The following is a 144179-nucleotide window of genomic DNA, read 5'->3' as shown; positions in this document are numbered from 1 at the left end:
TACTACGTGGGCTGGGCAATATACTACATAGCTCTGCTATATACTACGTGGCTGGGCAATATACTACGTCACTGGGCAATATACTACAAAGAAGAAAAAGGAGACTGACAGCACTCACTTATTGGGGCGCCAGGTCCACATCCAGGGAACCTTCCCGTTGCTGTAACATGGCCCAATAAAGTTTGCACCTTGGAATATTACACCCGGATGGAGCGCTGGTCTTTTGTTTCTCTTTGGACTATGGGCAATATACTACGTGACTGGGCAATATACTACATGACTGGGCAATATACTACGTGGCTTGGAAATATACTACGTGACTGGGCAACATACTACGTGATTGGGCAATATACTACGTGATTGGGCAATATACTACGTGACTGGGCAATATACTACGTGACTTGGCAATATACTATGTGGGCTGGGCAATATACTAGGTCGCTGGCCAATATACTACGTGGGCTCAGCAATATACTACGTGGGCTGGGCAATATACTACGTGGCTGGGCAATATACTACGTGGCTGGGCAATATACTACGAGGCTGGGCAATATACTACGTGACTGGGCAATATACTACGTGACTGGCCAATATACTACGTGACTGGCCAATATACTACGTGACTGGCCAATATACTACGTGAATGGCCAATATACTACGTGACTGGCCAATATACTACGTGACTGGCCAATATACTACGTGACTGGCCAATATACTACGTGACTGGCCAATATACTACATGACTGGGCAATATACTACGTGACTTGGCAATATACTATGTGGGCTAGGCAATATACTAGGTCGCTGGCCAATATACTACGTGGGCTCAGCAATATACTACGTGGGCTGGGCAATATACTACGTGGCTGGGCAATATACTACGTGGCTGGGCAATATACTATGAGGCTGGGCAATATACTACGTGACTGGGCAATATACTACGTGACTTGGCAATATACTATGTGGGCTAGGCAATATACTAGGTCGCTGGCCAATATACTACGTGGGCTCAGCAATATACTACGTGGGCTGGGCAATATACTACGTGGCTGGGCAATATACTACGTGGCTGGGCAATATACTATGTGGGCTGGGCAATATACTAAGTTGCTGGCCAATATACTACGTGGGCTCAGCAATATACTACGTGGGCTGGGCAATATACTACGTGGCTGGGTAATATACTACGTGGCTGGGCAATATACTACGTGGCTGGGCAATATACTATGAGGCTGGGCAATATACTACGTGGCTGGGCAATATACTACGTGACTGGGCAATATACTACGTGGGCTTGGCAAAATACTACGTGACTGAGCAATATACTACGTGACTGGGCAATATACTACGTGGGCTGGGCAATATACTACGTGGGCTGGGCAATATACTACGTGACTGGGCAATATACTACGTGGCTGGGCAATACACTACGTGGGCTGGGCAATATACTACGTCACTGGGCAATATACTACGTGACTGGGCAATATACTACGTCGCTGAGCAATATACTACGTGAACATGCATATTCTAGAATACCCGATGCGTTAGAATCGGGCCACCATCTAGTAAAAAATAATTATAAACAAAAAAATATGGCCACACAGTGCTCCATTCTTTATAATGGCCACGCATGATGCTCCATACTTTATAATGGCCACACATGATGCTCCATACTGTACAATGGCCACACATGATGCTCCATACTTTATAATGGCCACATATGATGCTCCATACTGTATAATGGCCACATATGATGCTTCATACTGTATAATGGCCCCACAATGCTCCATACTGTATAATGACCACACATGATGCTCCATGCTGTATAATGGCTGCACATGATGCTCCATACTGTATAATGGCCGCATATGATGCTTCATACTGTATAATGGCCCCACAATGCTCCATACTGTATAATGACCACACATGATGCTCCATACTGTATAATGGTTGCACAAGATGCTCCATGCTGTATAATGGCCGCACATGATGCTCCAAGCTGTATAATGGCTGCACATGATGCTCCATACTGTATAATGGCCACATATGATGCTTCATACTGTATAATGGCCACACATGATGCTCCATACTGTATAATGGCCAAATATGATGCTCCATACTGTATAATGGCCACATATGATGCTTCATACTGTATAATGGCCCCACAATGCTCCATACTGTATAATGACCACACATGATGCTCCATACTGTATAATGGCCCCACAATGCTCCATACTGTATAATGGCTGCACATGATGCTCCATACTGTATAATGGCTGCACATGATGCTCCATACTGTATAATGGCCACATATGATGCTTCATACTGTATAATTGTTAGGAGTCGAGTTTCCTCTGCTGCACAGGGGGAATCTCGATCCGTGTCTGCTGCGGTCTCCCATTCTGCATCGGCCGCAGTGGGGTCTGCTCAGCGGAGGCGTCGCTCCCAGCGTCTCGCTGGGACTGATTCTGTGCAAAGGGTTACTACTGCCTTTTCTGGCCCTCCTGTTGTACCCTGCACTGATCTGCGGCGAGCAGGCTTCTCTGGGACTAAGTCCTTATTTACACACACTGAGCATGCCCAGGGCAAGATCTCCCGTTGGAGATCCAGGGTCACATGCTCAGGTACTGCAGCACATCCCATTGGTCCTCCAGGAAGGTCCTGAAAGGGCAAAACTTCGGTAGCAGTTTCCTGTGCTGCAACTATATAAGCTGCGCATGACCGCACGTGACTGGGCAATATACTACGTGACTGGGCAATATACTACGTGGGCTGGGCAATATACTACGTGACGGGGCAATATACTATGTGGCTGGGCAATACACTACGTGGGCTGGGCAATATACTACGTCATTGGGCAATATACTACGTGACTGGGCAATATACTACGTCGCTGGGCAATATACTACGTGAACATGCATATTCTAGAATACCCGATGCGTTAGAATCGGGCCACCATCTAGTAAAAATAATTATAAACAAAAAAATATGGCCACACAGTGCTCCATTCTTTATAATGGCCACACATGATGCTCCATACTGTATAATGGCCACACATGATGCTCCATACTGTATAATGGCCACACATGATGCTCCATACTGTATAATGGCCACATATGATGCTCCATACTGTATAATGGCCACATATGATGCTTTATACTGTATAATGGCCCCACAATGCTCCATACTGTATAATGACCACACATGATGCTCCATGCTGTATAATGGCCGCACATGATGCTCCATACTGTATAATGGCTGCACATGATGCTCCATACTGTATAATGGCCCCACAATGCTCCATACTGTATAATGACCACACATGATGCTCCATACTGTATAATGGCTGCACATGATGCTCCATGCTGTATAATGGCCTCACATGATGCTCCAAGCTGTATAATGGCTGCACATGATGCTCCATACTGTATAATGGCCACATATGATGCTTCATACTGTATAATGGCCACACATGATGCTCCATACTGTATAATGGCCACATATAATGCTCCATACTGTATAATGACCACACATGATGCTCCATACTGTATAATGGCCCCACAATGCTCCATACTGTATAATGGTCGCACATGATGCTCCATACTGTATAATGGCTGCACATGATGCTCCATACTGTATAATGGCCACATATGATGCTTCATACTGTATAATTGTTAGGAGTCGAGTTTCCTCTGCTGCACTGGGGGAATATCGATCCGTGTCTGCTGCGGTCTCCCATTCTGCATCGGCCGCAGTGGGGTCTGCTCAGCGGAGGCGTCGCTCCCAGCGTCTCGCTGGGACTGATTCTGTGCAAAGGGTTACTACTGCCTTTTCTGGCCCTCCTGTTGTGCCCTGCACTGATCTGCCCTGCACTGATCTGCAGCGAGCAGGCTTCTCTGGGACTAAGTCCTTATTTACACACACTGAGCATGCCCAGGGCAAGATCTCCCGTTGGAGATCGAGGGTCACATGCTCAGGTACTGCAGCACATCCCATTGGTCCTCCAGGAAGGTCCTGAAAGGGCAAAACTTCGGTAGCAGTTTCCTGTGCTGCAACTATATAAGCTGCGCATGACCGCACGGCCATGCGCTAGTATTGTCTTAATATTATGTGTGTGTGTAGATGGATGTATGTCGAAAGATGAACGCTCCTAAATATCCCATTCCTAGTGTTGTTGTCTGTTTGTGAATGGTGGTAGCTATCTAGCGCCTGACTAGCCATCAGCACGTAACACACATTACAGCGTCCAGTTGATGTGTCCGCCAGTACGGCGCCGTGCGCTTTCTCTGCGCTTTCCTGACCCAAGCCTGGGTGGTTAGTGGCGTCCATCAGTGCGGCACCGCACGCACTCTCGTGCCTTTGTATATTATTATTTCTGTTTCTCTGACACCCCAGTTGCGGTGTCGAGCGCATGAGGTCTTTGAACTCAAATCCTCTGTCTTGGGATTGAGATTAGAGACTCCTTGCTTGCGCTCTATGTGCGGTACCGCGGTCCTGTGACTCAACAGGGTTCGCTTCCAGCACACAGGGTGAAGTTAACTCATGTGTGTATTTTTATAGTACCGCCATATAGTCTGTCTCTACTAGCAGCAGGGTTTTTACCTGCACGGTGGACCTCGGACTGCGAACGCACCTAATTCCATAACATCTTATTCTTGGTGCGTTCCGCCAGTCCTTAACAATAATGGCCCCACAATGCTCCATACTGTATAATGACCACACATGATGCTCCATACTGTACAATGGCTGCACATGATGCTCCATGCTGTATAATGGTTGCACATGATGCTCCATGCTGTATAATGGCTGCACATGATGCTCCATACTGTATAATGGCCACATATGATGCTTCATACTGTATAATGGCCCCACAATGCTCAATACTGTATAATGACCACACATGATGCTCCATACTTTATAATGGCCACACATGATGCTCAATACTGTATAATGACCACACATGATGCTCCATACTGTATAATGGCTGAACATGATGCTCCATGATGTATAATGGCTGCACATGATGCTCCATGCTGTATAATGGCTGCACATGATGCTCCATGCTGTATAATGGCCGCACATGATGCTCCATACTGTATAATGGCTGCACATGATGCTCCATACTGTATAATGACTGCACATGATGCTCCATGCTGTGTAATGGCTGCACATGAGGCTCCATACTGTATATTGGCTGCACATGAGGCTCCATACGGTATATTGGCTGCACATGATGCTCAATACTGTATATTGGCTGCACATGATGCTCCATACTGTATTATGGCTGCACAAGAGGTGCAAGAGAGTTAGCAGGGAGACCACAGAGGAGGGTATTGCAGTAATCGAGGCGAGAGATGATGAGGGCATGTACAAGAGTTTTAGTAGATTGTGGACTGAAGAAGGGACAGATTCTGGCAATATTTTTGAGTTGGAGGCGAAAGGAGGTGGCAAGAGTTTGGACGTGCAGTTTGAAGGACAGGGCAGAGTCGAGAGGTACCCCGAGGCAGCGGATTTCAGGTGCGGGAGAGAGCGTGATGCCATAATTTACCATAATAGATAGATCAGGTAGGGGGAATACGCGAGATAGGGGAAAGATGAGGAGTTCGGTTTTGTCTACATTGTGTTTTAGGAAGCGAGAGTTGGAGAAGGAGGATATGGCTGATAGACACTCTGGGATTCTGGACAGCAGAGAGGTGACATCTGGGCCAGAGAGGTAGATCCGAGTGTCGTCCGCATAAAGGTGGTACTGGAAGCCATGGGACTTTGAGTTGTCCTAGGCCAAGGGTATAGATGTGAAAAAGTAGGGGCCCTAGGATAGAGCCTTCAGGGACTCCAACAGAGAGAGGGTGGGATAAGGTGGGAGTTGGAAGCGCTAAATGTGCAGTCGGAAAGGTATGAGGCAAGGCCTTTGATGCCAAGGGAAGAAAGAATCTGTAGCAGTAGGCAGTGGTCGACTGTGAAATGAGTATTTGTTGTTTTTTTTATAAATTGAGCAATATATGGGACCCAATATTCTGTATTGAGAAATATATACGTCCATTATTCTGTATGGAGCAATATATGAGGTCCATTATTCTGTATGGAGCATTGTGGTACCATTATTCAGTATGGAGCACTATATGGGGTCTATTATCATGTATGGAGCATTATATGGGGGTCCATTATTCTGTATGGAGCATTATGTGGCACCATTATTCTATATGGAGCATTATATGGGGCCATTATTCTATATGTAGATTCATATGGGGCCAAATATACAGTGTGGAACAATATACCGTATGATGCTAATTTACTGTATGGAGCATTATACGGGACCACACCATAGGCAGAAAAAGAAAGTCGAGCGGGCACCACCTAAATATTTCTCACCATATATGCCCGGTGCTACCAATGCGCTTATAAATACAGTACTATAAAGAAAGAAGAAAAGAGAAGCGCAAAGAGGTGCACACTGAGCCAATGTAATCAATATAAACAAATCTTTATTGAGACCAAAACTTCAGTGCTAAACTTTAAAAACATACATTAAAAACAGCATAAAACATATGCCTATACACACTACTTTCAATGTCCTCTGTATGGGGACATGATAGAAACCAGACCCCCTAGGAAAAATAATCCTGTGGCGTAGCTCCGTGAGTTGCAAAATAGTATAAAGTCAGAGCAATGCAGATAAGTGTCCTGTGGTGCCGTCCTGACGTGGTTTAATAATGTCCAAAATAGATATCCGGCTCTTGTTATATATAATAATACTATGATATCCCAAGGTTTAGATGACTAATTAAGAACATGCAGATATCCATTTAATATGTCCACTAAGTACTAAACAATGAGCCCTTCATATATTGTGGGCATGGAGATGCACATAAACAATATTATGATACATTTAGAAAAAAAAAAAAAAAAAAAAACAGAAATGGAACCACAGGCATCACCCACTGCATGTGAAGATAAATAAGTAATATACTCACTAGGAGACAGGGTCTGGAGGCTCCCTACGCGTATCGCCACTCCTGGTGGCTTCGTCAGGGGAAATGATGATATACAAGTCGTGTCCAGCATATATAGCGTAAGTGCACTTACTTATTGGTCAGCTAATGCCGACACCTGTGTTCGGCAGTCTCTGACCAACAGGAACCAGTCAGTAAGTCTTGAGTGGGGATAAGTAAAACCTGTCCTTATTTGTAGACGGTCTAATTATGTCACAGTTCCCCTCCCTTCTCTGCTGTGCAATGTAGACTCCGATTGGTGAAGTGAAACTTGTGAGAAGTTCCCTTGGTTACCGAGCGTCTTAGAGGCCTGACGTCAGTCCAATAGGTGTCCTCCATTTTCCGCGTCTGCGCAATGCGAACAAAATGCATCTTAATTATACAGCGTCCTGGAACCGGACATTTGTCTTTCAATGCAGGCCGCTTTTGCGCCTGCGTGATACGCTATTACTAAAGTCCGGCGCCAGCCCTATAATGACTATTTACTGAATGCGTTTGCGCAGTACTTGCGGAGAAATCATACCTATAAAATACATTTTTCTCTTTTAGAAAACTCCATAGTTAATTAGGAAAAAAAAAAAAAAAAAATTGTTTATCTCCTTTGTGCACCTGCGCAGTGCTATCAAAATCTGGGAAAATCATGTCTATTGTAAAGCCATACAGGCATGAGTTTCCAGCTGCAAGATATACTAATTGTGCATCTATGCAATATAATCCCCTAATTGCCTGGCGTCTGGAGATACAGACGCTGGTCCACTAATGTAGATATACTTTACACCTGCACCATATTCCGATAGTAAGCGTCCGCTAGTCGCGCCTGCGCAGTGCGACCAAAATACATCACTTCATAGTTTCTTGGCGTCCTAGAAACCAGACGCTGATCTACCGATATGGTTCGCTTATTGCGCCTGCACGACGCGCTGTTGCTAGAGCCCATCGCCAGCCCTATAACCACCATTACTAAGTATGCCTACGCAATATCTACAGGGAAGTCATTCCTATAATAATTCGTTCTTAGAACTCCATTTTTGATGAGGTAATAGTAAATCTCTTGTTATTCCTACACAGTGTTTATTAAGATCCAGAAAAGTCCTATCTATTGCCTTACGGGCATCAGTTTTCCACTAGATGATAAACTGTTTGTGCATCTATGCAATACAGAACGCTGTTAACCAAGCGTCCAAAAATACGGACTCTGGTCCACTAGTGTGAGTAATATTTTACCATGTTATCCCAAGAGAGAGAAAAAAAAAAAAAAAAAAAAAATTTAAAAAATGATGATGAACCCATCTAGGGCAGAAGGAATCCTGTATAGAGGAGATCCTCATTGAGGCCCCCTGGTGATACTGATCCCAACTGGTATATCCAGCGGGCCTCTAGTCTGAGCAATTCCCCCTGTCTGTCCCTTCTGCGGATATTTGGTGGAATTTTCTGCAGGCCGGTAACCCGCAGATCCCGAGTATTGCTAGAATGAACCTGCAAAAAATGCATGGCTACTGTGGAAACCATTTTGCCTTTGGATATATCTTGTTTGGCGCAATTAATATTAGAGATATGCTGTTGTACTCTTTTGCGAAGCTCCTGGGAAGTCTGTCCTACATAGGTCTTGGGGCAAGAGCATGTCAAAGCATAGATCACATTAGATGTTTTACAGTTCATATAGTCCTTTAAATTATACTCAGTCCCATCTAGGGGATTGGCAAAGCAGGAGCCCCTGCTTACCAACGAGCAAATATTGCATTCCCCGCATGGATACATACCTCTGAGGGTACATCCCCTGCCCAGTTTCAAAGTTGGTTTAATAAAGTGGCTCCTTGAGAGGGAGTCTCGTAAATTTGGTGCCCTCCTAGCTGTAATTAGAGGGCGCTCTGGTACAAGGTCTGTCACCTTAGGGTCTGTTTTCAGGATGTTCCAGTGTCTCCTGAATAATTCGGAGACTTCCTTCCAATGATTGTGGAATGTAGTTATATACCTGAGTTCGTTATCCACTTTCCTGTTTCTCGGTTTTAACAGTTGTGTCCTTGGGATAGATTTAGTTTGCTGTAGGGCATTTTTTATAATCGATCTCGGATAACCTCTTGCCTGCAGACGCGTTGAGAGGGCCTTAGCTTGAGAGCAAAAATCACTCTGTAGGGTACAGTTCCTCCGGATTCTGTGAAATTGACCAGTAGGTAAATTTTTCTTCAGATGATGAGGATGGAAACTTTTAAAATCCAATAATCCATTAGCTGCCGTGTTTTTCCGGAACAGGTCTGTATATATGATGTCATTTTGACGGATGAGTCTTAGATCTAGAAATCCCACTGTAGACAAGGATATTTCAAAGGTTAAATAAATGTTATATACATTATCATTCAGCATCCGGAGGAAGTCCTCACATCCCTCCCTTGAGCCTGCCCAGATAAAAAAAATGTCATCGATAAACCGAAACCAATATAAAACATTTTCTCTAAAGGCCCGCGACGGGTACACGCTGGTCTCCTCCCACCAACCCATGAAAAGGTTGGCAAAGGAAGGAGCACAGCGGGCACCCATCGCGGTACCCGATAACTGTTTGAAAAAAGAAAAATCAAATATAAAATAATTGTGTGTTAACACAAACCTGAGCAGGCTCAAAAGGAAGGAATTATGTGGGAGCTCCCCAGGATGCACTCTTCTTAGAAAATGATCTACTGCCCTTAATCCGTCATCATGTGCAATGCTGGTGTAAAGAGCAGAAACATCGGCTGTCACCAGCCAGGCCTGCTCTGGCAGTCTCACATCTTTCAATTTCTCTATGAGATGTGTTGAATCTCTGATATAGGATGGCAAATCCTGTACCAACGGCTGAAGAAAAAAGTCTATGTATTCACAGGCTCTTTCCCCTATACCTCCAATACCCGAGACGATAGGTCTTCCAGGAGGGCACGTGAGATTTTTATGGACTTTAGGTACCAAGTAGAATGTGGGAATCACTGGTTTTTTTACAAATATATAGTCTCTTTCTCTTTTTCTAATCACTCCCTCCATCAGTGCTGCATCCAGTAGCCTTTCCAGCTTCCCATTAAATACTAGTGTAGGATCCGACGGCAATTTCACATAGTTTTTAATGTTGGTCAGTTGTTTAGACACCTCTTCCAAATACATCTCTATTGGCCACAGAACTACATTCCCCCCTTTGTCTGCCTCCTTTATAAGGAATGTCTTGTTGGTTTTTAAGCCAGCCAAGGCCTTCCTGTCAGTCACTGACAAATTTTGTTCTTTATTTTTGATTATTGGTAGTTTATGTATATCTGCCTTGACCACTTCAAAGAAGGTTTTAACCGAAGGTACGAGAGACAAGGGAGGAGTAGTAGTAGAGGGTAGTCTATGAGGAAAGCTTTTCCTACCTGCAGTGTCATCGTTTTCATTCAGGAGTTCCAGGAGATCGTGAAAAACCCGTCTATCTACTGTCGCTGTGGAGTCCGGAAAAAGTTCTGGTTTATGATGTAATGCTTTCAAGACAATTTTTCTGCAAAATAGATATAGATCTTTAATAACGGTAAACTTATCCGTAGTTAGCATGGGAGAAAAAGTGAGACCCCTCTGAAGAACTGACATTTTTTGCAGGTTCATTCTAGCAATACTCGGGATCTGCGGGTTACCGGCCTGCAGAAAATTCCACCAAATATCCGCAGAAGGGACAGACAGGGGGAATTGCTCAGACTAGAGGCCCGCTGGATATACCAGTTGGGATCAGTATCACCAGGGGGCCTCAATGAGGATCTCCTCTATACAGGATTCCTTCTGCCCTAGATGGGTTCATCATCATTTTTTAAATTTTTTTTTTTTTTTTTTTTTTTTTCTCTCTCTTGGGATAACATGGTAAAATATTACTCACACTAGTGGACCAGAGTCCGTATTTTTGGACGCTTGGTTAACAGCGTTCTGTATTGCATAGATGCACAAACAGTTTATCATCTAGTGGAAAACTGATGCCCGTAAGGCAATAGATATGACTTTTCTGGATCTTAATAAACACTGTGTAGGAATAACAAGAGATTTACCATCGAAACCTTCAAAAAGAACCTGAAGACCCACCTCTTCAGACAAGCCTACAACCTGCAGCTACCACCGATCGACCAAACCGCTGCATGACCATCTCTACCCTCACCTACTGTATTCTCACCCATCCCTTGTAGATTGTGAGCCCTCGCGGGCAGGGTCCTCATTCCTCCTGTACCAGTTATGACTTGTATTGTTTAAGATTATTGTACTTGTTTTCATTATGTATACCCCTCCTCACATGTAAAGCGCCATGGAATAAATGGCGCTATAACAATAAATAATAATAATAATAATAATACTATTACCTCATCAAAAATGGAGTTCTAAGAACGAATTATTATAGGAATGACTTCCCTGTAGATATTGCGTAGGCATACTTAGTAATGGTGGTTATAGGGCTGGCGATGGGCTCTAGCAACAGCGCGTCGTGCAGGCGCAATAAGCGAACCATATCGGTAGATCAGCGTCTGGTTTCTAGGACGCCAAGAAACTATGAAGTGATGTATTTTGGTCGCACTGCGCAGGCGCGACTAGCGGACGCTTACTATCGGAATATGGTGCAGGTGTAAAGTATATCTACATTAGTGGACCAGCGTCTGTATCTCCAGACGCCAGGCAATTAGGGGATTATATTGCATAGATGCACAATTAGTATATCTTGCAGCTGGTAACTCATGCCTGTATGGCTTTACAATAGACATGATTTTCCCAGATTTTGATAGCACTGCGCAGGTGCACAAAGGAGATAAACAATTTTTTATTTTTTTTTTTCCTAATTAACTATGGAGTTTTCTAAAAGAGAAAAATGTATTTTATAGGTATGATTTCTCCGCAAGTACTGCGCAAACGCATTCAGTAAATAGTCATTATAGGGCTGGCGCCGGACTTTAGTAATAGCGTATCACGCAGGCGCAAAAGCGGCCTGCATTGAAAGACAAATGTCCGGTTCCAGGACGCTGTATAATTAAGATGCATTTTGTTCGCATTGCGCAGACGCGGAAAATGGAGGACACCTATTGGACTGACGTCAGGCCTCTAAGACGCTCGGTAACCAAGGGAACTTCTCACAAGTTTCACTTCACCAATCGGAGTCTACATTGCACAGCAGAGAAGGGAGGGGAACTGTGACATAATTAGACCGTCTACAAATAAGGACAGGTTTTACTTATCCCCACTCAAGACTTACTGACTGGTTCCTGTTGGTCAGAGACTGCCGAACACAGGTGTCGGCATTAGCTGACCAATAAGTAAGTGCACTTACGCTATATATGCTGGACACGACTTGTATATCATCATTTCCCCTGACGAAGCCACCAGGAGTGGCGATACGCGTAGGGAGCCTCCAGACCCTGTCTCCTAGTGAGTATATTACTTATTTATCTTCACATGCAGTGGGTGATGCCTGTGGTTCCATTTCTGTTTTTTTTTTTTTTTTTTTTTCTAAATGTATCATAATATTGTTTATGTGCATCTCCATGCCCACAATATATGAAGGGCTCATTGTTTAGTACTTAGTGGACATATTAAATGGATATCTGCATGTTCTTAATTAGTCATCTAAACCTTGGGATATCATAGTATTATTATATATAACAAGAGCCGGATATCTATTTTGGACATTATTAAACCACGTCAGGACGGCACCACAGGACACTTATCTGCATTGCTCTGACTTTATACTATTTTGCAACTCACGGAGCTACGCCACAGGATTATTTTTCCTAGGGGGTCTGGTTTCTATCATGTCCCCATACAGAGGACATTGAAAGTAGTGTGTATAGGCATATGTTTTATGCTGTTTTTAATGTATGTTTTTAAAGTTTAGCACTGAAGTTTTGGTCTCAATAAAGATTTGTTTATATTGATTACATTGGCTCAGTGTGCACCTCTTTGCGCTTCTCTTTTCTTCTTTCTTTATAGTACTGTATTTATAAGCGCATTGGTAGCACCGGGCATATATGGTGAGAAATATTTAGGTGGTGCCCGCTCGACTTTCTTTTTCTGCCTATGGTGTTTTCCCATTTGTTTGGGGTTCTGAGTGGTGGCACGCCCATATATGTGTATATATATAGAGAGCATTAAATAATAATTATCTTCACGTTTATTCATTAGCAGTCTACAATATGGCTTATGATCTCAACACCCGGGAGGCCTTATGGAACAGTCAGAGTGGGGATATTTTTCTTGATACACCAGTAAATGAAGGTTCGGATTTTAATAAACTTACCCGAGAACTCATGGACACACATAAAACCATCACGAAAATCTGGTGGAATGTTCGAACTTTAGAACAGTATCTAAAATTATCCATTTTTCCTCGAGGATTGAGGGTGCAAATTTTTCCGGCCTGGGAAGTCACTCCGGTTTTTAACCCCTTCAAGACCCAGCCTATTTTGACCTTAAAGACCTTGCCGTTTTTTGCAATTCTGACCAGTGTCCCTTTATGAGGTAATAACTCAGGAACGCTTCAACGGATCCTAGCGGTTCTGAGATTGTTTTTTCGTGACATATTGGGCTTCATGTTAGTGGTAAATTTAGGTCAATAAATTCTGCGTTTATTTGTGATAAACACGGAAATTTGGCGAAAATTTTGAAAATTTCGCAATTTTCACATTTTGAATTTTTATTCTGTTAAACCAGAGAGATATGTGACACAAAATAGTTAATAAATAACATTTCCCACATGTTTACTTTACATCAGCACAATTTTGGAAACAAAATTTTTTTTTGTTAGGAAGTTATAAGGGTTAAAATTCGACCAGCGATTTGTCATTTTTACAACGAAATTTACAAAACCATTTTTTTTAGGGACCACCTCACATTTGAAGTCAGTTTGAGGGGTCTATATGGCTGAAAATACCCAAAAGTGACACCATTCTAAAAACTGCACCCCTCAAGGTACTCAAAACCACATTCAAGAAGTTTATTAACCCTTCAGGTGCTTCACAGCAGCAGAAGCAACATGGAAGGAAAAAATGAACATTTAACTTTTTAGTCACAAAAATTATCTTTTAGCAACAATTTTTTTATTTTCCCAATGGTAAAAGGAGAAACTGAACCATGAAAGTTGTTGTCCAATTTGTCCTGAGTACGCTGATACCTCATATGTGGGGGTAAACCACTGTTTTGGCGCATGGCAGGGCTTGGAAGGGAAGGAGCGCCATTTGACTTTTTGAATCAAAAATTGGCTCCACTCTTTAGCGGACACCATGTCACGTTTGGAGAGCCCCCGTGTGCCTAAAAATTGGAGCTCCCCCACAAGTGACCCCATTTTGGAAACTAGACGCCCCAAGGAACTTATCTAGATGCATAGTGAGCACTTTGAACCCCCAGGTGCTTCACAAATTGATCCGTAAAAATGAAAAAGTACTTTTTTTTCACAAAAAAATTCTTTTAGCCTCAATTTTTTCATTTTCACGTGGGCAACAGGATAAAATGGATCCTAAAATGAGTTGGGCAATTTCTCCTGAGTACACCAATACCTCACATGTGGAGGTAAACCACTGTTTGGGCACATGGTAAGGCTCGGAAGGGAAGGAGCGCCATTTGACTTTTTGAATGAAAAATTATTTCCATCGTTAGCGGACACCATGTCGCGTTTGGATAGCTCCTGTGTGCCTAAACATTGGCGCTCCCCCACAAGTGACCCCATTTTGGAAACTAGACCCCCCAAGGAACTAATTTAGATGCCTAGTGAGCACTTTAAACCCTCAGGTGCTTCACAAATTGATCTGTAAAAATGAAAAAGTAATTTTTTTTCACAAAAAAATTCTTTTCGCCTCAATTTTTTCATTTTCACATGGGCAGTAGGATAAAATGGATCATAAAATTTGTTGGGCAATTTCTCCCGAGTACGCCGATACCTCATATGTGGGGGTAAACCACTGTTTGGGCACTCGGCAGGGCTCGGAAGAGAAGGCGCGCCATTTGACTTTTTGAATGGAAAATTAGCTCCAATTGTTAGCGGACACCATGTCGCGTTTGGAGAGCCCCTGTGTGCCTAAACATTGGAGCTCCCGCACAAGTGACCCCATTTTGGAAACTAGACCCCCCAAGGAACTTATCTAGATGCATATTGAGCACTTTAAACCCCCAGGTGCTTCACAGAAGTTTATAACGCAGAGCCATGAAAATAAAAAATAATTTTTCTTTCCTCAAAAATGATTTTTTAGCCTGGAATTTCCTATTTTGCCAAGGATAATAGGAGAAATTGGACCCCAAATATTGTTGTCCAGTTTGTCCTGAGTACGCTGATACCCCATATGTGGGGGTAAACCACTGTTTGGGCGCACGGCAGGGCTCGGAAGGGATGGCACGCCATTTGGCTTTTTAAATGGAAAATTAGCTCCAATCATTAGCGGACACCATGTCACGTTTGGAGAGCCCCTGTGTGCCTAAACATTGGAGATCCCCCAGAAATGACACCATTTTAGAAACTAGACCCCCAAAGGAACTAATCTAGATGTGTGGTGAGGACTTTGAACCCCCAAGTGCTTCACAGAAGTTTATAACGCAGAGCCATGAAAATAAAAAAAAAAATTATTTTCTCAAAAATGATCTTTTAGCCTGCAATTTTTTATTTTCCCAAGGGTAACAGGAGAAATTTGACCCCAAAAGTTGTTTTCCAGTTTCTCCTGAGTACGCTGATACCCCATATGTGGGGGTAAATCACTGTTTGGGCACATGCCGGGGCTCGGAAGTGAAGTAGTGACGTTTTGAAATGCAGACTTTGATGGAATGCTCTGTGGGCGTCACGTTGCGTTTGCAGAGCCCCTGATGTGGCTTAACAGTAGAAACCCCCCACAAGTGACCCCATTTTGGAAACTAGACCCCCAAAGGAACTTATCTAGATGTGTGGTGAGCACTTTGAACCCCCAAGTGCTTCATAGAAGTTTATAATGCAGAGCCGTGAAAATAATAAATACGTTTTCTTTCCTCAAAAATAATTATTTAGCCCAGAATTTTTTAATTTTCCCAAGGGTAACAGGAGAAATTTGACCCCAATATTTGTTGTCCAGTTTCTCCTGAGTACGGTGATACCCCATATGTGGGGGTAAACTACTGTTTGGGCACATGCCGGGGCTTGGAATTGAAGTAGTGACGTTTTGAAATGCAGACTTTGATGGAATGCTCTGCGGGCGTCACGTTGCGTTTGCAGAGCCCCTGATGTGCCTAAACAGTAGAAACCCCCCACAAGTGACCCCATTTTGGAAACTAGACCCTGAAAGGAACTTATCTAGATGTGTGATGAGCACTTTGAACCCCCAAGTGCTTCATAGAAGTTTATAATGCAGAGCCGTGAAAATAATAAATACGTTTTCTTTCCTCAAAAATAATTATTTAGCCCAGAATATTTTATTTTCCCAAGGGTTACAGGAGAAATTGGACCCCAAAAGTTGTTGTCCAGTTTCTCCTGAGTACGCTGATACCCCATATGTGGGGGTAAACCACTGTTTGGGCACACGTCGGGGCTCAGAAGGGAAGTAGTCACTTTTGAAATGCAGACTTTGATGGAATGGTCTGCGGGTGTCACGTTGCGTTTGCAGAGCCCCTGGTGTGCCTAAACAGTAGAAACCCCCCACAAGTGACCCCATTTTAGAAACTAGACCCCCCAAGGAACTTATCTAGATATGTGGTGAGCACTTTGAACCTCCAAGTGCTTCACAGACGTTTACAACGCAGAGCCGTGAAAATAAAAAATCATTTTTCTTTCCTCAAAAATTATGTTTTAGCAAGCATTTTTTTATTTTCACAAGGGTAACAGGAGAAATTGGACCCCAGTAATTGTTGCGCAGTTTGTCCTGAGTATGCTGGTACCCCATATGTGGGGGTAAACCACTGTTTGGGCACACGTCAGGGCTCGGAAGTGAGGGAGCACCATTTGACTTTTTGAATACGAGATTGGCTGGAATCAATGGTGGCGCCATGTTGCGTTTGGAGACCCCCTGATGTGCCTAAACAGTGGTAACCCCTCAATTCTAACTCCAACACTAACCCCAACACACCCCTAACCCTAATCCCAACTGTAGCCATAACCCTAATCACAACCCTAACCCCAACACACCCCTAACCACAACACTAACCCCAACACACCCCTAACCCTAACCACAACCCTAATTCCAACCCTAACCCTAAGGCTATGTGCCCACGTTGCGGATTCGTGTGAGATATTTCCGCACCATTTTTGAAAAATCTGCGGGTAAAAGGCACTGCGTTTTACCTGCGGATTTTCCGCGGATTTCCAGTGTTTTTTGTGCGGATTTCACCTGCGGATTCCTATTGAGGAACAGGTGTAAAACGCTGCGGAATCCGCACAAAGAATTGACATGCTGCGGAAAATACAACGCAGCGTTCCCGCGCGGTATTTTCCGCACCATGGGCACAGCGGATTTGGTTTTTCATATGTTTACATGGTACTGTAAACCTGATGGAACACTGCTGCGAATCCGCAGCCAAATCCGCACCGTGTGCACATAGCCTAATTCTAAAGGTATGTGCACACGCTGCGGAAAACGCTGCGGATCCGCAGCAGTTTCCCATGAGTGTACAGTTCAATGTAAACCTACGGGAAACAAAAATCGCTGTACACATGCTGCGGAAAAACTGCACGGAAACGCAGCGGTTTACATTCCGCAGCATGTCACTTCTTTGTGCGGATTCCGCAGCGGTTTTACAACTGCTCCAATAGAAAATCGCAATTGTAAAACCGCAGTGAAATGCGCAGAAAAAAACGCGGTAAATCCGCCATAAATCCGCAGCGGTTTAGCACTGCGGATTTATCAAATCCGCAGCGGAAAAATCCGCAGAGGACCAGAATACGTGTGCACATTCCTAACCCTAACCCTAACCCTAGCCCTAACCCTAGCCCTACCCCTAACCCTAACCCTACCCCTAACCCTAACCCTACCCCTACCCCTAACCCTAACCCTACCCCTAACCCTACCCCTAACCCTAACCCTACCCCTAACCCTAACCCTATTCTAACATTAGTGGGAAAAAAAAAATTTCTTTATTTTTTTATTGTCCCTACCTATGGGGGTGACAAAGGGGGGGGGTCATTTATTATTTTTTTTATTTTGATCACTGAGACTAGTATTTCCAGCCATGGCCGATGATATTTCAGCATCGGCCATGGCTGGATTGTAATATTTCACCCGTTATAATGGGTGAAATATTACAAATCGCTCTGATTGGCAGTTTCACTTTCAACAGCCAATCAGAGCGATCGTAGCCACGAGGGGGTGAAGCCACCCCCCCTGGGCTAAACTACCACTCCCCCTGTCCCTGCAGATCGGGTGAAATGGGAGTTAACCCTTTCACCCGGCCTGCAGGGACGCGATCTTTCCATGACGCCGCATAGGCGTCATGGGTCGGAATGGCACCGACTTTCATGACGCCTACGTGGCGTCATGGGTCGGGAAGGGGTTAAAAGCATCTGGGAGGCAGGCCTGGCACAGTGCTCAAGAATCATGCTTAATCTGTTATTACAACATGATAATGAGACGTTATCAACACTTAAACAAAAAATAAAGAATCTGGAGGCACAACTGTCGACCTATGACCCTATAACACAAGTACAGCCTTTTCAAAAAAATCTAAAGGACACGATTACGAAATTTGAGCAGGAGATCATGACAGGAAAGAAAACTAAATTACAACGGGATAAACAGGATTATGAAAAGGGTACAGCCTACAGGTGGAAACATTCGGGTAATAAAAGACCATTTTTTGCAACAAATCAACAGGACATGGGGGCCACAGCTGAGAGCAGTCTGAGCGATTTTTTAGCCTCAGACACAAGCGACACGGACGGAGGACAAGGCGGGGAAAGAGAAATAAGAAAAAACAGGCGACCACGCTATCAGCCCATGCTAGGGCAGAAGAAGAGCAGCAGGCGCCAGAAATAACTAATAACCAGCTCCAAATCATTAACCTATCCACATATACTTTGTCTGAGGCAGAGAGGTCAGTTCTTCAGAGGGGTCTCACTTTTTCTCCCATGCTAACTACGGATAAGTTTACCGTTATTAAAGATCTATATCTATTTTGCAGAAAAATTGTCTTGAAAGCATTACATCATAAACCAGAACTTTTTCCGGACTCCACAGCGACAGTAGATAGACGGGTTTTTCACGATCTCCTGGAACTCCTGAATGAAAACGATGACACTGCAGGTAGGAAAAGCTTTCCTCATAGACTACCCTCTACTACTACTCCTCCCTTGTCTCTCGTACCTTCGGTTAAAACCTTCTTTGAAGTGGTCAAGGCAGATATACATAAACTACCAATAATCAAAAATAAAGAACAAAATTTGTCAGTGACTGACAGGAAGGCCTTGGCTGGCTTAAAAACCAACAAGACATTCCTTATAAAGGAGGCAGACAAAGGGGGGAATGTAGTTCTGTGGCCAATAGAGATGTATTTGGAAGAGGTGTCTAAACAACTGACCAACATTAAAAACTATGTGAAATTGCCGTCGGATCCTACACTAGTATTTAATGGGAAGCTGGAAAGGCTACTGGATGCAGCACTGATGGAGGGAGTGATTAGAAAAAGAGAAAGAGACTATATATTTGTAAAAAAACCAGTGATTCCCACATTCTACTTGGTACCTAAAGTCCATAAAAATCTCACGTGCCCTCCTGGAAGACCTATCGTCTCGGGTATTGGAGGTATAGGGGAAAGAGCCTGTGAATACATAGACTTTTTTCTTCAGCCGTTGGTACAGGATTTGCCATCCTATATCAGAGATTCAACACATCTCATAGAGAAATTGAAAGATGTGAGACTGCCAGAGCAGGCCTGGCTGGTGACAGCCGATGTTTCTGCTCTTTACACCAGCATTGCACATGATGACGGATTAAGGGCAGTAGATCATTTTCTAAGAAGAGTGCATCCTGGGGAGCTCCCACATAATTCCTTCCTTTTGAGCCTGCTCAGGTTTGTGTTAACACACAATTATTTTATATTTGATTTTTCTTTTTTCAAACAGTTATCGGGTACCGCGATGGGTGCCCGCTGTGCTCCTTCCTTTGCCAACCTTTTCATGGGTTGGTGGGAGGAGACCAGCGTGTACCCGTCGCGGGCCTTTAGAGAAAATGTTTTATATTGGTTTCGGTTTATCGATGACATTTTTTTTATCTGGGCAGGCTCAAGGGAGGGATGTGAGGACTTCCTCCGGATGCTGAATGATAATGTATATAACATTTATTTAACCTTTGAAATATCCTTGTCTACAGTGGGATTTCTAGATCTAAGACTCATCCGTCAAAATGACATCATATATACAGACCTGTTCCGGAAAAACACGGCAGCTAATGGATTATTGGATTTTAAAAGTTTCCATCCTCATCATCTGAAGAAAAATTTACCTACTGGTCAATTTCACAGAATCCGGAGGAACTGTACCCTACAGAGTGATTTTTGCTCTCAAGCTAAGGCCCTCTCAACGCGTCTGCAGGCAAGAGGTTATCCGAGATCGATTATAAAAAATGCCCTACAGCAAACTAAATCTATCCCAAGGACACAACTGTTAAAACCGAGAAACAGGAAAGTGGATAACGAACTCAGGTATATAACTACATTCCACAATCATTGGAAGGAAGTCTCCGAATTATTCAGGAGACACTGGAACATCCTGAAAACAGACCCTAAGGTGACAGACCTTGTACCAGAGCGCCCTCTAATTACAGCTAGGAGGGCACCAAATTTACGAGACTCCCTCTCAAGGAGCCACTTTATTAAACCAACTTTGAAACTGGGCAGGGGATGTACCCTCAGAGGTATGTATCCATGCGGGGAATGCAATATTTGCTCGTTGGTAAGCAGGGGCTCCTGCTTTGCCAATCCCCTAGATGGGACTGAGTATAATTTAAAGGACTATATGAACTGTAAAACATCTAATGTGATCTATGCTTTGACATGCTCTTGCCCCAAGACCTATGTAGGACAGACTTCCCAGGAGCTTCGCAAAAGAGTACAACAGCATATCTCTAATATTAATTGCGCCAAACAAGATATATCCAAAGGCAAAATGGTTTCCACAGTAGCCATGCATTTTTTGCAGGTTCATTCTAGCAATACTCGGGATCTGCGGGTTACCGGCCTGCAGAAAATTCCACCAAATATCCGCAGAAGGGACAGACAGGGGGAATTGCTCAGACTAGAGGCCCGCTGGATATACCAGTTGGGATCAGTATCACCAGGGGGCCTCAATGAGGATCTCCTCTATACAGGATTCCTTCTGCCCTAGATGGGTTCATCATCATTTTTTAAATTTTTTTTTTTTTTTTTTTTTTCTCTCTCTTGGGATAACATGGTAAAATATTACTCACACTAGTGGACCAGAGTCCGTATTTTTGGACGCTTGGTTAACAGCGTTCTGTATTGCATAGATGCACAAACAGTTTATCATCTAGTGGAAAACTGATGCCCGTAAGGCAATAGATAGGACTTTTCTGGATCTTAATAAACACTGTGTAGGAATAACAAGAGATTTACTATTACCTCATCAAAAATGGAGTTCTAAGAACGAATTATTATAGGAATGACTTCCCTGTAGATATTGCGTAGGCATACTTAGTAATGGTGGTTATAGGGCTGGCGATGGGCTCTAGCAACAGCGCGTCGTGCAGGCGCAATAAGCGAACCATATCGGTAGATCAGCGTCTGGTTTCTAGGACGCCAAGAAACTATGAAGTGATGTATTTTGGTCGCACTGCGCAGGCGCGACTAGCGGACGCTTACTATCGGAATATGGTGCAGGTGTAAAGTATATCTACATTAGTGGACCAGCGTCTGTATCTCCAGACGCCAGGCAATTAGGGGATTATATTGCATAGATGCACAATTAGTATATCTTGCAGCTGGTAACTCATGCCTGTATGGCTTTACAATAGACATGATTTTCCCAGATTTTGATAGCACTGCGCAGGTGCACAAAGGAGATAAACAATTTTTTTTTTTTTTTTTTTTTTTTCCTAATTAACTATGGAGTTTTCTAAAAGAGAAAAATGTATTTTATAGGTATGATTTCTCCGCAAGTACTGCGCAAACGCATTCAGTAAATAGTCATTATAGGGCTGGCGCCGGACTTTAGTAATAGCGTATCACGCAGGCGCAAAAGCGGCCTGCATTGAAAGACAAATGTCCGGTTCCAGGACGCTGTATAATTAAGATGCATTTTGTTCGCATTGCGCAGACGCGGAAAATGGAGGACACCTATTGGACTGACGTCAGGCCTCTAAGACGCTCGGTAACCAAGGGAACTTCTCACAAGTTTCACTTCACCAATCGGAGTCTACATTGCACAGCAGAGAAGGGAGGGGAACTGTGACATAATTAGACCGTCTACAAATAAGGACAGGTTTTACTTATCCCCACTCAAGACTTACTGACTGGTTCCTGTTGGTCAGAGACTGCCGAACACAGGTGTCGGCATTAGCTGACCAATAAGTAAGTGCACTTACGCTATATATGCTGGACACGACTTGTATATCATCATTTCCCCTGACGAAGCCACCAGGAGTGGCGATACGCGTAGGGAGCCTCCAGACCCTGTCTCCTAGTGAGTATATTACTTATTTATCTTCACATGCAGTGGGTGATGCCTGTGGTTCCATTTCTGTTTTTTTTTTTTTTTTTTTTCTAAATGTATCATAATATTGTTTATGTGCATCTCCATGCCCACAATATATGAAGGGCTCATTGTTTAGTACTTAGTGGACATATTAAATGGATATCTGCATGTTCTTAATTAGTCATCTAAACCTTGGGATATCATAGTATTATTATATATAACAAGAGCCGGATATCTATTTTGGACATTATTAAACCACGTCAGGACGGCACCACAGGACACTTATCTGCATTGCTCTGACTTTATACTATTTTGCAACTCACGGAGCTACGCCACAGGATTATTTTTCCTAGGGGGTCTGGTTTCTATCATGTCCCCATACAGAGGACATTGAAAGTAGTGTGTATAGGCATATGTTTTATGCTGTTTTTAATGTATGTTTTTAAAGTTTAGCACTGAAGTTTTGGTCTCAATAAAGATTTGTTTATATTGATTACATTGGCTCAGTGTGCACCTCTTTGCGCTTCTCTTTTCTTCTTTCTTTATAGCATTATACGGGACCATTATACTTTATGGAACATTATATAGGGCCAATATACTGTATAGGGCAATATATCAGTGCCATTATTCTGCATGAAGCAATATATGGGGCCATTATACTTTATGGAACAATATTATGGGGGCAATATGAGTGCCATTATTCTGTATGGAACATATGGGGCCATTATCCTGTATGGAACATAATATGAGGCCATTATTCTGTATGGAACATTATATTTGGCTCATAGGGATGGCAAATTCATAATACCAAATTACCCTGAGGGTAAATAAGCCCTAATTAAAGGGAACCTGTCACCCCCAAAATGGAAGGTAAGCTAAGCCCACCGGCATCAGGGGCTTATCTACAGCATTCTGTAATGCTGTCGGTAAGCCTCCGATGTATCCTGAATGACTATACTCATCTGGGGGTGGTCCGGTCCGATAGGCGTCGCGGTCCGGTCCTGGGCCTCCTATCTTCTTACGATGATGTCCTCTTTTGGTCTTCACGCTCCGGCGCAGGCGTACTTTATCTCCCTGTTGAGGGCAGAGCAAAGTACTGCAGTGCACAGGCGCTGGGCCTCTCTGACCTTTCCCGGCGCCTGCACACTGCAGTACTTTGCTCTGCCCTCAACAGGGCAGACAAAGTACGCCTGCGCCGGAGTCGCGGCGTGAAGACCAGAAGAGGACGTCATGGAATGAAGATTGGAGGCGCCGGACCGGACCAGCGACGCCCATCGCAGCGAGACCGCCCCTGGGTGAGTATAATCTAACGTCTTTTTATCATCTTTCAGGTAACATCCGGGGGCTTATCTACAGCATTACAGAATGCTGTAGATAAGCCCCTGATGCCGGTGGGCTTACCTCACATTTCATTTTGGGGGTGGCAGGTTCCCTTTAAGGGAGGCATTAAAACCTTTTTTTTTATTATACTTTGTTAAAAAATAGTGGTACATAAATTAAAAAACACCCAGCAGTGTGCCTGGGCAATCTCACTATTATAATCTCTGTTAAATATTAATTATTAATTGAATTATTCTTATTCTGTACTGAGCACATTGCTTCTTGCTGACATTACAAAAGCTATTTCTATATATATATATAGCTCAGAGTATAAGTTAACACCATATACAGAGGACACGTGGTCTGTGGGACATATAAATAACGTCTCTTAGGAGGGTGGGGGGCTTTTTGTCACGTGGGAGCTGCCACCTCCTGCCTTCACCATCACTCTCCATGGACATGAGACAAGACATAAGGAACAACAGCTGGTAGCCATGCCATGATGACTTCAGAGTTCACACAGACAGACGGTTTTACCATCCAGGACTTTGGGAAAGATGAGTAACAAGACAAGCGCTGATATTTACACATGGACAATCTGTTCGTAACTATTTCATCTACTTTTATGTTTTGCTGCAATGTGGTTTTTCTGTGGACAATTCAATAAACCACTATACTTTTATGAGAATACCATAACATTTTTCTTTAGAGTAAGCACCTGGTGAATAGTCCTGATTAAATAAATGTGTGAAATAAGCATTTTTAACAATCTCTATAAAAATATAGCCCCAACCCTATAAGGCAGCATACTAGGCAAAACTTGTTGGGGAAGCTATGTGTTAGTGATGCCTGTGTACAGAGCAGGGTGGGGCGAAGTCGGGCCGCCTAATGCGGCTGTCCAGTGTCTCCTCAGCAGCTGCATTCTGCTGCCCCCCCCCCCCTCGGACTGGGAGCCGGCCGTTCTCTGTGCTGACTGTCAAGCTGACAGCTAGCACAGAGAAACTGCAGCGCGCCGACTCCCAGGGATCAATTGTACTCGCACCTTACAGAAGCGAGTACAATTGAGGCTCTGACTGCTGGGTCAGAGCGACTCGAGCAGTGTGATCAGATTATGTGATCACACTGCTGAAGTTACTCACCCACGTTGCAGAGGTGAACACTGGTGGTAAGTGCTCCAGTGGAGCTGAAGACACCGAAGATTAAGTGCACGGGGGATGAGAGATTTAATGTGTGTGGGGGAAGAATTGGAGTGGGGATCAGGGGATTTATTGTGTGTGAGGGGGGAGGAGAATATGAGTGGAGATGGGGGTGATTTATTATGTGGGGGAAGAATTGGAGTGCGCATGGAAGTGTTTAGTGTGAGGGGATTTGGAGTGGAGATGGGGTTATTTTTTGTGTGTTGGAGATTTCAGGATACAAAATGAAGAGCAACGCTCAGGACAGAGAGGCTGAGCGCGCAGTGATGACGTCATCGCACCCTCTGCCCTGAGAGGTCGCAGAGTCAGAGGGCGTTGAAGATGCTGCAGCTGCCGCAGGAACCAGGAGAGGTGAGTATTATAAGGGGGCCCAATGCCAGCGCTGGCACAGGGAGGGGGGCCCTGGTCGTGGCGGCGGACGGTGCCACCCGAAGATTTAAAGGGCCCGCGTCCTTTTTTTTTTCCTCCTCCTCCTCTCTGGGTCGGGGCCCACCGGGCATTTCACCGGTATCCCGGTGGGCCAGTCCGACCCAGACCCTGACCCGCCTGCTGAACCGGTTTTACTGCCTCATCACGTTAAATGTAAGAAACACTTCACAAGGATTCATCAATATCATAATTTACAGATACCCCTTTAGGAGATGACAAATAGCGGATCAAATAAAATTTTCCAATCTCCGTTTTGAGGACCAAACCTAGGGGTGAGACCCTCAAATTATCTATTGGTAATAAGGAAAAGGGGCCAGACATTCTACCCATGGTAACCTCTTTAATAGGTTTTTCCTAAACTATATTTCACGCACGCGCCCAGACAGGATGGCGTGGGCATACGGGGGTGTGGCCCCACTGGACCACAGACCAAACTTCCCTGGAAGGGGCGTAACTAAGTAGCTTCCTAGGTGTTCGCTGGAGTCTCTGATGGTGAGGTCAGACTTGTGCAATAGGAAGCTACCAGGTGCCACTCCAGGGTGATGTCTGGCTGTGGCTGCTGATCCCACTAAGGAACGGAGCAAGCACGGCTGGCACTCTGGCTGACAGGCGGGCACGGCTGGGACACAGGCAGACAGACGGGTACAACAGAGACACTGGCGAGCAGGCGGACACGGCTAGCTCTCTGGTAGGCAGGCGGGTACGGCTGGAACATAGGAAGAACCGGTAGGGACCGGTCTGCAGGCCGGTATGTGAAACAGGTAGGAACCTGTTCAGACAGGAGGACTAAGTAACAAGTAGAAGGTGGAACTAAGAGAAGGAGAAGGCAGAGCCAAGGGCGGAGCCGCAAGAGGCGGAGTCAAGGGCGGAGATGCTGGAGGCGGAGCCAATAGCGGAGATGCTGGAGGCGGAGCCAAGAGCGGAGATGCTGGAGGCGGAGCCAAGAGGGGAGACGCTGGAGGCGGAGCCAAGAGCAGAGACTGAGCCAAGTGTAAAAACAGGAGGCGGAGCCAGATAGAACCGCAAAGAGCGGAGCCAGATAGAACCGCAAAGAGCGGAGCCACAGAGCAAAGCCAGAGAGTGCGAAGCAAGGTCTGAGTGCAGAGCCGCAAGAGTGCGGAGTGTAAGCAGACTGAGAACACAAGGAAAGACAAAGCAGGGAAGGAAGCCACAGACAAGGAGACTGAGAAAAGACAAAGTACAGACAAGGCAATGGAACAAGACACAGGGACAAAGACACAGGGACCAGGATATTCTGCCTCCTGGAGGGCGGACTACAAGATCAAGGCAATAGCACAGAGAAAAGCTCAGAGGGAGTAACTCAGAGCAAGGCTAGGCAAACTCAGCAGCTAAACACTAACTGAGCTAACACATTGCACAGGCCCAGACTACAGGGTGGAGCTGCACTATATACAGGAGGCCTCTTGGTAATTGGTCAGGAACTGATTAGACAGATGCACCTGATTCCTATAAGAACCAGAGAGTTCAGGCGCCGGCCCCCTATACACATAGCCATGAAGCATGCACAGAGCAGAGACACAGAACATGGAGCTGGCATGAAACAGAAACCACATCATGGCCTGGAGCAGTGGGTAAGATTGTGTGAGAGATGTGAGGCCATGCCATGATGCCAGCAGAGTTGTTTCACTATAATAATAATAATCTTTATATAGCGCCAACATATTCTGCAGTGCTTTACAGCTTAACAGTTTCAAACACAACAGTCATAAGTAATAACGTTAGCAATATAATAATTAAAGCAAAATAAGATGACCCTGCTCGTGTGAGCTTACAATCTAGAAACTAATTCCATATTATCATCTACTGAAAAAGATTCTTAGGCTCCTTTCACATTGCATTCTTGCAGAATTTCAGGGGTCCCTTGGGGTCTCCATCTGAACCCCTTCAAAACAGGATTTGGACATAGGCGCTGACAGGGCCATAGACTATAATGGTGCGATAGAGTCAACTTGGCTCTGATGTGCATCATTTTCAGACTTATACGCCTACTGGAGGCAACACTCGGATGCAATCTACTACGACAGAATGTCTGAAAGAATTCTCAAAGGAGAATGTGTGAATGGGTGACGGAAAATCTAATGTGCCAGATGACTCCAAGAATCCATTGTCTGATACATACTGTACCTTAGTGTTTAACATGGGTATGAGATGTCAGTGGCTGGGTGCAGTAGTCCTACACTGAAAGGTTGAACAATAAGGGTATGTGCACACGTCACTGCCCCCTGAGGAAGCAGCGAAACGCGCGTTGGGGTATCGGAGCAGTGCGCCATTTCTGTCATAATGGGAGAGACCTTACTTTCTCCAGCCTCTCTCCTCCAGTGACTTTTTGCATATACCCTATCTTCATTATGGGTCTTGTATATATTCCACATATGGAGTTATGGAGTCTGGTGTTATATATCTGCGGCTCACCCACTGATGTATATGGGTCTCATTGGGTTACTTATAATTATGATACTGTGGTCTAGGCACATGTATTATTGTGGTGATATATTTGGGAACCCTTTCAAATATAGACAGTTTTGGCACTGCCTGTATGCATTGTCACATTACTCACCTGTCCTAATTTATTATATGTTTATTTTTTGTATATGTTTCTGTGTAAATGTTTCAATAAAATGTTGTAATTTTTTATGAAGATTTCTCATGGTATATGTTACATATTTTCTTGGCTCCTTGTTTCTTGGCATACTTGGGATTTTCTTGGCTCCTTGTTTTTTTTCGTATGATTACTATATTCCCCTATAAGACATCCTGATCTGGAAGGAAAGGAGTCAGTTCCTGTCAGAGAGACAGAGGGAAAGGAAGGAGAGGAGCCCTGTAGCCTGATGTGCTGCAGCTCCTGGTAAGAGACACATAGAAAGCTGAATATATTGCAGTGAGCGTGCAGGAAAGCAAAGCACAGGAGAAGATACCAGAGGGGGACCAGCCAGGAGCAGGCTGCCTCCTTCTGAGGCGCAGAACACCGGTAGCTGGAATAACGAGGTTGTAAGGACCTCTACGCCTTACTTCAGAGACCGTCAGGACAGCTAATTGCACGTTACCTGTCCGCACCTACACCCAGGAGGCACAGTGACACCCCACAGAGCCGGGTCATCTAAGAGATTCTATAAACAGGCTCAAGCCACCAGTCATACGGGTATTGTCCTATCCGACCACGGGAGACAGAGAGAGAGATATAACGTCTGTGAGGGCCTTATTCGAGCTTAAGCAGTAAGGGACTACACCACTACAGCGCAAAGGAAGGCTTCTGATTTCCACCTGGATAAGGGGACTCTGGACTTGCCTCCAAACCGACCGGACTCTGCCTGTCCTGTGATCTGGTGCTCTGGACTGTGGCTGCTGAAACCAACAGTAAACAAGGTAAAGAGACTGCAACCCTGTGTCTTTGTTCTTCATTGCACCTGTCACCATTCCATCATCCATTCACGGGGAAGCCCTGGAGACATACTTCACCTGTGGGAAGGTATATCATCTGGCTGCCATAACTTCACCCCAGCAGACCCCTTTAAAGCAGCATCCGTCACCCTGACCAAATACCACAGGTGGCGTCACAAACACAAACTTTATCCCTTTAAAGACCTTTCCATTTTACATGGACATCCCAGGGCCACAGACCGGGTCACCGCCGTGACATCCCCCTGTGAATACCGGACCCGGTACCGAGTACCCCTTGCACTGATGGGTGCTCCACCAACTTTTGTCTAACTCTAATCTTCTTTCTTCACTTTGGTCTATCTATATGTATAGTCCCTCTCTCGGCACAATACTTATATTTGTTTCTATTCTGTTATTTGATTTTTCTTCTATTGCTTTATAGTGGCTACAGTTATTTCTTGTGTTGTTTATTTCTGTATTATAATACACTTATTGTAGTATCTTTTTGTAGTTCTGAGGAAGGCCTTTGGGCCTAAACGTCAAAAATATTTTCTTGCAACACAATTAACACTATGTGAAATAAATCTATTTGCATCATATTCCGGAGTGCCAAATTCTTTTACTAAATTTATTGGAGTGCATTCCTATTTGTGCACCCTGAACACGTAGAGTGTGCCGCGTAGCCTTCTCTATAAACCTAGGGCTTGGTGTGAGCGACAGTTGTGGACACCAACCCCTAATCTCATTACCCCAATGCCACTGCACCAGGGTATCTGGAAGAGCCTGGGCTAAGTGCTGGAATTGGCGTTTCACATATGAAGTGCTATTTCTGAGGGAGCTGAGGGCTGGCTTTTTTAACCAGGGACGGGACAAATAAAAACTTCACTATTCATGTTCTGGGGGGAAGAGGTTTTTCATCAAGGGTCACTACTGGACAAGTGGTGGGGACATAATGCTCCGCCAGTGTGGGAGGCAGAAAATACATAGACAACCCACTCCAGACAACTAATTATACTAGAAAGTCGAGTTAACAAACATAGACTCTGTGTGGTCGGTTGCTATGGGCAACGAACAGGTTACGTTTGAGATTTGGTGTTTTTGGTTCAGGTTTACAACTTTCCCATTAATATAAATTCAATTGAAGATTTTGGAAAATGAAATAAAGGAGAAAGTTGTGGGAAGAAGAGGAGTCAAGAGAAACAAGGGAACAGTGTCTGGCGGTCACGTGACGTTGCTGCACGTCTCCCAGCGGCCACCTGGCGCAGGCTCCTCTGTTTCCGGTCGGAATGTCCTGAGCGGTGCACACGGGCGGATACGGAAGCTGTCGTGTGACTGTCAGTCGGTCTGCGGGAAAGGAGCAGTTCGCTGCCGGCAGAGCTCGTGCTCCGTCCTGTGTGAAGCGGACCAGCAGCCATCACCAAGCCGGGGCTGCAGCTCTTCGCCCGGCGCTGGGCCACGGCCAGTGATCATCTGGTGTTTCCCGGAGCTTTTGAGCTGCTGATTAGGTTCATCTGGTGAGTATGCTGGGACTTGTAGTGGTGGTTGCTGTGGTAACGTGCCTGCTGAGCTCAGCACATACTTCAGCTGATCATTGCTGTTTATTACTGATTCTGGTGTCTGTAGTGTTCTAGGGCTGTGGGACTACAAATCCCACAATGCACTTGTGATTGGTTGCAGGCCTCTTACATGTCCTTTAATTGAAGGGGCTGTAACAATTCCTTCACTGCAGGCTGTAGCTGGGCTGTTCTATATCCATATAATGGAGAGTGGCCACATAACCCCAGCGTCAGACTGGGCAGTGCCCCCCAATCCTGCAGTCAGACCCCCATACCAGATACTGATGGTGACTAAATCTATATGACAAAAAGCTGAATATAAAACAGTCCCTGAACCCAGAGGGTAGAATGGGGATGGAGCTCCTGTCCCCCCACCCTGATCGTGCTTGGGGGTCCCACAAGTGATGCTAGAATCATTGCCTGGATAGAGGCACAATTTACAGGGGGTGCAGATTTTCCATCACCCCGTAGTACAAAATGCCGCCTTTAACCCCTTAAGCCCCAAGGGTGGTTTGCACGTTAATGACCGGGCCAGTTTTTACAATTCTGACCACTGTCCCTTTATGAGGTTATAACTCTGGAACGCTTCAACGGATCTTGGCGATTCTGACATTGTTTTCTCGTAACATATTGTACTTCATGATAGTGGTAACATTTCTTAGATATAACGTGCGTTTATTTGTGAAATAAACGGAAATTTGGCGAAAATGTTGCAATTTTCCCACTTTGAATTTTTATGCCCTTAAATCACAGAGATATGTCACACAAAATAATTAATAAGTAACATTTCCCACATGTCTACTTTACATCAGAACAATTTTGGAACCAATTTTTTTTTTTTTGTTAGGGAGTTATAAGGGTTAAAAGTTGACCAGCAATTTCTCATTTTTACAACACCAATATTTTTTAGGGACCACATCACATTTGAAGTCATTTTGAGGGGTCTATATGATAGAAAATAACCAAGTGTGACATCATTCTAAAAACTGCACCCCTCAAGGTGCTCAAAACCACATTCAAGAAGTTTATTAACCCTTCAGGTATTTTACAGGAATTTTTGGAATGTTTAAAAAAAAAAAAATGAACATTTAACTTTTTTCACAAAAAATTTACTTCAGCTCCAATTTGTTTTATTTTACCAAGGGTAGCAGGAGAAAATGGACCCCAAGAGTTGTTGTGCAATTTGTCCTGAGTACGCTGATACCCCATATGTGGGTGTAAACCACTGTTTGGGCGCATGGCAGAGCTCGGAAGGGAAGGAGCGCAGTTTGACTTTTCAGTGCAAAATTGACTGGAATTGAGATGGGACGCCATGTTGCGTTTGGAGAGCCCCTGATGTGCCTAAACATTGAAACCCCCCACAAGTGACACCATTTTGGAAAGTAGACCCCATAAGGAACTTATCTAGATGTGTGGTGAGCACTTTGACCCACCAAGTGCTTCACAGAAGTTTATAATGCAGAGCCGTCAAAATAAAAAATCATATTTTTTCACAAATATGATCTTTTCGCCCCCAATTTTTTATTTTCCCAAGGGTAAGAGAAGAAATTGGACCCGAAAAGTTGTTGTGCCATTTGCCCTGAGTACGCCGATACCCCATATGTGGGGGTAAACCATTGTTTGGGTGCATGGCAGAGCTTGGAAGGGAAGGAGCGCTGTTTGACTTTTCAATGCAAAATTGACTGGAATTGAGATGGGACACCATGTCACGTTTGGAGAGCCACTGATGTGCCTAAACATTGAAACCCCCCACAAGTGACACCATTTTGGAAAGTAGACCCCCTAAGGAACTTATCTAGATGTGTTTTGACAGCTTTGAACCCCCAAGTGTTTCACTACAGTTTATAACGCAGAGCCGTGAAAAATTTTTTTAGTCCCCAGTTTTGTATTTTCCCAAGGGTTACAGGAGAAATTGGACCCCAATTTGTCCTGAGTACGCTGATACTCCATATGTGGGGGAAACCACCGTTTGGGTGCATGGCAGAGCTCGGAAGGGAAGGAGCGCCATTTGGAATGCAGACTTAGATGGATTGGTCTGCAGGCGTCACGTTGCATTTGCAGAGCCCCTGATGCACCTAAACAGTAGAAATCCCCCACAAGTGACCCCATATTGGAAACTAGACCCCCCCCCCCCCAAGGAACTTATCTAGATGTGTTGTGAGAACTTTGAACCCCCAAGTGTTTCACTACAGTTTATAACGCAGAGCCGTGAAAATAAAAAAATTTTTCCCACAAAAATGTTTTTTTTTTAGCCCCAAAATGTTTATTTTCCCAAGGGTAACAAGAGAAATTGGACCCCAATAGTTGTTGTCCAATTTGTCCTGAGTATTCTGATACCCCATATGTTGGGGTAAACCCATGTTTGGGCGCACGGGAGAGCTCGGAAGGGAAAGAGCACTGTTTCTTTTTCAACGCAGAATTGGCTGGAATTGAGATCGGACGCCATGTCGCGTTTGGAGAGCCCCTGATGTGCCTAAACAGTGGAAACCCCCAATTCTAACTGAAACCCTAATCCAAACACACCCCTAATCCCAACCATACCCCTAACCCTGACACCCCTAACCCTGACACCCCTAACCTTAATCCCAACCGTAAATGTAATCCAAACCCCAGCCCTAACTGTAGCCCCAGCCCGGAAATGGAAATAAATAAAAAAAAAAATAATTTTTTTATGTTTCCCTAACTAAGGGGGTGATGAAGGGGGGTTTGATTTACTTTTATAGTGGGTTTTTCAGCAGATTTTTATAACTGGCAGCCGTCACACACTAAAAGATGCTTTTTATTGCAAAAAATATTTTTTGCTTTCCCACATTTTGAGACCTATAATTTTTCCATATTTTGGTCCACATAGTCGTGTGAGGTCTTTTATTTTTTGCGGGACGACTTGACGTTTTTATTGGTACCATTTTTGGGCATGTGACATTTTTTGATCGCTTTTTACTCTGATTTTTGTGAGGCAGAATGACCAATGACCAACTATTAATGAATTTCTTTTGGGGGGGGGGGGGAAGTTTATACCGTTCCACGTTTGGTAAAATGGATAAAGCAGTTTTATTCTTCGGGTCAGTACGATTACAGCGATACCTCATTTACATTATTTTTTTATGTTTTGGCGCTTTTATACGATAAAAACTATTTTATAGAAAAAATAATTAATTTTGCATCGCTTTATTCTGAGGAGTATAACTTTTTTATTTTTTGCTGATGATGCTGTATGGTGGCTCGTTTTTTGCGGGACAATGACGTTTTCAGCGTTATCATGGTTATTTATATCCGTCTTTTTGATCACGTGTCATTCCACTTTTTGTTCGTTGTTATGATAAAGCGTTGTTTTTTGCCTCGTTTTTTTTATTTTTTTACGGTGTTCACTGAAGGGGTTAACTAGTGGGACAGTTTTTTATAGGTCTGGTCGTTACGGACGCGGCGATACTAAATATGTGTACTTTTATTTATTTTTTTATTATTTAGATAAAGAAATGTTTTTATGGGAACAATATATATTTTTTTCTCTTTATTTAGGAATTTTTTTTTTTTTTTTTTTACTTTGTCCCAGGGGGGACATAACTGTATGGTGACAGATCGCTGATCTGACACTTTGCAGAGCACTGTGTCAGATCAGCGATCTGACAAGAGAGTGCTCCTCGCTTACCAGCGCCTGCTCTGGACCCGGAAGTAGCCCCACGGCCATTTTGGATCCGGGGCCTGCAGGGAGGAGACGCTCGGTACGAGGTGAGTAACATCGCCTTGTACCGATCGTCTCAGGGAAGCACGCAGGGAGCCCCCTCCCTGCGCGATGCTTCTCTGTACCGCCGGAACACTGCTATCATGTTTGACCGCAGTGTGCCGGGGGTTAATGTGCCGGGAGCGGTCCATGACCGCTCCTGGCACATAGTGCCGGATGTCAGCTGTGATAGTCAGCTGACACTCGGCCGCGCTCCCCCGTGAGCGCGGCGATCGCATATGACGTACTATCCCGTCACTGGGAATTAAGTCCCAGGTCACCTTGACAGGATAGTACGTCATATGGGATTAAGGGGTTAAAAAGGACCCGTCCTCACTCCTGACATCTGCTTTAGTAAATATTCATCAAAAATTGGGGCGCAACTTTTCTCATAACATCTGTTATTCTTGTAAATTTTGGAGCAAAAAGACAGCTGGATGCGGGTCCCTAGTGCTCTGACATTGGATAATCAGTGCTGCCCATATCGGACTGAGGCGTCTCTTAGATGGATTACATACAGGATATACACATAGAATAGATATATAGATGTTAGTGACATATAAAATTAGTACAGTGTGTGCAGCTTACTGCACATGTGTTTAATTAATAAAAGATTATTTCTCTGAAAAAAATGGCGTGGGCTCCCGTGTAATTTTCTTAACCAGCAGTGGGAAAGCAGACGGCTGCGAGCTGATGTTTATAGCCTGGGAAGGGGGTAATACCCATGGATCTTCCCAGGCTATTAATATCAGCTCACAGCTCTATACTTTTAACCTTTAATGACTTTTAAAATGTGTCCCCCCCCCAAAAAAAAAAAAAAAAAAAGATGTAGGTTCCCCTTATAATTAATAACAGACAGCTGCGTGCTGATATTAATATCCTAGGAAGAGACTATGGATACTAGGCCCCCAGACTAAAAGCATCAGCTCTCAGCCGGCCCAGTAAAGGAGCATCTCTAAGATTTGCCAATTCTGGCACTTAGCGTTGCTCTTCCCACTTGCCCTGTAGCGGTGGCAAGTGGGGTGATAGTTGGGGGGTTGATTTCACCTTTGTATTGTCAGGTGACATGAAGCCCCGAGGTTAGTAACGGAGAGGTGTCTATAAGACACCCCATTAGTCATATAGCCCCATAGTCATATTGTATAAAAACACAGACACCCAGAATAAAGTCATTTAATTGAAAGAATAACACAGACTCCTGTAGTAAATCTTAGTCAAACCATACTTGCGAGCTCGCCCATTCCACCGATGCCATTGTCTTCTGCAAAAGAGTTAAACCAAACAACAATATTCCTCACCTTTCCGCTGAGAAGATGAAAATCCATTTGTCCCACGACGGGTCTAGCTCTTCTACATCTAGATGACAGGTTGCATGATGCGGCCACACAGCCTGTCATCCAGCAGAGACACTGAGCAGCATGTGCTCAGTGTCTCCCTGTGAACTCCTATTCCCTGTCTGATGGCACCGCAAGTGTGAGAAAGTTCTTCTCGGTGCCATCAGAAAGGTCGTGCGAGTTCATAGCCAATGAACTAGCTTCACCTTTCTGAAGTCAGCTTGCGCATCAGTGACATCTTTATATCTACCCATTCTAAGTGTATATATCTTTTCTATTCTAACCTGCCACACTGATTTTACTGTACGCTGTATATATATATATATATATATATATATATATATATATATATATATATATATATATATTAGTATGTCAGTCATATGAAAATGTTTGGGCACCCCTATTAATCTTAAGCTTAATGTTTTATAAAAATGTTTTTTTTGCAACAGCTTTTTCAGTTTCATATATCTAATAACTGTTGGACACAGTAATGTTTCTGCCTTGAAATGAGGTTTATTGGACTAACAGAAAATGTGCAATCTGCATTCAAACAAAATTTGACAGGTATAAAACCAAAAACACATGGGCTACTTGCACAGTGAACAAGTCTGTAAAAACCTGTTCACACCACCAAAGAACTAGAAAACTCCAAAGCGCACAGAGAGGTAAAAAAATACTCTGTTGTAACTATACAACGCACTTTGCACAAGGAGAAGCTGTATGGGGGAGTGATGCGAAAGAAGCCGTTTCTGCAAGCACGCCACAAACAGAGTCGGCTGAGGTATGCAAAAGCACATTTGGAGAAGCCAATTTCTTTTTGGAAGAAGGTCCTGTGGACTCATGAAACCAAGATTGAGTTGTTTGGTAATACAAAAAGGCGTTATACATGGCGGCAAAAAAACACAGTGCGTTGTATAGTTGACCGATGCACAGTGACAACATCTGCAGCAAGTTGATGCTGCAGCTCTCTGGAGGTGGTCTGAGGATTGTCCTTGACTGATCTCACCATTCTTCTTCTCTGCCTTTCTGATGTTTTTCTTGGCCTGCCACTTCTGGCCTTAACAAGAACTGTACCTGTGTTCTTCCATTTTCCTTACTATGTTCCTCACAGTGGAAATTGACAGGTTAAATCTTTGAGACAGCTTTTTGTATTCTTCCCCTGAATAACTATGTTGAATAATCTTTGTTTTCAGATCATTTGACAGTTGTTTTGAGGAGCCCATGATGCCACTCTTCAGAGGAGATTCAAACAGGAGAACAACTTGCAAGTGGCCACTTTAAGTAGCTTTTCTCATGATTGCATACACCTAGCTATGAAGTTCAAAACTCAAAACCATAAAAAGTGCTTTAGTAAGTCAGTAAAAAGTAGGTAGGAGTATTTAAAACAAGAAAATGATAAGGGAGCCCATACTTATGCACCTGTCAAATTTTGTTTAAATGCAGATTGCACATTTTCTGTTGGTACAATAAACCTCATTTCAAGGCAGAAACATTACTGTGTCCAACAGTTATTAGATATATGAAACTGAAATAGCTGTTGCAAAATAAACCATTTTTACAAAACATTAAGCTTATGATTAATAGGGGTGCCCAAACTTTTTCATATGACTGTGTATGTATGTGTAAAATATATATATATATATATATATATATATATATATATATATATTTAATGTGTGTTTTGAAGATTATTTCCTTTGAAAGCTACCGTATATACTCGAGTATAAGCTGACTCCCCTAATTTTGCCTTAAAAAAACTGGGAAAACTTAATGACTCCAGTATAAACCTAGGGTGGAAAATGCAGAAGCTACCGGTTAATTTAAAAAATAAAAATAGATACCAATAAAGGTAAAGTTAATTGAGACATCAGTAGGTTAAGTGTTTTTGAGTATCCATATTGAATCAGGAGCCCCATATAATGCTCCATACAGTTCATGATGGGCCCCATAGGATGTTCCATATTAGAATATACCCCATATAATGCTGCACAAATATAGTAACATAGTTAGTAAGGCCGAAAAAAGACATTTGTCCATCCAGTTCAGCCTGTGTTAATTATGACCCCATAATATGCTCCATTGAGACATTTGTCCCATACAATTATGCACAAATGCTGATTATGGCCCCATAAGATGCTCCTTACAGACATTTGCCCCATATAATGCTGCACATGGCCCCATAAGATGTTTCATAGAAATATTTGCCCCATATAACGCTGCACATGGCCCCATAAGATGCTCCATAGAAATATTTGCCCAATATAATGCTGTACATGGCCCCATTAGATGGTCCATAGAGATATTTGCCCCATATGCTGTTGCTGCGATATAAAATAAAAAATCACATGCTCACCTCTCATCGCTCAGGCCTCCGGCACTTGCTATATTAATCTGTCCCCCGTTCCACCGTCGGCGCCGCTGTGTCTTCCGCGTCGCTGTGTCTTCCGCGTCCTCTGCACTGAAGTTCAGGCAGAGGGCGGCGCGCACACTAATCGCGTCATCGCGCCCCCTGACCTGAACGTCACTGCAGAGGACGCGGATGACGGAGCGGCGCCGACGGTGGAAAGTGGGACAGGTGAATATGCCCCCGTTATACTCGCCTGCTCCTGGTGCGGTCCCTGCACATCCCTGCTTCTCCGGCGCTGACAGCTTCTTCCTGTATTGAGCGGTCACATGGTACTGCTCTTTACCGTAATGAATATGCGGCTGGAGTCGGGTCCATATTCATTACTGTCATGACCGCTACCATGTGACCGCTCCATACAGGAATAAGCTGCCGGCGCCGGAGAACCAGGGACGTGCAGGGACCGCGCCAGGAGCAGTTGAGTATTATTAGACAGCTGCCGCTCCCTCACCCTGCCGACCCTGGGAATGACTCGAGTATAAGCCGAGAGGGGCAATTTCAGGCTAAAAAAAATGGGCTGAAATACTCGGCTTAAACTCGAGTATATACGGTATGTGTAAATGACAGAGAAATTCTCAATGTAAATCGCATGTTAAAATCGCATTGCAATCAGAAAGCAATCGCACTGCATTCTGATGTAAATCGGATGTTAGGTGTGAAAAATCAGATTGTACTCCCATGGAAAACATGTGACACTTGCATTACGCTCGTGCGGCTCTCGGCAGTGAGAAACGGACTGATTTTTATTTTTTTTTTAATACGTTCTGTGTGACTCTAGCCTTAGAGGGATATTGTAGTGGTTATTTTGCCGCATTTTGATTGATTATTTTTTGTATAACTTTTTTTAAAAATTTTTTCTCACTTTGCACGTTTTAATGCATCCCATCATTTAGAATGCATTCCGCAATTTTTGTGAACATGATGCGTTTTTTTTCCGCGAAGAAAGCGCAGCGTGGTAAAAAACGCAGCATGTGCATTAATTTTGCGGATTTTCCATGTTTTTCCCCGCTATTTAATGCATTGGAAAGCGCCGGAAAAAGACGAGTCAAAAACATGCAAAAAACGCATGCGGATTTCTTGCAGAAAATGTCCGGTTTTGCTCAGGAAATTTCTGCAAGAAATCCTGAACGTGTGCACATAGCCTTAATAAGGCTTTCTTAACGTGAGACCTGGATTCCTGTATGGATTAAATTTACATGGCGATGTTATATTTCTCAGTCGCCCATGACAGCACTACCAGAGAGAGGGGATCCGCCCTTCAGGGACAGGAAACCTATAGGATGAAAGGGCGTACCTCTCCTGCGTCAGTTTGGTTTCCTGTCCCTAACAGGGATCCCTCTAGGATTGGTACCTTGAAGATCTGGAGCCGGCCAGTCGAGCTATGACGGTGGGGAGGCCCCTGTCACGGCTGGTGCGGTGTCCGACGCCGCCTCTGCTGGGACCGATGGGTCTGCAGAGTGCTCGGAGGGAAGCGCGGCCGCCTCACCGGATTGGGGTAGGGGCTTCGGAGACCCGGTATGCCTGTCTTCCGCATTCAAGCACTTCCTGATTCAGGGCCGGGCGCATGCGCATGGTGTGCGAGGTGCACCAAGATGGCCGCCTTCCCGGATCTAGTACATCTCTACTTCCGGGTCCCAGACAGCACGCGCGTGCGCAGATGAATGCATGGGGATCAGCGCTTCCCGATGACGCAGCCCTGGAGGAGGGGGTGGATTGGCGCCAAATTTCTATTATAAAGTCACATGGAAGTATCTCCTTGCTGCATGCAGTCCTAATAATGGAGAACAGCGATCAGTAGCTCCAGCTGCCACAGCAGTTACAGCCGCAGCAGCAGCATCATGCGGAAGCCGGATGCGGAAAGAAAGCGATCTTCTTCCGGCACCCGCAGTACTCGCTCCAGCAGCCATTCCACACCGCAGAGTAAAGGCTCCAGTATGGCTAACCAGCCGACACCACCGCCTACGGATCTCATACAGGATCCTATACCTCCTCCAGAATCGGTACCTGTGGCTGCGTAAGATGGGTGAGTGATCTTCGTGAAAGTTCACCAAATAATTGGGGTCCCCTCTTCTCCATTTATTTTTAGGCGAAAAAAAGAACGGAGAAAACTAAGCACAAGTCCTGTCCCCTGTGCAGAAAACCCTTGTCGCAAACCTGGGATAAGAATTTGTGTGATTCCTGTATAGGACAAGTCCTTTGTGAGGAAACCCCTAATTTCGCCTCTGAGTTACGATCTGTAATCAAATCAGAGGTAGAGACAGCGTTTAAATCCCTTAAAGGGGAAAGGGTTAAAGAAAAAACACCTGTACCCTATTCCCACTCCAATTCCTCTAGTTCTGAAGATGGAGATTCAGATAGGCAGGGTTCCTCCTCCTCCTCTTCGGATTCTGAGAGCGGAGGTCGCCACTGCTTCCCTTTAGATGAAGTCGATCTCCTTGTGAAGGCTGTAAGATCGACCATGGGGGTCCTGGATCCCCATCCTGACAAAAAGGTACAGGACATCATGTTTGGAGGATTAAGTCAGAAAAAGTGCAGAGTCTTTCCACTTAACGAAAATGTTCAAGCATTCATTAAAAAGGAGTGGGAAAAGCCAGAAGGAAAAAACTCATCTGTACCCTCCCTTAAAAGGAAATATCCCTTCGAGGAAGAGGCTTCTACTTCATGGGACAAAGCCCCTAAACTTGACGTAGCTTTAGCTAAGGCCTCAAAAAAATTTGCGTTACCCTTTGAGGACATGGGAACTCTGAAAAATCCCCTTGACAAAAGAGCCGATACCTTCCTTAAAGGGGCCTGGGAAGCGGCAGGGGGATGTTTAAGGCCTGCAATTGCAGCCGAATGTACTTCTAGATCTCTAATGATTTGGGTAGATAACTAAGTCTACGTTCACATTAGCGTCGCTTCGCCGTTGCGTCGGCGACGCACGGAAAAACGCGCGCGTTTTGCGACGCGTGCGTCGTTTTTTGCCGAAATCGGACGCAAGAAAAATGCAACTTGTAGCGTTTTCTTGCGTCCGACGCTAGCGTCTAAAACGACGCACGTGTCGGAAAACGCGTGCAAAAAGACGCACGCGTCCCCTATGTTAAACATAGGGGCGCGTCGCCGCTGCGTCGCCGACGCAACAGCGACGCACATTAGCGTAACGCTAATGTGAACGTAGCCTTAGAGAAACAACTAAGAGATGGTGTATCCAGAAATAAAGTGATAGAATCGATTCCCATGATTAGAGGGGCGGCAGCTTTTTTGGCGGACTCGTCAGCCAACTCTATTAAACTCACTTCTAAATCAGCAGCTTTATCTAATGCAGCTCGTAGGACGCTATGGCTAAAAAGATGGCCAGGCGACCTACAGACTAAACAAAAACTTTGCTCAATTCCATGTGAGGGAAATTTTTGTTTGGGGAGACCCTGGATGACATTTTACAAAAGGCAGGAGATAAGAAAAAAGGGTTCCCTAACCTGGCCACACCAATTGTTAAGCGGCCCTTTCGGAATAGGAATTTTTTTCGGAGACGTCCCCCAAGGGAACAGAACAGATGGGATGATGGAAAAAGGAGAGAATAGGGGGTTCCTTTTCGCTAATTCCCCAAGAGATAAAAAGACCCCTAAGTGACACCTCCCCCAGGGTGGGAGGGAGATTATCTCAATACCTTCCGGCCTGGGAAAAAATCTCAACCAGCATCTGGATTTTGAACTTGATAAAAATGGGACTTCAAATAAAGTTTACTTCCCATCCTCCCCAAAACTATGTGGTTACCCCACTAAAATCCTCACCTCAGCAACAACATGCATTGGAACAAGAAATTACAAATCTCATAAACAAAGACGTCATTCAAGAAGTTTCCCCACTGGAAAGAGGGACAGGGTTTTATTCCCCACTGTTTCTGGTTCCAAAACCGGATGGTTCCTTCCGCACAATTATAAAGTTGCGGAAACTAAACGGTTATGTAAAGAACCAAAGTTTCAAAATGGAATCAATAAAATCAACAATCAAAAACCTGTTTCTGAATTGCTTCATGATAGTGTTGGATCTCAGCGTCGCGTATTATCACGTCCCAATCCACAAGAACTTCCAGAAATACCTCAGACTAGCAGTGGTCATGGGAGGAGAAGTAAGGGAATACCAGTACAAAGCCCTTCCCTTTGGCATTTCAGTGGCACTCCGTATATTTACCAAATTGATAGCGGAAATGATGGCCCGTTTAAGAGAAAGACATTTTACTAGTACCATACTTGGACGACTTTCTAATTGTCATCAATTCAGCCCAACACTGTCGCCAACAATGCGACAGAGTAATAAAAACTCTTAAGAGTTGGGCTGGCTTCTAAATCTCCAAAAATCAAAACTAAAACCGACCAGAATTCAAGAGCTTGTGGGCCTAACTTTGGACTCGATAACACAGGAATATCGTCTTCCAGACCAGAAAAAAACAAAAAATATTAAATCTTGTCTCAAGAGCTTGCTCAAACCCTCATATGACCTTGAGAGAGGGGCGATGTCATTACTGGGGTCCCTTTCTGTCTGCCTCCCAGCAATCCAGTGGGCACAAATCCACACAAGAATCCTACAGTGGGATGTTCTGAGGAATCAGATTACACTAAAGGGACATCTAGAAGGGCATATGACTCTAAATTTAGACACTATTCATTCCCTAGCTTGGTGGTTGGATTCCAACAACCTATCAAAGGGGGTTCCTTGGTTAATAGACATATCTCGCATAGTTACCACGGATGTGAGTCCCACGGGGTGGGGAGCTCACCTGGGCAACAGTATCACTCGGAGTCTGGACAGGTCAAGAATACGGGGCGTCCTCAAACCAAAAAGAACTTTGGGTGGTGAGCCACGCTCTATCATACTTCCTTCCCAGCCTGCAGGGCCATCATGTCCGGGTTTTCTCGGACAGTCAGGTGGTGGTAGCCTACCTGAACCACCAGGGGGGGACCAGGTCTCAAGCCCTAATGAAGGCCACTTCCTAAATCTTCACTTTTGCACAAAACAACTTCCTATCCCTCTCTGCGTTACATATAAAAGGAGTAGAGAACCAAAAAGCAGACTTCTTAAGCCGTATTCGTTTAAAGGGAACCTGTCACCCCGAAAATCGCGGGTGAGGTAAGCCCACCGGCATCAGGGGCTTATCTACAGCATTCTGTAATGCTGTAGATAAGCCCCCGATGTTAACTGAAAGAGGCGAAAAAGACGTTAGATTATACTCACCCAGGGGCGGTCCCGCTGCTGGTCCGGTCAAATGGGTCTCTCTGGTCCGCTGCGGTGCCTCCCATCTTCATTCCAAGACGTCCTCTTCTGATCTTCAGCCACGGCTCCGGCGCAGGCGTACTTTGCCCTGTTGAGGGCAGAACAAAGTACTGCAGTGCGCAGGCGCCGGAAAGGTATGAGAGGCCCGGCGCCTGCGCACTGCAGTACTTTGCTCTGCCCTCAACAGGGCAGACAATGTACGCCTGCGCCGGAGCCGTGGCTGAAGATCAGAAGAGGACGTCTTGGAATGAAGATGGGAGGCGCCGCAGCGGACCAGAGACGCCCATCCGACCTGACCAGCAGCGAGACCGCCCCTGGGTGAGTATAATCTAACGTCTTTTTCTCCTCTTTCAGGTAACATCGGGGGCTTATCTACAGCATTACAGAATGCTGTAGATAAGCCCCTGATGCCGGTGGGCTTACCTCACCCGCGATTTTCAGGGTGACAGGTTCCCTTTAAAGCAGGGGGAATGGACACTGAATCAAAGCGTCTTTGATCAGATCACCAAACTATGGGGGGGTCCCTGTAATAGACCTTTTTGCCAATGTAGAGAACAGGAAAGTAAAAGAATTTTGTTCTCTAGACCCCAGAGGAGGCCCTCAGGCACTGGATGCATTCACAATTCCCTGGATGCAGGGTCTCGCTTATGCCTTTTCCCATCATATACTTATCCTGGAAGTTCTGCAGAAAATCAGACAGGACAGGGCGAGACTCATCCTAATAGCCCCCTTCTGGCCCAAAAGGACCTGGTTTTCCTAGCTGAGGATGCTATCGGTCACCAATCCCTGGGTTCTTCTGGATCTTCCGGACCTCCTATCGCAGGGACCGGTGTTCCACCCTCAGTCAGAGAGTCTCCACTTGACAGCATGGAACTTGAGAGGTCACTACTAAAGGCAAGGGGCTTTTCGGATAAATTAGTGTCCACACTATTGAAAAGTAGGAAAACAGTAACAACTAAAATCTATGGCAAAACCTGCAAAAAGTTTCTGTCCACCTCCTGGGGTAAAATTACAAGATGGGGTCCAAGTTGCTAAAGTATTCGAATTCCTACAAAAAGGCTTAGATCTGGGCCTCTCGGTAAGCACATTAAAGGTGCAAATAGCGGCTTTAGGGGCATTATACAGTGAGAATATAGCCTCTAATCCATGGGTAACAAGGTTTATTAAAGCTGCTGTAAGATCTAAACCCATTAACATAAAAAGACTACCAACCTTGGACTTAAATTTAGTCTTGTCAGCTATAACAGAACCCCCTTTTGAGCCAATAGATTCGATACCACTTAAAACCTTATCACTTAAAACGGCCCTTCTCACAGCTTTAACATCTGCCCGTAGAATAAGTGATCTCCAGGCCCTATCTGCAAATCCTCCCTTCACGCAAATCATGGATGATAGGGTAATACTAAAGGTACCGTCACATTTAGCGACGCTGCAGCAATATAGACAACGAGCCGATTGCTGCAGCGTCGCTGTTTAGGTCGCTAGGAGACGTCAGACACCGGCAACAGCAGAACGATGCAGGAGCGATCCAGTGACGTACTTATCGTTCTTGCTGGTGGTTCGCTCCATGAAGAAACATTGCAGGCATCGTTGCTTTTGCTGTCAAACACGACGATACATGCCGATCTGACGACCAAATAAAGTTCTGGACTTCTAGCTCCGACCAGCGATATCACAGCGGGATCCAGATCGCTGCTGCGTGTCAAACACAACGAGATCGCTATCCAGGACGCTGCAACGTCACGGATCGTTGTCGTTCTCGTTGGAAAGTTGTTTAGTGTGAAGGTTACCTTTAGAACAGACCCTGCTTATCTACCCAAGGTTGCTTCCAACTTTCACAGGTCCCAGGAGATAATCCTTCCTTCCTTCTGCCCAAATCCTAAAAATAAGAAAGCGGAAAAATTCCACACATTAGATGTGAGAAGGTGTCTAGCTCAATACTTAGAATCCACCCAACAGCATAGGAAGGAAGGGTCTCTCTTTATCTGTTTTCAGGGACCCAGGAAAGGATTCAAAGCCTCCAAAAGCACTATAGCTCGCTGGGTAACAGATGCGATAGCCTTGGCGTACTCGTCCACTGGAAACGCAGTTCCTGAGGGGCTCAAAGCGCACTCTACAAGAGCTATGTCGACCTCCTGGGCTGAAAGGTCGGAGGTATCAATAGACAAAATCTGTAAGGCGGCCACCTGGTCATCACCTTCAACCTTTTTTAGACACCACCGCTTAGACCTAGCCTCTTCATCTGACTTAACCTTCGGAAGAAGGGTTCTGCAGGCTGTGGTCCCTCCCTAAGCAACAATCTCTGAAATTCTCTCTGGTAGTGCTGTCATGGGCGACTGAGAAAAGCATAGTTACTTACCGATAACTGTATTTCTCAGAGCCCATGACAGCAACTGCTTATTTCCCCCCCCCCCCCCCTTGTCACGTGTGCAGTGAGCATCTTATATGAAATGTGGATTTTTATTATAGACACGGTGTGTACCTGTTAAGCAATATGTTAAAAGTGTATATTTTCTTGTTGTCACTAACAGGAGGACCTGGAGGACATCTGATGCTCTGTAAACCAAACTGACGCAGGAGAGAGGTACCGCCCTTTTATCCTATAGGTTTCCTGTCCCTGAAGGGCGGATCCCTCTCTCTGGTAGTGCTGTCATGGGCTCTGAGAAATACCGTTATCGGTAAGTAACTATGCTTTCCATTATTAGGTTCTTGTGGTTTTATTCCTTTTTGTGCATGCATCACATTCATACAGAGTTTCATCTACAATGGTAAACTCCCCTAACAACTCCATCTCGGTATCATATATCATGTATTGATAAGATTATTTGTATTTTGAATTATTTTTTTCAATTGCATTTTATAACCTTCCATTTTAGATCTGCCTGTAGCCTGTGCCAGTTTGGCATTTATTCATATATTGTGTGAAGGAGAGATGTCATTACTCTGGGTGTACACACACACACACACACACACACACACACACACACACACACACACACACACACACACACACACACACACACACACACACACCCACACCTCTGTCAGATAATACTCAGTTTCTTCCTGAAAATGATTGCAAACACAAATTCTTTGGTATTATTATCTTCTTTAATTTGTCTTAAATGAAAAAACACAAAAAGAATTGTCCTAAAGCCAAATTGGATTTAATTCCACACCAAACATAAAAAAGGGGGTGGACAAAAGTATTGGCGCTATTCGAAAAATCATGTGATGCTTCTCTAATTTGTGTAAGTAACAGCACCTGTAGCTTACCTGTGGCACCTAACAGGTGTTGGCAATAACTAGATCACACTTGCAGCCAGTTGACATGGAGTAAAGTTGACTCAACCTCTGTCCTGTGTCCTTGTGTGTACCACATTGAGCATGGAGAAAAGAAAGAAGACCAAAGAACTGTCTGAGGATTGAGAAACCAAATAGTGAGGAAGCATGAGCAATCTCAAGGCTACAAGTTCATCTCCAAAGACCTGAATGTTCCTGTGTCTACTGTGCGCAGTGTCATCAAGAAGTTTAAAGCCCATGGCACTGTGGCTAACCTCCCTAGATGTGGATGGAAAAGAAAAATTGACAAGAGATTTCAACGCAAGATTGTGCGGATGTTGGATAAAGAACCTCGACTAACATCCAAACAAGTTCAAGCTGCCTGCAGTCCAAGGGTACAACAGTGTCAACCCGTACTATCCGTCGGCATCTGAATGAAAAGGGACTGTATGGTAGGAGACCCAGAAAGAACCCATTTCTTAAAAAGGCCAGGCTGGAGTTTGCCAAAACTTACCTGAAAAAGCCTAAAACGTTTTGGAAGAATGTTCTCTGGTCAGATGAGACAAAAGTAGAGCTTTTTGGGCAAAGGCATCAACATTGAGTTTACAGGAGAAAGAAAGAGGCATTCAAAGAAATGAACACGGTCCCTACAGTCAAACATGGCGGAGGTTCCCTGATGTTTTGGGGTTGCTTTGCTGCCTCTGGCACTGGACTGCTTGACCGTGTGCATGGCATTATGAAGTCTGAAGACTACCAACAAATTTTGCAGCATAATGTAAGGCCGTGTGAGAAAGCTGGGCCTCCCTCAGAGGTCATGGATCTTCCAGCAGGACAATGACCCAAAACACACTTCAAAAAGCACTAGAAAATGGTTTGAGAGAAAGCACTGGAGACTTCTAAGGTGGCCAGCAATGAGTCCAGACCTGAATCCCATAGAACACCTGTGGAGAGTTCTAAAAATGGCAGTTTGTAGAAGGCACCCTTCAAATATCAGGGACCTGGAGCAGTTTGCCAAAGAAGAATGGTCTAAAATTCCAGCAGAAGAGCATTGTAAGAAACTCAATACTTTTGGCCACAACTGTGTATATGTAATGTAATATATATATATATATATATATATATATATATATATATATATATATATATATATATATATATAGTATATGTCTAAGGGGTACTTCCGTCTTTCTGTCGTCAACTTCCGTAACGGAAATCCTGCGTCGCTGATTGGTCTCGCCAGCTGCCTGTCATGGCTGCCACGACCAATCAGCGACGGGCACAGTCCGATTAGTCCCTCCCCTACTCCCCTGCAGTCAGTGCTAGGCACCCGCTCCGTAATCCCCTCCAGTCACCGCTCATACAGGAATTGCAATAATAACTATCAGCTCAATAATGATTTAATAGGATCTTGCAAAAAATTTCATGATAGAGGGTACCCAAATTGGATGCTAAATCGAGCCTATAACATTGTCTCAAACAAAAATCAAAAAGACCTTATTTCATCTCAAGGGGGTCATAAAACACATAGACAAAAGAAAGAATTTTCGAACAAGCCATTTGTGTGCCTGCAATACAGTCCTCAATTTAATGCCATCAAAGCTATTATTAATAAATCCATACCTATATTGTATGAGGATCCCATCTTAGCGAAAATACTGGACAGAGGCTGTAATATTGTGGCAAGACGAGCTCCAACTCTCGGTAATATTCTATCTATGAGTTTATTCATATCACAGAATAACTGCAGATCTAAAACGTGGTTAGACTGCAAGGGCAATTACAAATGCGGCACCGTTAATTGCACTACATGCAAACATATGGCTGTTACAAAAATGTTTTATGATTCTAATAAAACCAATTCTTTTCATATTCATGATTTTATCAATTGCAATTCAAAATATGTTGTCTATAAAATTGATTGCAACCTTTGTCATAAATCTTATATAGGTTGCACTACCAGAAAATTGAAAACACGTTTTACGGAACACCTTTATGATATTTCTAATATCAGGAATATTAATCGTAACGTGTCTGCTGCAGCAAAACATTTTATAGACGTACACGCACGGAATACCAGTTCATTAACAATTACTGGCATTGAAAAAGTGAAAAAACCTCCTCGCGGCGATGATCTGGCCAGAACTTTACTCACACGTGAAGCATTTTGGATATTTAATCTAGGGACTAGATTTCCTGATGGGTTAAATAAACATCATGAAATTGTTTCACTATTGAGATATGTCCTGCATGATAATTTTATTTTATATTCATGTTGTTATTCATGTATTTATTCGTCTTGTTTTGTATTTGTTCGTTTTATTAATTAAGTTTGGATAAATCATGTCCTATAGGACCTTAGAACATGTGACCTTTTTGAAGCTGCCAGATTGGCAGAAAGATTCCTTTTATTCCCATAGGAATCTTGGTAGTTGTGCTTTGACAAAGACCTTTCCGGTCAAAACGCGTTGCCAAACTCACGCAGGTCATGTTGTTGTCTTTATGGAGCATGTGATTTTCATGATTTTATATTTTTTCATTAAAGTTTTTCTATTTTACTCATTTGGAGCTCGAACATCTTTGTTTTTTCCATACAGGGTTAATGCCGCGGGTACCGCACTCCGTTACCGCTGCTATTAACCCTGTGTGTCCCCAACTTTTTTCTATTGATGCTGCCTATTTAGGCAGCATCAATAGTAAAAAGATGTAATGTCAAAAATAATAAAAAAACAAAAAACCTGCTATTCTCACCTTTCGTCGTCTGACGATGCGCTCGCGCCGGCCGCCATCTTCCGTTCCCAGAGATGCATTGCGAAATTACCCAGAAGACTTAGCGCATCGCCAGAGATTCGCTGGAGCCCAGGGGGTGAGTGTATAACTAACTATTTTTTATTTTAATTATTTTTTTTAACAGGGATATGGTGCCCACATTGCTAAATACTACGTGGGCAGTGTTATATACCGCGTGGCTGCTATATACTACATGGGCAGTGTGATATACTCCGTGGGCTGTGCTATATACTACGTGCCCTGTGTTATGTTACGTGGGCTGTGTTATATAGTACGTGGGCTGTGTTATATTCTCCGTGGGCTGTGTGATATACTGCGTGGGCTGTGCTATATACTGCGTGCCCTGTGTTATATACTGCGTGACCTGTGTTATATTCTGCGTGACCTGTGTAATATGCTGCGTGGCCTGTGTTATATACTACGTCGCCTGTGTTGTATACTACGTCGCCTGTGTTGTATACTGCGTGGCTGCTATATACTGCGTGGGTAGTGTTATATAGTATGTGGGCTGTGTTATATACTGTTTGGGCTGTGTTATATACTGCGTGGCCTGTATTAACGCATCAGGTATTCAACAATATGTATAGCAGCCACATAGTATATAGTGTGATAGAAATATGTATATCATGTAGATCTCACTTGCATGTATACGCCTTTAAATATATATATATTCCTTTAAATCACATATACTTACACAAAAGCAAATATATATCTATCTACTCAGCTACTTTATAATCAATTGCTCAACTTTACCACATGAGCTAGGCCAGATTGTGCTCGGTACTTTCCGCTATGTCTCAAACACCTTTAAAACGGGAAGTTGGACCAGATGTTCGGGACTGATACCGCTGAGTCTTCTGAAATGGCAGATTAACAAGTGCCAAATGTATTAAGTTCTGGTCAGATGCCTCAACTTTGCCCTACATACCGAGAGCTACATTTTAGTTGCATAATCAGCAGTTATATGAGCATTAATCACAATATTCCATATATATCAGATAACCAATAACTGAATTGTATGTTAATTAACTAACCGCCCAAACCACTCCTTGCTATATGTTATTATAAAAACACAGGCCACGTAGTATTTGCTATATACTACGTGGCCTCTGCTATATACTATGTGGCTGCTATATACATACATACATACATACATACATATTCTAGAATTCCCGATGCGTTAGAATCGTGCCACCATCTAGTGTATGTGTGTATGTATATGTGTGTATGTATATGTGTGTATGTATATGTGTGTGTGTGTGTATATATATATATATATATATATAGATATATAGATATATATAGATATATATATATATATATGCACGCACGCACACACGATGGTGGCCCGATTCTAACGCATCTGGTATTCTAGAATATGCATGTCTACGTAGTATATTGCCCAGCCACGTAGTATACAGCACAGACACGTAGTATATTGCCCAGCCACGTATGTAACAGGTTAAAAAAGACTTAAAATAAACATATACTCACCTTCCGAGGGCACCTGTCGCCTGTGTGCGGTGCACGCGGCAGCTTCCGGTCCCAGGGTTGGTATGAGCACAGGACCTGTGATGACGTCGCGGTCACATGACCGTGACGTCATGGCAGGTCCTTCTCGCATAGCATCTTCGGCATCGGAACCTGCCGCTTGCACTGCCGAGGAGAGTGCGCACGTCGGAGGGTGAGAATGACGTTTTTTTAAATTATTAGTAACATTATATATTTTTACTATACGCAGCATCAATAGTAAAAACTTGGTCACACAGGGTTAATAGCGGCGGTAACGGAGTGAGTTACCTGTTGTATTTTATGATAGTGGTAACATTTTTTATATAACTTGCGTTTATTTGTGAAAATATCAGAAATTTGGTGAAAATTTAAATTTTTTTGCATTTTTCAAACTTTCAATTTTTATGCCCTTAAATCAGTCATGTCACACAAAATAGTTAATAAATACCATTTCCCACATGTCTACTTTACATCTCTATTATTTTTAAACATATATTTTTTTTTTATTGTTCAATCTTTATTAAACATAACAGAAAAAAGGGAACATTCATACAGTCGTAAACCGTAGAGAACATTACAAGCTATAGGCATACCAACATTGCAACTTTTTGATTTCCTTAGCTCCGTCAACTTAGAGGTAGTGAACAACTATAGAATTATAGTAAAAGTCCTGATAGAGTATTTTCACTATTTCACTCAATAACCAAAGAAAAGAGAAAGAGCCACTCTACAAAAATCCGCACACCACAATAAGGTATAAATGTATAAAAGGTAAACTTTTATTGATACATGATGTTAAAAACATTTAAAACATCCCCACAAAAAAAACCAAAATTCTGCCAAACATACAAAAAGCTGAACACTGTAAAATAACAGTTAGTATAGCATACCTCCCAAAACATAGCATGTATATTGTAATATAACCTGCTGTGGCAACCTAAATCGCTAAGAGTGCACCAGAAATAATATATGAGTAATGGTGGACAACAGCCCATATGTGAGAGCCTAATGACCTACCCTCTATCAATAAAGATGCTACAACCTGTATGCCAGTAAAAAATGAGCGGATCAGGAAACGTCAGGTGCTGGTATAAGATCGTATCAAGTCCTGATAGCATAAGAGGGGTTAAATCACCTGGTGACAGCGATAATAACCGAGATATAAACTCCTATGAAATCCTGATGGCAAACCAAGGGTTAAATGGCAGCGGTAATAGCAGAGGTCCCAATACGGAGATAAATAGCTACTGGTGCCAATCTGAAGTATAGCGCCTGGGCCAGACATAAGACCCAAAGGATGTCGAGGAGGTCACCTGGGAGAATGAGGCGGCAGAAGTAAGCGTGGGGCAGGACCCTACGCGTGTCGCCGTCACAAGGACGGCTTCATCAGGGGAAGGTGAACAGACAGCCAACAATAAAAGCTTAAATACCTTGGAATGAGCGTGGGTGAGCGCGCAATCAGATCGGGAGGCTGGAACCGGAAGTGACCAGCGAGGAGGAGGAGCCAAAGGGCAAGCAGGCGTCCCTGCCGAACAGTACAAGGTGCGCATGCGCTGAAAAGAATATTCAGTGCGGCGCATGATGTAATGAATAGCGCTATTCAATAGATACAGATAGAGGGGCCGCAGATCGCCGAAATATAGGGGGAATGGGAAAACCAACAAAATATCAGGCATCCATAGCGGGGTTGTAAATAAATAGAAACCTGTAAAAGAAAGATCAGGATTATAAAGACAAAAGAATATAATGAAGAAATATAAAAAGTGAAAATTACATTAAAAAAATATAATAAATGAAAGAACAATAAATGAAAAGAACAGAGCCAAACAAGAATAAACAAAAAATAAAATATAAAAGGAAAATATAAAATGTAAATGAAGATAATAAATAAAGAAATACAACCTGAAAAAAGAAAGAAAAATTGAGAATAAGTAAACAACAAAATTTATTGTAAAGTATCCCAGCATCAGTACAATCATAAATCACTGGATACATAGAAGAAACCTCCGGATGCGACTACCTATATCCAAAGATGATTTAGGAGAATAGTCCTTGAAAAAATAAGTCAAAACAAAATGCATGAAAAGAGTCGCAAGGGAACATGCTGCAACGGCACACACCATGGCCAGAAACAAGGATATATAAAAAAAGAGAGAAGAGCCCTCCTAAGGAAAGGTGCTAAATATGAATATATGTAAACAACATATAAGGTACCTTGAGCCGACCAATCTACGTAAGCCTACTGGCATACAGGTATCACTATTTATCCCTAGGTAAGATATATGCCCTCACTTGCTGTCTATAACAGGCAGGTGAAGCATATACATCCGAAAAAATATATGTATTAGCAGACCCATGATTGGGCCACAACGTACAGGACACATAAACTTGCACTCCAGGTATATGGAAATGGGAGATAAAGCCCAACTCGCTGCTTATAACAAGTAGATGAAGCGCAGATTTATGTCCACAGGCCCGTTGTAAGGCAACAATGTTCAGGACGTATAGCCCTCTAAGCGTATTACAAAAATCAGATCACTCAGGGAGATGAAGAAAAACCTATAAATCCCGATTGGGCTAGCTAGCCGCCAGTAGTATAGTGCAGTAGAGTCCACACATATTCACAAATGTCTCCTATGGCAAGGAATACCCCTAATTGTCCATAAACAGAACTTCTTCCCATGATGTTTTCCTTGTAGGGCTTCTTCAATCCATTGCAGAGCTGTACTGCGAGATCCTGGTACCTATGGTTTATTCATGTTGTTATCCAGTATATATAGAATCCTTGTAGCCAAATGGCACTGCAGTGGAACCAAGAAAAGTCCGAACGCATCCTAAAAGAAAACATATAAAGGATGTTATCAAGTGGTAACTTAACCGAGGAAATCCGTAAAGAGGAGATCTTCATTTATACCACATGGAGCAGTCGAATGTAGTACAAAAATCCATCGGGCCTCCATTTGTAACAGCTTGTTTTCCAGAGAGCCACCTCTGCCTGAACCTTTAATCTGTTCAAGGCCGACAACCCTTGTACCAGAGCATCTACCAGCATGTTGTGACAGATAATGTGATGCCACCGTGGTGAGTTCTTTACCCTTCCTAGAGTCTACAGACGCAGTGTTTATGGTGGAGAAATGTTAATCTATAGCGCTATTCATTACATCATGCGTCGCACTGAATATTCTTTTCAGCGCATGCGCACCTTGTACTGTTCGGCAGGGACGCCTGCTTGCCCTTTGGCTCCTCCCCCTCACTGGTCACTTCCGGTTCCGGCCTCCTGATCTGATTGCGCGCTCACCCACGCTCATTCCAAGGTATTTAAGCTTTTATTGTTGGCTGTCTGTTCACCTTCCCCTGATGAAGCCGTCCTTGTAACGGCGACACGCGTAGGGTCCTTCCCCACGCTTACTTCTGCCGCCTCATTCTCCCAGGTGACCTCCTCGACATCCTTTGGGTCTTATGTCTGGCCCAGGCGCTATACTTCATATTGGCACCAGTAGCTATTTATCTCCGTATTGGGACCTCTGCTATTACCGCTGCCATTTAACCCTTGGTTTGCAATCAGGATTTCATAGGAGTTTATATCTCGGTTATTATCGCTGTCACCAGGTGATTTAACCCCTCTTATGCTATCAGGACTTGATACGATCTTATACCAGCACCTGACGTTTCCTGATCCGCTCATTTTTTACTGGCATACAGGTTGTAGCATCTTTATTGATAGAGGGTAGGTCATTAGGCTCTCACATATGGGCTGTTGTCCACCATTACTCATATATTATTTCTGGTGCACTCTTAGCGATTTAGGTTACCACAGCAGGTTATATTACAATATACATGCTATGTTTTGGGAGGTATGCTATACTAACTGTTATTTTACAGTGTTCAGCTTTTTGTATGTTTGGCAGAATTTGGGGTTTTTTGTGGGAATGTTTTAAATGTTTTTAACATCATGTATCAATAAAAGTTTACCTTTTATACATTTATACCTTATTGTGGTGTGCGGATTTTTGTAGAGTGGCTCTTTCTCTTTTCTTTGGTTCATGTTGTTTGCCACTTCTCCGCACCCCTTGTGTACTGTTTGTCACAGTGTAGTGCGCCGACATCTGCTTTTGCATTATTTCACTCAATAGTCCACCACTTTTTGTAGCAAAACCATTAGTAGCTGGATACAGGACTCCGTTATTATTCCAATTGCACTTAAGGTATTTAGGGAGTCTTCCGTATCTGTTAAACATATTAAATAAGGGAACAAACTAGTAGTCGTAGCAGAGTTGTAACTTAGCTTCTCAACCAAGTCACTCAACCCTTATTAAGGGAAGAGGGTGCAAACCTTAATGTAAATCAGAAAAACAACTAAAACATCGTAACAACCATATTTACCTATGAAGAACCAGAGATTATGTACAGCATACCAGGAAACATGATAAAGAAGAGTAGAGAGAATAGAACAAGATGAACAAGAGAGAGAAAGCAAAGTAAAAAAAAAAAATGAGGGGGGACCTAGGGATTAAGATAGGAGTAGATAGACATTTCAATAGGATAAAAGGGGGGGGGGGGGGCCCTCTGCAGCATAACTGAGCAGGCTAATTTTTGTGAAGTAATCTATGTGAGATAAACAAAATCAAAAGGGAGCCGATTTAAGTCCAGCACAGCCGAACTCACTATCCAGATACAGTTTGATCTAGAGGTGCCCCAAATGCTTCATTAAATCTTAAAACAGGACCCATTGACTCCAGGTACGAAGGAATCCATCCCTGGTACCAGTCATCTCTGCAGTAAGGTCTTCCATCTTGTAAGGCTAGGTTCACATTTGCGGTGGAGTCCGCAAATGCATGATAATGCAGCGTTTTTTATCTGCATCAGCATACACATGATGGCAAAAAAAAACGCAGCTTTTGCATGCGTTTGCGCTTTTTATGCGCATGCGTTTGATATTTCCAGGAGGACGTGTCTAAATCAGTTCCTGGACATGCGCAATCTGAAGTACACAAGCACATCGAACGCATGCGTACGCAAAGACATGCATACGCATGCGTTCCCATAGACAGTAATGCTTTTTTTTTTTTTTCACGCACTCATTCGCATGCCTTCGTATATTTGACAGAAATTTGCCTCCTCAAACATTCCAACATGGTGCGTTAGCCGTGCCACGCCACACACCGTGAAAAAACGCATGCGTAAGGAAACGCGGGCAAACGCATGCACCTGCGTCTACAATGTTAAAGATGGAAAAGCAAGACACATGCGGATGTATTCGTCAGAAACGCTGCGGACACAACCGCATATGTGAAACCAGCGTAAATCCGACCCATTTCTTCAAACCTCTCAGTCAGTAAAAGACAATGGGGTGTCTTCCAATGTCTTGAGATGACAGCTCTAGCCGCCGAGAGGCAGATTCAGAGTATGTCCTGTTTTTGGGACTTAATGGAGCCCGGTAGTATTGATAATAGGGTTACAAGGCATTGATGGAGATCTATCTATGTATCTATATACTATTTTAAAAAGTTTTGCGGACCTGTTGTCTGACAAGTAAGATTTGTATATGTACTTTTGGTAATTTACAGTGTCATTGCTAATGCTATATCCTATCCTATGCTATGTTATTCTATCCAATGTTATGTTAAAAAAATCAATAAAAATGATGCTTAAAATAAAGTATGCAAAGAAAAACCCACAAATAACATCAGCTGAAATACAGGACAATCTGAAAACTAGCGGTGAGGCTGTTTCAAGATGCACAATAAGGAGGCAGTTACGGAAATATGGGCAGCATGGTTGAGTCGCCAGAAGAAAGCCACTACTGCGCAAATGCCACAAAGTATCTCGCCTATAATACACAAAAGAGCACAGAGACAAGCCTCAAAACTTCTGGAACAAGGTAATTTGTGATGAAACCAAAATTCAACTTTTTCGCCACAACCATAAACGTTACATTTGGAGAGAGGTCAACAAAGGCCTATGATGAAAGGAACAACGTTCCTACTATAAAACACGGAGGTGTATTGCTGATGTTTTGGGGATGTGTGAGCTTCAAAGGCACAGGAAACTTGGTTAAAGTTGAAGAAAAGATGAATGCAGCAAGTTGTTAGCAAATACTGGAGGCAAATTTGCACTCATCAGCTCGGAAACTGCGTATGGGATGTACTTTGACGTTTTCTTTTGGATCTGTACAGCATGGAGTGTAGTAAGAGTGGCTTCCCCTGTACTGAGAATCGTACTCGTATAGCAGGGGTGAGCTGTATTTTTTTCTATTTTTGCAATTTTAGTGGCAGATGATTTCTGAATATCACATCCATCATCTGCTGGCAGAGATGTGGGCTCAATTATTGAGCTTGCATCAAGGTCATAGTTGCCAACCGTCTGTAAATTTACAGACAGTACATAAAAACCTGTTGCTTTTCTATGCTGTCCGTAGCATCCGGCAGAAAAAAACACCGTCCAGTGAATTTCCTTCCCCACCCCTGAAGTTTGTACTGTACATGCGCTAAAATGGCTGCCATGTGCAGTACAAACAGGACCTGTCCCGGAAGAAGACTAGAAGAGTCATGTGGGAGCCTGAAGGGTGGTGGCAGAAAATGGCGGAATTCGGCTGCAGACCTTCCTGCTGCTGCTCCCGGCTAGCTGAGCTGATGATCTGGGACTCGATGCACTACACGTAGGGGGGCCTGAATCCAATGCCAGCGCGCTGGTGGCCGCTGCTCCAGTCTGCTTGGCGTCATTCTATCTGAGACGTCTCAGTGCAGCGGGCACGTTGTTGTCACTACAGCGCGCTCTCTGTGCTGAGATGTCAGATAATCAGAACTTAGAATGTGCTTAGGAGACCGGAGCAGTGGACTCTGGAGCTCTGGCAGCGGGGAATACAACAGGGAGAAATGAGTATTTGTTGTTTTTCTTTTTTTTTTAGAAATGTAGTAATATATGGGGCCCATTATTCTGTACTAGATGGTGGCCCGATTCTAACGCATCGGGTATTCTAGAATCTGTATGTATGTATGTATATAGCAGCCATGTAGTATATAGCAGACAAATACTACATGGCCTGTGCTATATACTATGTGGCTGCTATATACATGCATACATACATATTGTAGAATACCTGATGCGTTAATACAGACCACACAATATATAACAGTGGCCACGCAGTATATAACACAGGCCAAACAGTATATATCACAGCCCACATACTTTATAACAGCCCACGCAGTGTATAGCAGCCACACAGTATATAACACAAGCAACGCAGTACATAACAGCCCACATAGTATCTAACACTGGCCACGTAGTAGATCAGTGTGGGCACCATATCCCTGTTAAAGAAAATAATTAAAATAAAAAATTATATACTCGCCTTCTGGGATCCAGCGAAGCTATGGCGATCCGTTCGCGGCTGCCTCCATCTTCCGTTCCCAGGATGCATTGCGAAATTACCCAGATAACTAATTTCGCAATGCATCTCTGGGAACGGAAGATGGCGGCAGCCGCGCGTGCCTCGGTGGACTACGGAAGGTGAGAATAGCAGGTTTTTGTTTTTTTTATTATTTTTAACATTACATCTTTTTACTATTGATGCTGCATAGGCAGCGTCAATAGTAAAAAGTTGGGGACACACAGGGTTAATAACAGCGTTAACTGAGTGCGTTACCCGTGGCATAACGTGCTCCGTTACCGCTGGGATTAACCCTGTGTGAGCGGTAACTGGAGGGGAGTATGCGGGCGCCGGGCACTGACTGCAGGGCAGTAGGGAGGGACTAATCGAACTGTGGCCGTTGCTGATTGGTCGCGGCAGCTATGACAGGCAGCTGGCGAGACCTATCAGCGACTTGGGATTTCCGTTACGGAAGTTGCAGACAGACGGAAGTACCCCTTAGACAAATAAATATATATATATATATATATATATATATATATATATATATATATATATATATATATATATATATATATATAGATTGAGAATTATATGGGGCCATTATACTGTATGCAGCGCAGCATTATATGGGGTCCATTCTGTATGGAGCATTAAATGGGGCCCATAGGGATTGCAAATTCAGAATACCAAATTACCCAGAGGGTAAATAAGCCTTAATTAAAGGATGCATTAAAACATGGATTTTATTATACTTTGTTAAAAAATAGTGGTACATACCGTAAATTAAAAAAACACCCAACAGTGTGCCTGTTAAATCTCACTATTATAATCTCTTTAAAAAAGGTAGAGCCCCAACCCTATGAGGAAGCTTGTTAGGTAAAACTTGTTGGGGAAGCTATGTGTTAGTTTTAGATAGCACAGGTTATGCCTGTGTATCCTAGGGATAGAGACTCTAACCCATAAACTGCAGTCATGGTGGATATAGTATTGCTCTGAATAGGGATTAGATTGATGAATTAATAAGATGGTTTGTGTATTCCTCCCTTTCCTTATCCTCCTGCCTATTTTGGTAAGTGCTGTTGTATGATAGGGGTATTCAGTTATCCCTATTTTGTATTTGTGTCTTGTTTCCCTTACATTTCTGTACCAAACCCCATGGGGTAGGGGAGGGGACAGATTAGGGTTTAACAAGAAGTAGTGTATAATCTAGATGATTCGTCAAACTCAATCTGACAGGTGCCCCGCCCCCTATCAAAGTGTGTAACCCCTCCCCTTGTCTGACGGCTGGTATCCAGCTGTCCCTCCTTGTTTGATTTCCCCTTTTGATATAGTTTGATATTATTCCCGTATTTGTTTTATATAGTTTTATATAGTTTGATATTATTCCCGTATTTGTGGGATAACACATGTTTATAATTATATCCTAGTCGTGTATTTATTTTACACGTGGTTTATAACACCTTTCTCATTTGTTTTATATTAGATTTTATACGTAGCTCGAGTTTGATTCTGTAAGCTGTGTTTTATTCACAGTGTACAGATATAGTGCAGAACTTTGTTTTATAACACAACCAGCTGTTTATTTGTGTTTCTACTGACCATTTAACTAAATGTTTATTTTCACAAACAGAAAAGACAGATTTTCTGTTTGTACCTGTATTGTACCTGTAGGGTTATGTAGGGTTATCTGCGGGGCAGTGGTTTATAACACCTAGGTCAATTGTTGTATTCGCTTTCTCAGAAAAGTTATTTGTGTCTCTACATTTCTCAGAAAAGTTATTTGTGTCGCTACTGACCATTAACTAAATGCTTATTTACACAAACAGAAAAGACAGATTTTCTGTTTGTACCTGTATTGTACCTGTAGGGTTATGTAGGGTTATCTGCGGGTCATGTGCACATTATGTATGCAGCCATATTACAACACACGCAAGTAAGAGGCGGTGTGTTTTATACGAATATAAAACCAAAGACACGATATTGTAAAAATGTAAAAAAAAAATTATTTCTCACAATAACACAGCATCTCAAAGACATTTCAATACTATAAAAATTCTTACAGAATATAAAAAGTAAAAACATTAAATAGTACAATGAACATACATCATTACACTTCTTACAAAATAATATAGCGTTACAAGGCGAGTACAGCATTTTAGACAGTACATTCTTTACATCGTGAGCCACATGGTTTGTAGCATCGGTAGAGACCTTTTTTTAGGTAGCAGAGTTCCACGTGTGGTACCTAATGACGGGGAATGTAAAGATTGAATTGTACGGGGAGCCGCCGCTAACTTCAGCGGTGTAGATACAGAGCGTGTCTCACTGTTGGTAATTTTTAATTCATCTAAAAGCTTCCTAGTAGCGGGGTTACCCACAACTGAAGACGGCATATTTAGCTCGGCCATAGCCTGAATAAATGAATCCCAACCCGGCGGTAAATTTCTACTGTTCAGAGCGTGGCTCTGCGTTGTACTACGTACCAAATCCAGTAAGTTAGACCCTGGTATTACGGATCCTTTGAAAATAAATTCAGCATTATTATTCCATGCTGTGACATTTTTATTCTGCAGCAGCCTGTTTAGTAAAAATTCAGCATTCTTTTTATATCTTTGGTTTATATGGCCGACAATTTCAGAGATCTCATGATTTTTATCAGTCGGTATTTGGCAATTGTTGCTGACCAGGATCAGGAGTGCTAATGAGATTTAAAGCCGTTACTTCTTTTGAGCTGTGTCGCGTATGTACGAAGTAGCGTTGTAGCACAGAGCTATACATTTTAATTTTCACATCATCGGGAATGTCACGACGCTGTAAAATGTCGCTACTTTCACCATCAAGGCGTCGAATAACACTGTCGCGTATGTTATCTGTAGTACCGGGTCTTAGTTTGTCTAGCTCCTGTTTGGGGACCAGATACATTTTCGTTGCATGCTCCATTATCTTCCGGCGATCAGGCTTGTTATTATTGGAATTGCAAAAGCTAAAAGAAAGCCGATAAACCCGCCGGCCTGTTTTAGTAGGCGCTTCTTTTTCTTTATGGGCTGAGATCTGTCGCTCAGGGTTCTTATAGCTTTACGCCACTTCTTTAATATACCTTTTTGGCGCTCTTTCAGCGGAATCCTGCCTTTTAAGATATTTAAAGCAATCTCGCCTATGGCTGTAATTAAATCATTGCTTGCATCGCGCAAAATAGACTTTCTGACAGCGGGGGTTGCTTTCACTAGGGTTTTTAAGAGAGCCCTGTTACGCCGGAGCCTCTCAGACATCTTTACATCACAGCGCACACAGCGTAGAATGTCTGATACCGGGTAAAATTCACTTTTTAGAAGTGTTTTTCTTTTGAACATAGACAGCGGGCAACGCGGGTGGAAACAACCCAGTCCTTAAACGCAGATCCTCAGGAGTATTAGCTCTTAAATCTACAAGCAAATACCCGTAAGGCTCCCGCGTGGCATCCTCAAAAGCTTCTAGGAAAAAACGTGTTTTTCCGGGATACATCTGACGAGCTAGAGTTAAAATTTGTAATTTATCTCGGGGGTTATTAAAAAGCACCATGTACTTTGTGTTTAAATTTATCGTACGGCTTTTCTTGCCCTGACAAAATATGTTTTGCACCAGGTAGAAAATGCTGAGATTTCTGTGGTGCACATACTTGGTAAATGCTTTTTCTATCTCACAATTCTCACTAGCACTCTCCATGAGATCATCAACAATCGCCAAATTCACCTTCTCTGGTGGGAATAATTCGTCATCTACGAATGTATTCGGCAGACCCTCCACAAATCTGGCGTGGGGAAAAGAGAGAGAGATTTCATCATATAGTTTTTGCCAACACGAATAAAACCATACAATATTATTAGGTTTCTGAGAAAAATTAGCTTCAATATTATATAGCAGCTGTTTTACAAAATAGCTCTTTCCAGAATTAGACGGGCCTGCTAGAATGCACGAGAATGGGTGCTGCAGACGCGTATCCATCACAATACTCGACTAATACCCAAAAGGTAATGTTGTGAAATCGTCTAATAGTCGGCGCTTTGTATAAACACACTTTTGTGTTTTGCGTAATGGCCTTGTTTCAATATCCCAGTACTTTTTATTTCTCACAATGGACGCCTGCTGTACGACAATACGTTTCTGAGTTTCTGCGGCAGAATTGCGCGGGTAGTCCAGAACTAGATCTTTCAGACTGTTGAAATTAATAGATTGAGAGTTACCAACATTTAGTGTTATCCCCTTAACTTTTAAGACAGTTTTACCGGTGTTGAGTTTGTAGCCGTAAGTTTTGGGGCCCGCGGATACAAATTCTGTGATGTGTGTACCATCGGGTATTTCACTGGTCAGCTCCCCCAGGTAATCGCCTAAAGGCGGTTGCCACTCACCAGCTCTCTGTACAAAAATAACTGAATCTGTGTCGTGATAAAGGCACCTCTCCTGCAGCCGGTCCAGCAGCAAATAGAGCTCTAACCGAGCATACGCTGTTGTAAAACACGCTATAAAAATGTTTGTGTTTTTGTTGAGTGTGTGGTGGCCTTTTGCATATTTCCAGTTAACGGTTGCAGTGTCATCATCAAGGAAATGTAACATCGAAATGTCATAGTAAGGCAGGAACAAATACTTAAAAAGCTCATCTGGATCCCTAACAATGCTGGTACATGATAGATTAGATCTCTAGGCAAACTTTCCCCATAAAGAATTTAAGAAAAGCTTGGAGATCTGTCGCTTAGCAGGATTGACAGCTATATTTTCAGGCCGTAATTGGACACCTTTTTCAAGAAGAGAGTCAATGTACTGCCGTTTCTTGGCGTCATCAGTGCACCAGCTAGGATAACCAGAGGCTTCCTGCTTATCCCTAAGATGTAATTTAATGTAAGGCGCAAACAGATCATCAGTGGTTTTAGGAAAATGCCATATTTCATAGATGTGAGCGATCCGATACCCTTTTTCTATAGCCATCTCGAGCTCTATAGTGCACCAGGTGCCTGTCAGCGCCCGTTCTTCATCACTGTGGGCACAAATATCTGCCTGGGAATTTGCAGCGCATGTGTAGCAAAGGGGAAACATTATTTTTTTGTTGAGTTTTACCGGTAGAACTGGAAAAAATAAATCTCTCGGCAGGTAGACCTTGACTCTAGCAATACCAAAGTATTTTTTAATGAATACAAAATTGTCGTAGATGATGTCTGGATGGCCTACAGGGTATGTTTTAGTTTTGTTTACAAAGGGGTACAGACTGGTGAAATTGTAGTAATGTAAAGTCTCCCCTTCTTCCAGATGGTGATAGAGCTTAATGGCGTTAGTTCGCCCGCCATAAAGCGCATCACGGGGGTCTAAAGGAACGGGGAATTCCATCTGGCGGAGAAATGCTTGAAGGTTAGAATCATTTTCAATCATTTCATTCCACTCATGTTCCCACAGCAGTCTTACTGTGTACCCGCAGCACTGTAAGTAACGCTTTTTAGCTAAAAAGGTGTAATATAACTGGCCGTAGGACGTACTTGTGACCTTATTCGTGTCATTTTCATTATAGCACACGGGGCATCCGTGGTAAAAACACCCCTGAAATTCAAAGGCTATGTGCTGGCCGCTAACATAGGCATAACCATCTAGAAAATACTTCCCGACCTGTTTTTCACCGCCTCTCAAAGCGTGCTGTATGTCGATGTTCTCAGAGTGGGCTACATACATGAGCCACTGTATAGCGGGTGTCGAGTAGCGCTTTTTTGCCTTGTGATAATTATCACCAGGTAAAATGGCGATTGTCTTTTTTGGAAGAAATTTAAACCGGTACATTGTCATACACACCGAGGCCAGGGTGATGAGCTGAAAAGGATCAACACACCTGCTCACTACAATCCTTTGCTTTTGACGCTTACAGTATGTTTTAACATTTTTCTGCGTCATCTGCATAATACTCTCTCTATAGATCTCGCAGGCGTGTCTCAAAATTTCAACATCTTGTTTGCAATAAGATTTTAGCTCGGCCTTGAAGTCAAAAGTTGTATTTACCTGTGTCTCATACCACTCCAGGAACTTTACCTTCTCACCAGGTGACATGTACTCCCCCCCCCATAATATTTTACATCAGGTATGGGACCTACATAGTTTTGGTTTTCTCTGGTATTGAAAAAGTGTGGAAAATGTCCTTTGCCGCCTGAAAAGCCCATGGCCTGTGGTAATTTACTGAGTTTCATGGGGATAAAATTTAGTGAGTCTATGAACCTTATAGACAAATCGGGTAGCGACACACACAAGAGACGGCCACCTTGGGTTATCAACTGTACTTGTAGTTTTTCAGAAATCAGTTCCTTAACAATAAAGTATGCGTCGTATCTTCCACCATTATGGGCAATAAATGTATGATCTGAAAATTTGCCGCTTGTAAAGAACTGTACAAAGTCATGTGTACAGGTATCGCCCTCAAATTCCCAGGAGGGGTGACCATACAGTGTTGTAGCATAAATGTAATTCGGGATGTGCGTGCCTGTCTCCTGCATACATTCAAAATCATAAAAGATATAACAATCTGACTCATCCTGTGCTACATACTTCCGCATGTAACAAAGATGGGCATCAAATTTATTTATATGTCTGCGACATACAGGACAGCGCAAACCATTACATTTATGCTCTGTTTCGCTATTTCTGAGGACAAAAAGGTTGCATTTATCACAAAATGTTTTAAGTCTGCAGAATGCCGGGTCGCCTAATCCCAATTGTTTGTGATAATCTAAGCACACGCTCAAGCGGCAATAAACTCTGCAAACAGGACATCTGGGTTGGTGGTCGGCACCGCTTTCTACGCAATTCTCTCTCTGACAGGCTTTACAAAAATACTGGCAGGAGTGTTTGTTTTTGTGGTGAAACACTGAATTGCAGAGCTCGCAAAAGTAATTAGCACAGATAAAACCCTTCATATTTTTGATACCGTAGTAGTGATTATCATGGAACAATATGAATACTGTTTTGCCATTAGGTGTATTACCGCTCTGAAAGTAGCGCCAATCGCCCTGACTATAGTACAGTACTTTAATGGTGACCCCCAAATATTTTTCAAATGCAGGGATGTCGCTAAAACTCACTAATTGATCATCAGGGATGCCCAGTGCTGCGTGTATGTTTTTAGAGCGGCTCAGTAAAACACCATCAGTGACATCCGTGTCGTCCATCAGGGCGCACACACTAGCAGCCAAACACAGATTTGTCGTGTAATTGTTAAAATCATACAGCCATTGTCTCTTTTGTTTAATGATCTGACTGCTCGCTATAGATTTCAAGCGCCTTTTTACACCACCGCGTCGGTTTTTAATGATGGCGACGACTAGCTTTAGCGAATTGGATGCTATGCATTCATTGTTACTTTGAAGTGCGCTGGCAACAGCATTTAAAAAAGATTCAGAATTAAAATCTTCACGGGTTTGTTTTGTAGTGAAAATAGGGTCTAAAGTATCGCCGGCATCAAATCTTAACTGTACAAAGTCGCCAGGTTCAATGTCCCTGATGATTCTATCCAGTAATGCCTGAATGCCTTCATGAACAATATTCAAGCCCTCTTCAAATGATCGTACACGCTCCAAATTTACAAATCTAAAATGATCTGTATGTATATGGCCGTTGAAATTGATGATCATGATGATGGATGTGTTGCAAAAATACTGTATCATCGGGGCGCCGCACATTACCAGCAGCGTCCGCGGCTTGTGAATTTTGTGTAGATGCATGTGCGGCATCTGCAGAGCTGCCTGGGCTATGTGAGTGCGGTTCTGACTCTTGTGACGACGGCAGGGGTGTCTGTAGAGACACTGCAGGACACATGCCACCACGACGCCTCCTAGAGCATAGCGCCCGTCTAGCGCTGACCAACAATTTTAGAGCCCTCTTTATAACTCTAGCCCTATTATACCTGGGTAGTGTTAGTTTAGGTGGTTTATGTATGCCGTAGCCGACCATATTTAGTCATAATGGGGTCGCTGTAGTTGTTATCTCGCCATCCAGTAGCAGGCTCCGGAGTGCGTATAGTTCGGCCTTATTAGCCTGTGTTGGGCTTTGTGTTGATGATAATTTTTCAAAAGTATCACAAAAAAACATTATTTTGGGGGCCCATAGTTTTTAGCGTAAGTAGCGGACGAAGTGTTCCTGAAACACAAGCATTTCAGCGGGGCCCCAGGTGCGGGATTCATGCGGCAGATCTGTAGCTGGCGCATGAATCCTTGGCTTTTTACACACCTTAAGCTCTTTACACACCTTAACATCCGCCGGTAGCGCCCTCTTTGGCCGTTTCTTAACATTAACAGAGTTAGATACACAGACATGAGATGGGCCGCCCAAATTAGAGGCTCCTGAGGGACCGGGCCCAGAGGCATTAGTAGGTACAGTTAGACATGGCGCTTCCGGTTGCATAGTGTGGGGCATACGTATAATGAGCGGTTCTACGGATGATTGCTTACCATCAGCGAGCTGATCAATCTCGCGATCATACTCTTCACGAGTCAACGTGGCTGTGGCACCCACGGCGCAGGATGTGGTTGGTGGCTCTGTAATATGCTTTGTTTTTCGCTTATGTTTTCGGGGTGCCTCGACCACTTCTGGATATAGTAGCGCGGAGTCATTAACACGGTTGGTCGATGGTTGTCCGGTACTTGAATGGAGTATTTCACGATGGTACGACGGTACAGTGTTTCCTGCGCCCTGCACCACGCAGATTGGTGATAGCGGAGATGTTCTAACAGCTCCATTAGCCGTCTGTATTGCCGTCCACACTGGTACTGCGCCATTCTCGGTGATCTGTAACGGCTGTAGAGGTACTGGAGGTGTTTTTCTCATGACTTTGCGTTTAGCTGCAGGAAAGATTATACATGTGTCAGATATGTGCGAGACCGCCGCAGGTCGCTGCGCGTAGCTGCATGAAAGATTATACATGTGTCAGATATGTGTGGGCCCTGGATCTCAATGGTGAAGCACGTGTATCATTGATTGTACAGAGACTGTGCATGTATACCAAAATATACACTTACGGGCTAGCGATGTGTGGTGAATGATTGCCGGGGCGTCTTCTGTAGCTTCTGCGAGGCTCTCCATTAGCTGCGGTATATTCTCTTTTGTGAAAATTCTTCTAGGCTTCAGTTTACAAGCTATAAATAAAGATATAGGCCTTAGTAGAGGCGTGGTGGATTTTCTCAGAGCTGTTGTGCATAAACACGTTTTCATATGATTCTTACCTTTTCCTTTCCGGCACCCCGTTCCGAGCTGTTTTTTAGGGGCTCTAGAATCAGGGCTGTTTCTCGGTGTGGGGGTCTGGTACATCAGTTCCTCAACAGGCATCTGATTGTGTTCCGAGGTGATTGGTTCTGGAAACATGTCGACATCTGTAAAGAATTAATATATATATATTTACACGTCTAAATACTTAAAAGCTATATACACACACACACACATACACGTAGACACACAACGCACCTATGATGTCCAGAGTCAAATCCCACACAGCAGCGTCGCCTGCATTAGCGTTACTATACTCAGCTCCAGGTGTATCACACTCCAGAGTAGGCACGCTGAAACCGTTTAAAAAATCATCGCTGGAGTTTCTGATAAAGTCATCTACAGCATCGGCGTTGTCCCTGATAAATTCATCTTAAACAAGAAAGAATAAACAATATAGAGATAATATATAAAACAGTCCTTACTTAGAATGGGACACTAGCAGATACATGTATATAAATCTTGAAACATACCTATTACCGAATCCTCAACTTGACTGGAAAAAGCCGAAAAAAATTTTGGGATTCCATCTAAAATAAATTATCTGTGTAAATTTTTTGTTCAATCTATATTAACCACACGCCACCACTCGTCAAACTCATTTATATACCCCAACAAATAAAACTGCGCCCCGTGTATAAATATGCTTATACTAAGCAAATCATGGGTAATACGGCTAAGTCTTTCTATATTAATTATGCGCCACAAATATGGTTTATGCAGTAAAACTATATTATACAGCGCCACTAAATATACCGCTACTGTATAAATATGACTATAAATATGTCTATGTTAAACAAAACACAGGTAGTAAGTAAGCGCTGCCTACGCTAGTTAGGGCGTATTAACAGTTAACTACTGTATTACATAAATTATGTTATAATAGCTGCCCGCGGATAAGTCTTTCTATATTAATTATGTACAACAAATATGGTTTATGCAGTAAAACTAAATATGCAGCTATCCTCCAGTATAACACTAATTTATTAAACAAATAACATCCTTAATTATGGTTTTAGAGATGCATAGTTAAATATAATTAAGCATTTGCGAATAATAAGACCACTGTCTTATATACTTACATTTAGAATAGCCCGGCTTTTAGTCTAGACTGGCTTCTGGTGGATGTCTGCTGTACTTAGTGGTACAGCCAGCTGTATTTATCCTGAGGGTCAGAAAACAGCTCACCTGTTAACACCCAGAAACACACCCAGTTACGCCCTATCACACGCCTTCTGTTAACACCCAGAACACAACCATACATGCAATTAATGCATGCATTAACTCGCGCATGATATAGCCGGATTAAAACAGGAATTTTTATACAGCTGAATTTCTGAAAGAAGCAGGCTGTTGATTAACGAGCCACAATCATTTTAATCAATCATGACGTCTAAATCGTATGATGCCATATTAGAAAAACAATATTTTACAAGCAAGGCACCCGGATCATTCTCGGGTATTGACAAATTATTTAGAGCTGCAAGAGCGCGCGGAATAAAGAAATCTGATGTGATTGCTTGGTTGAATAAGGAAGACACCTACACGCTACACAAGCCTGCTAGAAAACGCTTTTTGACAAATAAAATTTACGTCTCGGCCATTGATGCGCAGTGGCAGGCGGATCTCGTAAGTTTAATTGACTATTCAAGGGAAAATGATAATGTCAAATACATCCTGACGGTGATTGATGTTCTATCGAGATACGCATGGTGCGTGGCCTTGACAAACAAGACAGGCGCTAGTGTCGCCAGATCGTTCAAATTAATATTTCAAAATTATAAGCGCACACCAAAGAAACTGCAGACGGATCGCGGCAAAGAATTTATAAATTCATCACTCAAGCAACTATGTAATACGCACAATATTCATCACTTTTTTTACAAACAATGATGTAAAAGCCGCTATGGTCGAGCGTTTTAATCGCACATTAAAAACCCGTATGTGGCGCTATCTTACGCATCATAATACCTTTAGGTATATTGATATTTTACCGGATTTGCTGCATAGCTACAACCATACGTACCACTCAACGATCCGCTGTAGTCCCGCGTCTGTGTCAGAGAGAAACGTGATGCAAATCTAGCGCAATATTTACAGTTCTACTATTACTAATAAACCGATTAAACCGTCTTTAACGGTTGGCTCTCATGTCAGAATATCGCGCTATAAGTCGCCCTTCTGTAAGGGCTATGAGAAGACGTACAGCGAAGAGATTTTTTTAATTACCGCCGTCTCCAATAAATTTCATAAACCCCTTTATAAAATCAGTGATTTAGCCGGGGAGACTGTAGAGGGGTCATTTTATAAGGAAGAGCTGCAAAAAATACCTATGGATGAGGATCATGTCTACAGAGTAGAAAAGATTTTGAGAAAAAAACGTGTCAGGGGTGTGAGTCACTGCTTTGTCAAATGGCTGGACTACCCCGAAAAATTCAATAGTTGGATCCCGGCCTCGGAGTTGACAGATATATAACAATGGAAGCGGGCTCGTTTTTCGTGACATTACCCAGTAATTCGTCAATTAAAATGTACCCCGAAAACACAATATCGGAGTACAATACCAAGTTAGCGCGGCCCGTTCATCTTTCAGCAGATTGAGGTGGCGTTAACGGAAATACAGTACCCCCATACGTGGAACACGTTTGATGCTTTTGAAGGGAGCTTCTACGCGGCTAAACACGGCGAACCGTTAGTACAGTATCACATAAAATCAGGATTTTACTCGTCCATTCCTAAGCTAGTTGGCGCGGTCAATGCCCGAATAGAAGCGCTGTATTTATCTACGCCTGCCTACAGAATACGGTATGATGAGCTACGCCGCGAGGTGATCCTGCCCGACCCATCCCCTACACAGTTTGCTCTGGGTACTAAGCTAAAATTTATTTTCGGACTCCAGACCGTCGATGACTCCCCCGTTGCTTTAATGCCGTGGAATCGCTGCTTTTACCCCGAATCAAAGGCTGGTTTTTATTCGCTTTTTGTATACACTGATATAATTCAACATCAACTTGTAGGTGACAGTTACGTTCAACTGCTACGAACCGTAGAAGTTAGCGGCGATGATAATGATATTGTCACGGTGCGCTACTCACAGCCCGATTACATACCGCTGTGCAAGCAACACTTTGACTCCATAAACATTACAGTCATGTCGGACCAGGGCACGCCGGTTAAATTCAGATACGGCAAGTGTATAGTGCGATTACATTTTAGACCTCGCCAGCATTGACACGATAAAATGCGGTCTCAAAGGGTGTATGGAGATCCTGCTGTTTATGCCCGCTACTATACTGCCCAGTCGGGGCACGGGCTAGAGGGATTCCGCGGGAGCGAGTACATGTATGGCTCTGGCCTGGCAGGGCTATTTAAAGGCTTATTTCGTCGCGCCGTGCCGCTTTTCAGAAAAGGCTTAGAATTAGTAAAACCACACTTTCGAACGGCTGCCCGGAACATCGCTGCAGATGCCGTGACATCAGCATCGACTGCCCTTATGAAAAGGATAAATACACCAACCCAGCAAGACGGCTCTGGGATAATCTATGTCGCTAAAAAAGCCCAAAAAAGAAAGCGGCGCGTTTGCCCTCCTTTACCGCCGATGCTCATGAATAAAACTACATCCAAGAGACGCTCCCGTCAGAAACGAGTAAGACGCTCTGCGGACGACATCTTCTAATCAGTTATCATGGCTTTCCTGCATGACGCTTCTGTAGAGTGCGCAAAATCTGAACTGGATATTTTTGCCGTACCACCGACTCAAACAAGCATCGAGAAATCTCTATTTGTAGAAGTACAGCCGCTTGCTGCTCTGTCAGACAATGGACCGTTGGAGTTTTACATATCTGGTAGCGGTGATTATTATTATGATCTGAACAACACGCTGCTGTACATAAGCTGTCGCATCGTGAAGCAAGATAATACGGCCATCGCCGATGGTGCGCGTGTGGCGCTCATGAACTACCCTCTAGCCACTCTTTTTAACCAGGTCGATATTACTCTGGGAGACCGACTTATCTCACAATCGGACAATCTCTACAGCTATAGAGCGTACGTAGAGACCCTTTTAAATTACAGTTCACAGACGCTGGCATCACAATTTACAGCCGATTTGTTCTATAAAGACACTGCGGGGCATCATAATGACAGGCGCCTGGATGGCGCAAATGCGGGATTTATCAAAAGAGCCAGTGCCGCTTCTCGCTCAAAACCCATCGATCTTTTGGGGCCCATTTTTGGGGATATATTTAACCAGCCAAAGTTAATATTGAACGGCCTTGACCTTAAGGTTAAGCTGTCAAGAAATAAGGATACTTTCTGCCTCATGTCCGCAGAAGCCGAGCCGCTGAAGGTACAAATCTCGCAGGCGGCTCTCTATGTGAAAAGAGTGCAGGTATCTCCGGCTGTCCGAATCGGCCACAGCCAGGCCCTCCTAGCCGCAACAGCCAAGTACGCTGTTGACCGAACATGCCTGAAAGTGTACAGCATCGCCGCAGGGACACGGATCACGAACCACGAGAACCTCTTCCTAGGACAGATACCAAAAACTGTTATATTGGGGTTTGTAGATAATGAGGGCTTCAGCGGTTCTTATACAAAAAACCCACTGGACTTTAACCACTACCACGTCAGCCACGCGGCATTATATCTGGATGGTCAGCAGATACCCGCGAGGCCTTATAATCCTAATTTTAATGCTGATTTAGCCATCAGAGAATATATGGCGCTTGCCCATATATCGGGCAAGCAAAAGGCTGATTGTGCCATGGCGATAGATCGTGAAGAATTTATGGCTGGCTTCACGCTATTTGCTTTTGATTTATCGCCTGATCAAGAGCCTGGAGGCCATTTCTCGCTCATTAAAACAGGTAATCTGCGTGCTGAAGTCCGCTTTGCGATAGCGACACCCCACACGATAAATATGATTGTCTTTGCAGTCAACCACGCCATTCTGGAAATTAATAACAGGCGAGAGATCTTGTACGATTTTAATTAAGCAACGATGGCCAGTCTGCAGCTTACAGTTGTAGCGCGGTCCGATAATTATACAGACCGCATATTCGCCGGTGTGTTTCCGTGTGATTTGCTTCCGGAAGAAAGAGTGACTCAGAGACCCGCGGCATATATTGTGAATACAGACCCGGCGAATCAAGCTGGTCGCCACTGGATATTAATCGTACTCTGCGACGATAAGACGGGCATATTTTTTGACAGTTACGGCTTCCGTGCGGATAATATTATCTTTCCACGCGCTTTTGTGACATTCCTGAACAAGAATTGTTATTCTTATTGTTATCAGAGCGCACAAATTCAAGATTTGTATAGCCGTGTATGCGGTCATTATTGCATATATGTATTATACCATTTAGCGCGAGGCTTTCCATTTAAGAAGGTTTTACAGCATTTCACGTCTGACTTGCAGAATAATGATCGAATCGTATCAGATTTTGTGACATCAAGATTTTCAGGCTCAGCCCTTTGTTCAGCGCGTTGTTATCAGATTCCACAAAGATGCATTTGTCAGCATCATGCTGTTAGCTAACTTAAAATTTGAGATGCTGTTTTATTGTAAGAAATAAATTTTTTTTACATTTTTACAATATCGTGTCTTTGGTTTTATATTTGTATAAAACACACCGCCTCTTACTTGCGTGTGTTGTAATATGGCCGCATACATAATGTGCACATGACCCGCAGATAACCCTACATAACCCTACAGGTACAATACAGGTACAAACAGACAATCTGTCTTTTCTGTTTGTGTAAATAAGCATTTAGTTAATGGTCAGTAGCGACACAAATAACTTTTCTGAGAAATGTAGAGACACAAATAACTTCTCTGAGAAAGCGAATACAACAACAATTGACCTAGGTGTTATAAACCACTGCCCCGCAGATAACCCTACAGGTACAATACAGGTACAAACAGAAAATCTGTCTTTTCTGTTTGTGAAAATAAACATTTAGTTAATGGTCAGTAGAAACACAAATAAACAGCTGGTTGTGTTATAAAACAAAGTTCTGCACTATATCTGTACACTGTGAATAAAACACAGCTTACAGAATCAAACTCGAGCTACGTATAAAATCTAATATAAAACAAATGAAAAAGGTGTTATAAGCCACGTGTAAAATAAATACACGACTAGGATATAATTATAAACGTGTTATCCCACAAATACGGGAATAATATCAAACTATATAAAACTATATAAAACAAATACGGGAATAATATCAAACTATATCAAAAGGGGAAATCAAACAAGGAGGGACAGCTGGATACCAGCCGTCAGACAAGGGGAGGGGTTACACACTTTGATACACTTTGATAGGGGGCGGGGCACCTGTCAGATTGAGTTTGACGAATCATCTAGATTATACACTACTACAAGATCATAGTAAGGTACCCCTGAGACAGGGATAGTTAAAGACCCCTTCGCATTAAGCGACGCTGCAGCGATACCGACAACGATCCGGATCGCTGCAGCGTCGCTGTTTGGTCGCTGGAGAGCTGTCACACAGACAGCTCTCCAGCGACCAACAATGCCGGTAACCAGGGTAAACATCGGGTAACTAAGCGCAGGGCCGCGCTTAGTAACCCGATGTTTACCCTGGTTACCATCCTAAAAGTAAAAAAAAACAAACACTAGATACTTACCTACAGCCGTCTGTCCTCCAGCGCTGTGCTCTGCAGTTCTCTGCTCTGGCTGTGAGCACAGCGGCCGGAAAGCAGAGCGGTGACGTCACCGCTCTGCTTTCCGGCTGACCGACGCTCACAGCCAGTGCAGGAGGAGTGAAGAGCACAGCGCTGGAGGACAGACGGCTGTAGGTAAGTATGTAGTGTTTGTTTTTTTTTACTTTTAGGATGGTAACTAGGGTAAACATCGGGTTACTAAGCGCGGCCCTGCGCTTAGTTACCCGATGTTTACCCTGGTTACCAGTGAAGACATCGCTGGATCGGTGTCACACACGCCGATCCAGCGATGTCAGCAGGAGTCCAGCGATGAAATAAAGTTCTGGACTTTATTCAGCGACCAACGATCTCCCAGCAGGGGCCTGATCGTTGGTCGCTGTCACACATAACGATTTCATTAACGATATCGTTGCTACGTCACAAAAAGCAAAGATATCGTTAACAATATCGTTATGTGTGAAGGTACCTTAAGATCCCAGTTCCAGGGACAGTTTTAGTCCTTTCTCCCTTACTTCTGTCACAGCGTGACACCTACATACTGTATAATGGGCCCCAAATTGTCTTCCATACAGTGTAATAACGCCATATAGTCCCCAATACAGTATATAATGGCCCCACATAGTCCTCTATACATTATAATGGCCGCACTTAGTCCATACATTATAATGGGCTCCACATAGTCATCCATACAGTGTAATGACTCCACATAGTCCTCTATACAGTTTATTGGGCCCCACCGTCGTCCATACAGTATAAAGGGCCCCAAATGGTCATCCATACAGAATAATGGTCCTCACAAAGTCTTCCATACAGTATAATGGCCCCACATAGTCCTCCATACAATATAATGGCCCCAAGAAATACTCCATATGGCATGATGGTCCCCACATTAAAAAGAAAAATACTCAGCTCTCCCCAGTGCTCCAGACTCGACAGCGAGTACTCTGAAGCTCTTCACTGCACTGCACTGCACTGCACTGCTGGAGCGGAATAGAGATGTTATCGCACCCGCTGCACTGAGACATTAGATGCAGAAGGAGAATTATGGCTGAGATCCCTCATTCATTATTACCTTCAACTGTATCGGAATCCAGGATGCTGAACAGTTGAAGGAGTGATGCCGGGGAGGGTGCAGGGATTGGTGCGAACATCGTGGGCAAAATATAATCACCCTGCCAGATAGATTTGGCCCATAGGCCTGAGTTTGACACATGTGGTTCAAACCATACTGGGCTTCATGGAAATATTAATAAATGGGTGGACAGCTTTTCTCACATGACATTTATATCAGAAATGAATGCCATAAAAAGAAAAAATGCTCCAACCTCACAAAAAAATAGCATGTATTCCAAAAATACAACATCTGACAAAACATTGTTTAAATAATGCAAAAATAAAACAGTGCGTTTAAACCCCTTAATATGTCTTTTTACTGACCTGAGATATAAGAGACTAGCATCCCCATACAGGTGACAATCCAGCAGCTGTCTGCTGTGCACTATAGCTGAGAACTTGCTGTATCAGCCACGATCAGTGTTGGCACCGTCCATATCTGTTTATCCCCTTAGATGCTGCTGTCTATAGTGATTACATCATATAAATGGTTAACAGATTGTCGGCGCTTCAGCTTTAGGGTACCGTCACACAGTGCAATTTTGATCGCTACAACGGCACGATTCGTGACGTTCGAGCGATATAGTTACGATCTCGCAGTGTCTGACACTCTCCTGCGATCAGGGACCCCGCTGAGAATCGTACGTCGTAGCAGATCGTTTGAAACTTTCTTTCGTCGTCTAGTGTCCCGCTGTGGCGGCATGATCGCATGGTGTGACAAAGGTGTGCACGATATTGTATACGATGTGCGCATAGTAACCAACGGCTTCTACATCGCACATACGTCATGAAATTATCGCTCCAGCGTCGTACATTGCAAAGTGTGACAGCAGTCTACGACGCTGGAGCGATATTGTTACGATGCTGGAGCGTCACGGATCGTGCCGTCGTAGCGATGAAAATGCCACTGTGTGACGGTACCCTAAATCTCATCGGCACCCTGAGATCATGATTGTGTGATCCTGATGTTTGCCATAGCAATTCACGGCCAAATAGCGGCCTAACGCTATGTGCACACGTTAAGGTTTTTTCACGTTTTTTTTTCCCGTGTTTTTTCGCGCTAAAAACACTATAAAAACTCATTAAAAATGCATGCATTATGCATTCTATCATTTAGAATGCATTCTGCATGTTTTGTGCACATAGATGCGTTTTTTTTTTTCACGAAAAAAACGCATCGCAGTAAAAAAAATGAGCATGTTCATTAATTTTGCGGATTTTCTGCCTTTTTCCTGCAATTCTTATGCATCTGAGAAAGAAACGCGAAAAAAACGCATGCGGATTTCTAGCAGAAACTTCCATTTTTTTGTCAGGAAAATTTCTGCAAGAAATCCTGACGTGTGCACATACCCTAAGAGTCACCCGGCAATAGCGGCTTGATCAGAAGTTAGGGACATTTAGGTGGTTAAAAATACACTTTTTCATTCCGGTCATGCCATTTTACATTCCTTAAACTCACCTGAAGGGTTAATAAACTACCTGATGTTTTCTAAATGGTATCACTTCTGAGGTTTTTTTCCAATATATAGGACCCCAAAAGTCACTTCAAATCTGGCCAGGTCCCGCAAAAAAATAAATTTTGTTTATTTCCATGAAAACAATGATAAATTACTGCTACATTTTTAAACCTCCTAAAAGGCTGACAAAATAAAATAACATTTAATAAATGGTGCTGATGTAAAGCAGACATGAGGGAAATGTTATTTATTAATGTTTTTCTGTGGTATGACAATCTGGATTAAAAAAATAATGATTGAAAGTTTGAAAATTGCAATTTTTTTTACATTTTTGTAAAATTTCTGATATTTTATTTTTAGAAATAAACACAAGACATATCAACCTAAATTTATCATTATTATAAATTATGTGCCACGAAAAAACATTCTCAAAATCAGTGGGGTTTCTTGAAGCATTCCAGAGTTATTACCCCATAAAGTGACATTGGTCAGAATTCAAACATTTGTCCCAGTCACTAAGGGGTTAATGAAGGAAATGACTTTGCCATAATGTAATTACTTAAAGTAACGCCTGCTTCTATCACTACACGCCGCCTTAGTAACTGCGGGCAGCGCCAGTGAGGCGGAGATGTCCGCATTAGTGATGAGCGAGTATACTCATTGCTTGGGTTTTCCTGAGCACGCTCGGGTGGTCTCCGAGTATTTGTAAGTGTTCGGAGATTTAGTTTTCCTAGCCGCAGCTGCATGATTTCCGACTGTTGGCTTGATTACATGTGGGGATTCTCTAGCAACCAGGAGCTCATCACTAGTCAGCATCTTTTGGGGCTCAGGTGCCCCATGAGCTTGTAGTTAAATCCTCCATCTAGAACATTCCATGTGAGTTTTCCTTCTGTTTGTGACTTCTACATTATTACTTTCACAGCTTTGACATCCAGGCAAATACCTGAAGAATATTGATGTTGAGGCCATAATGGAGAAAGGAGAAAATGATGTGCGGGATCATGAGTGGTGCAAAGAGGACGTTCCTACAGGTAACTGCCCCAGTGAGGAGTCCCCATTAAATAAAGCAGAGAATAGTCACATTCTCGTCATTCACCAGACTGGAAAATTGAGGTTTTGCTATGTGTTTTCTCAGCTTTTTTGGCCATAGATTTCCCTATATGTTTATAAGACTGGTTGTGTATCTGTAATATAGATTTAAGAATTGACTGGGATGATAGATCATCAAAGACGCGTGACAAACCTCACTGGCAAAGTATCTAGTTTAGTGTTTTACATAATATCCATCAGAGTTCTGGTTTCAGGATTAATATATAACCTAAGTAACCTATTTGATATACTGCACTAGCTGGAGATTAAAAAAAAAACTGTTTTATGACAATTGTCTCATAGTCACAGCCATTAATGGATTATAAGAGAAAGCAGAGAATTGCCCGGTCTTATCCAGATTTATATTTGCTCCATGGCCTTGACTTCCTAATACTCCACCTAGTAGTACTGACATCTGAGCATTTCTCTAGACACAAGTAACACAATATGAGCAAGTCCTGCACTCACACTAGTGTTCAGTGAAGAGTAGATATGACTAGCTGAAGAGCCTGGCGTTGCCCGAGCACAGTAACTAACTGTGGTTACTTATAACAAATTACAATGATTATATTGCACATAAAAACATTTCGCATCATATACTCAACACTACAGATTTGCAACACAAATTAACTAAACGATTACCTAAGTATTGATAGTATTTTATTTTCAACTCATTCAAGAGCCTTTTGGATAAACAACATTTTTGGTTTTTCCTTCCGGTGCAAAGATTAACAGATTTTTGGCAGTTCCAACTCTTGAACAGGCCACGTAAAGTTGACCGTGAGAAAAGCATGGAGATTGCAAATCGATCCCTACTACTTTCAAGGACTGTCCCTGAGCCTTGTTAATGGACATTGCAAATGCCAGTCCAACTGGAAACTGGAGGTGTTTAAAAACAAAAGTCAAATCAGATGGAATGAGAGGAATTCTTGGAATGAAAAGGTCCTCTCCTCTGGCACATTCTGTTGCTGAGCTGTGTATTTAATTTTGTCCTGTGTGATACTGATGCTGTCTGCTGAGCCGTGTATCTAATCCTATCGGGTCATTCCACGTCAAGTGAACAAATTATTTTTACCCCTATATTTTTAATTCTTTGAGATTTTGTTATTTGGTAATAGCGTGTCAGAGAATGCAAAATGTGAAGAAAAAAAATTCTAGACATTATTATTTTTTTATTTTATTGATTTTCAAAGTTTGGAAAAAGTGCTAATTTTGGTGTTGCCTGCCGTTACATTTCTCCTCATAACTCAAACTAGAAAATAGATAGCGAAACAAATTAATCACCATTCTACTCAGAACTGTACAGCCTTTCACCAGATATGTCACAAGAGTATCTTTGATAATATTTTACCAATGCGAATTCAAACGCAAAACCTTAAAACGCATTTCCGAAAAAAAAGCTTAATTTAAAAATTTCAAAAACTGCACATGTGCCTGCTATGCTCCTAGTTACATCTGTACCAAAATACAAGCTGGGATCGTGATGGGTCATATTTTAAAAAATAAAACTATTCGTGTCAGTTCAATAATCTTGAATTCAGATCTGTTCAGCCTGTGGTCTAAAAGGGTGGGGTCTATATTTCCCAAATAATCCATGATTTTTAGATATTACTGTATTATTTTATTATGTTACAGCTTAGAAGAATAACTGGTTATGTGACCTGTGAATATGATTGGCTCTGGTGGCGACTACTGGACTCTCCAAAGATTGTGTAAATGAAGAAGTAGAAGTGACTTTTTTGCACCTTCTGGTCCAGCGCCGTCCTTTGTGTATCCAAGATAGCCAGACATTTTAAAAGTGAACAAAAATCAGACATTGACTCAGGTGGAGCCGAGCACCATGACAGGCCGTGCATACTCTGACACAAAAGGAAATGGCCATTGCTAGTAAGCGCTTATGGACAAGATTACATTTCACCCACTAGAAGGGACACATCTATATATATATATCGTCTAAGGGGTACTTCCGTCTGTTTGTCTCTGTCTTTCTGTCTGTCTGCCAATCAGCGACGGGCACAGTCCGGCTGCGAATTCGCCCCTTCCTACTCTGTCAGTGCGCCCTCCAGTCAGCGCTCACAAAGGGTCAATGGCTGCATTACACAACGTTACGCCGCGGTGTAACGCAGTCCGTTAACACTGCTATTAACCCTGTGTGACCAACTTTTCACTATTGATGCTGCCTATGCAGCATCAATAGTAAAAAGATCTAATGTTAAAAATAATAAAATAAAAAAAATGATTATATTCTCACCTTCCATCGCCTTTCCCGCTGCTCCTCGCGACGCTCTGGTCCATGCATTGCGGTCTCGCGAGATGATGATGTAGCGGTCTCGCGAGACCGCTATGTCATCATCTCACGAGACCGCAATGCATTCTTGAGACTGGAGTGTCACAATGAGCATCGGTAAACGCCTGGGCTGGATCCGGGGGCCGACGGAAGGTGAGTATATAACTATTTTTTATTTTAATTATTATTTTTTTTTTTTAACAGGGATATGGTGCCCACATTGCTATATACTACGTGGGCTGTGTTTATATATTACGTCGCTGTGGTATATATTACGTGGCTGGGCAATATTACATCGCTGTGCTCTATACTACTTGGCCTGTGTTATATACTGCATAGACTGTGCTATATACTACGTGGCTGTGCTATATACTACGTGGCTGTGCTATATACTACGTGGCTGTGCTATATACTACGTGGCTGTGCTATATACTACGTGGCTGTGCTATATACTACGTGGCTGTGCTATATACTACGTGGCTGTGCAATATATTACGTGGCTGGGCAATATATGGCGTGGGCCGTGTTATATACTGCGTGGGCCGTGTTATATACTGCGTGGGCCGTGTTATATACTGCGTGGGCCGTGTTATATACTGCGTGGGCCGTGTTATATACTGCGTGGGCCTTGTTATATACTGCGTGGGCCGTGTTATATACTATGTGGGCTGTATGCTACTTGGCTGTGCTATATTTCTCTGCTGTATCTGTGCATCATGAATCGTGGTATGTGTTAAAGAAGGGGGCCCACTGAGATTCTTTCGCCCAGGGCCCTCAAAAACCGTGAGCAGGCCCTGGCTTCACTGATAGTTCGCAGCCGGGTGTGACCAGTCAGCGACAGGCGCAGTCCGGCCGCAAATTGGCGCGGAATTTGAACCACGCTTCGCTTATTGGTCGCACCCGGCCGGCCGAATCCTGTGTATAAATTACATTATTCTGATAACTTCATAAATAAACAACCGTATATACTCGAGTATAAGCCGACCCCCCCCTAATTTTGCCACAAAAAAATGGGAAAACTTATTGACTCGAGTATAAGCCTAGGGTAGGAAATGCAGCAGCTACCGGTGAATTTCACATATAAAAATAGATGCTCCATACCGTTCATTATTGCCCCATAAGATGCTCCATATAAAGCTGTGCCACATATAATGCTCCATACATTTCATTATGGCCCCATAAGATGCTCCATATAAAACTGTGCCACATATAGTGCTCCATACATTTCATTATTGCCCCATAGATGCTCCACATAAAACTGTGCCACATATAATGCTCCATACTGTTCATTATTGCCCCATAAGATGCTCCATATAAAGCTGTGCCATAGATAATGCTCCATACCGTTGATTATTGCCCCATAGATGATTCATATATAGCTGTGCCATATAGAATGCTCTGCACCGTTCATTATGGCCCCATAGATGCTCCATATAAAGCTGTGCCATATAGAATGCTCTGCACCGTTCATTATTGCCCCATAGATGTTCCATATAAAGCTGTGCCATATAGAATGCTCTGCACCGTTCATTATGGCCCCATAGATGCTTCATATAAAGCTGTGCCATATAGAATGCTCTGCACCGTTCATTATGGCCCCATAGATGTTCCGTACAAAACTGCCATATAGAATTCTCTGCACCGTTCATTATGGCCCCATAGATGCTCCATATAAAGTTGTGCCATATAGAATGCTCTGCACCGTTCATTATGGCCCCATAGATGCTCCATACAAAACTGTGCAATATAGAATGCTCTGCACTGTTCATTATTGCCCCATAGATGCTCCATATAAAGCTGTGCCATATATAATGCTGCTGCTGCAATAAAAAAAGACATACTTCACCTCTCTTGCTGCCCGCGGCTCCTCAGCGTCCCGTCTTGGCGTCTCTCCGCACTGACTGTTCAGGCAGAGGGCGGTGTGCACAATAGTATGTCATCGAGCCCTCTGACCTGAACAGTCAGAGCAAGAGGACGGGAATTCGGAGCGGCGCCCGGCGTGTGGAATGTTGACTGGTAAATATGTAATACTCACCTGCTCCCGGCTTCCCTGGCTCCTTATCCCGGACAGATGGTCTCCGGGTGCCGCAGCCTCTTCCTCTGTCAGCAGTCACCGTTACCGCTCATTAGAGAAATGAATATGCGGCTCCACCCCTATGGGAGTGGAGTCCATATTCATAACTTTAATGAGCGGTCCCATGTGACCGCTGAACAGGGGAAGAGCTGCGGCACCCGAAGACCATGGGACAGGCAGGGGGAGCGCCAGGAGCCCCGGAAGCAGGTGAGTATATGACAGACTTCTCTCCCCCTCACCCGCCGACCGTGACTCGAGTATAAGCCGAGAGGGGCACTTTCAGCCCAAAAATTTGGGCTAAAAATCTCGGCTTATACTCGAGTATATACGGTACATAAATATTCTAGAATACCTGATGCGTTAGAATCGGGCCACCATCTAGTTGATGATAAAAGGCCAGTTTAAAAACGTACTATTAATTGTTTGATTAGTTCATATTTTATAGAACGAGGATTTAACTACTGTACTATTCTTCTTAAACACTTCATAAATGACATGTTTAGTGATATAGTAGAAAATAATTTAATTTACATGTATAAATAGGTGCAAAACCGCAGAAGAAGAAAAAAATATTGGTTATTTTAATCTTGTTTTTAACATATAATTAGGATGAGACTGAATATCGAAAATCACACTTGAGGATATGATCGCCTTTTTTCTTTTGGTTTGTTCAATGCATTCAGGTAAAAAATGCTGAGCAAGTTGTGTTATGATGATTTAAGATGTATTTATTCTGGCACTTCGGTATTTGTTTTTTTGTGTTTCTATATTGTTATATATAAATGTTGAATTCAATAAGTTGTAATTTGAAAAGAAAAAGGGAAGAAACTCACACAAACATAAAATCAGATGATTCAAGGCTTAAAAAATAAAATTAAAATTTTATAGGTTCCAAGTTGAATCCCTGTATAAATATAAACAAGAACACAAGTAACACACAGGCATTTTTTCACAAATTTAAAACATACCTTTTTTTCACAATTGCGCTTCAAAATTTTGAATTTGATTTCTCCAAAACAAAATATAAAGAAACATAGTCTTGTGACATATCAAATGAAATCCGGTACCGTTCTGAGAAAAATGATGCCTCTCCCACCTCTTTATCTTAATTCTAGCCCGAGATATGATAAAAAATGTAAAGCCATAAAAAATGTAAAGCCATACCAGGCCAAAATTTGCGCTTTTTCAAAACTTCATTAGTTAATTTTTTACAGACTACTAAAGAAAAAAATTCCAAACTTTTAATTTGTAATGAACTAAAGTTGTACTAAATAAAAATAAAAAGAATAACTAGGGTTGAGCGAAACGGATCGGTCATTTTCATAAATCGGCGACTTTTAGGCAAAGTCGGGTTTCATGAAACCCGAACCGATCCTACAGTGGGATCGGCCATGCGGTACACGATCAGAGCGCCAAAGTCGCGTTTCATATGACGCTGTCACCGCCGTTTTTCATCCAATGAAGGAGGAAGCAGAGTGTGGGCAGCGTGATGACATAGGTCTCGGTCCCCGCCATCTTTGAGAAGGGCATGGCAGTGATTGGCTTGCTGTCTGTGGCGTCACAGGGGGTATAAAGGGGCGTGCACGCCGACCGCCATCTTACTTCTGCCGATCTGAGCATAGGGAGAGGTGTTGCTGCAGTTAGTCAGAAGCAGGGACAGAGTTAGGGAGGAAATATAAACCCCCAAACCGCTTGTGCTGGAGCGATTTTTCACTGTCCCACACACCACCTTTTTGTGCAGGGACAGTGGAGGTCGTATTTTAGTGCAGCAGCTGCATAGCTGTGTGCACGGTGCTGTGCAAACCAAAATTCCTGTTGCTCCTTTCTGCACAGTTACCTATCTTGTTTATTTGTCCACATTTTTGTGTTAAGCAGTCCTTTTTATTGCTGCCATACTTGTCCTGAGCTCATTGTAGGGAGCTTGTTATATATATATATATATATATATATATATATATATATATATATATATATATATATATATATATATATATATATATATATATATAATTTTTTTTTTTTTTTTTAAATAATAACTCCAGCCACTTTCTGGCATGTTCATAGTGTTGTGTTATACCACTGGGTTGTGGTTCTGTGTCCCCAAAAAAAAAAAAAGGGAGACTAAAATTCGCACACAGTATATATTCTGCTGTACTGCTAGTGTGTCGTATATATCAGGCAGCCACTTTCTGCCACGTTCATAGTTTACTGTTATACCACTGGGCCAGAGTTTTGCTTCTGTGTCTCCCCCCCAAAAAAAGGGAGATTAAAATTTGCACACAGTGTATATTCTGCTGTAATGCTAGTGTGTAATATATATCAGGCAGCCACTTTCTGGCACGTTCATAGTTTACTGTTATACCACTGGGCCAGAGTTGTGGTTCTGTGTCTCCCCCCCCCCCCCCCCCCCCCCCAAAAAAAAGGGAGATTAAAATTCGCACACAGTGTATATTCTGCTGTACTGCTAGTGTGTCGTATATATCAGGCATCCACTTTCTGGCACGTTCATAGTTTACTGTTATACCACTGGGCCTGAGTTGTGGTTCTGTGTCTCCCCCCAACAAAAAGGGAGATTAAAATTCGCACACAGTGTATATTCTGCTGTACTGCTAGTGTGTCGTATATATCAGGCAGCCACTTTCTGGCACGTTCATAGTTTACTGTTATACCACTGGGCCTGAGTTGTGGTTCTGTGTCTTCCCCCCAAAAAAGGGAGATTAAAATTCGCACACAGTGTATATTCTGCTGTACTGCTAGTGTGTCGTATATATCAGGCAGCCACTTTCTGGCACGTTCATAGTTTACTGTTATACCACTGGGCCAGAGTTTTGGTTCTGTGTCTCCCCCCCCAAAAATGAGGAAGTCTGGTGGAAGAGGCCGGGGGCGGGGGTTGTCAGCTGGTACTGATGGTGGTGCTGCATCTGGTGGTAGTGGCAAAAGCACAGTAGCACCTAAGGCTGGAGGTGTTGAGCCTGCGTCATCGTCTGGCTACACAAGGCCTTGAAGGCTCCCTTACCTGGGAGTAGGAAAACCGCTTTTAAAGCCGGAGCAGCAGGAAAAAGTTTTGGCTTTCCTTGCTGACTCAGCCTCTAGCTCTTTGGCCTCCTCTTCCCGAAGTTCAAAATGTCACAGCCGCCAGTCGTCAGTGGATGCTCCCGGTCAGGAACAAGACGTTTCCTTCTGTCCTTCTCCCAAACCAAAAGTGAAGGATGCGTCAGGCGACACAACAGGTTACTCCATGGAGCTCTTTACACATACCGTGCCTGGGTTAGAAAGGGAAATTGTACCCTGCCCATGACAAGAAGAATCGGACATGGAGTGCACTGATGCACAGCCACAGCTAGATTATGATGCTGTTCCTTCGAGTCAGATCACTACATTGCCCTCGCAGTTTGCTGAGCCAGAATCTGACCCTGATGAGACTATAGTGCCCTGTCCCGAACGCTATAGCGCCTTACACGGTGACACTGAGGAAGGTGCACATGACATTGAGGAGGAGGAGGTGATAGATAACCCAGTTGTTGACCCAGATTGGCAGCCATTGGGGGAAGAGGGTGGCGCTGCCACTAGCTCAGAAGTGGAGGAGGGTTATCCACAGCAGCACCAATCTACATCGCAACAGCTGTCATCTGGCAGGCGCGTATCAAGCAAAAAACGTTTGACAAAACCAGTTTTAGGACAGCGTGGCCATCCTGTGAAAGTTGCACAGCGTGCAATGCCTGAAAAGGAATTCCATAGTAGGAAGAGTGCAGTGTGGCATTTTTTTGACCAAGATCCCAATGATCAATCAAAAGTGATCTGTAAAAAATGCTCAAAGACCTTTAGCAGAGGGAAGATTCTTAACAATTTAAATGCAACGTGCATGCATAGACATTTAAACAGCATGCACTTGCAAGCCTGGACTAACTACCTAACGTCCCATACCGTTGGTGCACCAGGTCTGAATGAAGGTAGTCAGCACTGCAACATTGCTTCCCTCACTGTAAGCCCACCGGTTAGGACACCAGCAGCAAATGTGGAGGGATCGTCGCTAGGCCAAAGCAGTCAGGGAGTCAGAAGGTTATTGGTAGGAAGCACTGTATGTAGGCCAACATCACCAACTCACTCTCAATCTGCCATGTCCACAACCACCGCTAGTTCCACCATAGGCAGCTCTCCAATCCAGCTCACCCTAGAAGAGACTCTTGTTAGGAAACGAAAGTACTCATCCTTTCATCCGCGTACAAAGGGTTTGAACGCCCACATTGCCAGACTTATCTCGTTAGAGATGATGCTCTACCGGTTGGTTGAAAGCGAAGCTTTCAAAGCCCTGATGGCCTACGCAGTACCACGCTATGACCTACCCAGTCGTCACTTCTTTGCGAGAAAAGCCATCCCAGCCCTCCACCAGCATGTCAAAGACCGCATTGTCCATGCACTGAGGCAGTCTGTCAGTGGGAAGGTGCACCTCACAACAGATGCATGGGCCAGTAGGCATGGCCAGGGACGTTACGTGTCCATCACAGCGCACTGGGTTAATGTCGTGGATGCAGGGTCCACAGGGGACAGCAATAGTGGGACAGTTCTGCCTAGCCCACGATCTAGGAAACAGTTGACTGTAGACGTTCGCCACCCCACCTCCTCCTCCTCCAGAAGCGAAAGCTCATCCACAGAGCGCTGTCGCACGACCACTCCATCCGCATCTGCCAGTGTTGCACACGAGGTGTCCCATTACGGAACAGCTAGTGGGAAGCGTCACCAGGCCGTGTTTGAAATGAAGTGTTTGGGCGACATCAGACACACCGCGGAAGTTCTGGCCGAGTTATTGCAGCAAGAAACTGTCATGGCTGGGCAGTGTACATCTTGAGGCAGGCAAGGTAGTCAGTGATAATGGAAGGAATTTTATGGCTGCCATAGCCCTTTCACAACTCAAACACATACCTTGCCTGGCTCACACTTTGAACCTGGTGGTGCAGTGCTTTCTTAAAAATTATCCAGAGTTACCAGCCCTGCTCCTGAAGGTGAAAAGACTTTGCTCGCACATCCGCCGGTCGCCCGTACACTCCAGCCGTATGCTGAACCATCAGCGATCGCTCAATCTTCCACAGCACCACCTAATTATCGACGTTGCAACAAGGTGGAACTCCACATTGCACATGGTTCAGAGGCTGTGTGAACAGAGGCGTGCTGTCATGTATTTATGGGAGGATACGCATACACGGGCAGGCAGTTGGATGGCAGACATGGAGTTGTCTGGTGTGCAGTGGTCCAAGCTACAAGACCTCTGTCAAGTCCTTCAGTGTTTTGAGGAATGCACACGGCTGGCAAGTGCAGACGACGCCATCATAAGCATGAGCATCCCACTTATGCGTCTGCTGATGCAAAGTTTGACGCACATCAAGGAGCTGGCGTCTGCAGCCGAGGAGGAGGGAATCCTTGATGACAGTCAGCCATTGTCTGGTCAGGGAACTGTCCAGGACGAGGTGGCAGTCGAAGAGGATGAGGAGGATGATGATGGGGATGACTATGTATGGGAGGATGCTTCTCAGGGGCCACTTGAAACTGGTGGCGTTGCAAGGTCAGGTACAGGTTTCTTGCGGGACACTTGTGATGTGGATTTCCAAGAAAGTGCTCCTCAACCCAGCAGGACCAGTGAATTGACACCAGGAACATTGGCCCACATGGCTGAGTATGCCTTGCGTATTCTAAAAAGGGACCCCCACATTGTCAAAATGATGACCGATGACTATTACTGGTTGGCCTGCCTCCTGGATCCACGCTATAAAGGGAAAATGCAAAACATCATGCCACATGAGAACCGTGAGCAAATATTGGCTACCAAACAAGCAACTCTTGTAGACCGTTTGGTTCAGGCATTCCCAGCACACAGAGGTTGTGATGGTCCTCACACTTGCCGTAGGGGGCAACATGGCAGAGGTGCTAGAGGTGCAGAAATCCGAAGTGGCGTTGGACAGAGGGGTTTTCTGACAAGGTTGTGGAGTGATTTTTCAATGACCGCTGACACAACAGGGACTGCTGCATCTATTAAAAGTGACAGGAGACAGCATTTGTCCAGTATGGTTACAAACTATTTTTCATCCCTTATCGATGTTCTCCCTCACAGGTCATTCCCCTTTGATTACTGGGCATCTAAACTAGACACCTGGCCCAAATTGGCAGAATATGCATTACAGGAGCTCGCTTGCCCCGCTGCCAGTGTGCTTTCAGAAAGAGTCTTCAGTGCTGCTGGTTCAATACTGACCGAAAAAAGGACACGTCTGGCTACCCAAAATGTAGATGATCTAACCTTCATTAAAATGAACCAATCATGGATTGCCAATTCTTTTGCCCCACCTTCCCCTGCTGACACGTAGCTTGGGTGATAAATGACTCGCTTTTGCCCTCCTCTTACTGACTTTGCCAATTCCTCCATTTGCAGCTGCTGAATGTCCACCATAGGCCATTTTTATACCTCCCTAAAGGGGCTGACTCCCCCCACAGGACCGTGGTCACCACTTGGCGCAGGCACCCGTTCAAGTGCCGTTTGGCTGGACAGGTGGGTGCGCCCACTCTACCTCTACTAAACAAAGCTGAGTTTTAATCTACAGGCTTTCGGCCTCTATCAACAATATGAAACTGCATTTGGCCTGGTTCTTGGTTTGGGCCTAGTGACGTCTGCTGCTGCCTCTTGGTTTCCTCAAAGAAACAAAGCTGAGTTTCAATCTACAGGCTTTCGGCCTGTATTTAGAATTTGAAACTGTATTTGCCCTACTAGTTTGGTTGGGCCCTACTAACAGTGTCTGCTGCTGCTTGTTGTTGTCCTCCACTGAACAAAGCAATGCTGCCTGTTTACTCCTGTTACCAATTTTTTTTCTGCCTTTAGCCTCCTTTTTTATTTTGGGCCTATATCTGTGTTTCCTCCTCATCCTGCCTATTACCCAGCCACTACTGGATGGGTCTGCTGGTACATTGACCCAGACCACTACATTCCCCTTGCACTCTACACAGCCAGAATCTGACCCTGCTGAAAGTCAGGTCCCCCTTCCCGCATACTATACCACCTTACACGGGGACAAAGAGGAAGGTGCATATGAAAGTGCAGGTTCCTTCATCAGGTGGGGGCATACTCGTTGGCGACGTCACTGTCACAGGGCCCGTCATAGTACGCAAAAGCGTCACTGCCGGTGGGAGGCGCCCCCGCCGTCAAACACAACGCCATACTTTGAGGGGCCCTGTGTCAGTGCCAATGCGAACGAGTGGGCCCCCCTGCTTGCTCTGGATCACAGCACTTGCAAAGTTGAAATACTTACCTCTCTCTGCTTCACCGCCGTGACGTATTCCACATTTCCTGGGCCCAATAAAAAATTGAGCCAGCCCTCCCCCGCCCCCCCCCACAACTTTAACCAAATGACCCCCAATTTTCAATACCTAACTATTATTACAAGGTTAATTAAGATTGACAAGCTTAAGTAACAAGAATTGATGATTTTGACATTAAAATGGGCTCTGTAGGTGTTTTTCTGTCCTCCACTCACTGCTGACTTTTATTCCCCATTGACTTGCATTGGGTTTCATGTTTCAGTCGGCCCCCCGACTTTTCGCAATGATCGGCCGATTTCACCCGACCCGACTTTTGACAAAATCGGGTTTCGCGAAACCCGACTCGATCCTGAAAAAGTAAAAGACGCTCAACCCTAAAAATAACCTATAGACATCAGGTAAAAAAAATAAATTAATATTTGGATCACTTGATATGGAATTACCCTATCCTGTGTGATACTGGGCTGTGTATCTAATCCTATCCTGTGTGATACCGTCTGCTGAGCAGTGTATCTAATCCTATCCTGTGTGATACTGGGCTGTGTATCTAATCCTCTCCTGTGTGATACCGTCTGCCAAGCTGTGTATCTAATCCTATCCTATGTGTTACTGTCTGCTGAGCTGTGTATCTAATCCTATCCTGTGTGATCCTGTCTGCTGAGGTGTCTATCTAATCATATCCTGTGTGATACTGGGCCCCGCCTGCAGTCTGTGTCAGAGGGTGGTCTGTGTCAGCACGGTAATAAATTATGCTATTTCCTGCTTTACAGGAGGACGATAACACCATAGAAATGATAAGAATAATAGGCCTCAGTTACCACAACTGTCCACATGGAAAACTGTTCCTCATAGCAACCAATCACAGCTCAGCTTCTTATAAACAGCTCTGGTGAAATGAAAGCTGCTTAGTGATTAGTTGCTATGTGGAGTGGGTGTGGCTGATACACACACAAACACACATGCTTAGTGATTGGTTGCCCACACACACACACTCATTAGATAGATGGATATAGATTTCCGCAGCACACACCACAGGATGCAATATGGAAACCAATTTTACTTTATTATTCTAAAACAGTCCAGACCACAGACATAGACATGTAATTATAGATGTTAGTACAGACATTACTTGTAACGGAGTCTGCTGATCGCACTGTCTCTGAAATCCACCATAGCCATGACGGTTCGGGCCAATCATTCATCTATTATCTATGGGGAGAGAGAACAAAGCTGCTCCCATATCATGAATCAGTGATTGTTACAGGTCATTACCTGCCTGTGTAAATGAACCCCTAAAGATAACCTGTCCGCTTCAAAAATGCGATTTACCTGCAGCTATATTGGTAATCTGTAGGTAAACAGTATTTAAAGCACGTTAGGCTGTTTTACTGGGAGAGCGGCTACCAGGAGAAATGGAAATATGTTCCTTGCAGCTACTCGCTTAACCCCTTACTGACATTGAGTGTAATGGTACTCCGATGTCAGTATCCCTCCCTTTGATGTTGGCTCCGGCGGTGAGCCCCACATCTTTCCCAGGACATGTCAGGTGTTTTGAACAGCTGACGTGTGCCCGCAATATCCGCGTGTGGAATCGCGATTCACCTGCTTCTATTAACTAGTTAAATGCCTCTATCAAACTCTTGACAGCGGCATTTAAATGGCGCTTCCTACACTCGTGCCAGAAATACGCACACCGGTGACCCCCGTCACGTGATCGGGGGTTACCGGTTCATCAGCATGACAACCAGAGGTCTCCTGGAGACCTCTTTGGTTGTCAGTGCCGGATTGCTGTGAGCGCCACTCGGTGGTCGGTGCTCATAACAAGTCAGTAATTCAGCTACATAGAGGCAAACTGATCATCGCCTCTATGTAGCTTGAGTCGATCGGGTTGTTTCAGCTTCTAGCCTCCCATGGAGACTATTGAAGCATGCCAAAAGAAAAATGTTTTTAAAAATATTAAACATTTAAAAAAAAAAAGTTCAACCCCCCCCCCCCTCCTTTCGCCCCATTCAATATAAAACAAAAAAAAAAAAATCAAACCTACACATATTTGGTATCGCCAAATTCAGAATCGCCCGATCTATTAATAAAAAAAAAAGAATTAACCTGATCGCTAAATGACGTAGCGAGAAAAAAAATCTAAATGCCAGAATTACGTTTTTTGGTCGCCACGACATTGCATTAAAATGCAATAACGGGCAATCAAAAGAACGTATCGGCACCAAAATTATATCATTAAAAATGTCAGCTTGGCATGCAAAAAATAAGCCCTCCCCCGACCCATGATCACGAAAAATGGAGACGCTGCGGGTATAGGAAAATGGCGCATTTTTTTTTAACAAAGTTTGGATTTTTTTTTTCCCACCACTTAAATTCTAAAGAACCTAGACATGTTTGGTGTCTGTGAACTCGTAAAGACCTGGAGAATCATAATGGCAGGTCAGTTTTAGCATTTAGTGAACCTAGTAAAAAAAAGCCAAACAAAAAACAAGTGTGGGATTGCACTTCTTTGCAATTTCACCGCACTTGGAATTTTTTCCCCATTTTCTAGTACACGACATGGTAAAACCAATGGTGTCGTTCAAAAGTAAAACTCGTCCTGCAAAAAACAAGCACTCACATGGCCATGTTAACGGAAAAATAAAAAAAGTCATAGCTCTGGGAAGAAGGGGAGTGAAAAATGAAAGCGCAAAAACGAAAAAAGCTCTGGGGGTTAAGGGGTTAAAGTCATTGAGGTGGTGCACGGAGCTCTAACAGAGAGGTGACTGCTACTGCCCACTACTTCTGAAGAATAAAATCGAGTGGCTGCAAGGCAAATATAATTTCATCAGTAAGCAGTGATTGATGGTATAGGAAGGTGATTGGGGCTTATTAGCTTTCATTTCGATGAAAGAATGATGATTTGTTTCCTTATCTCATGACTTTTTTATTATTGCAGAACATCCTCAATTTATACAAAGGGGATGATGTGCTGTCAACAACGATCATTTTTAGGGTATGTGCACACGTCAGGATTTCTTGCAGAAATTTCCTGAAGAAAACTGGAAATTTTCTGCAAGAAATCCGCATTTTTTTTTTTGCGTTTTGCAAGCGAAATTAGCTTGCAGAATGCTAAAGTTTTCCAAGCGATCTGTAGCATCGCTTGGAAAACTGACTGACAGGTTGGTCACACTTGTCAAACATAGTGTTTGACAAGTGGGACCAACTTTTTACTATAGATGCTGCCTAAGCAGTATCTATAGTAAAAGATAGAATGTTTAAAAATAATAAAAAAAATAAAAAAAAAGTTTATACTTACCTGCAGACAGCCGATCTCCTCAGCGGCGTCCGTTCCTATAGATGGTGTGTGTGTCTGTGCAGGACCTTCGATGACGTCGCGGTCACGAGAGCGGTCACGCGACCAATCACAAGACGGCGACGTCATCGCAGGTCCTTCACACAGAGCATCTATAGGAACGGAAGCCGCAGCGTACACCGCTGAGAGGCGGGAAGGTGTGCGGAATCCCCGCAATTCCGCAAATTTAATGAACATGTTGCTTTTTTTTCTGCAATGCGATTTTTTTTTCACGGAAAAAAAGCAACATTTGCACAAGAAATGCGGAATACACTTTAAATAATAGGAGGCATATGTAAGCGTTTTTTTTTTTTGCGTTTTTATAGCGAAAAAACGCGAAAAATACTGAACGTGTGCACATGGCCTTACTTTCATATAAAATATGCGACCAATGACAAATGTTTTATTTGATGTTTGCACTGGCCAATGATTGAGAATGAACATTCTTTGTCAAAACATCACATCTTGTAAATTACACCTTTAGTCCGTTAATAATAGAACTTTGCTACACACTTTGCAATTTCTATGTATTTTTTGATTTTTACTTGTCTTAATGTTTTTTTATATTTAGATAAATATAAGTATTAAGGTTATTTGACTCAAAAATCACAGTTATATTCTTAACAGATGGTTGTACCAGCAGCTCCAAAATCCAAAAAAGCATTGCACAAGACCCATATGAAAAACATGCCAACATCTCAGACATGGATCCTTTTAAAGTACACTGTCCTAATTCATCACAGACTGTTAAACAAAATAAAAGTCACAGAAGAAGTTTGAAAAATAAAAAAGCTCCCACAAAGAAGCCATTTTCATGTTCAGAATGTGGGAAATGTTTTACAGAGAAATCATCTCTTCTTAAACATAAGAGAATTCACACAGGAGAGAAGCCATTTTCATGTTCCGAATGTGGGAAATGTTTTACAAGGAAATCATCTCTTCTTAAACATAAGAGAATTCACACAGGGGAGAAGCCATTTTCATGTTCAGAATGTGGGAAATGTTTTACAGAGAAATCAGCTCTTCTTAAACATAAGAGAATTCACACAGGGGAGAAGCCATTTTCATGTTCAGAATGTGGGAAATGTTTTACAGAGAAATCAGCTCTTCTTAAACATAAGAGAATTCACACAGGCGAGAAGCCATTTTCATGTTCAGAATGTGGGAAATGTTTTACTAAAAAAGATCATCTTGTCACACATGAGAGAATTCACACAGGAGAGAAGCCATTTTCATGTTCAGAATGTGGGAAATGTTTTACAGAGAAATCATCTCTTCTTAAACATAAGAGAATTCACACAGGAGAGAAGCCATTTTCATGTTCAGAATGTGGAAAATGTTTTATTACAAAATATATTCTTGTCACACATGAGAGAATTCACACAGGAGAGAAGCCATTTTCATGTTCAGAATGTGGGAAATGTTTTACAGAGAAATCATCTCTTCTTAAACATAAGAGAACTCACACAGGGGAGAAGCCATTTTCATGTTCAGAATGTGGGAAATGTTTTACAGAGAAATCAGCTCTTCTTAAACATAAGAGAATTCACACAGGCAAGAAGCCATTTTCATGTTCAGAATGTGGGAAATGTTTTACTAAAAAAGATCATCTTGTCACACATGAGAGAATTCACACAGGAGAGAAGCCATTTTCATGTTCAGAATGTGGGAAATGTTTTACAGAGAAATCATATCTTCTTAGACATGAGAGAATTCACACAGGAGAGAAGCCATTTTCATGTTCAGAATGTGGGAAATGTTTTACAGAGAAATCATATCTTCTTAGACATGAGAGAATTCACACAGGCAAGAAGCCATTTTCATGTTCAGAATGTGGGAAATGTTTTACTAAAAAAGATCATATTGTCACACATGAGAGAATTCACACAGGAGAGAAGCCATTTTCATGTTCAGAATGTGGGAAATGTTTTACAGAGAAATCATCTCTTCTTAGACATGAGAGAATTCACACAGGAGAGAAGCCATTCTCTTGTTTGGAATGTGGGAAATGTTTTACAGAGAAATCAGCTCTTGTTACACATGAGAGAATGCACACAGGAGAGAAGCCATTTTCATGCTCAGAATGTGGAAAATGTTTTACAGAGAAATCATCTCTTCTTAGACATGAGAGAATTCACACAGGCGAGAAGCCATTTTCATGTTCAGAATGTGGAAAATGTTTTACAGAGAAATCAGTTCTTGTTACACATGAGAGAATTCACACAGGCGAGAAGCCATTTTCATGTTCAGAATGTGGAAAATGTTTTACAGATAAATCAGCTCTTGTTGCACATGAGAGAATTCACACAGGAGAGAAGCCATTTTCATGCTCAGAATGTGGAAAATATTTTACAGGGAAATCAGCTCTTCTTAGACATGAGAGAATTCACACAGGAGAGAAGCCATTTTCTTGTTTGGAATGTGGAAAATGTTTTACAGAGAAATCAGCTCTTGTTACACATGAGAGAATTCACACAGGCGAGAAGCCATTTTCATGTTCAGAATGTGGAAAATGTTTTACAGATAAATCAGCTCTTATTGCACATGAGAGAATTCACACAGGAGAGAAGCCATTTTCATGCTCAGAATGTGGAAAATGTTTTCCAGAGATATCATCTCTTCTTAGACATGAGAGAATTCACACAGGCGAGAAGCCATTTTCATGCTCCGAATGTGGAAAATGTTTTACACAGAAATCATCTCTTCTTAGACATGAGAGAATTCACACAGGCGAGAAGCCATTTTCATGTTCAGAATGTGGGAAATGTTTTCCAGAGATATCATCTCTTTTTAGACATGAGAGAATTCACACAGGCGAGAAGCCAATTTCATGTTCAGAATGTGGAAAATGTTTTACAGAGAAATCAGCTCTTGTTACACATGAGAGAATGCACACACTAGAGAAGCCATTTTCATGCTCAGAATGTGGAAAATGTTTTACACTGAAATCATCTCTTCTTGGACATGAGAGAATGCACACAGGAGAGTAGCCATTTTCATGTCCTGAATGTGGAATATTTTTTTTTATCTAAATCTCAACTTCTTAGACATCAGAGAACTTACATTGGGAAGAATGCATTGTAATTCTTTAGTGACCAAACTTAATTTTTGAAATTTGTAGTAATAATGATGGATTGTTTCGGGGCCGTGGCTCTGTACATTATTTTGCATCATACCTGACATCTGAGACTCTGGTAAGCCTGTAAACTTCATCATCCTGGGGTGGATTTAGCCTGGCTCCAAAGGGGCTGTTTTGGTTCAGCCTCAGTTGGGCAGGGAACTGCAAATCAACCACACAGAATACAGCTCTGGAGGTGTCAACGGCCATCTTGGGTCCACACTCTAAGGTACAGAGAGAGCAGTGAAAGTGCTCACAGCCTACTGTGGGATATGAACTTTTTCAGATACAGCCTGGGAGCTGTGGTGCAGAGCCCTGAATAAGGGACCCACAGCCAGCGTTTCTCTGCTGGAGACAGGAGCTAAGGAGGGATCTTGATTCAGTGAGGAGATTCTCACCCTCCTCCCAGAGATTAGTTCACTGGCAGTGGAAAACTTTGATTGTGACTCTCAGCAGGCACAGAGGTAAGCTGCTTTAAAGGTACCTTCACACTAAGCGACTTTGCAGCGAGAACGACGACGATCCGTGACGTTGCAGCGTCCTGGATAGCGATCTCATTGTGTTTGACACGCAGCAGCGATCTGGATCCCGCTGTGATATCGCTGGTCAGAGCTAGAAGTCCAGAACTTTATTTTGTTGCTGATCACCCGCTATCATCGCTGGATCGGCGTGTGTGATGCCGATCCAGCGATGTGTTCACTTGTAACCAGGGTAAATATCGGGTTACTAAGCGCAGGGCTGCGCTTAGTAACCCGATATTTACCCTGGTTACCATTGTAAAAGTTAAAAAAAACAAAAAAAAACAGTACATCCTCACATTCTGATGTCTGTCACGTCCCCCGGCGTTCACAGGGTTACGCGCTGCTGCCAAGAGCTTCCTGCACTGACTGTGTCAGCGCCGGCCGTAAAGCAGAACACAGCATTGACGTCACCGCTGTGCTCTGTTTTACTGCCGGCGCTGACACATTCAGTGCAGGAAGCTCTCGGCAGCAGCGTCTAACCGTGTGGACGCCGGGGGACGTGACAGACATCAGAATGTGAGTATGTAGTGTTTTTTTTTTTTTTTTTTTTTACTTTTACAATGGTAACCAGGGTAAATATCGGGTTACAAAGCGCAGCCCTGCACTTAGTAACCCGATGTCTACCTGGGTGCTGCAGGGGACTTCGGCATCGTTGAAGACCGTTTCAACGATGCCGAAGTCATTTCCCTGATCGTTGGTCGCTGGAGAGAGCTGTCTGTGTGACAGCTCCCCAGCGACCACACAACGACTGACCAACGATCACGGCCAGGTCGTATCGCTGGTCGTGATCGTTGGTAAGTCGTTTAGTGTAACGGTACCTTAAGAGCCCTGTGATAAGGAACTGATAGCAAGCCTTATAACTCTCTAACAAACAATAGACACAGGCTGAGTGTCACAGGACCCACAGTTCATAAAAAAACACAGGAATTGCACATAAATGGACCAGGCTGTTAACAAGGAATATAAAATACCCCAAACAGTGAGCAAAGTCCTATATTGCCTAAGGCCGCTTTCACACTTAGGCCGCCGTCACACATGCGAGTTTTACGGACGTAAGAGCGCAGAATCTACGTCCGTAAAACTCGCAAAAAATACGGCACAATTATTCTCTATGCCCCTGCTCCTATTTGCCGTATTTTACTGATCAGTATTATACGGCTTTCTACGGCCGTACAAAATCGCAGCATGCTGCGTTTGTCACCGTACTGCGCAAGAAATACGCCAATGAAAGTCTATGGAAGCGTGAAAAATACGGATTACACACGGACAAGCAGTGTGACTTGCGAGAAATACGCAGCGCTGTTAGAGAGAAAAGCCGGTAATTCAGTGCGGTGTACAGTAAAATCACACTGACAGCTTCCAGTCCAATAGATATAATAAATGTGTACACATAGAATAGGTATATATATATATATATATATATATGTCAGTGAGACACATATATGTATATATATTAATATTTATTCCAGCGCTAGACAGCTTAAAAGCTGGTAATTCAATTACCGGCTTTTTCTTTCTCCTTCATAAAACCCGACATGATTTGAGACATGGTTTACATACAGTAAACCATGTCTTCTCTCCATTTTTTTTGCAGATTCCACACTACTAATGTCAGTAGTGTGTATCTGCAAAATTTGGCCGTTCTAGCTCTTAAAATAAAGGGTTAACTGGCGGAAAAAATTGGCGTGGGCTCCCGCGCAATTTTCTCCGCCAGAGTAGTAAAGCCAGTGACTGAGGGCAGATATTAATAGCCTGGAGAGGGTCCACGGTTATTGGCCCCCCCCCTGGCTAAAAATATCTGCCCCCAGCCACCCCAGAACAGGCACATCTGGAAGATGCGCCTATTCTGGCACTTGGCCACTCTCTTCCCATTCCCGTGTAGCGGTGGGATATGGGGTAATGAAGGGTTAATGCCACCTTGCTATTGTAAGGTGACATTAAGCCTAATTAATAATGGAGAGGCGTCAATTATGACACCTATCCATTATTAATCCAATTGTAGTGAAGGGTTAAATAAAACACAAACACATTCTTTAAAATTATTTTAATGAAATAAAAACAATGGTTGTTGTAGTATTTTATTCAACGCCCAATCCAGTCACTGAAGACCCTCGTTCTGTGAGTAAAGAAACATAATAAACCAACAATATACTTACCCTCCGCAGATCTGTAACGTCCAACGATGTAAATCCTTCTGAAGGGGTTAAAACATTTTGCAGCAAGGAGCTGTGCTAATGCAGGCTGCTCCTCGCTGCAAAACCCCAGGGAATGAGGCTAAAAATAGATCAATGATCTATATTTAGCATCATTTGCGGTGAGGCGCCCTCTGCTGGCTGTTCATAGATCGTGGGAAATTACCTAGAAAGCTCCCTGGCTCCCTGGCTTTCTAGGTAATTTCCCACGATCTATGAACAGCCAGCAGAGGGCGCCTCACCGCAAATGATGCTAAATATAGATCATTGATCTATTTTTAGCCTCATTCCCTGGGGTTTTGCAGCGAGGAGCAGCCTGCATTAGCACAGCTCCTTGCTGCAAAATGTTTTAACCCCTTCAGAAGGATTTACATCGTTGGACGTTACAGATCTGCGGAGGGTAAGTATATTGTTGGTTTATTATGTTTCTTTACTCACAGAACGAGGGTCTTCAGTGACTGGATTGGGCGTTGAATAAAATACTACAACAACCATTGTTTTTATTTCATTAAAATAATTTTAAAGAATGTGTTTGTGTTTTATTTAACCCTTCACTACAATTGGATTAATAATGGATAGGTGTCATAATTGACGCCTCTCCATTATTAATTAGGCTTAATGTCACCTTACAATAGCAAGGTGGCATTAACCCTTCATTACCCCATATCCCACCGCTACACGGGAATGGGAAGAGAGTGGCCAAGTGCCAGAATAGGCGCATCTTCCAGATGTGCCTGTTCTGGGGTGGCTGGGGGCAGATATTTTTAGCCAGGGGGGGGCCAATAACCGTGGACCCTCTCCAGGCTATTAATATCTGCCCTCAGTCACTGGCTTTACTACTCTGGCGGAGAAAATTGCGCGGGAGCCCACGCCAATTTTTTCCGCCAGTTAACCCTTTATTTTAAGAGCTAGAACGGCCAAATTTTGCAGATACACACTACTGACATTAGTAGTGTGGAATCTGCAAAAAAAATGGAGAGAAGACATGGTTTACTGTATGTAAACCATGTCTCAAATCATGTCGGGTTTTATGAAGGAGAAAGAAAAAGCCGGTAATTGAATTACCGGCTTTCAAGCTGTATAGCGCTGGAATAAGTATTAATATATATACATATATGTGTCTACTGACATATATATATATATATATATATATATATATATATATATATATATATATATATTCTTTTCTTTTTGGGACACATGGATCACTTCTATAGCGGTATGTTGGTTTTGCAAGCCTGCGAGAAAACCACGCAGTACGGATGCCATACGGATTACATACGGAGGATGCCATGCGCAAAAAACGCTGACACAGCCTGCCTACGGAGGAGCAACGGACCATTTTTTTGGGGACTTTTCAGCGTATTACGGCCGTAATATACGGACCGTATTGTTTTACGCTGTGTGTGACGCCGGCCTTAGTCTTTTTGTTTCAGTCAAAATCTGTCGTTTTGTGAAAAAACAGATCCAGCTAATTTGCCCGCTGGATCCGTCTTTTTCTCATAGACTTGTATTAGCGACGAATTACGACGGATGGCCTCACGTTTCATCTGTCGTGCGCTATATCCGTCGGAATTTATCCATCGTCTGGAGAAGACGGACAAAGTAACGTTTTTTTGTCTGCGTCGAAACGTCGGACCGCGACGGATCCAGTGCCGTACGTCGTTGGCTAGAATGGAAGCCTATGTGCGCAGGATCCGTCGCTGTCCGTGAAATGACGGAATCCAGCGACGGATTCGTTTTTTTTTTTACACTGAGCATGCTCCATATCTATTTAGTAGCCAATTGGCCAGACAGCCCCAAATCTAAACCTGCCATGTGGCTCCATTACTCAATGTGCCAGCAGGAAGTATACAAGCAAGAAGCCATCCAGCCAGCAAGAGGACTGCCAGCCAACGGATCTGTTGAAGAAACGGATGAAAAGACGGATGCAACGGATCTGGTTTTTCGACAGATCCGCTATACGGATCTGTCAAAAAAACAGATCCGTTTTTCACTATTTTTGACGGCTCCGTCGCTACGGCAGATTTTGACTAACGCCAGAAAGCTGAAGTGTGAAAGAGGCCTAAGCCATTAACTGAACTCACTTCATTAAAAGACTGCTCACACCCCCTACAAAATGAGTCCTGGGAAGAGTTCAAATGTGGCAGAAAAGCTTAAAAAATATGCCAGGCCTGAACAAGCTGACTCCCCAGTGCCTCAAGGGCTAACAGCTAAAAATACAGAGCAGAGCAGATCTCAAATAAGCGAGAATGAGGGGAATGAAAATCAAGAGGATATGACTCTGAAGAAAGTAACTGAACAGCTTCTACACGCTATCTCTAGCTGTAAAACATCCCTATCAGGGAAGATTGAGGAGGTACATTCTGAAGTGGGGCTTCTCCGGCAAGATATGCAGGCCCTGAGAGGCTGTATAACAGAGGCCGAAAATAGGTTGTGGAGCTTGGAGAACAGGGTGGATTGGCCACTAAACTAACAAAAGTGTCGGGATTAGTGATGAGCGAATATACTCGTTGCTCACAGCTGCACCTCATTTTCAGTTATCGCCCCTCCACGCACCCTAGATGTTCTTAGATACCAGAGCTCTAATAATGGGACAACCCAATATCACATACAGAAAAACATTCAGGGAGGTTGGACAGGACTCCTCTATTTTTGTGCGATTTCTGAGAAGTTGCCAAAATTGACAATTCCACTTTACAAGAAAAAATGATTCACAAAAAAAGTGTACAGCTCATGAAACATTGTGATTAGTGATGAGCAAGTATACTCGTTGCTCGGGTGATCTCCGAATATTTGTTATTGGTCGGAGATTTAGTTTTCATCGCCGTAGCTGAATGATTTACATCTGTTAGCCAGCTTGATTACATGTGGGGATTTCCTAGCAACCAGGCAACCCCCACATGTACTCAGCCTGGCTAGTAGCTGTAAATCATTCAGCTGCGGCGATGAAAACTAAATCTCAGAACCAGAGGCGTAGCTAGCGTTTTGGCTCAGGGGGGGCAAAACTGCTGAGTGGGCCCCTAACCAGGTAACCTTGATTACAGCTGGGTGACGCACCCTAAGGCTGCCGTCACACTAGCAGTATTTGGTCAGTATTTTACATCAGTATTTGGATGCCAAAACCAGGAGTGGAACAATTAGAGGAAAAGTATAAGGCCGGCGTCACACTTGCGAGTTTTACGGACGTAAGAGCGCAGAAACTACGTCCGGAAAACTCGCAAAAAATACAGCACAATTATTCTCTATGCCCCTGCTCCTATCTGCCGTATTTTACTGATCAGTATTATACGGCTTTCTACGGCCGTAGAAAATCGCAGCATGCTGCGTTTGTCACCGTATTGCGCAAATTAAACGTCAATGAAAGTCTATGGAAGCCCCAAAAATACGGATTACACACGGACCAGCAGTGTGACTTGCGAGGAATACGCAGCGCTGTTAGAGAGAAAAGCCTGGGAGCTTTCTAGGAAAGTTCCCACGATCTATGAACAGCCAGCAGAGGGCGCCTCACCGCAAATGCAGGTAAATATAGGTCATTGACCTACTTTACCTTCATTCCCTGGGGTTTTGCAGCGAGGAGTAGCGCTGCATTAGCAGAACTCCTGGCTGCAAAATGTTTTAACCCCTTCAGATGGATTTACATCGTTGGACCTTACAGATCATCGGAAGGTATGTATATTGTTGGTTTATTATTTTGACTTTATTACAGATCGAGGGTCTTCAGTGAGTGGATTGAGCGAACAATAAATTATTACAACAACCTTTGTGATTTTTTTCATTAAAATAATTTTTAATAATGTGTGTGTGTTTATTTTAACCCTTTCATTCAATTGGATTAATAATGGATAGGTGTCATAATTGACGCCTCTCCATTATTAATTCGGCTTAATGTCACCTTACAATAGCAAGGTGACATTAACCCTTCATTACCCCATATCCCACCGCTACACGGGAATGGGAAGAGAGTGGCCAAGTGCCAGAAGAGGCGCATCTTCCAGATGTGCCTTTTCTGGGGTGGCTGGGGGCAGCCAGGGGGGGGGCAATAACCATGGACCCTCTCCAGGCTATTATTATCTGCCCTCAGTCACTGGCTTTACTACTCTGGCGGAGAAAATTGCGTGGGAGCCCACGCCAATTTTTTCCGCCATTTAACCCTTTATTTTAAGAGCTAGAACGGCCAAATTTTGCATATACACACTACTAACAGTAGTGTGGATTATGCAAAAAAAATGGTGATATGAGATGGTTTACTGTATGTAAACCATGTCTCATATGTCGGGTTTAGGAAGGAGAAAGCAAAAGCCGGTAATTGAATTACCAGCTTTCTGCTATATCGCAGCTGTATGAAGTAATAATATATACATACATATATGTCTACTGACATATATATACCGTATATACTTGAGTATAAGCCGACCCCCCTAATTTTGCCACAAAAAACTGGGAAAACTTATTGACTCGAGTATAAGGCTAGGGTGGAAATGCAGCATTTACCGGTGAATTTCAAAAATAAAAATAGATCATTATTTCCCCATAGCTGTGCCATATAGTGCTCTGCACCGTTCATATTGCCCCAAAGATGCTGCACAGATGCCCCATACAGTGCTCTGCACCGTTCATATTGCCCCATAGATGCTGCACAGATGCCCCACAGTGCTCTGCACCGTTCATATTGCCCCATAGATGCTGCACAGATGCCCCATATAGTGCTGTGTGCCGTTCATATTGCCCCATAGATGCTGCACAGATGCCCCATATAGTGCTGTATGCCGTTCATATTGCCCCATAGATGCTGCACAGATGCCCCATATAGTGCTGTGTGCCGTTCATACTGCCCCATAGATGCTGCACATAAATCTGTGCCATGGCCGCTGCTGCTGCTGCTGCAATAAAAAAAAAAAACACATACTCACCTCTCTTGATTGCAGCTCCCAGCGTCTCGTTCCGGCGTCCGGTCCTGGCGTCTCTCTGCACTGACTGATCAGGCAGAGGGCGCCGCGCACACTATATGCGTCATCGCGCCCTCTGACCTGAACAGTCAGAGCGGAGAGACGCCGGGAAGATGGAGCGACGCCCGGCGGCTGGAACGTGGACAGGTAAATATAACATACTTACCTAGTCCCAGCGATCCTGACGCTCCCCGCCTTCCTCCCCGTCTTCTGTGCTGCAGCCTCTTCCTGTCAGCGGTCACCGGCACCGCTGATTAGAGAAATGAATAGGCGGCTCCACCCCTATGGGAGGTGGAGCTGCCTATTCATTTCTGCAATGAGCGGTCCGACGTGACCGCTGAAGAGGGGAAGAAGCTGCAGCACAGAAGACCGTGGGACGGCAGGGACAGCGCGAGGATCGCTGGGACTAGGTAAGTATGCCTCAGCGCCTCTCCCCCTCACCCGCCGACCCCACCGCTACCGTGACTCGAGTATAAGCCGAGAGGGGCACTTTCAGCCAAAAAATTTGGGCTGAAAATCTCGGCTTATACTCGAGAATATACGGTATGTATATATATATATATATATATATATATATATATATATATATATATCTATATATAGACAGTATATATGTTTGTTTGTTTTTTTTTACACATGGATCCCTTGTATAGCCGTATGTTGGTTTTGCAAGCCTGCGATAAAAACACGCAGTACGGATGCCATACGGATTACATACGGAGGATGCCATGCGCAAAAAACGGTGACACACCCTGCCTATGGAGGAGCTACGGACCACTATTTTCGGGACTTTTCAGCATATTACGGCCGTAATATACGGACCGTATTTTCATACGCTGTGTGTGACGCCGGCCTAATAGAAACATGTGCACCACTTCTGCATTTATCACCCACTCCTGGTTTTGGCTTACAAATACTGATGTAAAATACTGACCACTAATAGCGGAGGAGAACCTCAGCAGATGATCGTGCTGTTACTGAAAATAATCTCTATAGAAAGACCAATATTGATATTACCGCCATATGGTCAGTGGTAGATACCAGCCCTGCAGTACATATAAGCAATCACAGCACAGTTACAGATAATGACTTACCGCTGATGTTCTTTCTGATGGAGTCGTTCATTTTTCTCGTCTTTTCCATCTGGCCCAGACCGACATGACAACTTCTTCCAGCCGGGACTCTGCTGCAGAGATTACAACAAAGACACATTTCACTTCTCATATTCCAGCCCCATCACCATCTATTCCCAACCTGCACAAACCCCTCATCCTGCTGATACCCCAATACTGAGCCGCTGCTGCCCTATGTGTCCCTATTACTGCCCCTGATACCCCAATACTGAGCCTCTGCTGCCGTATGTGCCCCTATTACTGCACCTGATACCCCAATACTGAGCCGCTGCTGCCGTGTGTGTCCCTATCACTGCCCCTGATACCCCAATACTGAGCCTCTGCTGCCGTATGTGTCCCTATTACTGCACCTGATACCCGGAGCTGAGCCTCTGCTGCCGTATGTGACCCTATTACTGCACCTGATACCCCAATACTGAGCCTCTGCTGCCGTATGTGTCCCTATTACTGCACCTGATACCCGGATGCTGAGCCTCTGCTGCCGTATGTGACCCTATTACTGCACCTGATACCCCAATACTGAGCCGCTGCTGCCGTATGTGTCCCTATTACTGCACCTGATACCCCAATACTGAGCCGCTGCTGCCGTATGTGACCCCATTACTGCACCTGATACCCCAATACTGAGCCGCTGCTGCCGTATGTGTCCCTATTACTGCACCTGATACCCGGATGCTGAGCCTCTGCTGCTGTATGTGACCCTTTTACTGCACCTGCTGTGTGGTTCTTTGTACCCTCTAAATTCTAAAGCAACCCTATGCTGACGACACCCAATTATACACCTCTTCTCCTGTTGTCACGCCGACCTTTTTAGAAAACACCAGTGATTGTCTTACCGCTGTCTCTAACATCATGTCCTCCCTCTATCTGAAACTAAACCTGTCAAAACTGAACTCCTCGTGTTCTCTCCCTCTTCTAACCTACCTTTGCCTGACATTGCCATCTCCGTGTGCGGTTCCACCATTACTCCAAAGCAACATGCCCGCTGCCTTGGGGTCATCCTTGATTCTGACCTTTCATTCACCCCCCACATCCGATCACTGGCTCGCTCTTCTTACCTGCATCTCAAAATCATTTCTAGAATTCGCCCTTTTCTTACTTTCGACTCTGCAAAAACTCTTACTGTTTCACTTACTCATTCTCGTCTGGACTATTGTAACTCTCTACTAATCGGCCTCCCTCTTACCAAACTCTCCCCGCTCCAATCTGTCCTGAATGCTGCTGCCAGGATCATATTCCTCACCAACCGTTACACCGATGCCTCTACCCTGTGCCAGTCATTACACTGGCTACCCATCCACTCCAGAATCCAGTACAAAACTACTACCCTCATCCACAAAGCACTCCATGGCTCAGCACCACCCTACATCTCCTCTCTGGTCTCAGTCTACCACCCTACCCGTGCCCTCCGCTCCGCTAATGACCTCAGGTTAGCATCAATAATCAGAACCTCCCACTCCCGTCTCCAAGACTTTACACGTGCTGCGCCGATTCTCTGGAATGCACTACCTAGGTTAATACGATTAATCCCCAAGCCCCACAGTTTTAAGCGTACCCTAAAAACTCATTTGTTCAGACTGGCCTACCGCCTCAATGTATTAACCTAACGATCCCTGTGTGGCCTATTTAGGAAAAAAAACCTATTGTTTTTTTTTTTTTTTAAATAGGCAATCAGGTTCCTCGCATCATGTTCTCTGTTATGATAGGCAATTCAGTAACACAATGTACATAGCGATCAGAGCACATACAGTGACCTGACAATAACCCAAAATAATAGAACGAGCTCTGAGACGTGGGAACTCTGTAGACCGCAATTCCTGATCCTCTCCAAACACAACTAGAGGCAGCCGTGGATTGCGCCTAACGCTACCTATGCAACTCAGCACAGCCTGAGAAACTAACTAGCCTGAAGATAGAAAAATAAGCCTACCTTGCCTCAGAGAAATCCCCCAAAGGAAAAGGCAGCCCCCCACATATAATGACTGTGAGTAAGATGAAAAGACAAACGTAGGGATGAAATGGATTCAGCAAAGTGAGGCCCGATATTCTAGACAGAACGAGGATAGGAAAGATAACTTTGCGGTCTACACAAAACCCTAAAGAAAACCACGCAAAGGGGGCAAAAAGACCCTCCGTACCGAACTAACGGCACGGAGGTACACCCTTTGAGTCCCAGAGCTTCCAGCAAAACAAATAGACAAGCTGGACAGAAAAAATAGCAACAAATAGCAAAGAAGGACTTAACTATGCAGAGCAGCAGGCCACAGGAATGATCCAGAGAACCACAAGTCCAACACTGGAACATTGACAGGAAGCATGGATCAAAGCATTAGGTGGAGTTAAGTAGAGAAGCAGCTAACGACCTCACCAGATCACCTGAGGGAGGAAACTCAGAAGCTGCAGTACCAATTTCATCCACAAACGGAAGCTCCCAGAGAGAATCAGCCGAAGTACCACTTGTCACCACAAGAGGGAGCTCTGCCACAGAATTCACAACAGTTCTCATTCACTTTATGCAGTTAATAGCCCTCTGTGTCTGTACTGCTACATACTTAGGCAGTTAACTGGTTCATGCAGCTTTACATGAACACCCGAGCCTTACACTATGGCCGGTCCGAATAACTAAAGCAATTGTTACCATCCACCTCTCGTGTCTCCCCTTTTCCTCATAGTTTGTAAGCTTGCGAGCAGGGCCCTCATTCCTCCTGGTATCTGTTTTGAACTGTATTTCTATTATGCTGTAATGTCTATTGTCTGTACAAGTCCCCTCTATAATTTGTAAAGCGCTGCGGAATATGTTGGCGCTATATAAATAAAAATTATTATTATTATTATTAACCCTCTATAATTTAGTAATGCTGGGTGCAAGTGCCCTAGAAAACATCGCACACATTTTGCCCCCTAAAAAGTAATATTGTCCTGTGTGCCCCTTTGACAGTCACAATAACCTGAGTTCCCCTATAACAATAAGTGCCCACTTTACATTTAAGAATGTCCCGCGTCTCCCCCTGTACAGCTCCACTATACACAGTAGGATGCTTTCTTATACACAGTATAATGCCCCCTCACTGTATAGTATCACCCACACAGTATACTGACCCCTTAACTGTTTAATGGCTCCAACACAGTACGATGGCCCCCTCACTGTAATCTCCACACTGAATGATGGCCCCCCTCGATAGCCACCATATAGCATAATACACCAGATAGTCCTCAATATAGTATAATGCACTCCCCATAGGCAGACTATAGTAGACTGCACTCCCCATAGGCAAAATCTATAGTATAATGCATCCCCATAGGCAGCCTCTCTATGGAAGGCTGTAAATCTGTTCCCAATCCCCTCTGCAAAGGTATAGAAATGACCTTTCATTATACTCACCAACTGCGCTCATCAAGGCATAGCTGGTCTTGACTTAAGATTGCCATCCTCCATTACTGCTTCATCTGGATGACACATCCTACATCATCCACACAGTGTCACCCATCGCGCTCCTGTGCAGGTGCACTTTTCTCTGGGCTGCTGAGTGCAGAGCTAAGTACTGTAATGCGTATGCACTGGGAAAGGCCAAAGGGCGCTGATAACCTGGAAATAAAGCTGGCGCATGCGCACTACAATACTGTACTCTGAATTCAGCAGGGCAAAGAGAAGTGCGCCTGCACAGGAGTGCGATAGAGGACACTGAATGCATGATGTAGGACGCATCTTCCACACGAAGCGGGACAGCGATCACAAGAAGAGGGACGGTGCCAGATCAAGACTAGTGACGCCCAGACCACGCTGTCTGTGAGTATAATAAAAGCTCTTTTTTGTGCCTTGCATAGAGGATTGGGGACATTTAGAGCATTCTAGAACACTATGTGAGGGCGTACAGATGCTGGCCAGACCTTATATGGGGACAGCCTCCCTTTAATCTGTAAGACCTGTAGCCACCGTCTTTTAGCCACATGTAAAAGCATGCTTCAAGATTCCAGCCGCTTGCAAAGTTAAGAAAATAATAATTGTCCTTCTCGTAAGCTGATCAGCAGCGTCTATGGTCCCGGCTCAGTGCCTCCTGTCACCCCACAATTGCCATCCTCCTGCCTTTACTGACGTGGCTGACGTCCCCTATGTCATCCAGTCTGTTGTGCTGCGCAGCTCCTGTTCCCTCCTGTGCAGGTGCGAGAGACGGACAGACAGTGGATAACATAGGAGACGTCAGCCATGTCAATCAAGGCAGGAGAGACGGTGAATCAGGCCCATAGTGAGCAACTGTTGACTACACAACCCCTATATCCAGGGGGCTGGCTCAGCCCCCCTTTCTCTTAACTAGTGCTCTCTGTTATCAGCTTCTCATTTCCTGCCATATTGGCCATTTAGATACTTCAGATTACAGAGTATATAGTTTTACAAGGGTACATGACTAACTTCTAACATAAACATCCCCTAAAATATAAAATTTATTAAAGATACTTTTAAAATGTCCAAACAAAAACTCCACCGAAAGCAACTGTGAAATAACGTGCAAAAACATAAATATTATTACAATTTGAGTCCGTACCGCAGCCAATACAATCATTGATCCTGAGTTACTGGTATAACGTGGCCATCTCGTCCCCATGATCAATGCAATTGCCAGTGCCAGAGGATCTCCATATTAATGTAAGTTAGTGGATGTATATATAGCATAAGGCAACAGATTAGACATATAAAAATACTAAATGACATGTGCCAAGATACTCATCAGTTCACATGCTCTGCGCAGTGTGTCCTCTGGTCCTGGGTGCTGCTCCTCGGCTCTCAGGCTCCTCCTAGACAGACGCAGACGAGTGCACTCAGTGCAGACAGTACGCTGAGCTCAGAGGCCGAGTCTCCCTGCTGTGTCCCTGCTGGAGCTGATCACTGCTCAGCAGCAGGGAGCTTCGAAGGACAGCGCGCTCAGCCAGGATTGGGTGAGTGACCGCCCTTCCCCCTCTCCTCCACAGACTGCAGAGCGGTCACATGACAGACTCCCTGCACTCTGATTGGAGGCCTGTCATTCCTTGATTCCTTGACTCCCTGTGTGACTGTGATCACATTTGTACCAGATACATGCGCAGTCCAAACCCAGGGGAAATAAAAGATAATTCATGACCGGAGGCAGGGGCCCCTAACGCCAGCCCTGACAGTAGCGTAGCTCCAGGTGGGCCCCCTGAGAGTGCAGGGCCCGGGGCCGCCGCCCCCTCTGCCCCCCTGGTAGCTACGCTACTGCTCAGAACACTAACAAATACTCGGAGTACTCCCGAGCGTGCTTGGGAAAACTCGAGCAACGAGTATATTCGCTCATCACTAGTCGGGATCAATAAACGCTGGAGGAGTAGCTCAAGAACACACTCTGGGACAAATTTTCAACAGTTTGCGGTAGAAAGAGCATAGAATCCCAACCAGACCTCTCCCACCCAGTGACCTCCACGTCCATTTCTTGCATGTATTCTAAATTGTAAGGACCGAGATACCATTCTACGCTTGGCGACACAAAAAAGCCCCATCAAGCATGATAACGCCACAATCTCAATATTTCATGACTTCTCGGTGGACCTACGAAAACAACACGCCCAATTTCTGGATGTGAAACGCCCCCTCTGTGAAGAAGCTGAATAGCGAAACGGTGCTCGTCAGGCGCAGGGTTTTGGTACAGTCCTCCTTCCACACTGCATATTACTTCAGCATCTAACATCAGGTAAAGAGATGTTTCTGTGACCAGATTCCTTTTATGCACCTCTTCCATAATAGAAATCTACAGGGGTAAAAAAAGGAAGAAATCCGCACACAAATATCTGCAGCGTGTGCACATACCAAAAAAAGGTGCAGATTCTGACCTGCGGTTTCTGCTAAGAAATTCAGAATCTGCAGAGAAAATTCCACAGTGAAATCTGCAACGTGTGCACATAGCCTTAGGGTATGTGCACACGATGCGGATTTTGCTGAGGATCCGCAGCGTTTCTGCAGCTGCGGGTCCGCAGCAGTTTCCCATGAGTTTACAGTACACTGTAAACCTATGGGAAACAAAAAACGCTGTGCACATGCGTAAAAAAACGCGCAGAAACGCAGCGGTTTACATTCCGCAGCATGTCACTTTTTTCTGCGGATTCCGCAGCGGTTTGCAACTGCTCCAATAGAAATCCGCAGTTGTAAAACCGCAGTGAAATCCGCAGAAAAACTGCGGTAAAGCCAGAACACGTGTGCACATAGCCTGACAGCTTTAAGCTTTCAACAGCCACTGCTTATATTATCCATTCCATTCTTTGATTTGATATTTACTGACCTCCAGTGGGCTGTTTGGAAATAGCCGCAAGGGTTTATTTAGATATATATAACGATCGGTTATCCCTTTTAGCATGCTGCTACTGTTAATAGATCTATCTATCTATCTATATATATAATTTTTTTTTTTTTTTTTTTTTGGGGGGGGGGGGGGAATAGCCGCAAGGGTTTACTGAGATACATAATGATTCATCATCCCACTTAGCAGGCTGCTACTGGTCAGACATCTTAATATATATACTTTTCATTCCTGTTGTTATGTGACTGTATTTACATTTATATTTTCTGAAAAGGGGTGCAAAAAAGGATATTATGACACTAGTCAACTCTATTTAACAGGCCCATATACCTTCTCAGGAAAACATTGTCTTAAATGCAGATAATTTGTATATTTTCCATCTGTACCATTCCTTGATATCATTTGGAGGTCCCTTTTTCCATCTTTTCCCTGTCTTTAAACTATTTTAATCTTTGTTTCAATAAAGAATTCTTTTATTCATTTACCTCTTAGTCACTTCATATCTTTTTTGGTAGATAATGTGATATATTGACAATTTGAAGTGCTTTTGTTGCCAATTTAAATAGGATTATGGGATTAATAGCTCAAAGGAAGGTCAGGTTTATAGGTTCTCTAATCAGCCAAACTGTTTTCAGCTGTGCTAACTTACTTGCACAAGGGTTTTCAGGGGTATTCTAACCATCCATTAGCCTTCTTACACAGCAAACACAAAGTACCATAAGAACACTGGAGTGATGGTTGTTGGTAATGGGCCTCTATAAACCTATGAAGATAGTGAATTACAAACCAGATGTTTGCAGCTACAATTATTATTATTCATTTTTATAGCGCCATTTATTCCATGGCGCTTTACATGTGAATGGGGCAAATATAGACAAGTTCAATAAACAGGAGTGAAACAAGGCACACATAAGTACAGGAGGAGAGAGGACCCTGTCCGCGAGGGCTCACAGTCTACAGGGCATTTACCACATTAACAATGTATAGAATGTATTTCTGAATCATTTAATGTTGGCTTTATTGGAAAAAACTGCTTTTCTTTAAAAAATAAGGAAATTTCTGTGTCACCCTAAACTTTTGAATGGTAGTGTGCGCTCCACAACTACAATTTGGCCTATACACGAACTACTATTGGCCTATACACGAACGATATGGTAATATTTATTGACAGGGTTGAATGAACTTTACCACAGGTCATATCCATTATAGACACATTTAGCAAATATTCTGGACTCTACAAACTGGGATAAGTCAGCACTAATGCCTCCAACATTCATCAGGGGTCCATTTGAAGTGGCTATCTCTACTCCCAACTATCTCAATTTAAATACCTGACATTATTATACAGAAAGATAGCAGAAATGAGTTCCCATCTAACATCTCCCCACTGCTTGGCCATGCTAAACTTAAATTCACACAATGGAGAAAATTACCACTTTCAGGCACTGGAAGGATAAATCTAGTTAAATGATTCTACTCCCTAAATTTAGCTATATATTTCAGCATAGTGGGGTACCCATTCCTAAGTCCTTCTTTTCAACTTTAGCTCATTAATCACTGGATTTATCTAGGGAAACTCTAGGCCTAAACTTAAGCAGTCTACTTTACAAAGGCCCAAAAAGCAAGGCGAGGCGGCGCTACCAGACTTCTTTTTATACTACCTAGCAGGACAGCTTAGGGCAGTTGACTCGTGGATGCCAGATACTTCTCTGCCTAAGGCTGGGATCACACACAGTGAGAAACGGCCGAGTCTCGCAGGTTAAAACCAAGCTCTGGCACCGACACTCCAGAGTGAAGTGTGCAGCCGCATAGCAATACATGGAGCTGCACGCTCCGCTCCGGAGTGCCGGTGCCAGAGCTTGGTTTTAAACTGTGAGACTCGGCCGTATCTCGCTGTAGTGTGACCCCCGCCTAACTCGGAGAATAACTTGGCACAAGCAGCAGGGACAAACTGTTTTTTAGGATTTCTGGACACTGATAAACCAAACATTCCTAGAATTTTACCCCTTAAGCTTGTCCGCACAATCTGGAGACAAGCTAAAAAAAAGTAGGTGATTTCACTGATGTTGTGGCAGAAATGCCACTATGGCACAACACATACTTCCCTTCTCTACAAGAACATCCCTCCTCTGCGTTCTGGAGCTCCAGAAATGTATTGAAAGTAAAAGACTTATATAATCAAAACATTGTAATGTCTTTTGAACAGATACAGACTCAGTACGCAGTCCCAACAGCTCAATTCTTCAGGTACCTACAACTTAGGTCAGCGATCCAATCCCACATAGGTACAGGCATGCAGATATCTTCTCTCCCACTGATCTGCATACTTAAATCACAGGGACCACAAGGTCTTATCTCCACTCTATACACCTATCTATTGTCAGCAAACATGGACTCTACCCCTTTGGTGGTTACGGGAAAATGGCAACCCTTGATTCCTAACATTCAGGAGGAGGACTGGGAGGAGATGCTGGAGTCTTCAATCAAGGTTTCCCCATCAGCTAACAAAATGACCCTGTAACGGGGTCTACTGTGCTGTATTACCTCTTTCAGTACCACCCCGTGGTTCAGGAGGTCCACTCTGCTTTTGCTGGATTCTGAATGAAGGACGCTGGCTGGAATTCCTTCGTTACATGGGTGCATATAAAATCTCACTGCTTCTCCACGTATTTCCAGTCTAACTACACTTTATTCACAGCACACAGAAAATATAACACAGATACAGAGGGCAGGCCAATAGAAAAACAGCAGGCCAGACATACATTACAATAGCCGCAGGTGGCTGGAGCCTGCCGATATTTACTGTGGGAATTACAAAGGTGGGGGAGGTCAGAAGGAGAATATCTTGTCCAGGGGCGCAGCCTGTGGACTGATGCATTTCACATGGAACCTATTATACATACATATACTGCATAACATATTCTTGGTGCTGGGGGGTTCTGTAACACGGCTCCCCTTTTCAGCGACGCGATCGGCATACACAGTCTGATCCTTAACGGATCGGTTTGGGGATGACCGAAGTTTATGGGGTTGGTACAAGGTCCGTTTGTCGACTTAGTCCATCGGCGTTACCGTATTGTTTGCCGGGTCTGTAGTGGATGGTGAAGTCCAGAGGTTGTAGGGCTAAACTCCATCGCAGAAATCTGGCGTTGTCTCCGGAGACCCGATTAAGCCAGACTAGGGGATTATGGTCCGTTAGGAGGGAAAACTCTTCCATACAAATATGGTTGTAACTTTTTGAGTGCCCATACTATTGCCAGGCACTCCTTCTCGATGGCCGCATAGCTCACTTCACGGTGCAGTAGTTTCCGACTCAGGTAAGCTACCGTGTGTTCTTGGCCGTCCGGCCCGACTTGGCTTAGTACTGCCCCCAATCCAAACATAGAAGCGTCTGTGTGAACCAGCAAACGTTTAGTTGGATCGGGTGCGGCCAATACAGGGGTATTGGTGAGGGCGTCCTTTAGCTGGCGTAAGGCTTCCTCACACTCCGAGGTCCAGGTTACCTGGCGGGGTTGGTTCTTACGGGTCAGATCAGTGAGGGGCTTGGCTACGCTGCTGTAATTGGGAACGAATTTCCTGTAATACCCCGCTGTCCCTAGAAACGCCATGAACTGGGTTTTAGTGCGTGGGGTGGGCCATTTGGCTATTGCCTCAATCTTGGCTGGTTCTGGTCGCTGTTTCCCACTTCCCACCCAATGCCCTAAATACTGAACCTCTGCTTTGCACACGTGACACTTGTTTGGGTTCAGGGTGATTCCGGACTTGTGGATCCTGTCCAACACTGTCTCTAGGTGATTTAGATGCTCTTCCCATGTCGCGCTGTAGATGGCGATGTCATCCAGGTAGGCACACGCATAGTCCTGGAGACCATACAGAAGCCGGTCAGCCAGCCTCTGGAAGGTCGCCGGGGCAGTCTTCATCCCGAATGGCATAACTCAAAACTGGAATAAGCCAAATGGGGTGACAAATGCCGATTTGGGAATAGCATCAAGACTAAGGGGAATCTGCCAGTAGCCTTTGCATAGATCGATGGTGGTCAAATACTTTGCCCCCGCCAGCCGGTCTAACAACTCATCCACACGCGGCATGGGATATGCATCCGTCACTGTTTTCTCATTGAGCTTATGATGGTCTACACAAAACTGTAGTCCCATCCTTCTTGGGCACTAACACTACGGGGGATGCCCAGGGACTGACTCTTCAATGACCCCTAAACGCAACATCTCTTGTCGCACGCATCCCTTCTCGTACAGACTCCGTGACACCGAAGGGTGGTTGTCGCAGGGGGGTCTGATCCTGGGTCTCAACCTTGTGTTGTGCCAGGTGAGTGTACCCGGGTTTCCCCGAAAACATCCACTGTCGCTGCCTCAACAATGCCTCCGCCTGCTGTCTCTCCCGGGGGCCTAGGTCTTCACCCAAATGTACCTGGTCCCATGTTTTAGACTGAGTCCTTTCCCCTAAAACATCAGGCAAGGGAAGTCCGGCTAAATCCTATGATTCAGGTGCACAGATGGCCACTACCTCCTCACGGCGCTCTCGGTAGGGCTTCAGCATATTCACGTGGAACATGCGGATAACCCTGGGGTCGTCACAATCGGCGACATTATAGGTGGTGTCGGCTATTTTGCCCACTACCTGGTAGGGCCCCTGCCATGCAGCTTGGAACTTGTTCTACCTAGTGGGCTCTAACACCAGGACCATCTGTCCTATTTCCAAGGTGCGCTCTCTGGCCCTCCGATCGTACCATACGCGCTGGCGCCGCTGAGCCACCTGCATGTTCCCACGTACAGCCTGGGTCAGCTCCTGTAGGCGGTCCCGAAATTCCAGCACATAGGGTACAATGGGTACCCCTTCTATGATGCCCTCCCCTTCCCAGTGTTCTAGCACTAAGTCTAGCGGTCCCCTTACCCGTCTCCCGTATACCACTTCGAACGGGGAGAACCCCGTGGATTCTTAGGGCACCTCCCGATAGGCAAACAGGAGGTGAGGCAAGAATTTCTCCCAGTCCCTGTAGGTCCTGGTAAAAGTCCCAATGAGTTGTTTTAACTTCCCGTTAAAGCGTTCACAAAACCCATTGGTTTGTGGGTGGTACGGGGCGCTTTAATGGACTTTACGCCGCACAGCTTCCACAGTTGGTTGGTCACCTCTGCTGTAAACTGGGTACCCTGGTCCGAGATAATCTCCCGGGGAAATCCAACCCGTGAGAAAACCTGGAGCAGGGCAGCCGCCACCGTCTCTGCCAGTATGTTAGGTAACGCAACCGCCTCGATACCGTGTGGCATAATCTACCACTATCAATATATACCTTTTCCCTGACAGACTGGGTTTGGCTAACGGCCCTATCAGATCGAACGCTACTCGGCTAAATAGTTCCTCCACAATGGGGAGGGGGCGTAATTTGGCCTTGCATCGATCTCCCCTCTTGCCAATGCGCTGGCAACTGTCACAGGTCTGGCAGTACTGACGAACATCATAGGTTACCCCCGGCCAAAAGAAGTTTTGTGTCAGACGATGCCTGGTGCGACTGACGCCAAAGTGCCCAGCCAAGGGTATGTCATGAGAGATTCGCAGTAACTCCTGCCTATACTTCTTGGTAACTACCAGCTGTCGTTTTATAGTGGGGCTCGTCCCTGTGTGGTGCTGCTCTGTGATCCGGTAGAGGAGTCCCTGCTTCCATATAAACTGTTCCCCTTCCAGTACCCCTCTCCCCTCTTGTGCCTTCCCACGATATCCCTCCAATGAAGGATCCTCAAGTAACTCCCTCTTAAATTCAGCTGGGGTGGCCCAAGAAATGTGCCTGGCTATGGGAATATGTTTAGGGCTGGGATGTCTTACCTGGGCCTCCTCTGAGTGTGATTTCGCCTCTGCAGCTCGAGCTAGTCTCCGGGTGGTCACAGGATATGTCTCAGCCAGAGGGGCAACCGAGAAGGCAGACAACATGGGCCCCAAGTCATTTCCCAGCAAGACATCTGCGGGCAAATCCTCCATCAAGCCGACCTCAACAAGGCCATCCCCGACTCCCCAGTTCAGGTGAATCCGGGCAGTGAGCAATCGATGTATGGCTCCCCCTGCTACATGGACTGCCACTGTCCGGTCCATCTTCTCTTGGTTCCGGACGAGATGAGGCTTCACAAGGGTCAAAGTTGCCCCTGAATCTCTTAGTCCCTGCATATGTTTCTCATTAACCCACATGACCTGTCGATGCTGTTGTCGGTTAACCCCTTGGTTAGTCGTAGCCCCCAATGTCGGGTCAACTTCGCCTTGGTAGCAGTGTACAGTGGCCCGGCTGAAGGTAGCTGTTCCCTCCTTTGGCCACTGGGTATGCTGAGTCCGGTTGGGACATTGTCTTTGCAGGTGGCCCAACTGACGGCAGGTGTGGCATCGCGCCCCAGGGGAACTGTGGTAGGCCGGGTTTCTAGCTGGTCCCCCTGCAATCTTCTGTGGTTTGGGGCCCTCCAGGTCCATGGGCGGACCCCTAGTGACCATCTTTGATCTGGACAACTGAGTCCTCCTGGCATCATGATGTTCATCGGCCAGACGAGCGGCTTCCTCAAGAGTCGTTGGCCGCCTGTCCCAAAGCCATTCCTGTGTCTCGGGGGTTAGTACATTAAAGAATCGTTCTAACAAGACGAGCTGGAGGACGTCCTCCTTAGTAGTTGCTTGGCTCCCTTGTACCCACTGTAGCAGTGACCGCCGTAATTTACAGGCCCATTCAGCGTGGGTATCGGTTACTCGTTTTATAAGTCCGCGGAACTTTTAGCGGTATGCCTCTGGTGTCAGCGCATACCGGGCCAAGATCACTTCTTTGATCTGCTCGTAGTCCATACAGTCCTCATCAGGTACCGTGCGATAACCGTCCACTGCCCGGCCTGTCAGCTTGCTGGCCAGAATCTGAACTTGTTCCTCCGGCTTCACTTGATGAAGGGCACACTGCCGCTCAAAGTCCTGCAGAAAGCCATCAATGTCTTCCTCTGCCTCCCCCAACTGTCAGAAGGCATTACTTTTTGTGGCTTACTGTTGAAGGTACCTGGTCGGAGGCCAGAGCTCCCCCTGCTCGCTGACTCTCCTCTCTCCCCACTGCCAGCTCCACTTTGGTCCGCTCTGCCATCTCCATCTTGGCTAGCTGTATCCTGGTCCGCTCGGCCATCTTTTCCTTCAGATCAGTACGCACATCAGCCATCACCTCTCGTATGATCTCTACTGCAGGGTTTGGGCCATAGAACGCCGGTCTGTTCTTTACCTCCCTCTGGAATTCAGTCTCCTCCATGTTCACATTGGGGGGCGCTGCAGTGTCGTGTTCCATGATGGCTGCTATCAAATCCGCTTTTGTTTTGTTGCTGGCGATTAACCCTCGGGCTTCCACCAGATCTTTTAATGTAGTCCTCTTTAACTTCTGGTAGTTATTTTCCATTCATTCCTTTCCTCCTGTATGGTCTCACATCCCGCTGTCTGCCACCAGTGTAACGGGGTCTACTGTGCTGTAGTACCTCTTTCAGTACCACCCCGTGGTTCAGGAGGTCCACTCTGCTTTTGCTGGATTCTGAATGAAGGACGCTGGCTGGAATTCCTTCGTTACATGGGTGCATATAAAATCTCACTGCTTCTCCACGTATTTCCAGTCTAAATACACTTAATTCACAGTACACAGAATATATAACACAGATACAGAGGGCAGGCCAATAGAAAAACAGCAGGCCAGACATACATTACAATAGCCGCAGGATATTTACTGTGGGAATTACAAAGGTGGGGGAGGTCAGAAGGAGAATATCTTGTCCAGGGGCGCAGCCTGTGGACTGATGCATTTCACATGGAACCTATTATACATACATATACTACATAACATATTCTTGGTGCTGGGGGGTTCTGTAACAGACCCAATTATAAATAATCCATCAAGCATATCTTACACCAGCTAAGTTAGAAAAAATGGGCCATTCTCACACCTCGGAATGTCCGAGGTGTCATGAGTTGGTAGGCGACTTCATACACATGATGTGGAGGTGTCCAGTAATATATACATTCTGGTAGGAGGTTACCACCTTCTTGTCATCCCTAATGGCAATACCAATTTCCCTGGATCCCTTGGTGTGCCTGTTTGGGGTTGTGGAAGAAGATAATTGGGACCATTATATTAAAACTAGATGGTGGCCCGATTCGAACACATCGGGTATTCTAGAATATGCATGTCCACATAGTATATTGCACAGCCCACGTAGTATATTGCCCAGCCACGTAGTATATTGCTCAGTCACGTACTATATTCCCCAGCCACATAGTATATTGCCCAGTCACGTAGTATATTGCAGTCACGTACTATATTGCCCAGCCATATATTGCCCAGCCACGTACTATATTGCCAAGCGCACGTAGAATATTGCCCAGCCCGCGTAGTATATAGCAATGTAGGCATCATATCCCTGTTAAAAAAAAAAAAAGAATTAAAGTAAAAAATAGTTATATACTCACCTTCCGTTGGCCCCTGGATCCAGGAAGCGTTTACCGACGCTCCTCGCGCGCTCCGGTCTCAAGAGTGCATTGCGGTCTCGCGAGACTGCTGTCATCATCTCGCGAGATCGGAATGCATGGACCGGTCACGGAGCGTCGTGAGGAGCTTATCGGAAGGTGCACCGGAATGTGTGTATATGATGATTTTTTATTTTTTTTAGTATTTTTAACATTAGATCTTTTTACTATTGATGCTGCATAGGCAGCATTAATAGTAAAAAAGTTGGTCACACAGGGTTAGTAGCAGCGTTAATGGAGTGCGTTACACCGTGGCATGACGCGGTCCATTAGCGCTGCCATTAACCCTATGTGAGCGCTGACTGGAGGGGAGTATGGAGCGGGCACTGACTGCGGGGAGGAAGGAGCGGCCATGTTGCCGCCGGATTGCGCCCGTCGCTGATTGGTCGTGGCAATGGTCGTGGGCGTTTTGCCACGACCAATTAGCGACTTGGATTCCATGACAGACAGGCCGCAACCAATGAATATCGGGGACAGACAGAAAGACGGAAGTGACCCTTAGACAGTTATATAGTAGATATTTCTCCAAGAGATGCTATTTTTGGCCAGGAAATTATTTGCTCTGAGATGGATGGGTAGTTCACACCCAACACTGAGATCTTGGGTAGAACTTGTCAATTCAGTGATTCCATATGAAAACACGGTCTATCAAAATAGAGGGTGCCCTGGGAAATTCTATAAAATATGAGACTTCTGGAACTCAACACCCGTCACTATCTAACAAGGGCCTATGAATATTAACGTGTGGGGGGTGTGCCCAAACCACATTTACAGGTACGTTGGTTTTTCCAGCAAAAATGTTAATTTTTAGTTATGTAAATAGTTATTGGGTATTGATCTCCAAGTTTCAAGGTCGACGTTACAGTGCCTACAAGTAGTATTCAACCCCCTGCAGATTTAGCAGGTTTAATAAGATATACACAACTACTTGCTCTCCAATAAACACAACATATTGCCCCCCAACCACAGGGCAGCTAGTACCAAATATACAATATCCATCACAAGGGGTGTGATCAAAGAATGAAAAAATGTTTGGTTACAGTATAGACTTACATCTGTCCTGATGACTGCTGTTCTTAGAGACGGGAGTGCTGTGGTTCGTGCTAGCATTGTGGAGCGGAATTTTGAGGTAATCGCATATGGGAAGCGGGACCAATATCCCAGGATCAGAGACCGGATTAAGATCAAGATATGAACTTGGGCCAACATATTGCCTTGGAGAACGGAGTTTCGGAGTCGGACTTGTACGACCCGACGCTCCTGATCCCCAGTCCGTGATCCGACTCGCCATTTTAGCTGGATCTGCCCATCGGCTCATGCGCCGCTTTTTCCTGTCATCCTCTCTGTCCGTACAGTGCCCGGCTCCCGAACACTTCTGGTATTTCCGGTTTCCGTACAGGGGGTGGTACTCAGTGAGCCGAGGCATCTGTACGGCAACTACACTAGGGATAGCCGGGTGACACTTCCGCTTCCGTACAAGGGACGGAAGTTGTTGAGTTTTTTCCACACAGCGATCTCCCGTTCAATGCACGCACTACCTGCACAGCTGGTGAAGGTTCCGAAATGTTAATTGCCCAATGAACGGTAGACTCAGGTATATATAAACCGGCTTACCCCCTGCCCTGACACGCCTCCAGAAGAAGCTACGGCGAAACACGTGTCGGGGCAGAGGGACGCCGAGGAGCACACACCAGGTCCAGTTTTAGGTAATATGCCTCTATATTTTACCGCTGCATTTTGCTGTATATGAAATGGGGTGGAGACCATGATATAAGCGCATGCATCTCCCTACTGGGGGTGCTAACCACTTACTAGCATTTGTATGTAGATTTCTTAGGAGTCCAATAGAGCTGGGACACGCTGTTATTTATCAGTTTATCCCCCTATAAACATCCAGCTATTGTATGTGGCCCAATTCTTAGTTGGTTTTGTCTGGCCTGGTATTGTGGTGCTTAATTCAGGCTAATAGTCCCTCTTATGTTGAGGAATTGTACCCTTCTATCTATGTAGTCATTTAATGTTTTTTATTGTTGTTTATATAAATGTAATAAATTGATATTTTATGTAGTGCCGTTGTGGAGATCAATTTTTTCATTCTTTGATCACACCCCTTGTGATGAATATTGTATATTTGGTACTAGCTGCCCTGTGGTTGGGGGGCAATATGTTGTGTTTATTGGAGAGCAAGTAGTTGTGTATATATTACAGTATTGGCTGTTGTTTAAACATAGATCACATAGATGGATTTCATGGCCAAGGAAAGTTCCTGGCAAGCGAAAGCAACCAGCATGTTTAAGAAGGGTGCAGGTCCTCTTCCTACTTCCTCATCTTATAGTCAACAAGAAAATATTAAAAATTACAAAAACATAGTGCACAGGAAAATCAAGATTTGGTGGACAAAGATTACTTTGGAAAATTATGTCTCCCAACAAATTATCCCGAGAGGCTTACGAGTACATTTATTTCCCACATTCAACTTGGATGATGAATCTCTTAAAGAAAGATGGATAAAGGCAGCAAATATGTGCTCCTTTGAGTTTATGAAGATCATCATCGAGAACAACACCAATACTTTAAAAACCATCGAGACAGAGATTGAGTCCCTACAAAGGACGTTGCAGCAGGATCTCAGCACCGAGCTCTTCCAGGAAATGATTGGGAAGCTGGATAAAGAAATTGAGAAATGGGAAGGGGTCATATCCCAAAATAAACGGAAAAAATACGAGAGGGACCTAGTGGATTTTGAAACCAATAAAATATTTAAGTGGCAAACAAACAAAACATCTATTAGACCGAGTGCATCAAGAAGTTCATCTATTACATCTGGCTCATCCATAAGTGAAGGTGGTGATCGCCCTAATTATAGTGGATACAATGGACCTAAAACCCGGCAGTTCACCAAAAAGGGATCTACTCAAGGCAGTTACAATCAAAAAGGAGATCATGTAAAGGTAATTAATTTATCTACACATATACTGACCATAGCCCAGGAAAAGGTGTTGCAGAAGGGTTTGAATTTTTCTCCATCTTCTCACTTAGATTCGTTCATAACCATCAAAGACCTCCATCTTTTTGCGAGGAAACTCGTATTGAAAAAACTACATCATAGGGACACTTTGGGGGAGAATTTGGAAGAAGATGGAGAACGAGAGGCGTTGGATGCACTTATGGCCTTACTGGAGGAAAACAGTGCTGGGATCAGTAAGTTTCCTACCAACTTAATCAGCAAATTCAATAAGTTCCCACCTCTTACACTAGTTCCAGCCATAGATACTTTTACCAAAATAGTTGCTAGTGAAATAGAGGATATGAAATCTAAACCTAATCACTTTTACGTTGATAATCTCACTAGAGAGGAGAGAGTGGCGCTGAGGGAATTAAAAAGTTGGGATGACGTTGTCTTCAAAATTGCAGACAAAGGGGGCAATGTCATCATATGGCCTAACCATATGTACGAAACCCAGGCAGAGAGATTATTATCTAACCCCAATGAATATAAAACACTTGCCTATAACCCTATGGGTAGATTTAAGGAGGAATTAATAGATATCCTCACAAACGCTGTTGAGGGCAATGTCATCCCAAAGAAACTCCTAGACACATATACCAAGTTACAACCGAGATTGGCGACTTTATATTTAGTGCCCAAAGTCCACAAAAACCCGGATGATCCTCCGGGAAGACCAATTGTGGCGGCAAGCGAAGGGCTGTGTGAGATCATTTGTAATATAGTGGAATACTATCTGAAACCACTGGTCACACAACTACCGTCATATATTAAGGACACCACTGCCGCTTTGGGGCATTTGGAGGGTATACAGCTTAATGAAAACATGATTTTGGTTACGGCCGATGTTGAGGCCTTATATTCTAGCATCTGTCATGCAGATGGCCTACAGGCAGTAGGAAAATATCTAGCTCAGAGTAATATTGACGGGGAAACATCTAAATTCATCTTAGAGCTATTGAGATTTATCCTTACGCATAATGCCTTCATGTTTGCAGGGAAGGTGTACCTGCAATTGCAGGGCACGGCGATGGGGGCCTCTTGTGCCCCCTCGTACGCCAATCTTTTTATGGGTGCCTGGGAATGGTCCATTTTCCAGGAAAATGAGATTGAAGGGGTGGAGCGAATCCAGAATTGGATTCGCTTCATTGACGACATCCTGTTCATTTGGGAAGGCACGGTGGATGAACTTGAGGCCCTTATGAGTAAGCTAAATCAAAATGATAGGAACATCAGGTTGACGTACAAATTCGGACGTAAAATCGAATTTCTGGACTTACTCATTTCAGCATCTACTGAGGGGTATTTATCCACCACAGTATTCCGGAAGTCCACCGCAACCAACTCCCTGTTGCATGCATCATCTCTACATCCCAGATCAACAACGAACAGCATACCAATTGGCCAATTTCTTCGTATTAAGAGGATCTGCTCGGAGGACGAGCAATTTGAGGAACAGGCCGAATTACTAAGAAGCAGATTCAAGGACAGAGGCTATAACCGGCGTGTCATACAAAGGGGTTATTGGAGGGCAAAAAACACCCCGAGACAACAATTATTATATAAAAATCAATCTTCATCTACGAACAAAGAACAGGACAATCAGGTAAGATTTATTACCAACTATAGCACTGAATGGAATGATTTACGTGAAATAGTACAGAAACATTGGAAAATCTTGCTCACAGATCCAACTTTGAAAAAAATCTTGCCTGAGCAACCGTCCCTAGTAGCTCGGAGGGCCCCCAGCTTAAGGGACATGCTGGTACATAGCACTTATGATCCTAAGAGAAAAACTAGCTATGAAAGAGCTACATATAGGAGGGGTTTCTTTCCGTGTGGCATCTGCAAAGGCTGTGCCAATATGAAAAAAAGTACCATCTTCAAAAATCACGACAATTCAAGAACCTTTGATATAAGAACGCATATTACATGCTCATCCAAGGGCATCATATATCATGCCGAATGCCCTTGTGGAAAGGTTTATATCGGGATGACGAGCCGTGAGCTCAAGATCAGGGTGCGGGAGCACTGTCTTGATATTGACAAGGCTAAAACGGCCATTGATGATGCCACACTGAAGACCCTCCCTAAACATTTTAAGCGTTACCATCAATGCAATTCTAGATTACTAGTATTTACAGGAATTGACAAGCTAGATCTGGGACCTAGAGGGGGTGATATTGGCAAAAGATTGGCCAAAAAAGAATGCCAATGGATTTATCGTTTGGGAACATTGGTACCTCAGGGTCTAAATGAGGGCTTTGGTTTTGGTGCATTTTTGTAAATTTTCTGAGGAAGTAGATAGGCAGGGGGTCATAGTTATTCTCAAGTGTGGTCTTTTTCCACATTGGGGTATGTTTTTAATTTTCCATGTTTGTCGGTTGTTTTATTCATTTTATCTTTTAAATGTTTGGTTACAGTATAGACTTACATCTGTCCTGATGACTGCTGTTCTTAGAGACGGGAGTGCTGTGGTTCGTGCTAGCATTGTGGAGCGGAATTTTGAGGAAATCGCGTATGGGAAGCGGGACCAATATCCCAGGATCAGAGACCGGATTAAGATCAAGATATGAACTTGGGCCAACATATTGCCTTGGGAGACAGGGGATTATTATATCATATTATTGATGGTTTTTTATTGTAGGTTGGTTATATTCCCACTAGGGATCATACACATTGCTAAATAGATGTTTCCTCTGTTGTGTTTTTTTTTTTTTTTTTTTTTTCTCTCTTTCTATTAGCTTTCTAGAAATTTAGTAATGTCACAGCATGGAGAATATGTATTTATGCATTATGTATATTATTGTATTATATACCCTAAAGGGCACAATATTTATGGTCTGTTTTCAGATAAAAATTTTTTATTAGTGTTAGATTAACCAAGGTTGCACTTTATAGTCTATTTTTGGAGGTATTGGGGACAGCATTTAAATTTAGATTCTTTTATTAGTAATACACTATAGGGATCCGTTGTATAAGCTCTAGTGTCCAAGCTTTTCCCCATACATACAGTTCACTATGACATTTTTATGCTTCCTTTGTCAGGATGTGCGCATGACCAGATGGGGGACCAGCGGTGAGGGCGTCTAGCGGACTATTGGAGAACGGAGTTTCGGAGTCGGACTTGTACGACCCGACGCTCCTGATCCCCAGTCCGTGATCCGACTCACCATTTTAGCTTTATCTGCCCATCGGCTCATGCGCCGCTTTTTCCTGTCATCCTCTCTGTCCGTACAGTGCCCGGCTCCCGAACACTTCCGGTATTTCCGGTTTCCGTACAGGGGGTGGTACTCAGTGAGCCGAGGCATCTGTACGGCAACTACACTAGGGATAGCCGGGTGACACTTCCAGTTCCGTACAAGGGACGGAAGTTGTTGAGTTTTTTCCACACAGCGATCTCCCGTCCAATGCACGCACTACCTGCACAGCTGGTGAAGGTTCCGAAATGTTAATTGCCCAATGAACGGTAGACTCAGGTATATATAAACCGGCTTACCCCCTGCCCTGACACGCCTCCAGAAGAAGCTACAGCGAAACACGTGTCGGGGCAGAGGGACGCCAAGGAGCACACACCAGGTCCAGTTTTAGGTAATATGCCTCTATATTTTACCGCTGCATTTTGCTGTATATGAAATGGGGTGGAGACCATGATATAAGCGCATGCATCTCCCTACTGGGGGTGCTAACCACTTACTAGCATTTGTATGTAGATTTCTTAGGAGTCCAATAGAGCTGGGACACGCTGTTATTTATCAGTTTATCCCCCTATAAACATCCAGCTATTGTATGTGGCCCAACTCTTAGTTGGTTTTGTCTGGCCTGGTATTGTGGTGCTTAATTCAGGCTAATAGTCCCTCTTATGTTGAGGAATTGTACCCTTCTATCTATGTAGTCATTTAATGTTTTTTATTGTTGTTTATATAAATGTAATAAATTGATATTTTATGTAGTGCCGTTGTGGAGATCAATTTTTTCATTCTTTGATCACACCCCTTGTGATGGAGGTTTAATAAGATGCAAATAAGTTAGAGCCTTCAAACTTCAAACAAGAGCAGGATTTATTAACAGATGCATAAATCTTACAAACCAAAAAGTTTTGTTTCTCAGTTAAATTTTTGTAAATTTTAAACATAAAAGTGTGGGTCAATTATTATTCAACCCATATTTTGTGGAATAACCTTTGTTTGCAATTACAGCTAATAATCGTCTGTTATAAGACCTGATCAGGCCGGCACAGGTCTCTGGAGTTATCTTGGCCCACTCCTCCATGCAGATCTTCTCCAAGTTATCTAGGTTCTTTGGGTGTCTCATGTGGACTTTAATCTTGAGCTCCTTCCACAAGTTTTCAATTGGGTTAAGGTCAGGAGACTGACTAGGCCACTGCAACACCTTCATTTTTTGCCTCTTGAACCTGGCCTTGGTTTTCTTGGCTGTGTGCTTTGGGTCGTTATCTTGTTGGAAGATGAAATGACGACCCATCTTAAGATCCTTGATGGAGGAGCGGAGGTTCTTGGCCAAAATCTCCAGGTAGGCCGTGCTATCCATCTTCCCATGGATGCGGACCAGATGGCCAGGCCCCTTGGCTGAGAAACAGCCCCACAGCATGATGCTGCCACCACCATGCTCGACTGTAGGGATGGTATTCTTGGGGTCGTATGCAGTGCCATCCAGTCTCCAAACGTCACGTGTGTGGTTGGCACCAAAGATCTCGATCTTGGTCTCATCAGACCAGAGAACCTTGAACCAGTCAGTCTCAGAGTCCTCCAAGTGATCATGAGCAAACTGTAGACGAGCCTTGACATGACGCTTTGAAAGTAAAGGTACCTTACGGGCTCGTCTGGAACGGAGACCATTGCGGTGGAGTACGTTACTTATGGTATTGACTGAAACCAATGTCCCCACTGCCATGAGATCTTCCCGGAGCTCCTTCCTTGTTGTTCTTGGGTTAGCCTTGACTCTTTGGACAAGCCTGAGATCGGCACGGGAGGAAACTTTCAAAGGCTGTCCAGGCCGTGGAAGGCTAACAGTAGTTCCATAAGCCTTCCACTTCCGGATGATGCTCCCAACAGTGGAGACAGGTAGGCCCAACTCCTTGGAAAGGGTTTTGTACCCCTTGCCAGCCTTGTGACCCTCCACGATCTTGTCTCTGATGGCCTTGGAATGCTCCTTTGTCTTTCCCATGTTGACCATGTATGAGTGCTGTTCACAAGTTTGGGGAGGGTCTTAAATAGTCAGAAAAGGCTGGAAAAAGAGATAATTAATCCAAACATGTGAAGCTCATTGTTCTTTTTGCCTGAACTACTTCTTAATACTTTAGGGGAACCAAACAGAATTCTGGTGGGTTGAGGGGTTGAATAATAAATGACCCTCTGAAAAGACTTTTCACAATTTAAAAAAAAAAAAAAAATAACATTCTTTTTTGCTGCAGAGCATTTCACACTTCCAGGCTGATCTACAGTCCAAATGTCACAATGCCAAGTTAATTCCAAATGTGTAAACCTGCTAAATCTGCAGGGGGTTGAATACTACTTGTAGGCACTGTATATGCGATCCAGTAAATGTGTCCTGAGATACCAAGTTAGAATGTGTGGTTAGATGTATGTGAAATATATAACCACAGTGTAACATTGCTGGACGGTTTATGACCAGACATGGGAATGAGCGCTACTAATTCATACAATGTTGCTTTTAATTTTATAAACCAGTGTAATAACGCGTACTCCTGTTTTTTTTGTGTGTTTGTTCTTATGTATATTTTCACTTAACAAAGTAAGAAAAAAAATGATGGAATGTCTCATATCCCAGTTATAATGAAAATATTTTTTTCCTTATGTTGTTCTTTATTTTGGTAATAAATTTAAGTAAAAATATGCAATATTCCAGCTTTGAATGTTTATACCTGTAAACCGTATAGTTACACTACATAAAATTTTTTACAGATACAGTTACCTTATGTCTTCGATGTCCATAATTTTTCAAACATCCTTTTATTTTGTTTGAAGGGTTAAAAGTTTAGTAGTTTAGTAATTTTTCATTATTTTAAGGCAATATGCAAAACTCAAGGTTTTTCGGGACCTATTCAATTTTGAAGTGACTTTGAGGGACTGATATAGTGGGGATTCCTCTTAAAGGGATGCTATTTTAACCCTTTCACCCAGTTCTGACCAGTGTTACTTTGAGGTAATAATGGAATGCTTCAATGGATCCCACGAATTCTGACACATACTGACATACACTGGGTAACAAGTATTTCATACACTGCTGTTTTCCCACCTACAAAGAATGGAGAGGTCTGTAATTATCGTAGGTAAACTTCAACTGTGAGAGACAGATTCTAAAAATAAAAAAACAGAAAATCACATTGTATAATTTTTAAATAATAAAATTGCGTTTTATTGCATAAAATAAGTATTTAATCACCTACCAGCCAGCCTATCACTCACAGACCTGTTCACTTTTCTTTTAGAATTCCTCTTAGGCCGGGGTCACACTGGAGAGGAATATGGACGAACGAGAGGCGCAAAAACACCGCATTGCACACGGACCAATGTTTCTCTATGGGGCAGCTCCTATCTGCCGTATATTTCTCCGCCGTATTTTGCGGGCTGAGTAAATCGCAGCATGCTGCGTTTGTCAGCGTATTGCGCAAAAAATCCACCAATGAAAGTTTATGGGGGCGAGAAAAACACGGATTACACACGGACCATGCGTGTGACTTGCAAGAAATAAGCACCGGTGTTCTATAGAAAAGCCGGTAATTCAGTGCGGTGTACAGTAAAATCACACAGATTAGAATAGAAGAGATAAAATAAATGTCTACACATAGTATAGGTAGATGTGTGTATATATATGTCAGTGAGACACATATATATATATATATATATATACAGTACAGACCAAAAGTTTGGACACACCTCATTCAAAGATTTTTCTGTATTTTCATGACTATAAAAATTGCACATTCACGCAGAAGGCATCAAAACTGTGAATTAACACATGTGGAATTATATACAGTCATGGCCAAAAGTATTAACACCCCTGGAATTCTGTCAGATAATACTCAATTTCTTCCTGAAAATGATTGCAATCACAAATTCTTTGTTATTATTATCTTCATGTAATTTGTCTTAAATGAAAAAACACAAAAAGAATTGTCCTAAAGCCAAATTGGATATAATTCCACACCAAATATAAAAAAGGGGGTGGACAAAAGTATTGGCACCTTTCGAAAAACCATGTGATGCTTCTCTAATTTGTTTAATTAACAGCACCTGTAACTTACCTGTGGCACCTAACAGGTGTTGGCAATAACTAAATCACACTTGCAGCCAGTTGACATGGATTAAAGTTGACTCAACCTCTGTCCTGTGTCCTTGTGTGTACCACATTGAGCATGGAGAAAAGAAAGAAGACCCAAGAACTGTCTGAGGACTTGAGAAACCAAATTGTGAGGAAGCATGAGCAATCTCAAGGCTACAAGTCCATCTCCAAAGACCTTTATGTTCCTGTGTCTACCGTGCGCAGTGTCATCAAGAAGTTTAAAGCCCATGGCACTGTGGCTAACCTCCCTAGATGTGGACGGAAAAGAAAAATTGGCAAGAGATTTCAACACAAGATTGTGCGGATGCTGGATAAAGAACCTAGACTAACATCCAAATAAGTTCAAGCTGCCCTGCAGTCCGAGGGTACAACAGTGTCAACCCGTACTATCCGTCGGTGTCTGAATGAAAGGGGACTGTATGGTAGGAGACCCAGGAAGACCCCACTTTTTACCCCGAGACATAAAAAAGCCAGGCTGGAGTTTGCCAAAACTTACCTGAAAAAGCCTAAAACCTTTTGGAAGAATGTTCTCTGGTCAGATGAGACAAAAGTAGAGCTTTTTGGGCAAAGGCATCAACAAAGAGTTTACAGGAGAAAAAAAGGCATTCAAAGAAAAGAACATGGTCCCTACAGTCAAACATGGCGGAGGTTCCCTGATGTTTTGGGGTTGCTTTGCTGCCTCTGGCACTGGACTGCTTGACCGTGTGCATGGCAAATTTTGCAGCATAATGAAGGGCCCAGTGTGAGAAAGCTGGGTCTCCCTCAGAGGTCATGGGTCTTCCAGCAGGACAATGACCCAAAACACACTTCAAAAAGCACTAGAAAATGGTTTGAGAGAAAGCACTGGAGACTTCTAAGGTGGCCAGCAATGAGTCCAGACCTGAATCCCATAGAACACCTGTGAAGAGATCTAAAAATGGCAGTTTGGAGAAGGCACCCTTCAAATATCAGGGACCTGGAGCAGTTTGCCAAAGAAAAATGGTCTAAAATTCCAGCAGAGCATTGTAAGAAACTCATTGATGGTTACCGGAAGCGTTTGGTCGCAGTTATTTTGGCTAAAGGTTGTGCAACCAAGTATTAGGCCGAGGGTGCCAATACTTTTGTCTGGCCCATTTTTGGAGTTTTGTGTGAAATGATCAATGTTTTGCTTTTTGCTTCATTCTCTTTTGTGTTTTTTCATTTAAGACAAATTAAATGAAGATAATAATACCAAAGAATTTGTGATTGCAATCATTTTCAGGAAGAAACTGAGTGTTATCTGACAGAATTGCAGGGGTGTCAATACTTTTGGCCATGACTGTACTTAACAAAAAAGTGTGAAACAACTAAAAATATGTCTTATATTCTAGGTTCTTTAAAGTAGCCATCTTTTGCTTTGATTACCGCTTTGCACACTCTTGGCATTCTGTTGATGAGCTTCAAGAGGTAGCCACCGGGAATGGTTTTCATTTCACAAGTGTGCCCTGTCAGGTTTAATAAGTGGGATTTCTTGCCTTATTAATGGCGTTGGGACCATCAGTTGTGTTGTGCAGAAGTCTGGTGGATATACAGCTGATAGTCCTCCTGAAGAGACTCTTTTTTTAAAATTCGTTATTGCAAAATAAATCATACAATACACACATTTGCATTCGTATCCATCCTTATCAATTATAACATAAAATACAAATAATTACAATGCATCATCACGACTGGAATATTACAAGAATAACAAATGTCGATCACTAGTATCCTATAAATCTCCTATTGTGTAACCTTAACTACATTAACTACTAATAGAACGCCACCAAAAAGAAAAGTACGCATAACTTTCACCCTGCAAGCAATGCCCCCAAAGCCACGGACCCTACTTCTTACATATATATGAAATTGTTATAGATTATAGAGTTTGATAAGAAGACTTCTATCTACCCCATATTTTCTCAAATTTATCTGGACATCCTCTATTCTGATATAATGTTCGTTCATATGGGATAATTGAGTTCACTAAATCAACCCAAGCTCTAAGAGATGGGCAAGAACCACCCATCCATCGCAATGCTAGCACCTTTCGCGCCATAAACAGTGTTTCTCGCAGAAAAATCCCAGTGTAATGATCCCAGATTTCCGCATCCCACACCCCAAATAAACATCAATGGCTCAAGTGCTACAGGAATCGACAACAAGGATGTCAATAATGTCGTCACCTCTTTCCAATAGTGAAAAATAATAGGACACCTCCAAATCATATGATTGAAATCTGCATCACTGGAATGACATCTCGGACAATCTGACGAGTGGAGGCGACCCATTTTAAAAAGACGAGTCGGGGTCAGATAGGATTGGTACATGATGTACAACTGAGTCATCCTATTATTAATTGATTGGGAAACTTTAGTTGGAGATTCCAAAATATCATCCCATTCTTCCCCCAGTGTATCAGGAAAAAGCCCCTCCAATTTCCCCCTAATAGAATCTATAATAGACCCCCCTCCTATGTATAACAGATAAGTATATAAAGAGGAAATAAGTCCCTGAGGACCTTGCAAATTGAGAATTCCTATTAAAGGTAAAGATGAAATAGCTCGACCTGTACCCATATTCCGCATGTGCGATTGAAAGGTTGATCTTAATTGTAAATAGCGGAAAAATTGAGACCTCGGGATATTATAAGTATTTTGTAATTGTTCAAAGGAGGTAAAAATCCCCTGGTTATGTATATTGCCTACTGAGAGAACACCATGCGATATCCAAAATTCCGTGGACGGGTGGCCCAATAGTCCTGGGAAATAACTGTTATTCCACAGTGGCATTTCCGCTACTATATCTACAAATTTAGTGATTTTTTTTTTTTATATTGCCTCCATGTTGATCGTGCCAACCGGAGTAAAGGCAGCAGACGAGGAACACTAACTTTCTCCAGCTCTATAAACCCCAGCGGACAATCGATCTGGGCAGAATAAAGCAGATGACTCTCAGAGTTAAGGTACCTTCACACATAACGATATCGTTAACTATATCGTTGCTTTTTGTGACGTAGCAACGATATCGTTAAGGAAATCGCTATGTGTGACAGCGACCAACGATCAGGCCCCTGCTGGGAGATCGTTGGTCGCTGAGGAAAGTCCAGAACTTTATTTCGTCACTGGACTCCCTGCTGACATCGCTGGATCGGCGTGTGTGACACCGATCCAGCGATGTCTTCACTGGTAACCAGGGTAAACATCGGGTTACTAAGCGCAGGGCCGCGCTTAGTAACCCGATGTTTACCCTGGTTACCATCCTAAAAGAAAAAACAAACACTACATACTTACCTACCGCTGTCTGTCCCCAGCGCTGTGCTCTGCACTCCTCCTGCACTGGCTGTGAGCGTCGGTCAGCCGGAAAGCAGAGCGGTGACGTCACCGCTCTGCTTTCCGGCCGCTGTGCTCACAGCCAGTACAGGAGGAGTGCAGAGCACAGCGCTGGAGGACAGACAGCTGTAGGTAAGTATGTAGTGTTTGTTTTTTTTACTTTTAGGATGGTAACCAGGGTAAACATTGGGTTACTAAGCGCGGCCCTGCGCTTAGTAACCCGATGTTTACCCTGGTTACCGGCATCGTTGGTCGTTGGAGAGCTGTCTGTGTGACAGCTCTCCAGCGACCAAACAGCGACGCTGCAGCGATCCGGATCGTTGTCGGTATCGCTGCAGCGTCGCTTAATGTGAAGGGGCCTTTAGGGCGAGAGTTATTGGGCATCCATTTATTTATCATCTTTGGCTGCTTTCACAAATCAGGTTTTTTGTTTCAGGTGAATTCCGGCTCTTCCGATAAAAAACGGAATAGAAAACCGGAGAAGCCGGATCCGGCATTTCCCCCATTGAATATTATTGGTTCCGGATGGCGCCTGATAGCCCAGTGTTCCTTCCGGTCTGATGCCGGATCCGGCGTCAAGTCGATTCCGGCGTCTGGAAAAAACGTGTACTGTAACGTTTTTTGTCTCCGGCGAAAAAGCCGGAAAGGCCGGATCCGGTCTTTCCGGCTTTTTACAACAATGCATGTCTATGGATGCCGGAAAGCGCCGTATCCGGAAAAAGTCGGATCCGGCGGCCGTATCCGGCTTTTTACACTGAGCATGCTCAAAAAACTTTGATCAGCCCCCTGGACTATATATAAAGCAGGGCCATGAGGCCTTCAGCCATTTCCAGCCCAAAAGCAGAAGAGCCAACACCCTGCCACACCGTGCCAAGATGGAAGGAGCCAGAGAGCCTGCCACAGAGCTGAGAGCCTGCCACAGAGCTGAGAGCCTGCCACAGAGCTGGGAGCCGAGAGCCAGCCACAGAGCTGAAAGCCGAGAGCCTTCCACAGAGCTGAGAGCCTGCCACAGAGCCGGGAGCCGAGAGCCTTCCACAGAGCTGAGAGCCTTCCACAGAGCTGAGAGCCTGCCACAGAGCTGAGAGCCTTCCACAGAGCCGTGAGCCTTCCACAGAGCCGAGAGCTTGCCACAGAGCTGAGAGCCGAGAGCCTTCCACAGAGCTGAGAGCCTGCCACAGAGCCGGGAGCCGAGAGCCTGCCACAGAGCTGAGAGCCTGCCACAGAGCTGAGAGCCGAGAGCCTGCCACAGAGCCGAGAGCCTTCCACAGAGCCGAGAGCCTTCCACAGAGCCGAGTTTTTTGCCGGATCCGGCTAAAAAAACGGATCCGGCTCGTCCGGTTGCCTCCGGTTTCTTTGAAAAAAAAAACGGATCCGGCGATGCGGCGCGACGCCGCATCTGGCAAAAAACCTGATGTGTGAAAGCAGCCTAAGCCTGCCCGGCAAGATAATATAAGTAGAAGTCCGGCAAAGCCGCCCTGCCCCCCTGTTTCGGCCTCTGCAGAGCAGATAGCCTAAGTTTAGGCCTAGTCTTCCCCCATATGAAAGACGTAATGAGGGAGTTTAGAGTCACAAAGAGGGATTTAGGTATTGGGACAGCACTGTGTTGAAAGCAATAACTTAATTTGGGGAGCAGTATCATTTTGATCAGATTGATACGACCAGCTACAGAGAGTGGGAGCTTATCCCAGGTAGCAAATTTGGATTTAACCAAATCCAATAATGGCTAAATATTAAATTGTAGATCAAGTTGACTACGTTGAGACATATGGATTCCCAGATATTTGAAATTGGAGACGATGGGCAACGACGAGACCGTTTCGAGGCGTGACATTGGGGTATGAGAAAGAGGCATCAGGGCAGATTTATCCCAATTTATATTAAGACCGGAGAATTTGCTAAATTTGTCTATGATCGTTATTACTTTTGGCAACGTATCCTCTGTTTGATCCATAAACATCACCATATCATCAGCATAAAGACCAATAATGTCCACTCGATCCGCTATGTGTATCCCCTTGATGTCAATGAAGGACCTCATCCGTATTGCCAAAGCCTCTATCGCCAGGGCAAATAGAGCCGGGGAAAAAGGGCATCCTTGGCGAGTTCCCCTATGTAAAGAAAAAGGCTCAGATATAGTTATTCACAACCATACGCGCCCTGGGTTTCGCATATAAGGTACCTATCCCTCTCAGAAATTTGTCCCCAAAACCGTACTTCTGCAAACATGCAGAGAGGAAGGACCACTCAAGGGAATCAAAAGCTTTAGCTGCGTCCAGCGATGCCAATGCCCATTTATTATCTGATTCTAGAGAGCTATATTGGATGACCGACTGAACCCGCCTAATATTGATGGAAGTACTTTTTCCAGGCATAAAGCCAGCTTGGTCCGGGTGTATAAGATCTAATATGATAGTATTCAGCCTGGTAGCCAGAATTTTAGTAAAGATTTTATAATCTACGTTCACTAGAGATATAGGTTGATACGATGGACAATCCAGAGGATCCTTCCCCTCTTTCCTGAGCACAATAATGTAGGCATCATAAAACGTTTCAGGCACAGACTCTCCCTCCCATATTCCCCTGAGTACCTTCAATAGAAGTGGTGCCAACTTATCTCGGTATTTTCTATACAGCTCATTGGGAAACCCATCAGGTCCCGGGGCCTTCCCAGTAGCCATATCCGCTATAGCATATTCTACTTCCTCCAAAGTAAACTCAGCATCCATAAAGGCTTGTTGGGATGGGCTCAATGAGGGGAACGTTATATCTGATAAGTAATCCAAACATTCATGGACATCAAAACCGCTACTAGATTTATATAATGATTTATAAAAATCATGAAAACATTGAAGTATTTCATCAGTAGAGGATACTAATGAGCCATCAAGTGCACGAATCTGCAATTTTGTATTGGAGGTGTTATGTTGGCGCACTAAGAAAGCCAGGAGTGTACTGGCCTGATTCCCCAGCTCAAAGTAGGACTGACGGGTGAAAAATAATTTGCGTTTCGACTTAGCGTCTGCATGCTGGGTATACAACCTCTGGGAAGTAAGCCATTCAACCCTGTTACTGCTAGTCTGATTAGCTATATATGTGGCCTCCGAGTCCTTTAATCGCTGCTCCATCTCATCATCCTCCCTCGCCGTTACCCTTTTGATGTAGGAGATTGTAGAGGACAAGCACCCCCTCAAATATGCCTTTAGGGTATCCCAAAATAAACCAAGATTCTGGGGTTCCAGATGTGTTAAAATGAAACAATTTAACTGGTCAATCGTCCTATCACTAGAATCTGTTAATTTCAACCAAAAGGGGTTCAATTTCCAGGATCTATTATTATTGGACTGCACATATTTAAGTTTAAGAGTAACCGGACTGTGGTCCGAAATCCCTCTATTGCCATGTTTAACACTACCCACCCATAATGCCAAGCCACTAGATCCAAATATTTAGTCTATACGAGATAAAGATTGCTTAGTAGATGAGTGGCAAGTGTACCCCCTAACCTCCGGGTGACTCATTCTCCATAAGTCCAGCCAACCGCTGCCATCCATAAACCGTGCCAATTGGGAAGGGGGCTGAGGTAAAGACTCCCCGGATACTGTATCATCTAGTCTCAATCTGTCCATGCAATGATCCATGACTAGATTAAAGTCCCCTATACAAATAACATTAGCATCTGGATATTTTAAGGAGAAGCACATTGCCATACCGAGAACCGACATGTTAGCGGGGGGAGGGTTATAGACACACAATATCACATATTCACGCGAGTTAATGAATGCATGCACAAAGAGAAAGCGGCCCTCAGGATCTCGCCGTGCTTCCCTGGCCTCCCATCTAACATCCCTGTGTATCAGCAAAGAGACCCCTCTTGAGTAGCTGGTATGAAATTAATGGAGGGACCGTTGAACCCACGGCTTTTGCATACAACGAACCACATCTCTAGCCTATATATTTTAATCTGCGAAAATACCTTGATTTTCTTCCGAGGAGTCTTAATACCCCGTATGTTCCAGGTCATACATTTAACTTCAGATCCCATATTTATATGTAAAAGGAAAAATAATACATAGTAACATAGTAACATAGTTAGTAAGGCCGAAAAAAGACATTTGTCCATCCAGTTCAGCCTATATTCCATCATAATAAATCCCCAGATCTACGTCCTTCTACAGAACCTAATAATTGTTTGATACAATATTGTTCTGCTCCAGGAAGACATCCAGGCCTCTCTTGAACCCCTTGACTGAGTTCGCCATCACCACCTCCTCAGGCAAGCAATTCCAGATTCTCACTGCCCTAACAGTAAAGAATCCTCTTCTATGTTGGTGGAAAAACCTTCTCTCCTCCAGACGCAAAGAATGCCCCCTTGTGCCCGTCACCTTCCTTGGTATAAACAGATCCTCAGCGAGATATTTGTATTGTCCCCTTATATACTTATACATGGTTATTAGATCGCCCCTCAGTCGTCTTTTTTCTAGACTAAATAATCCTAATTTCGCTAATCTATCTGGGTATTGTAGTTCTCCCATCCCCTTTATTAATTTTGTTGCCCTCCTTTGTACTCTCTCTAGTTCCATTATATCCTTCCTGAGCACCGGTGCCCAAAACTGGACACAGTACTCCATGTGCGGTCTAACTAGGGATTTGTACAGAGGCAGTATAATGCTCTCATCATGTGTATCCAGACCATTGTTATTCAGGCGCGGTTCAGAGACATCACACAGAGCAAAAAATTAGTATTGGCGACAACTGTACACATCAAACAATCAAAACCGTTATATAAAACCAAACCAAGCAAAATTTGAACAATGGAGGAGTATGTTTCCATACCCCTACAGTCAGATAGAAAAGGGGATACCCTCACTGAATTCAGTCTCCGGTATTGTTGACATCTTTCGCACCCATACGAAGAGCTCCATTTATATTGCCGTTAGACAAAGAACCCAGATTAGGAGTCTTTCACATTGGACCCCTTGTGAGACTGCAACCATTCGGCTACCTCCGCTGGGTCGGCAAAGAATAAAGAGGAGCCCCCATGGACAATACGGAGCCGGGCTAGATGAAGCGTGGAGTAGATCATATTCTTATCTCTAAGTTTCTTCCTGATGTCCATAAATCGTGCCCGCTGCTTTTGGAGTTCCATGGAGAAGTCCGGAAAAATCGATATGGTGGCATTGTTGAATTTGATTGGGCCCTTCTGCCGCGCCAGACGAAGAATAGAAACCCTGTCCCTACAATTGAGGAGACGTGCCAGGGGGGAGAGGTCTCGTTGGAACCTTATGGGCCCTCTCCACCGAGAATGTTGAGGAGAATTCGTCCCCCAGGGAGGTCTAAAGCCAGTCTTCCAGAAATTGTTCGGGTTGCTGACCCTCCGATCGCTCCGGGAGATCGATAATTCAAATATTATTGTGTCGCAGTCTGTTTTCCAAATCATCTGCCTTTTGTTTCCAAGCATTTACGGAGCCAGCAGCTTTTGTCAGTTTAGCTTCCATAGGAGTGATAGTATCTTCTATATGAGACACTTTTATTTCAACCTCCGAAATACAGCCTCTCATGGCTTGCATATCATGCCGCAGACGGCCCACCTCAATATGCACATCCTCTATTTTTTCCGTAAGAGAATGATCTAGTGAGGGAGATAGCCTGCATTAACTGCTCAGATGCCTGTTTGTTATGATCTGGTGATTAGGGAGCGACATGCGTCTAGCTCTAAGCAGGTGGCAACTATACTGACCGCAGTCCCTAAGCTCAACACAACACTAGAAATAGCCATGGAATGCTCCTAACTCGGCCTAGGCATCTCGTCACAGCCTAAGAGCGAACTACCCCTAAAGATAGAAGCAGGAAAACTATCTTGCCTCAGAGAAAATCCCCAAAGGATAGATTAGCCCCCCACAAATAATGACTGTGAGAGAAGGACATGACATACGTAGTATGAAACAAGATTTAGCACAGGAGGCCACTTCTAGCTAAATAGAAATAGTACAGAAAAGAACGCTGTGCGGTCAGTAAAAAAAACTAGAAAAAGTCCACCGCAGAGAAATGCAAAAATCTCCACACCTGACTAAAGGTGTGGAGGGCAAACTCTGCTGCCCAGAGCTTCCAGCTTAACTGAATAGATCCATACTGAAAAGCTGGACAAATGAACAAAAACAAAGTAAGTGCTAAGTCCACAACAAGAGAACCGCAAAAGGACAAGCAAGGACTTAGCTTTAGATGAACTGGTCAGAGTGTCAGGAAAGTCCTAAGAGCAATGACTCCAGGCAGGAACAATTGACAACTGGCATTGAATGAGGGATAAGGCCAGACTAATATAGCTGAGCCAGAAAGGCGATCAGTGAAAACAGCTGCTGAAGCCAAATCCAAGAAGCAGCCATACCACTAAAAACCACAGGAGGGAGCCAAAGAGCAGAACTCACAAAAATGCTACTAACAACCACCGGAAGGAGCCCAAGAGCGGAATTCACAACAGTACCCCCCCGCCTTAAGGAGTGGTCACCTGTGACGGGGTGTACGGCAGAGCAAGAAGGGACAACAGGCCAAGGGATGATTCCACAGATTTATTATCAAGAACGCTGGAACAACACATGCAGGTAGATCTACAGAGTCCACAATTAGTCCAATGGAACAGGTTCGGGGGCACCTCCCGATAATCCTTGTGCCAGGTAACAAAGCAATAGTCCAGACGAGTCCAAATGATCCCAAAACAATCCCACGAACGACGAGATATGTCCTCAGCCCAAGTCTCGCCCCGTTCGCTTCCGCAGTCCCAGATGGGCGTGGGGTCTTGCCTCAGCTAAGAATTCCCACTACTTCTACTTCAAGGATCAACTCACATCTGATCTCAAAATAAGAATGGATTGTCTGAGCTCCTGGGATCCGCCCATGAAGGGGGGTAGGGGTCACACCTTCTATTCAATGGTTGGGTCCACCAGAAGATTCTAGACTGGTGGGCTCCACGTAGTCTATGTAGTATGTAGATTTGACTAGCCACCTGCTGTGAGGAAGAATGGCTATTCTTTCACTAGTGGTATTGACAAAGCTTAATTACATTATAGCTTAGGGCTGCAAGTATTGGGGGAAGGAGACATATTGTTACAGGTGAACTCCCAGCACAAGACAATACATAAATTACAGCTAATAGAAACCAGAGAACAGTTACATACATCAAATTGCATATTATTCAAATACAGGACAGGGCAAAAGTACATATCATGACATCACCGAACCCTCACCAGAGCCCCCAGGCCGATCAGGATGAGCCAAATGAAAAGCACGAACCAAATCGGCGGCATGAACATCGGAGGCAACAACCCAAGAATTATCCTCCTGGCCATAACCCTTCCACTTGACAAGACACTGAAGCTTCCGCCTCGAAAAACGAGAATCCAAAATTTTCTCAACCACATATTCCAACTCCCCCTCAACCAACACCGGGGCAGGAGGATCAACAGATGGAACAACGGGCACCACATATCTCCGCAACAAAGACCTATGGAAAACATTGTGGATGGCAAAAGAGGTTGGAAGGGCCAAACGAAAAGACACAGGATTGATAATCTCAGAAATCTTATAAGGACCAATAAACCGAGGCTTGAACTTAGGGGAAGAAACCTTCATGGGAACATGACGAGAGGACAACCAAACCAAATCCCCCACACGATGCCGAGGACCAACACACCGACGGCACTTAGCAAAACGCTGAGCCTTTTCCTGGGACAACATCAAATTGTCTACCACATGAGCCCAAATCTGCTGTAACCTGTCCATCACAGAATCAACACCAGGACTATCAGAAGGCTTAACCTGCCCTGAAGAAAAACGAGGATGGAAACCAAAATTACAAAAGAAAGGCGAAACCAAAGTAGCCGAACTGGCCCAATTATTAAGGGCAAACTCGGCCAACGGCAAGAAAGTCACCCAATCATCCTGATCAGCAGACACAAAGCATCTCAAATAGGTTTCCAAGGTCTGATTAGTTCGCTCAGTTTGGCTATTGGTCTGAGGATGGAACGCCGAAGAAAAAGACAAATCAATACCCATCCTAGCACAAAAGGCCCGCCAAAACCTGGAAACAAACTGGGAACCTCTGTCAGACACAATATTCTCCGGAATGCCATGCAAACGAACCACATGCTGAAAAAACAATGGAACCAAATCAGAGGAGGAAGGCAATTTAGGCAAAGTACCAAATGGACCATTTTAGAGAACCGGTCACAAACCACCCAGATAACAGACATCCTCTGGGACACAGGAAGATCCGAAATAAAATCCATGGAAATATGCTTCCAAGGCCTCTCCGGGACGGGCAAAGGCAAAAGCAACCCACTAGCACGGGAACAGCAAGGCTTGGCTTGGGCGCAAGTCCCACAGGACTGCACAAAAGCACGGACATCACGCGACAAGGAAGGCCACCAAAAGGACCTAGCAACCAAATCTCTGGTACCAAAAATCCCAGGATGACCAGCCAACACTGAACAATGGACCTCAGAAATCACCTTACTCGTCCATCTATCAGGAACAAACAGCTTCCCCACAGGACAGCGGTCAGGCCTATCAGCCTGAAATTCCTGAAGCACCCGCTGCAAATCAGGGGAGATGGCAGAAAGAATCACCCCTTCCTTAAGAATGCCAACAGGCTCAAGGACTCCAGGAGAATCTGGCAAAAAACTCCTAGAGAGGGCATCCGCCTTAACATTCTTAGATCCTGGAAGATATGAGACCACAAAATCAAAATGGGAGAAAAACAGGGACCACCGAGCCTGTCTAGGGTTCAGCCGCTTGGCCGACTCAAGGTAAATCAAATTCTTATGATCGGTCAAGACCACAATGCGGTGCTTGGCTCCCTCAAGCCAATGTCGCCACTCCTCAAATGCCCACTTCATAGCCAACAACTCCCGATTGCTGACATCATAATTGCGTTCCGCAGGCGAAAACTTTCGGGAAAAGAAGGCCCATGGCTTCATCAAGGAACCATCAGAATTCCTCTGTGACAAAACGACCCCTGCCCCAATCTCAGAAGCGTCAACTTCAAGCTGAAAAGGAAGAGAAACATCCGGTTGACGCAACACAGGGGCAGAAGTAAATTGGCGTTTAAGCTCCTGAAAGGCCTCAACAGCCTCAGAGGACCAATTAGTCACATCAGCGCCTTTCTTCGTCAAATCGGTCAGGGGTTTAACCACACTTGAGAAGTTGGCAATGAAACGGCGATAAAAATTAGCAAAGCCCAAAAATTTCTGAAGGCTCTTCACAGATGTGGGTTGAATCCAGTCATGAATGGCTTGGACCTTAACAGGATCCATTTCTATAGACGAAGGAGAAAAAATAAACCCCAAAAAAGAGACCTTCTGAACTCCAAATAGGCACTTAGACCCCTTCACAAATAGAACATTATCACGAAGGATCTGGAATACCATCCTGACCTGCTTCACATCAGACTCCCAATCATCGGAAAAAATCAAAATATCATCCAAATACACAATCAGGAATTTGTCAAGATAATTGCGGAAAATATCATGCATGAAAGACTGGAACATAGATGGAGCATTAGAGAGCCCAAATGGCATCACAAGGTATTCAAAATGGCCTTCGGGCGTATTAAATGCAGTCTTCCATTCGTCACCCTGTTTAATACGAGCAAGATTATATGCCCCTCGAAGGTCAATCTTGGTAAACCAACTATAGCCCCCTTAATCCTAGCAAACAAATCAGAGAGCAAAGGTAAAGGATATTGGAATTTGACTGTGATCTTATTAAGAAGGTGATAATCAATACAGGGTCTTAAGGAGCCATCCTTCTTGGCAACAAAAAAGAATCCCGCTCCCAATGGTGACGAAGACGGCCGAATATGCCCCTTCTCTAAAGACTCCTTAACATAGCTCCGCATGGCGGCATGCTCTGGCACAGTCAGATTGAAAAGTCGGCCCTTAGGGAACTTACAGCCAGGAATCAAGTCAATAGCACAATCACAGTCCCTGTGTGGTGGAAGGGAACTGGACTTGGGCTCATCGAATACATCCTGGAAATCTAACAAAATTTCAGGAACATCAGAAGAGGGGGAAGAGGAAATTGACATCAAAGGAACGTCACTATGTACCCCTTAACAACCCCAACTAGTCACAGACATTGATTTACAATCCAGCACTGGATTGTGTACTTGTAACCATGGAAAACCCAGTACAACAACATCATGTAAATTATGCAAAACCAGAAAACGGCAATCTTCCTGATGTGCAGGAGCCGTGTACATAGTCATCTGCGTCCAGTACTGAGGTTTATTCTTGGCCAATGGTGTAGCATCAATACCCCTCAAGGGTATGGGACTCTGCAAAGGCTGCAAAGAAAAACCACAGCGCCTAGCGAATTCTAAGTCCAATAAGTTCAGAGCAGCGCCTGAATTTACAAATGCCATGACAGAAAAAGATGACAATGAGCAAATCAGGGTCACAGACAGGAGAAACTTAGGCTGCACAGTACTAATGGTAACAGATCTAGCGACCCTCTTAATACGCTTAGGGCAATCAGAAATAGTATGAACAGAATCACCACAGTAAAAACACAGCCCATTCTGACGTCTGTATCCCCTCTGTTCCGCTCTAGTCAAAATCCTATCACATTGCATGGGCTCAGGACTTTGCTTAGAGGACACTGCCATATGGTGCACCACTTTGCGTTCGTGCAGGCGCCGATCAATCTGAATGGCCAGAGACATAGATTCGCTCAAACCAACAGGCGTGGGAAACCCCACCATAACATCTTTAAGGGCTTCAGAAAGACCCTTTCTGAAAATTGCTGCCAGAGCATCCTCATTCCATTTAGTGAGCACAGACCATTTTCTAAATTTCTGGCAGTATAATTCTGCCGCTTCCTGACCCTGACACAGGGCCAACAGTGTTTTCTCAGCATGCTCTACAGAGTTAGGTTCGTCATACAATAATCCGAGCGATTGAAAAAATGCATCTACATTAAGCAATGCCGGATTCCCTGACTCAAGAGAGAATGCCCAGTCCTGAG

At 43.9% G+C, this 144179-nt stretch overlaps 4 protein-coding genes across 4 annotated transcripts; 3 read left to right on the top strand and 1 right to left on the bottom strand.

Moving 5' to 3' along the window:
- Window positions 1-8279: 8279 nt before the first annotated feature.
- Window positions 8280-10583, bottom strand: LOC138646134 (uncharacterized). The gene is made up of 2 exons (XM_069735596.1): window positions 10358-10583; window positions 8280-9292 (listed from the first exon to the last, which is right to left on the bottom strand). Exons 1-2 carry the CDS (start codon window positions 10581-10583, stop codon window positions 8280-8282), a joined length of 1239 nt encoding a protein of 412 aa, XP_069591697.1.
- A 7901-nt stretch (window positions 10584-18484) lies between these two features.
- Window positions 18485-23128, top strand: LOC138646133 (uncharacterized). Its single transcript, XM_069735595.1, has 4 exons — window positions 18485-18698; window positions 18782-18980; window positions 19068-19189; window positions 20255-23128. Exons 1-4 carry the CDS (start codon window positions 18485-18487, stop codon window positions 21265-21267), a joined length of 1548 nt encoding a protein of 515 aa, XP_069591696.1. The 3' UTR covers window positions 21268-23128.
- A 7109-nt stretch (window positions 23129-30237) lies between these two features.
- Window positions 30238-96490, top strand: LOC138645805 (zinc finger protein 850-like). The gene is made up of 3 exons (XM_069735318.1): window positions 30238-30451; window positions 77603-77711; window positions 93391-96490. Exons 2-3 carry the CDS (start codon window positions 77651-77653, stop codon window positions 95751-95753), a joined length of 2424 nt encoding a protein of 807 aa, XP_069591419.1. The 5' UTR covers window positions 30238-30451; window positions 77603-77650; the 3' UTR covers window positions 95754-96490.
- A 25198-nt stretch (window positions 96491-121688) lies between these two features.
- LOC138645812 (uncharacterized) lies at window positions 121689-126463 on the top strand. Its single transcript, XM_069735328.1, has 3 exons — window positions 121689-122705; window positions 123801-124117; window positions 124935-126463. The coding sequence occupies exons 1-3, from the start codon at window positions 121745-121747 to the stop codon at window positions 125085-125087; spliced, it is 1431 nt and encodes a 476-aa protein (XP_069591429.1). The 5' UTR covers window positions 121689-121744; the 3' UTR covers window positions 125088-126463.
- Window positions 126464-144179: the final 17716 nt, after the last annotated feature.

This window comes from Ranitomeya imitator, chromosome 7, assembly GCF_032444005.1.
Source record: "Ranitomeya imitator isolate aRanImi1 chromosome 7, aRanImi1.pri, whole genome shotgun sequence".
Taxonomy (NCBI): domain Eukaryota; kingdom Metazoa; phylum Chordata; class Amphibia; order Anura; family Dendrobatidae; genus Ranitomeya; species Ranitomeya imitator.
This window is presented reverse-complemented; position numbering and strand designations above follow the sequence as displayed.

Excerpts from the sequence above, each read along its gene's own strand:
- LOC138645812 (XM_069735328.1), top strand. The coding sequence starts at position 121,745 with ATGGATTTCATGGCCAAGGAAAGTTCCTGGCAAGCGAAAGCAACCAGC. Across the intron at positions 122,706-123,800 it reads GGAAAACAGTGCTGGGATCA|CATCTACTGAGGGGTATTTA; the intron begins GTAAGTTTCCTA and ends TACTCATTTCAG. Across the intron at positions 124,118-124,934 it reads ACAAAGAACAGGACAATCAG|TATAGACTTACATCTGTCCT; the intron begins GTAAGATTTATT and ends GTTTGGTTACAG.
- LOC138646134 (XM_069735596.1), bottom strand. The coding sequence starts at position 10,583 with ATGAACCTGCAAAAAATGTCAGTTCTTCAGAGGGGTCTCACTTTTTCT. Across the intron at positions 9,293-10,357 it reads TGAAAACGATGACACTGCAG|TGGGATTTCTAGATCTAAGA; the intron begins GTAGGAAAAGCT and ends CCTTGTCTACAG.
- LOC138645805 (XM_069735318.1), top strand. The coding sequence starts at position 77,651 with ATGGAGAAAGGAGAAAATGATGTGCGGGATCATGAGTGGTGCAAAGAG. Across the intron at positions 77,712-93,390 it reads CAAAGAGGACGTTCCTACAG|ATGGTTGTACCAGCAGCTCC; the intron begins GTAACTGCCCCA and ends TATTCTTAACAG.
- LOC138646133 (XM_069735595.1), top strand. The coding sequence starts at position 18,485 with ATGCTTAATCTGTTATTACAACATGATAATGAGACGTTATCAACACTT. Across the intron at positions 18,699-18,781 it reads TAAACAGGATTATGAAAAGG|AGCAGTCTGAGCGATTTTTT; the intron begins GTACAGCCTACA and ends GCCACAGCTGAG. Across the intron at positions 18,981-19,067 it reads ACTTTGTCTGAGGCAGAGAG|AAAAATTGTCTTGAAAGCAT; the intron begins GTCAGTTCTTCA and ends TCTATTTTGCAG.